Raw genomic sequence first — 142,948 nt, 5'->3', positions numbered from 1 at the left:
TCTAGAGGGCACCAGGTTGGGAAAGGCTGTCTTAGATCACTGGCACAATCATTTTGAGATGCCCTTTCACACTTTGTCAGAACATGTCTCCCTTGACGGAGACAGCTGAAGCAGGAAGAAAGACAACTAGAGCACAAGTAGTTCTCATCTTTCTCTGAAGCTGGCCAATTGCTAAATATATCATTTTCGAGAGACTATGCTGTGGCAGTCGTGGCTGCAAAGTAACTTCCCTTCTTGGCTGCCAATGTGTCTGCAAAGTCTTGTACAGTAGAGCTGTTCTGGTGGGTAAATGAAATAAAGAGAGAGAGCAGCACCAAATGCAAACAGAGCTGAGCAGACAACAGCAGCAAAAGACAACACCTCAGAATAATATGGGAAAATGTGACGTTCAACATTGGACATCTTGCTGTTTCACTAAATTTTTATATGTTTTTTTCAATACCACCTTGAAGCTTTGCCATGGTGTTCGCTTTTTCCAGTTGGTGCATGACCTGGTAAGAACCAGCACTCTTCATCTGAACGTTGAGTCATCATCTGTTTGCTGGAATGAATTTGCTGTTGATGGTGCAGGCAAAATCTTTTGAATTCAGTTCAGCTTGGGAACCCCAAGTTAGGATGCAGAATTTGAATGCTCTTCACCTCAGTTTTGTCCTGTTCATTTGGATCGTTTTCAGTCTTCCTCTCTCTCTTCCTAAAGCAGACCAGATTGTGGGCTAGTACAGTGGTACCTCGGGTTAAGAACTTAATTCGTTCTGGAGGTCTCTTCTTAACCTGAAACTGTTCTTAACCTGAAGCACCACTTCAGGACCTCCCGCTGCCGCCGCGCCGCCAGAGCACGATTTCTGTTCTTATCCTGAAGCAAAGTTCTTAACCTGAAGCGTTATTTCTGGGTTAGCGGAGTATGTAACCTGAAGCGTCTGTAACCTGAGGTACCACTGTATGTGCAACTTAATGGAGGCTGGGTTCTTTGCTGTCGGGGGTTGTTCATGCCTCATTAAGAGAAAGTAGAAGGCCAGTTTGCAATTCAGTTCTGGCTCCAAAAAAAACCTACACTTGCCTTTTTATTTTTTGACGCAGGCTGTTGAACAAGCAGGTGCTATTGAATTGCACCAGGTTTCTAGAACTATACCAGTTTGATTTAGCCTGGTTATGACACTGAGATACCTGTTACTGCCTTGATGGAGAACCTTTTTTTGAATTCCAGAAGCCAACCAGAAGAGGGTTTGTTAGTTTACAGTAGCAAAATCAACAGTTTTGTGGCACCTTACACACTCGACACATTTACTATGGCATGAACTCTTGTATTCCAGCCTATATCAAATTCGTCTCCACAAATCAATCAAGTATCATATTCAATCAAATGCAGAACATCTGATCTATTATTTGTTTGTGCTCTGATAACCCAGCAATACTTAACAAGCTGCCCTGGGACTTATCTTAACTGGCTCACAGCCCACAAGGAGCATATTGCTCTTGTACCTTTTGCCTACTTCTGTGACAAGCCATAAACCACACACAGAGTGCAGATCTTGTCTTGAATACTAATGGCTTCTTCCTTCTGCCACTGAAGTATGTTTTATTACGCCCGCCCCCCCACTCCCAACCAGCATATCAAAAAGTATTGGCTCTACTCAGCACAGCCTAGACTTGAGCATGTTCCTTTGGGACCCTGTGAGAGGAACAGATAATGTGTGTGTTTTCTGAAAGCTGCCATTCCAAATCTATATAACTTTTACCATCTTCTGAGTCATCAAATGTCTCTAGCTGGCAAGTCATGTGGATGAGCAGAGGTTCTTTGAGTGTTTCATAAGGTTGCCTGTAAAGCTAGTTTTTACCGGTAAGTCTCAGCATTGTCTTTTCAGTTTCCCTCTTTCGCCATTACATGCTCTCTGAAAAGTAGAATATTAGCCATCACTTTTGCAGTGTTGCCTTTCCAGTTTCACTTTGTGATAAAGGTAATAGTCTAACACAGAGGTTTTCAACCTTTTTGAGTCCACGGTTCCCTTGAGCAACTACATGGAGCCTGCACTTCCCCCACATAAGATTTAAATTCCACTTGATTGTCAAGAAAAACTGCAAATGTGGGGTCCGCAAAGCAAAGTATAGCCAACTAATAATGAATTGTGGCTTCCTGGGGGCGCCACAGCTCTTCTGTTACCCATATCAGGCAGCCCCCCCCCCCCCAGTAACTTGCCATACATAACTTGTGGGCTGGATTCTGCTTGGTCACATGTTGCAGAGGTCTGTTAAAAAACCATTGCAGGGCAGAGGCTTAATGACCTGGTTGTATTGTAGCACAACCTGAATAGCTCTGGTGTATACCAGAGACAGAAATAAAGAGGCTATACTTGAGTCCCACCCTTCATATGTGCTGGGTGTAGGATTGCATCTTTTGGGTTTGGCAGAATGAGTACAGGAAAGCTATGGTATATATAATGTCTAATTGGACTTCAAAGAGTTCCTTCAGTAATTCTATGAGATTCTGAAGTAGAAATGCTTGTTTGGTTTGGAGTTTGTATTGTCCCATGCTTGCTACATCTTCCGCAGTTAGAGGTTCCACGGGTAAAGAGCACTGGAGCTTTAGGATATCTTTGTAAGATCATAGGATAGCATCAGTTACCGAAAGAGAGCGACTGCACCTTAAGAAGCTTCAGCAATAGACAGTGGTGAAATACAGCCCATCATCAGCCAGATTTACAGGAATATACAGTAGTCACATGGTTGAGGGAGGTTTCTTTTATTAAAAAAAAAACCAGGTCAGACAGTATATAGAATTGTGATAATTAAATTATTAAGTTATTCACAGTGATAATTCATTAAAACAAACAAATAATTGTTGTTTGTAACCAGGCATCTTGACACTGGTAGGCTAATTAACACAATTAACTTTTCTCCAATTCAGTCTACAAGTGATAGTAAGAGTATCCCTCTGGAACAAGTATATGGTGTGTGTGTGTGTGTGAGAGAGAGAGAGAGAGAGTGAGAGAGAGTGAGAGAGAGAAACAAACCTATGTATAGGCCTATTTACTTAAAAGTGTATCCATTATGTTCAATAGTACTTCATTTCAGTTAATTGTGAATAGGAGTGCAACCTTAATTTTTTTTAGCCTTAGATTCTGCTGTCTTGTTTCATATTACACTGAAAACTTGGCTTTTGCCCAAGAGTGATTAGTCCCTTTTCACAAAATGCATTTGATGATATTATAAAAGTTAACTCCTGGGAAGTGGATAGGATGTCCTTAGAGGAATACTTTAAAGTCTGTTTAGCTTTTAATTTTGATATCTAATATGCTTTCTTTTAGAGTTGCCAAGGCTTCCAGCTTCCAGTGTTTAACAAGAACATTAACAATAATCACTTTATCAGTGAAATGTAGGAAGACCTACATACCTGGTTATATTTCTGTGTTATTATTGATGTACCCTTTACCCTCTGCAATAGACAACCTGGATCTGCCCTCTCTTCCATTCCCCACCTGCCGCACTCGCTTTTGTTATGTGGTATTTTGTTATGTGGTATATTCTCATATGAACCTCAAAATCAGGTTTGTTGACAAGCAGGACTTAAGAAGTGCTGCGGAGGCCTCATTTCAGTCACACTGTCACACTGAAAAGTTTAGAAGTTGCACATTTATATAAATGTGCATTTTAATGTTCAGAATGTTTACCTTTAATGCTGATATTATATGGTGCAGACTTGAAATCTAATAATTTTTTTAGATGCAATAGCAAAGAATATTGGTTCCAAAGGGCAGAGAAATAACCACACCAGCTTCAGGGCAGTCCTCCTTTTCTTCCCTGTGTTGGGGGTCCCTGAATCTGCTCCAGACATGCTCCTAAAACTCGCCTTTCTATGAAGCATCACCAACGGAGCAGCCATGGTGGCAGAACTTTCCATTTAAGGGAAAATACCAGCAGCAGACCACCCTCTGTGCCCCTGGAAGGGGTGGGTTGCATCTTAAGTTATATAGAGCGCCAGCAGATACATTGTTTTGCCCATTTTATTTCTCTAATTCTCTGCAGTCAGCACATCCACAACATTCTGTACCAAATCATAATGGTATGGGTTGGGTTTTTTTTTTTTTAACTCCAGTAAGAATTTTTGGAAATAATATAATAGTTATCTAGTCTCATAGCTGTAAATTATTCAAACCCCCTAAGCTTTGTTATCCCAATAAGTCCATCCAATAATTTTAATAAGCATTGTATTTAAACAGCGTTTGCTGTAGAATGCTTATTTAAATCCCACAACATGCATATTTGATACAAATAGTCAATAAAATATATTTTCAAATATAAATAAAGTCTATTACGTAACTAGATCTTCATATTCTTATTCTTTCACAAAGACCATTTTTTTTCCTGTTACTGTACCTGAATATAAGAAAATCACAAGTTGGATCGAAAACTGTTATATATTTTAATAGAAAATGTACAGAGATTTCAAGAGAAGTCATTTAAAAGCTATTTCCTAAAGAGTACAACAAAAGTGAATGCCAAAAACTGGCTGGAGGGTATATATTGCCTCAGTGTTTCCATCTGCAAGGGAAATACAGTATTCTAAATTGGTTGTGTCTTCATATTTGCTGATTGGAACTTTGTAGATAAAATATTGTTAATAATAACATTGGACTCCGTAAACAAATGACAGAATGTTTTGTGCTCCCACGTATAAATTTTAACAAATTTAGCAATAATGTAAAGACGTAAAAGGAGAAGAAGAGTTTGGATTTGATATCCCACTTTAACACTACCCGAAGGAGTCTCAAAGCGGCTAACATTCTCCTTTCCCTTCCTCCCCCACAACAAACACTCTGTGAGGTGAGTGGGGCTGAGAGACTTCAAAGAAGTGTGACTAGCCCAAGGTCACCCAGCAGCTGCATGTGGAGGAGTGGAGACGCGAACCCGGTTCACCAGATTATGAGTCTACCGCTCTTAACCACTATACCACACTGGCTCTCCAGAAATAAAAGAGAAAGTGAGCCAGAACATACAACTTGGTTTAGGATCTTAGGGCACAGACCTCATTGAAACAAAAGGTCTGGGAGAAAATATAGAATTATCATATTGCCTGCTTTAAATCATTAGTTATGGGGGATTGGCAGGGACCGATTAACAACAGTCGCCTATCCCCCTGAACATTCTTTGGTGAGAGAGATTGGCTTGGCTAAACTTTTACCATCATTCATTCTTAGTCTTCAACAGAATAGTGCGAAGGACTTTTCCCAAGCAAGACCAAATGTTGGAGATTATTGTGCCCTCCCTTTCTTCCCACATCAGTCTGTGGCACCTGTGCAGATTCCTCTCTTCTGGTTAATCATACAAGATGTCCAGGAAAAATAATTATGGATAGTTTGGAATGATTAATTTGTGTAGTCATCTATACACAGATGGTGTTAATTGGCCTGCAGCCTGATGCAAATTTACAAGGAATTCACATTGCCTTCTTGTAAGTCATTTGCAGCAAATAAATTAGAATAATGCTAGAATGTGAACAACTCTGCAGTTTTCAGTTATTTAAAAATGATACGTGTGCCCTTCATTTAAGCCTATAAAATTACTTGCACAAGAACAAGCAGCCCCCTTGTGATACTGTAAATCCTCACCGGCATTTTGTGGTCCAGAATTCTTCGCTCCAAGCCTATTTTGTACTGGCTGGTTAGCAAGTGGGCAGCCATTCGCTGCTGCTGCTGGAGGCAGGGTTTACACTTTCTCCCTCCCCATATATATTAACATTTAACTCTGAAAATATAATTGCTTTTGGAACAAATCCTACTCAAGAGGGAAAGTGAAGAGCAGCTGATAAAACCCTGAAATGAAATTAAAGCATTAAACCTGGTTAGTTTTGCAGATTTTTTTTCTTTTCAAGTTCACGCACTGTTCTCTCTGGAGAACACAGAAGTGTGGTGACCCATAATAGATTGTTTTCATGTGCTAATAGCTTGGCAAATGTGAACTTAATATCTGTTTCTAAGACATTACAGATAGCTCACAGTCATATTGTTAGTTGTCTCTGAAAGTAGCTGCCATTGCACATTAGTCACTATAGTTAACTTCAACATAAAAGCTACAATAAACTAATAACAGTCTTCCTATTTGTTCCTTTCCTTTGTCAGTAAACTGGTTATTGCCTGTCTGCCTTCCTTGGCTAAGCCACATCAATCTAAACCAAATCTGCTTAGAGGAGACAGAACAGAGACAGACAGAAATTGGTATTCACATAGATTTTTCATTTTGTTGAATGCCTGGCCTGTATGCAACCAACAGTCCTTCGGAAGTTCAGGTTATCATACTGTGCCTTGCCAAGAAGTGCTATAAAAAGGACGGTAAATAAGTTTTTTTAAAATTTTTATTATTATTATTTCTATACTGCACTTCATCAGAGGATCATCACAGGGCGGTTTACAATATAAAAACACAAGGCTCAGCTGTTGCTGTTCCTCCTCCTTCATTACTATGTTCTGCAAAATAGGAAGTCTACATTTTGTGCAACAAGAATTATTATTGTAATAATAATAATAATAATTTTTTATTTGTACCCCGCCCATCTGGCTGGGTTTCCCCACCCACTCTGGGCGGCTTCCAACAAAACATTAAAAATACAAGAAAACGTCAGACATTAAAAACTTCCCTAAACATGGCTGCTCTTAGAATAAATGATGCAGTTGCAAATATTGTATATGTAGATATACTTATTTGTGTAAACTTTTAGCTCCCTTGCTCTCTATGATTATTCTGTGACTGACTGAATGGTATTCAACTCAGAGTAGATCTGTTGAAATTAAGAAGACTAACTTAGTCATATTTATTAATTTCAATGGGTATACTCTGAGTGAAACTTAGTGGGTACAGTACTACCCACTGTATTTGCCTTTGGTGGCTGAACTTTCAGAAGGCTTGTCGTCTGGGAATTTTTCTTAACCAGCTGCCAGCACCACTCACTAGGATGTGCCCAGCTCCTTATACAACAGACACTACTAGTTATAGGGATAATAGTTTTACTAACATTCTCTCACGATTGATAGTTGATTTTAATAGGTTTCATGTAAATGCGTATGTTCTTAGCTAAAACCTTCCTTTGCATCATGGTGTCTGATGTTCTTACATTGTCCTTTATGCTGTACTCAGTTTAGAAGTGAGCTACATACGTACACACACACACACACACACACACACAGACCACAATATACATTTAAAGCACTCTTATACTACTTGAAGAATCCTGGCTTCTCCCAAAGACTCTTGGGAATTGTAGTTTGTTAAGGGTGCTGAGAGCTGTTAGGAGACACTTAACAAACTACAGTTCCCAGGTTTGTTTTGGGGGAAACTGTAGTATAAGTGGCATAAGATTGCTTTCAATGTACTGTTTGGATGTGACAACAGTGTGGGTAATGCTCACATTTTATATATAAAGGCCACTGAACATTTCTTCAGGACAGAAGTAGTAGAGCTGTAGTCTTGAGAGCCAGTGTGGTGTAGTGGTTAAGAGCAGTAGACTTGTAATCTGGGGAACCGGGTTCACGTCTCCTCTCCTCCACATGCAGCTGCTGGGTGACCTTGGGCTGGTCACACCTCTTTGGAGTCTCTCAGCCCCACTCACCTCACAGAGTGTTTGTTGTGGGGGAGGAAGGGAAAGGAGAATGTTAGCTGCTTTGAGACTCCTTCGGGATATCAAATCCAAACTCTTCTTCTTCTTCTTCTTCCTCTTCTTCCTCTTCTTCTTGATTCTGCCATATGTCAAAAGTTTCTTGTCTCAGAAGAGCAAGCAGGCTTGATATGGAGCTGAGTTTTGGCCTAGTTCTTTCACTGATGTGCGGAACCATAACATCTGAGCAATGGGACTAAGAAGGGACACATTCAGCCCCAGCCTGTGAACTGAAATTCAGAAGAAAAGGTTTTAAGAAAGTGTCAACAGCATCTTTACTTAACAGTAGCATGTATTTAAGTTTTCAAACTCTTAAGGTATGCTTTACCAATAAACAGCATCTGTTGCGATATTCTTTAAACAATAAAGGAAACAGTGTAATGAGTTCCTTTCTTTTTTAAACATGGCTAGTTGCTTTTGATTGTTTATAAATAAACTGCGTAGATTGCAAAATTTACAAGTTTGCATCTATATAACAAGGGATATATATTTAAAACTGCTTATATTTATAAAATTCTTTATAAAACCTGGGCCCTGTTGGACTGTTGCTATGCATTAATCTGCCACAAACATTTTATAAGGACTGCTGTATTACAAAGAATTCTAAAGTAAATAAATTCCTGACAGATGCTGAAGTATGGTGTACTCTCCTCTAATGTTGGATTGAGCAGATGAGACCAATAGTGGGTCTGACGGTCAAGAAGGCTGCAGAGGGAAATGAGGGACAGATGTCAGTCTGGGAAGGTAACCCATCTAGGAGAAGTAAAACTCTGATCCTAAACCTCTGCTGCCTATACTCATGCATGAGAAAGGCTTCAGGGATAAACCCCTAGGAAAAATCCATAATTTGTGAATAAATCATGGAAAAAATGAAGGATTGGGCCAGTGTGGAGGTTCTTAAATAGTAACTACCAAATATGCTGTTCAGAAGAGTGACTATTATGTTTCTTTTCAGACTTGTTCTATGTCAGATTTCTTGCAATATGCTGAAGCTTGTGTTTATATTCTCTTCATAAAATTGTCTACTGTTAACATAATCATGAATAGTTAATAGGTATCCATTGTCATTTTGGCAAAATCATGAGAATGCTAGAAGTTTCTAGATATTTCCCCAGTGGGCAAGAACAAACTGGGCCAAGTTAACTCTCTCTTAGCTTTATCTTTCTCATCTTTCTTGTGAAGGCAACAAGGATGGATCCATCTATGTGTTCCATCTAGTGTCCTTGGAGCAATGGCTAATAAAGCTATTTTTACAAAATGGACTCAATAAGGCATTTTAAAAGTGTAGTTTAAAATGCCTTATTGAGTCTACCTTCCATTAGTAGTATGGCTTTCCTAGATTACTGTACAATAACAGAGTGATGTATGGTGTGGAAGGCACATACTGTACTCAAAGATGGCTCTCACACAGGAGTTTTTGTCTAGGCCTTGATCACACACACACACACACACACACACACAATCACAGCCTTACAAGATAAATGTTTGGGTTAATTAGAAGTGCCTGCAGCTATAAAACAGGAGAAAGGGGACTGGTGAACGTTTAACCCTCCTGTGTTAGTTTTGTGTGTAATTCATATAGGAAGGAATTTGGGTGGGTTTTTTTGTTTTGTTAACATGAGGAAGCATTCAAAAATGCCCAGCCTCCTGCTGCCCACTCTGATATCACACCTTTGTTACCTTGTTCTGCTGATAGTGTAGCTTATAAGTCCTTATAGATCTTGTACTGAATAGTTTGTTGGAATATATATAGAGAGTGCTATTCCTCTCTTATAATGGCAATGGCGCCCACCTGAGAGGTGCCGGAACTGCATTCCGGTGAGTTCTGGCTGAAAAAAAGCCCTGGAAATCAACCAAAGTATCTGTGAACCTATTGCATGGTAAACAAGCTCTGGATTGTTAAATCAATTCTGTATTTCCTTGGTTTATATTGTTTAGCAATCATAGTTAGATCTCAGTTTCCTATCAGTTATCCATGCTGCCTTAATTATCTTGTTAAAAATTATTTGTTGATACAACTGATGGACTCAGATGTTTCTTTGAGAGGGCTCCAAATAAAAGATAGATATGATAGACTGATTTGCTGTATATAAAGTTTCTTAAACAGAAGTTTTAAAATTAGAAAACTTTATCACTGAGCAGTGAGGTACTATATGGCTTGTATATTATGGGAATGCCAGCTGTGTGGTTCAATTTTGTGAAATTATGCCCCTAGGTATATCTTTGCAACCCCACTCGAAAAATGATTGTACAGGCCTTGTGAAGGATGTACATGGAGAATAGCGAGGCAGCTTTTGACCTGCAGATGGTTGTTGCTGATGATGATTCCAGTTTCACCTTAAGATCCTTCAGGGAATTTGCAACAGATTAAAGCTGGAAAGAAAAACAAGCTTCTCTTCTTTACAAAATGATTGCCTTTGAGCTAGAGATCTCCAAGACATACAAACTGAAACAGGATGTTATTTATATGAAGCTGCTTTCAAAAAAAATGTTATGGCGATCTCTCAAATAAAGCTGCACACATCCTTTGTCTCTCCCCACTCGCCCCTGATTTTTTTCCTTTAAAAATTCTGAAAATTGCGTGACCAGCCATCAACAGTCTGAGTGGCTAGCCTACAAGACTGCCAGCTGCCTTGAATGAACATGGAGCAAGTCCTCCTGGGAATAAGAAGGCTTGATGTCATTCTGTCACTCTTGGAGAGAATTATGCAGAAAAAAGCACAGCTACCCCCTATGCTTACATAGGGAGAGCTATGTTTTTTCCATACTGTCTGGCCTTGGGAGAGATGGAATGCTCCTAGGTGGACTTATTCTGTGTTCATTCAAGGTTAATGGCAGCAAGGAGTCCTCTGTGCCAGCTGCTCAGGGTATGAGCAGCTATTTTCAAAAGTTTTAGAGAAAAAAATGGGGGCAGAAGAGAGGCAGCAAGGACTGGATTTAATGGGTCTGCCCTTCCTAAGTAGCTGGCTTTACTGATTTCCCCCCTCCCCTTTGTAGCCCCCATGCTCCTTTGAAAACCCCTACCAAACTTTGCAATTTTTGTGGCTGCAGTTAGAGGGAGTCAGCAGTCTGAAATTGGGAATCTTGCATAAGGGGGTACAAAATTTGCGTATTATTTCCCTTCCCATTGTACCTCTGCATGACACATCTCTGGCCACCATGTCTGGTAGGTCCTCCTCACATCCTTGCTAAATTGGGGGGCACCCCTTCTCATTCTGCTCAGAATGGGCCCTTAACTTCTTTCCAAGAGTTCTGTCCTGAAAGCTCCACTCCGTGCATTGATTTTTGTAGCCATCTATGTTCTGCGTCCAGGATATCTAAAGGACTGTCTTCTCCCACATGAATATCCTCAGTTTTAAGATCCCATGAGAGGCTCTTATTTGGGTCACACACACCCCTACTCCCGGTGGTGGAGTTATCAGAACTGGACCTTCTCAACCAATGGATGTTTGGTGTGACTTGAGTTCAGAATACGGAGTTCTCTCTGTTGTCAATCAATTCTCTTGACTTAGTGTTTTGTATTTTATTATGTTTTAGTTGTTACTTTAATATGTGTTTGGTATTTAATGCTAGTGTTAGGAAACCTCTGAAGACACACTGTTCTCCTTGGCCTTGAAATGCTCTTGTTGAGCTGCTGTTGTTTCGTGGTTTACTGCTGGTTTTATCTATTTGTTGTGTTTTATTGTATGCTTTTATCTGGTAAGCTGCTTTGAGAGGGCTTTTGCCCTAAATATCTTCAGTAAATAACTCAAGTAAATAAGCTGCCTCTTAGCTCCAAAAGGGTGTGTGTGTGTGTGTGTGTGTGTGTGTGTGTCAGTATTTTTGAAAACATTTCCACAATAATAATAAAAATGTTATGTGCATGTGTAGAATATAGCTTTATGGCAATGTTGGAGAACCTGTGGCACTACAACTTGCATTATTCCTATCAGCCATGCTGGGATAGGGCTGGTGGAAACTGGAATTCATCGATATCTGGAGGGCCACAGATTTATCATAAATCATTACTTCATCGGAAAATCTAAAGATGATGATAGGGGCACCTTTGCAGATATTTGATAGAAATAAAAAGCAAGGCTAGGAAATGAGAAATATAATGAAGTAGTTTATGAATAGCAGTGAACTTACGGTTTTGGACAATTTTAACTATAGTGCTTACATGGCATGAAATTAATCATATTAAGTAGGCAACAATTGTCCTTTATCCTTTGAATTTGACAGTAGCTTCCTTGCCATCTCATTGTTGTAAGGAATAATTCATTGTAAATCGTTGCATTTTCACTTGTACAGCTAATATATATGTGACATAAATATATTTAATGGCAAGTTAAGATGGTAAATAAGAATGCACGGTGGGCCCACGTTCAGTTTATATATATTTTTGTTCTCAGGGGCACAAATACGAAAATTAGTAAGACTTTGATGTTAGAAAAGGGGAAATAGTAGCACTGGATCTTAGCAGGGGAAATTTCACAAAATGATAAACAGTGCTGTTTAAAACCATAAGAATGGCAGTGCAAAGAGAACACCGGATTTTCTTTTAATCTCCATTTTTTATTTGTAACAACAAAGAGATGGTGTGCTCAGGCTGGCTCACTCTTAGAAGTTACCTTCTGAATACCAAATTCTGACAGCAAGAACATAGAGAGAGGTGTTCTTTGTAGTAACTGCCCTGCAGCTATAGACTCCTTCAACCTAGAGACTTCCTCAAGCTTGAGCATCCCGTAATAGCATTAAATATGGGCACCAAACACTATCAGAAAATTGGGGATTAATTTTATGCTGTTTTAGACCTAAGCTGTATGTATTAAATGTGTTGGTTAAAAAAAAACCCACAATGTAAAATGCTGGAAACTCCAAATGGGAAATTATTGCCCTATAGTGACACACACTCATATTTAAGAGTTACCTAGTTTCAGCTACTGTGCTGTTGTTTCATGGTGTCCTTGGTTTGCTTATCCATTCCTATCTGAATTTCTCAAATACACTGTATTTCATTAGATTTAATAATAACTGCATGCCTGAATAAAACATATTTCTGCTGTATCTGAGCAACAGGCATGTGTAAAAGTAGAATGAGGTCTAAGTGAATGCCAGCAAAACACACACATTTTTTTTCTATTCATGGTCCTTCCAACAAGAAAACGTCTGCAACTTACTTGGGATACAGAGAAAGTATCAGTCCCTTGGATGCACAGCCTGCAGCAAAATATGCTTTCATTACAGTTTATGTAGAAGTGAATGAGCGCTGTGCTAAATGGATGAGTAGTGATTTGACGGGATTCGGGTGGCGCTGTGGTCTAAACCACAGAGCCTAGGGCTTGCTGATCAGAAGGTCAGCGGTTCGAATCCCCGCGACGGGGTGAGCTCCTGTTGCTTGGTCGCTGCTCCTGCCCACCTAGCAGTTTGAAAGCAAGTCAAAGTGTAAGTAGATAAATAGGTACCGCTCTGGTGGGAAGGTAAATAGCGTTTCCATGCGCTGCTGGTTCGCCAGAAGCGGCTTAGTCATGCTGGCCACATGACCCAGAAGCTGTATGCCGGCTCCCTTGGCCAGTAAAACAAGATGAGCACCGCAACCCCAGATTCGTCTGCGACTGGACCTAATGGTCAGGGGTCCCTTTACCTTTACTTTAGTGATTTGACAGAACATGATGCATGTTTGCCAATGTTACTCTTCTTAGTCAAGTATCAAACAATCGAGGAATAAGCACCTCTTTGTTAAGCATTCTTTTGATATTATTTTTTTTCTACTACATTGCTTTTAAAAAATCAATAGTGTATAGTCTGGGGTTTTGTCCTCTTTTATCTAGGATTCAATTTCTGGAGGTTTTTGTCTGAAAGACTTCGATTCTTCTAGTATGTCATATTGTTCAGCTGCTGGAAAATTAAGAGTGCTTCAGTGGATTTTCTTAAAAGGTTTTACCCTCCTAATACATTTTAGATCTACCTGTGTCTCAATGGGAGGCATCTACTATGCAGAAAGCTATGAGCTTCACACCATCTTTGCATTCATCTCTCACACTTGAGATAAGATCCTTAGTATTTTCAGTGTTGATTTAGGATTGGAATGGAAGCATGCGGTGTTTTAAGTGGGCCCAATAATGTGAATATCTGTTGAGTAAATAATGTGAGTGTTCTGTAGGTAGGTAGGGACACCCCTCCCCCCCCCCAAGAAAAAAACCCATTCCGTAATATTTTGTAGGTATATCTATTTGCATGGGTGGATAAAATATTAATAAACTGTTAGAATCCATAGTGAGCACTGTATGCATGGGGGGGAGGGGAAATCAAGTAGGCATGCATACCCTCCAACAACCTGGGAACCAAAATTGGGAAGGTCCTGATCGAGGACCAAAAATCAAGAGGAAAAAATGGGCACTTTTCTGTCCGTCACTCTGGCACAAGCCAGCTGACTTGTGCCAGAGCACTGGACTGAAAAAAGGGGCTTTTTCTGGACTGGCATTCAGCTGACATATTCCAGAGTGCCAGAGCAAAAAATGGGAATTTCCAGGATCCAATTAGAAGCTGGGATTGGCTTCTGTAATTTCAGGATGTCCCACTTAAATCAGGACTTCTGAGCAGTATGGGCAAGGCAATTGTGCTTAACCTTGAATTGTTTTGTAGGCAGATGAAAGAGGATATTGGGAAATATTTAATGAAGAGGAAAATTAGTCAAAATCTTAATAAAGATACTGAAAAATGAATATATGTGATTAGATTAGATTAGATTAGATTAGATTATGATGAAGAGCTAAATGGTTTTGATAGGACAGGTTTAGGATGGTGACATTGGGTTGCAACTGCTAAGATTGCTGTGATCCTTTGATTGGTGACTAGAAATCACAGGTGTAATTTGGGAGTGTATAAGAAACATTGCCTCGCAGCCGCCTCCTTATTTTTGAGGCCGACCCTATGCACATTTGTATTTCAATAAAGGCCTGTATTTTCAGTTGGAACATGCATCCCTTTATTTTGGGTTCCAGTGAGGGATACTTCCAATCTAGGGACTCAGCTAGATTGGTAAATAAAAAGTGTTTTATATGCATTGTATATGTGATATAACACTGTGACACCAGATGGCGCTGTGGAGTCCCGTCTTTCCCTATCAGATTTCCCTGTATGAGTTTACAATGCGTTAAACTGAATCACTTCTGGACATGTCTATATCCAGCCTAGGAACCCCTTTTAAATTTCTCCAAAAGTATATAGGTAAAAGTCTCAGTCCTGCAAGGTCTGGTGCTGTGCAATTTTCATGCATTTAAAAGGTATTTGTGTCAGATATCCAAAGTGTCTAAATTCATATTCTTATTTAGGGATTGCCAACATTGTACCTATGGGTGCCTGTAGAGCAGGCATCCCCAAACTTGGCCCTCCAGATGTTTTGGGACTACAATTCCCATCATCCCTAGCTAACAGGACCAGTGGTCAGGGATGATGGGAATTGTAGTCCCAAAACATCTGGAGGGCTGAGTTTGGGGATGCCTGCTGTAGAGGCTTTCTCTTACACCCTTGGTGCCCCCCTCTCCCTGCTGAAAATGGATAGAAGGCTTGAAAGAAGCATTTGATTGTGGCTAACAGAATAGGTTGTGGTGAATGCAGTGTCCATGGGAGTTTATCCAGTTTGGAAATGGGCCCAAAGGTTGGCAACTGATATTCTTCTCTGTTGGACATAATGTGAGCCTTCTTGCTTATTTGCTTCTCTATGTTTTGCATTTACTGAATAAATAACGATATTTACAAGCCTGCAGCTTGTTTTAGAAAACAGGAATGGAAAAGATAAAATTTAATGCATTTCTCATGCCCAGTGCAGTCCTCGTTTTAAGAGGTTACATGTGCCTCTTAAACTATATAAAAGTACATAGGACTGTTAAGATTAACAGCAACATTCTTATAGCCAGTCCTGTGTAGCATTTATGTCTAGATACTCAGATTTATTTAGTATGGTTAAACGGGTTTTAATTCAAGCTATTGTGCTTTATTAAACATGGCTCTGTGCATTATGAAATGTGGATTCGTAAGATTTGTGCATTTTCAGGGGGAAATAACTCTACCGTCCACCTCTTCTGTAACCTGGTGGAATGGCTGCTGCTAGGTGACGGTTTAGCGAGAGGTAGAGTCAAAGGCCGTTGGTGTCTCAGCAGAGCCAGTGGAATTGACCTGCTTCTTATCTCTTCCTCTGCGGCAGCCGTCTTTGAGAGGTGGGGTAGGGAGGGATATTATATCACCTATTAGACAAATGGCAACTGCAAGAATGCTGGTTGATTGTAATTTGTAAAATATTTTAGTAGAGGTATGGTTCAGTCCCTGGAGTTTCACGATTGCCTTCAATATAGGATGTAGGCTTTAATTGTTATGGCTCAATCATGAATATATTTTACAAGGAAATAAGCTCTGCTGATTTCCCATCAAGCATCATATTCTTCATGTATATCATCTTTCCTCACTGATGCATGCTTCCTAGAATTTTTCATGAGAATTCTTGTCTGATGTTCCCCTTCCCACTAATAGTGATAGCTTCTGTAAGTACACTGCTAACCACTAAATGATCTTGGCTTATTATAATATGTCAAACTTCCAGTTTGCATTCTTTAGTTGACCACCAGAGTTTTAGTGGAATGCTCTTTCTTCCCACTCCCTTTTGAAATAATTGTAAGCTTATCCACTTTTATCCACTATTTTCTTCACGCTTTGGTTCCCTTGTAGATCTTGCAGCTATCATTTACCACCGCAAAAATGCCCCCATAAGCACTACACAGAACTAGCAATTTACTGTAGGAGTTTCGTGAATCATAAAATACAGGAAGGCAATCACATCTCTCCCTCTTTTTTAAAAAAGGAAGTCATTTCAGCTTTCACAATGTCAGCTAGCTTCATAATGTGCACTGCTAACTATATAGAATCAGCACACAGGGCTCTGAGTACTTTGCTGCTGCTTTTAGTGAAAGATTAGGGTGCCCAACATTTAACTGCTTTTGTTCCTTCTGTCCTTGCATATGGAAAGTTCATTAACACCATATCGGTGACTTAGATTTTAGGTTAAGCTAATAGAGCTGACACATATGCGGCAAGCAGAATCTAAAAAAATCAGCCGATTCAACCGTAAGATAAAATTAACAATTAAAATTATTCATTATTAAAAATGTGATTAAAAGTGTGTCATAATTTTCAATCCTTAGGTAAAAGCCACAAGTTTTATGCAGGTGCTCTTTAGGTTTTTAGATATTTGTCCTAACTAGGGTTGGGGGAGAAATTTGATTCAGTTCACATTAAAACGTGAACCCACCTAATTCACACTTTCCAAAACATAGCCATCCTTCAACATTCATGCTTCTCTGAATTTTGCATTGCCCTTCTCCAGCCAAAGAATGAACCAGCTGAGTGAAGCCAATGGCTCATCTAGTCCAGCATCCTGTTACCACAGTGGCCAACCAGATGCCTGCTTGGAAGCCTGCAAGCAGGACATGAGCACAACAGTACCCTGAACACCTGCAATTCCCAGAAACTGATATTCAGAGGCATACTGCTTCTGACAGTGGAGGTAGAACATTGCCACTGTGGCTAGTAACTGTTGATAGCCTTGTCCTCCATGAATTTGCCCATTCCTCTTTTAAAACAATCCAGGTTGGTGGCCATCACTACCTTTTTGTGAGAGCAAGTTCCATAGTTTAGCTGTGCCCTGCATAAATAAGTACTTTCTTTAATTCATCCTGAATATTGCAGAATTAAACTTCATTGGGTGTCCACAAGTTCTGGTATTATGAGCATGGCTTTCTCCATGCCATGGGAACTTGTTACCATGGTGCCAGGATCTCTTTACACCTTGGACACGCCAATGAACGTCTCCCCACCAAGGAGATAGCTGTATATGTGACAGACAGTGCAGAATACTGGGGTGGGGTGGGGAGAAACCTGCACCTCTGTTGGCAATCTGCAGAATTGTTTTTGTAGTTTAAGTCACTTTATGGACAGTCTAGATTTTCTTTAGGTAAAGGAAAAGAGGGGCAAAAACGAGTACAAAAATGTACATACTATGCTAAAGTGTGCATAAAAATGCATAGTGAAAACAGCATTAAAATGCATTATATTGAGGGAAATTGCTTTGAAAAAATATGTGCATTAGGTAAAATTGCACACAGAAAGGATATATTAGGAGAAACACACCCTAAATTGCTGATGAATTTTCATGAGAACTTTTTTAAAAAATGCATACTGATGTGCACATTTGGAAGAACTGATATTAAAGATTGGAAAAATAAGAAACCAGAATTGACCAATTTATCCATCCCTAGTTCCAACTCAAGAGCTCATTTCCCTGCTTAACTGATGCTTATCAGGAGTATGAAGTAGGAGCTTACAGAGTTTTCCTTCCCCAAAAGGGGAAAGTGGTGAGGCAGCCAGTAAAAGCATGGTGGGGCACTGCCACTCACTTTACCTCTAGCCAGTAGCATCACTGCTTCTTCTCAGGAGACAGTAGCATCACTGCTTCTTCTCAGGAGACCATAATTGGTGGTCCCACTGTAAATAGGATTGTGCATGCAGCCTAATTTGTATGCAGGCTGTTTCAGGTTCATGAGAGCCTGACTTGCTGCTAGGGTCAGCTGAACACATTTATGTTGTGATCTAAAACCTTTCTCAAAAAATTGATTGGACGGGGCAATCTATATTTCTCCCATCTACAGACATTTGATTCAGACACCACACAATACATACGCATGCATGGAAGGAGAAGAACTGTCTCTAAGAACAGATGAGGGTTTTTGAGTTTGTGTACTTTAAGATTTTCTGGGTCATGGTTGCTGAATGGATGCTTGTGTGCCTTTGGTACAGATTCCTCTGAATGCATCTCTTTTTTATATCATGAACTAGGTCCCACATTATGGTACAGCATATCTCTTAGTAACATCTGTTCAAAAGAAGGTGCTTGGCTGGTTTTTTTGTTTGAAGGAATTGAAAGCGCAGATTATTTCCCCCCAATTGTAATAGGATTTTCAAACATGACACCATTGATGGGGTGAGAGGGATAAAAACCTTGGCAAGCATGAAGTGGGGCATTTTGAACTGACACAGAGTGATTTCAATATGTGTAGCAGAACAATATATGCTTTTTGAGAAACAACATATCCTTTGCAGCTGAAAATAAATGCACAGAAACAAAACTCTGTCACTCAAAGTGATTTTTACAAAAAAAAGAGGCCTCTGTAACAGGTTCAGTTTGTTATTTCTAAAGAAGAAATTATGATGTTTTCTTCCATCCTATTGCATTCCAAGTTGGAAGTGGAAGGCAATTTGACATATTTCCAAACAGATGAATGCTCTTTGTATAGAGGGCATGCCCCTTTAGTAATGAAGCCTTGAAAATTATACGTGAAATGTGAGTAATCAGCTTGTGTTTTGTGAAAGACCCTGATTATTCCTTGAACCAGAAGATTTGTTTCTAAACTCATCAGTTACAAGGTAACCTTCCTATTTCAAGGGTCCCTGGAGATTATGACATGCTGACGACTTATGCCCTGATGTTGCTAGAATGAAGTTCTACCGCCATTTGCAACAATCAGGTATTTGCCTAGCTATGTCTGCCTGAAGCATGTTCATTTGGCCTTTGTCCTGTGGAGTTCTGCAGAAACACAGCCATGACCTCTTCTCACTTGTTACAACCACAAATTATTAATTAGCCTCTGGTTCCAACTCCAGCAACTGTTGCAGGGCAATTGAAATGTGGCCTCTTGGAAAGGGATTACACTGGGCATAGCAGTGGCACAAAGCTCTTGGAATGACTGCTGTAAAACCACTCTACAAACTCACATTCACAGACTTTCCTCTCTTCTTCTTCTTCTTCTTCTTCTTCTTCTTCTTCTTCTTCTTCTTCTTCTTCTTCTTCACATTTCTCTAATGTGGCATCTTCTTTGAAGTAGTTCATGCCTACAAGACTCACCATCCGGCACTTGTTTAGTGGGTGAGCATGTGGGGATGCTTACTATGGTTGGTGACTTCTCAGAGGCTGTGATATTGTGCTTCTAACAAATGAAGTAAGTGGAGCTTTTGTGGCATATTGATAAACTTAATGGAAAAGCTTTACCTGCTTAATTTGCGTATGCCACACTATACAGTAAAAGGTAGAAGATGGTTGTGTAAAAGATGGCGACCCTAGTCTGTATCTCAGACACACTGAGATCACAGCTGTCAAGTGTCAACCAGTCCTGGGGTTTCCATGACGTTAATGATGTTAATATGGCCCAATTGTATTGCCCCAATACAGATGACCAACTCACTAAGTAGTAAGGTTTTCCCTGAGAGAAGTAAAAAAGTGGAGACTTGCTCTAACACATAATAAAATAATTTAATGCCCTAATGCTCAGATTACTAGATTGAGGTTTGCTGTAGTAATACCTCTAAAGTTATTTTTCTTGTATGTGGTGCATGATAGAATTATTGTATGGCAGTATTTGGTGCAGTGATGCAACAGTATCTTGGGGAGCAGTGCCAGAAAATAAAATAAGTCCTGCTAGCATAGATCTGGGCATGCTATTAGTACAGGTACCTCCACTTATAATCCATTTCATTTGCAGCATCCTATATGATACATCTGGAAGCTTTTGCATTTTAGGTTAGTGATGCAACTTCAGTACTACCCAAGGTTCGTCCTCAAATTGCCGTACTTTCCTGTCTATAGGATGCCCCCATGGATAAGACGCCCCTAATTTTAAGAAGTCAGTATTAAAAAAATGGGGGGAGATTGTCCAGAATGGGAGAAATGCCCCCCAAAAGCTCACCCAAATTCCAAACGCTTGCAATCAAACACAACGCAGAAGCCTCCTATCATATTTCCAATTGACACCAGCAGCCACCAATCACATGCCCAATTGCCGCAGCAGAGCCCAATCACCAGCAGCCATTGTCACAGCAGCAACCAATTTCCAATGGACATTCTCGCAGCAGTGACCAATCACAAGGGGACATTGTTGCAGCAGCGCCCAATCACAAGCAGACATTGTTGCAGCAATAACACCAGTGACAATCTACTACAGTACTCAAGACAGAAATAATTTCCCTCTGCACTACCCATGTATAAGACTACCCCAATTTTTAAGCGTTGTTTTAAGGTAAAAAAAATCGTCTTATAGACGGAAAAGTATGGTAGCTTCTGTGATGTTTCACTACTGCTAGGGCATGAATCGATCAATGTTATGACAGTGTGATATAGAAATTGCTTATTGTGAGTAATAATGTTTCCTAGCTGATGCTGTTATATGACACTAATCACTGCAGGCTACCATATACTCCGAATGAACTCTCCTATTTCTCTGGGGAGAACTCCTCACATTCTGGTTTTTAATGTATGTTTCATGTTTGTGGCTTAAAACACAACAAAATAAACTGTGTTTTGAAATGCATTGTGTTCCATGGAATATAATAAGCTTGAAGAGGCTTATATTGTATTCTGATGTTAGAGAAAGAACTGTGTTTGTATGTTAACCTGCAATTTATGTAACTACTTTCAAGCTAGTTTTAGGTTAGTGTCATATTAAGAGTAGAATAGCTCTCATTCACAGACATTTGCCTTGATCTACCAAAGGAATTTGTATGTGGATGCAGGCTTCCATGTATGTGGCTGATAAATATAGCTTTGCATCATATTGCAAAGTTCCTCTGAGCCCAACTGAACTGTTTGGATGTTCCTTTTGATCTAGATTAAGGAGAAGTAACATGAAGAAGTTATCTTCAGGGTACAATCAACATGTTAAAATTGGTCAATTACCTGTTAGCAATGCAATGGATTATTGTTGTTCTTTTCAGATATAGGTACTCGAAGACTGAAACTTGTTTGGTAGGAAGAAAAAGGGCCAGAATTCCCTGAGATTCCCCATCTTCTCTGGCTATTCATGGCTAAAGGCATATAGCAGTTCCTATATTTCAGAACCAATGTGGTACCCTCCATCTTCTGCAACTTCCATCTTCTCTGACCACTGGCTACACTAGTCAGAGATTATGGGAGTTGTAAGCTAACACCTGGAGGACTCTACCTTGGCTACCCCTGCCTTGAGATATAGGTTGGGGCCTTCCCATAGGTCAGTGGGTGTAATTTTGCTTCCCACCTCTATATTTTGAGTTATATTTGGGAGCAGGAAACATTCCATTCCTAACAGCAACAAGTGCTTCAGCACTTTTTAGCGTTTCCTCCATGCCTGTGTTTTTAAAATATTGGGAATTAAATTATCAACTGCCTGAGGTTATTGAGTGAAGATGTAAAACAGCTGTAGATCTAATGCATTTTTGTCATTAAGTTTATATACACAAATGAAAGGCTATAATCGTCACTGTTTGTGGAATGGAAGTAGCAAGCCAGACATACCTGTAAAGTAAAATATACACACATCAGCATTCATGCCAAAACAAGATTGTTTACCAGATTCTTTTAGGTGTTTAGATACGTGAACACTTGTTCTAAGTATGCTGAAATGGAAAAAAGAAATCATGTTCTGGTCTTCTCAACTCTTGAGATACAATGCGAGGAATACAATGGAAAGATGGCACCCACATATTTAGCTCTGAATATTTTATCTTAGAAGAAGCACGCAATTGTGTTGACAGTGCCCTTTCCTAATGTAAGTTGTCTGGACTTGTTTGTTCTTCATGCACTTTGCAGTTATGACACTTGCTGTTTCCACTCCACTTGTGCTCTGCATTGTGTGGCTTAATTGGTCTGGGGCAGCTTTTTGTCTCTTCATTAATACATTTATGTTGTCACAGTGACTAAACATTATTTCGTCTTGTGTAGTTTAAGCAAGTTTAGGTAAACATTCTTGTTTAGATAATTTGATTAAATTACTTTAAATGCTTAAAACATTTTTAGTACACGTATAAATAATATTTTTTAAAGTAAAGAATACACAATATAATAAATCATATTCCACAGACATACATCGGTATATCTCACTAGTTAATGGATGGTTAGAGTACCTTTTGTCATTGTAGATGAGCTTTAAGGACCACTTACTTATGGCAAGTGGTGACTGCAACCCGGCATGATCACAGTCCGAGCCAGGGACAAACTTTGGGTCCCACACGGCCTTGGGGGGGGGGGACAACACTCCCTTCTCCTCTGGCCATGTGTGTTGCTGGGGCATGCATTTGAATGGATCTATCATGGGCAAGCAAAGGGGTGTGGTTTGCATTGTGGACCTGAGTGAAGACTTCACTAGTCTTCACTTGGGTCTGCTCACAAGGCATTTAAAGAAGCATCAGTGTGGTATAGTGGTTAAGAGCAGTGGACTCGTAATCTGGTGAACCGGGTTCGATTCCCCGCTCCTCCACATGGAACTGCTGGGTGACCTTGGGCTAGTCACACTTCTTTGAAGCCTCTCAGCCTCACTCACTTTGTCGTGGGGGAGGAGGGGAAAGGAGACTGTTAGCTGCTTTGAGACTCCTTAGGGTAGTGATAAAGCGGGATATCAAATCCAAACTCCTCCTCCTCTTCTTCTTCATCACCCAGTCACCAGCTCAGTTGGACCTGGATTCCCTACCCTCCCATCCTATGTAGCATATGGTCCTGCCTGAAGGTGAGCGGGCAGGTCCTTCATAAGACCTTGCTATGGAAATAGTTGGTTGCATATTCAGAACCAGGGAGAAATTTGTCTGCAGACAAATTGGGCCTGTCTGGCAGTTTTGCCTACCTCATGGCGGGTATCCTTGGGCTGGATCCTTAATCTAGGAGGGGGGAGCTGGGAGCCCACCCACTCCGGCTTCAGGTAATTGGGGTTAACCCATTAAAGGGGTCCAGGTGGAGGTACTCTCCAGATGTCCAAAAGGATGCCGATGGGCCATAGAAACACCCCCCCCCCCGCTGAATGATGGTCTTAGAGGGATCACCCCTATTGGATGTATGTCACATAGAGATTCTTAACCCAGGACAGACCCTGCAAAATATTAAACCAGCAGTCGGGCTGAATGATTCAGGATACAGTGGTACCTCTGGTTATGAACTTAATTTGTTCCGGAGGTCTGTTCTTAACCTGAGGTACCACTTTAGCTAATGGGACCTCCCACTGCCACCATGAGATTTCTGTCCTCATCCTGAGGTAAAGTTCTTAATCCGAGGTACTACTTCCGGGTTAGCGGAGTCTGTAACCAGAGGTGTTTGTAACCCAAGGTACCACTGTACATACCCATTGCCTATGTCAAAGCCTACTTACATTTGTAATCAATAAAGTTGTGGTCTATTTGAACCCAAGATGTTTGTGCAGTGTGTCTATTGTATCATCCCATGCTTTGGACCTCACTGGCCACAGATCTCCTGCACCTGATCCCGCAAGCTTCTTTTGCAAATGATGTGTCATTGCTTATTTTATGTGCTACATTCAGTTGTTCAAAGATCCTGTTTTCCTTTTCTCTAAGGGCAATAGGAAGTTGGAATGATCTCAGCAGAGTTGCTCAAAGTTTTAAGAAATGCAAATGAGATTTGTTTTGTCATATAAAAATGCTAACTCTGCCACTCTTGCTTTATTTTTAGATTGGCCTTTTGTGTCCCCACCAGTCAAGAACCTACCATTTCTTTGAATAGGCTAGACACCCTCATGAACGTAACAAATGTATCAGGAAATGGCACTGCTCCCCGGGCCCACCGATCCCGAATTCACTTCATATTCTTACAACAACTTGGAGACATTTTGCGAAGTGCAGGCAAAGAAAGGATTCTTCTACAAAAAAGCCACACTTCTGCGTCCTGGGGAAGACTTGTGTTGCTTTGCTCACCGGGAGGACCGAACTGGGTATGTGATCATCAATGTAGGTGGCATCAAATACAGAATCCCTTGGACCACATTAGAGAATTGCCCCTTGACCAGGCTTGTGAAGTTAAAATCGTGTAACAACTATGAAGAGATCATGGATATCTGTGATGACTATGATGTCAATTGCAACGAGTATTTCTTTGACCGCAACCCATGTGCCTTCAGGATCATCATGACTTTTGTGACAGCTGGGAAGCTCAGGCTCCTGAGAGAAATGTGTGCCCTCTCTTTCCAAGATGAGCTGGTTTACTGGGGGATAGAAGAGGAACACCTGGAGTGGTGCTGTAAAAAAAGGCTGCGACAAAAAGAGGAAGAGATGGCGGAGGCTGCACTCTTTGAAGAGGAAATGCTAGCTAGTGAAGAGCCACAGTGTGCCTTCGAGGACAGTAGCCGTTTGCAGTTCTGCATGAGAAAGCTCAGGGATATGGTGGAAAATCCTCACTCGGGGATCCCTGGAAAGATCTTTGCTTGCATATCCGTTTCCTTTGTTGCCATCACTGCGGTTAGTCTCTGTATTAGCACCATGCCAGATCTCAGAGAAGAAGAAGAACGGGTAAGTGAACAGAAATGCATTTTATAAAAAGTAATGATGCTGAAAATAACATAATGTGCTGGTGAAGTTTCCACCTCATCCCCAGCATACATCCTGATAAGTTCATGTTTGGTGCACCAGCTTCTGTTTTCTATGGGTGAAACCTAGTACATTATTATGGAGGTACTAAATTTCAAAAATTAGTTTGGGCAGATGTCTCCCAAAGTTCTGCTGCCCAGCTGTTGTTCTTGTATTGCAACCTTTGGTTGGATCAAAAGGTTCTCTTCCAGTGACAGAAAGAGCTTTGAGAAATTAAAATGCCATCTATGTAAGCAGAGTTGACCGAGACTTGCTCCTTGATCCAAAGCGTGTCTGCTCAGGCTGCATACACACAACAGTTTATTCTAGAATCAGTGGAGACTGAATACTTGCATGTGTACAAAATTCTGACAAGTTTTCAGTGAGTTGTTGTTTTTCAGAATTCTTACTTAAAATCTTACAAAATTTAATATGCTGTTAGACCTTTGAAATATCCCCTTCTAAATTGCTTACAAAGTTTGCCGCTTCCATTAGCACAAAAAGACCACACATTTGGTAAGTTTAAAATGGTTTACTTACAAACTCTTCAAAGTTCAGATTTCATAGGCTTTCCTATACAGCAGCAAGTAAAGACAGGCAGTATAACTTAGGTTCCAGAATGGTAAGAGTTTCTAAATTATTTGTATAGAAACACAAAGATGGCTTGCTTAAGCCAAGCGGTCTGAGATTGGAGCATCCCGCTTAGACCTCCTTACTGGTAAGGTTCACAGGGCAGAAGGGTGGTGGAAAGTGGGAGAACAAAGAGTTTGGTAGCCCTTCCTCTCAATGTGAGCGGATGTGACCTGGCTAAGCCTAGCAGGACAGCTTGCTTTATGGACTTAACCCCTTCGTGCATTGATTAGAGTTAAGCATGTTGGTTATATGAGGCTGATTTATCCAACACATACAGCCTGAAGCACTCCAGAGGTGATTATGTCCTCGGGCAGTGGCTGCTGACAAAGTTTCAAAAAGTAATTTCAGGATAAAACAAATTGTCTATGATAATAAGCTGGTATAAAAATGTAACATCCTTGAAGCAGCATATTATTGTAACTGATGGTGGCAAGCAACAAAGGGCAAATAGTTAATTAATTAGAGCAGTGGTAAACTGCTTATTGATATGCCAGGGCAAAGCATAAAATGGAACATCATTTTACCACATATATCAAAATCCTAACCTTTTGCTGCCATACTACAAAGGTTTGATTTTCAGGAGTCTGATTCTGCTGTAAAGGGGCAGCTGGTGGCAGAATCTCGTGTAACTGCAGATCCAGCAGCAACCATTGGCTTGTTGTCCTGTGAAAGTGGGGGCAAGGCTCCTTTGGTTTTTCAGACCCATGGCAGCCATCTAATACTTAAGGTGGTTTTGGGAAACTAATAGAAGAGATAGGCACATCTTAATACTTTTAACCAACTAAACAACTTCCTGCCTACTTCACTTGATTAATAATAATGGCTTGCTTTTAACTGTCTTCTGGCCACTATTTTACACAGCTGACAAAAAATTAAATGTATTTATTTGTCTGTCTGGTTGTTTTTTACTAGTTCAGTACATCTTTTCAATATGCAAGTTCTGATACCTTTTTTTTACCAAAATGATTGGGCTTTGATTACCCGTTGCTTTTCAAGAAATACTGACCTCTGCATATGGTTCTGAATAGCGGAGAGAAAGAAGAAATTTGGTTAACAAAAGAAACTCTGCATTTAATGTACACCAATTCCTCCCCCAAACTAAGGCCAAAAAAGAAAGAAAGAAGAAGCTGCCTAGCTGGCCTATTACTTATGCAGAGAAAGGTACTGTGTGCCCATATCAACGTTTTTATTATAATGGGAACGGTGCTGTTTAAGTAACATCTGTGTAAAGGAGCCTCGCTGCTAGATTCTCTTCTCAACTTACAAGTGAAAAACTGTTGCAATTAATGAAATTTTAATAGGAATATGTGGTTCAGTAGTCTTGAATTGGACACCGTGTTAGAGGAGGAAGATTTGTAGGTATTAACCATTATAACTCATACAAAGAACTTGATACTGTCAGATTTTTTAATTTTAATTTTAATTTTTTTGCATTATACACATACTTTATTATACTTCTTGTTTTCCTGTTTTCTGCAGCAGCCATGGTAGGAGATGCATATGAAAACAAGTACTCTGTTTTAAGAACTGGGAGCTAGAAGCCTTACTTCATAAAACAAGCACAAACCTTGTTTCACATCCAACTGGCAATTTGACTAAAATGGTTTCTGTTGTTTATATATCATTTTGATATGTAATCTACTGTAACTAAGTGAAGCAGTTTAGGCTATAATTTTAGGATCCAAAAAGTCAGAACTCTGTGCCCTAGTAAGTCATATGAATATGTGGAAACTGCCTTCAGCTAAGCCAAACATTTGGCTCATGTAAACCTGCACTGTTGTCACTGTCTGGGACCCAGCTCTCTAATGTAGTTCTCTAGCCATGCGATGTGTACAAAACTGCAAATACGGGGTGAAGTGTCCATAAGAATGTGTATATTAGTGAAAATAGCATCCAAAATACATTATTTAGGGGGAATTAAATACAAACGTGTATGTTGGGATAAATTCTCATGCAAATGCTGGTGAATTTTCATCAGGACTTGAAAAAAAATCACAAATGGATGTTGAAATTTGGAGAATTGAACCTAAGGTTCAAAAAATGAGAAACTGTTATAATCGTGCATCCCTACCTTCTTCGTCTGTTTTGGTAAACCATACCTACAAAAATAATAGGAAGTGCTAAAGTACCTTTTACCATAACTAATAAAGCACAGTAAAGCTGGGACATAGTGCTATAAAGACTTGTGAGAATATTGCACCCAGGCTAATATGCATTTAGCAATTGCCAACGTGTGGAAGCACTTCCGTCAAACTGCAACCTTGCAAAGAAAATGGCACCCTAACATTTTAGGCAATTGGTTGCTTCATAACCTTTGCTGAGAAAGCTCCTGTCAATTTGTGTCTTTTAAATGCTAGTGCTGGAAGTAACAGAAGAGCAGGGTGGAGGGAATGCCTTTGCCAGTATTGGCACAGAAGAACGAACCAAAGCCAAAGCTCGCTCCAGTTGTATGTTTTCAGTCAAAATGATTGGTTGCTGCTTAGTTTCATGCAGTAGGTCACTCATGAGCCAGATGACTCACTTGAAACAGACTGTATCTAAGAGGAAATGTTAGGCTTCTAGTTCACTGGCAGGAAGCATGGCTTAGAGCCTCATCCTTCCGGCTTCAGCAAACACTCCTGGATACAAATTAAACTACAGAGGGTACCACAGATATCCAGGACACTTTGCCATCTTGAAATTGGAAACTTGATTTTAACGGAGAGATATTGCCGAAGTGTGGTTTTACTGATTTGATACCGCTTCCCCACAAAGCATTTGTGATCTTTGACACGTAGATCTTGATGGCTGGATTGATTAAATTCTCCTCCCTCGAGTGGAAGAACCTGCATAGCTGTCCATAGCTTAATTGCATCCAGATGGGGTTTCCTTGAAAGCTTTTTGTCAATAAGTAATCCTAGGTATTTAAATCTATGTACTTGCTCAAGTGTATGACCATCTAATGTCTAATGTCCACTTGGACTCGGTAACCCTCTTGCCGAATATGGCAACCTTAGTTTTGGCATATTTAACTTTTAGGTGTTCTTTTTTACACAGTTTGCCAAATTTGACCAGCATCCTTCTGAGTCCAGTTTTGTTCAAAGAGAGCAGGACTAGGCCATCAGCGTAATGCAAAATAGACACTTCACTAGTTTTACTGTACAGAACTAAAGTCCATGAGAGCAAATGTTTTTCTGATATGGGTTTGTTGACCATGTTCACAGTAGTTCTATCTTGCATTCACTTCAATTTTCTAATTCTCCTCCGTTCGAGCCTTTAAATATGAACATAATTATATGCCCACATCAACACTTGTCACAGTTTCACAGATATAATCTTTGAGCAGGATTCAACTAATGAGTCCTGTCGGGCAGAACCCACATACAAGGACTACTGCTTGCTCAACAGGGCTTTCCCTGCCTCTCCTCCCCCATGTGCTTCCCAAAATCAACTCTATGGGCGTTGGGAGAACCACCAGAATGACACACACGGAGAGGAGGTTGGAGATTGTTCTGACAGGCAAGCCAAAACATTTGCCCTGACAGAAGGGTCACCTTAGTGTGGCGATGAGTTCCTTCTTTTGCATTCTTCTCATCATACATACAAAATGGCACAGTGTCATTTTTAAACATGAATTGTGAAAATGATGTATATACCTATACATCTTTCTTTGACTAGAAAAAAATGGAGTTGGAGACTGGGGTCATTGCGTGGCAATTTCCCTCCCCCCCCCCCCCGTAGGAAATAATGACACTTGATACGTAATATAGGTTTAATGGGCGTAAAGGCCACAACTTTATTGGTTACGGATGTTGAGTGGTATTGGCTTAGGCATTGGACCCTAACCGACTATATCCGACCCCAAGCTGTGTGTTGGAAGTCCGGGAAGGGTTAACCACCAGGAAGGAGCCCCAGTGATGCCTATTTACTGGAACTCCCCCTGTGATCACCGTTACGGGCGTGCCTTAGGCCCTAACCTCCCTAGGCTTCGGACAGGGCCACGCCCCCAGAAACCTTTAACGGAATACCCTTCAAATGAGGGGCAGGTGATGGCGCTACCTCCCCTTCTCACCTTCTCACCTCTATTGATGTTTTCCAATGCCTAACCGCCAAACCAAGAGTTGTGATGAATTGCTACAAGGTAGGTGGGGGGAAAACCCCCTTGGCTAGCCCTAGTGGGGAAAAGCCCTACCAGGCCCCTCGGCCAACCGAGGCGACCAACTGAAGTCCATAGCAAGGTCAAGAGCTAACCTAAAGGGCGGGTGGGCGGGAGAATCGATGCAGCTAGGGGCTGGGCCGAAAGAGAGAGGATTGCTGCCGTCTCCTGCTTAAAGGGAAGCAGGACACGCCCCCCCCCCGCCGACTGGATTGGTTGGCCTTTGGGCGATGCGGGAGGAATCCAGCCAACCGCACAGGGGTGACGCCCGCAACGCCACCTCCTGTGCATGCGCGGAAGTAGTTTTGTAGCTTGACAAGAGACAATGGGATTGTGGGGCTGCCATGTTCTGAACTTATCCTAGCAGACAAATATTGCAGTTGCCTAGAATTCCTGTGCAGTTGTACAAGCCTGCCAATTTTTTTTTTTTTAATCATATAATGAAGAAGGGACAATGGAAGGGACAGTGGTTACAAAAAGAACAACTGTGTATGAGGAGCAGGGTCATGTGGGCTGGTCCTTTTCTCAATTCCCCATGCGTGTGTGCTGGAGCGGGTGGTGCTGCCATGTGTGGGGATGTTGGGGATGGGATGGCCCATGCACCCCTGCTCTCCTTACCAGCAGGAATGCCTGCATAGTGCTATTGAGTGACCCAAATCTCACAAAAAGCTAGTACTTCTTGGTAAGTTGCATGGTTTCGTGCAAATAAAGTGGAGCACCAATAGTGGCAAATCACAGGATGCTGTAGTGCTTCTGTCCCTCCTTGTGTCTGTTATAAGGAGCAGATTATCATCTTCTGATGCGGAGACCTATGCAGGCTGACCACAGAATCACAGAACTGCTGCAATTAGTTTGAGGGAGAAAGAGGAGTGGTGACAAGACTCCACAGCAGAATCTTCTTTGTTCCTATATCAGCTGCAGTTCTACTTACTGTGAAAGATATCAGAAAACTTCATATTGCAGGATTTTACTGGTGACTCTTAGTGTGTATATGAGCTCTGTTCAGCTCTCGGTATCACCTTTATTGAGGACCAGGTGTTTTACTCTGAATGGATTAAGGGGATTTTATTTTTATTTTTTACTGCTGTATCCAGTCATTATATTATTGGCTCTTGTGTTGCTGTTCAAATGGAAAAAAAAAAAACATTCTGAGTAGGATTAAACATAGTTGTTGGGAGAAAGCAAAGGCACAAAAAATGTGGAGGTGTTCTCTGACAAATGCTTTCGTTATATATATAGGTGTTCTCTGACAAATGCTTTCGTTATATAAGAACGCCTATATACAGTAGAGCTCTGGCGTATTTTTCAGATGTTATGACTATGCACACACAAGTGTTGACCCGTGAAAGTTGAGTAGATTTCACCTGCTCACTATATTTTGCCCATTTTCATGTGCATGCACACATTCACTTCTGTCGTATTTGTACACATATCTTGCAGTTATGGAGAAAGTGCTATGCCTGCCACAGATCTTCTCATAAGGAAGAATGATTAAAAAATAAATCACCAGGCACCTCCATTCATGCTTTCTTCTGAACATATACAGGTTAGGGAATCTCCTCACAACCCTCCCAGGTGCATTCATTGTCCATGAGTTTGACATCTCAAAAGTACTAGAGCTATACTATATTGAGGCAGTGAGGAGGTGGAACTCAGCTTGGAGCTATTTATTATATTTTGTAGGGGCTCCCTTGGGTAATTACCCCTTCATCCCTCTCCTGTTATATATTTTGTTGACCTCCGGGGATGTCTGAATATCACTAACCTTTGCAGAGCCCTCCGCAGCAGAGTCTAGCTTAGGATTCTCAAATTTAAAGCGAATGTTTGTTATATCAGATAACAAATATTGTGTATTAACACAAACTCCAACATCCTGTAAAATGTTCAGAGTAAGCACCTGGAAAGTTCTGGCTTTAGAATAGATTCAGGCCGACCAAGTCAGGAGGTCACAATTCTTTTGTACAAAATGTAGTATGAATGTAAGGCAAGTGGATATAAACCCAAATCCAAGCTCTACAAAATATACAGTGGAATCTCATGTTATGTACCGGCCTCCTTGCAAACGCTTCAGGTTACGAGCTTTGCTAACCCAGAAGTAGATGCTCCCGGATGCGAACTTTGCCCTGGGATGCGAGCGGAAGTCATGTGCCGGCAGCAGCGGGAGGTGCCATTAGCGAAAGTGCGGATCGTGTTATAAGCGGTTTCGGCTTAAGAATGGACCTCCGGAATGAATTAAGTTCATAACCGGAGGTACCACTGTACTTCAGCAGGGGAGAATTCCACCCTTCTCTGAAATATTCTTTATTATATGTCCTCAACTGACCTGACCTGAAATGAAACTGAAATTAGGATATGATACAGGTGATTGCGGGTCCATATATTTTTCAGTAGTTGAACAAATTCTTTCCTTTTTTCTGTAAGTAAAAGGTGTTGGGATGGTAATAGAGAACTTTCAGCTCTTATACTGATAGAAATAAACTTTGGTAATTCAACACCTTTTCTATAAGTAAAATCTAATACTTTATTTGGAGCTTGATATTTGGCATATAACCATGATGCAGGCACAACTGCCTGTTTCTGCTGACATATTTGCCTTTCTGCTGACATATTTGCGACATAGCTATGTGCAATATGTGTCAAGTTTGTTCTTTTGTGCTGCCAAAACTGTCATAACAACATTGCTGGCAACTACTAAGCACATCAAGTTACTTCAGAGATACCTGGCCATGTGGTAATTGAAATGGCTTTATTATCCTGCTAAACAAAACATACACTGGTTACTATTTCCTTTGGTATCAGGTCTCCCATGGTGTGGGCACATTAGTATTATTTGTATACAGTATTATCTGTACATTCAAATGTGGTGCCATTGCCCCCACGTGGTGAGTTTTTGGGACAAGGACTTCAACCACCTGACACTAAATGGAACCATCCCTGGAAATAAGTCCAGAACCACTGCAGGAACATGACCCATCTCCCACAGGAGGACACTATGGTCAATGATACCAACAGCTGATGAGAGAACTAAGAGCAACAGAGTTGTACTCCTCCTGGGCCTCTCCTGATAAAGGCCATTCATCAGGGCAACCAAGACCAATTCAGTCCCAAACCTAAGTCTGAACCCAGATTGGGATAGGTATAGATCAGGGTGGCCCAACCTCTAAGTGGGCCGCAATAATACTTCGCCATGGGAACTCATGGGCTGCACACTGCTTTGTTGTGCAGCAGGAGGGAGGCAAAAAATTTACACCTTCCCCAGCCCTCACGCTTACAAAGCTGGTTAGTGAGGTGCTGGGCTTTGGGAAGGAGTTGCAAGGCTCTGGCAGGGTCCTAGCGTGATCCTGTGTCTTTCCCAAAACTGGGAATGTGCTAAATAGGCTTTGGGAAGGAAGGACTGTAGGACCCTGTCAGCGCCCTCATGCCTCCTTCCCAAAGCCCAGCACCTTGCTTACCCCTGCTTTGCAAAGGCAGCATGAGGGCTGAGGGAGCATCAGATGTTGCCAAGGGCCATCAAAAAAGGCCTCAAAAACCACACGCATGGGACCATCTTGGAGACAAATCAGTTTCCTCCAGGAATGCCTGCCGCTGTGGCTCCATGACCATCCCAACTACCTTCTCTTCGCTTGTGACCTTGCGGTAGTTGTTAAATACCTATCAAGTTCAGAGCATTTTTTTCAGGAGTGGTCACACCACAGCTTCATACAAAGACACCATACCCTGGGCACACCCAGTAATGCCCTCCCCCAGCATCTTAGCTCACCCACAGGGTAGAGAGCTTTATTGTTGAGATACAAGAAAGTATTAACTCTGCAGTTCAGTCTGATATCCCTGTTTGTAGAGGATAAGACTATTAGTGGCTTCTACTCATGATGGTTGTACAACCTCCAGCATCCAAAGTAGTATGCCTCTGAAGACCAATTGCTGGGTACCATGAGTTGAGACTGCTATTGGCCTTGTGCCCTGCTGATGGGCTTCCCATGGTCAGCTGCAGTGAAAGTAGGATGAAAGTAGGTATTTCATCCAATCCAGCAGGGCTCATTTTATATTCTTAAAATACATGCATCTTTCTTCACCTGAGGCAGAATAACAATATATTATGTGAAATTGGTAAGTGAAAACAACTCATGCTTATCATCCTGATAAACAGTATCTGTCATACAATCTATTTACTTTCTGGGGGTGATTAACATTCCTAGGGAAGTTAATAGCAAAAAAGCTAACAGTGAATTGCAGCTATATTTGGAAGTGGGAGAGCAATCACAGAAAAAATCATCGTTATTATTCTTCATTGGTGCTTAAGTGCTGTGAAGGTGAGTTTGTTTGTTGCGTTTCGAACGAGAGAATTGTTCGTCTTCTAGTAAGGAACTGATAATCACTCATTCAAGCAAGGTTTTGCCCCAGAGATAAAATAAAATAGCAGTGATTAGTTTTAATTTATATATTGGAGGGGAAATTGTTCTGTAAAACAGAACTTATGTTTTGTTCTCATAGAGAAGCACTCTTTAATACAGCAGCACTTTTTAGTACAGGATAGTTGTTCTCAGCTTTTTTGCAGAGGGTCAGGACTCATGCATGAACTGTGCCCAGTCTCTTGCCTGGACATAAAACTCACCATTTCTATGTGCTACTTTGACAATGCTTTATCTCTCATCTGTGGGATTTTGACCTGTGGAAATAGCTGCTATAAAGATATGTAAGGATTCAGCAGGGGGTCTTATCAACACTAAGGGTTAGAATGTTACCGCTTCCCCCCCCCCAATGGGGGCAGGTAGAACTTTTCTAAAAATAAAGCATTACCACCAAGACTAAATCCTGAAAATGTAGAGCTTGCAATAAGGGCTTGCAATAAAGAAGGCGGAGCATCTCTTTGGGGACGAGGTCATTGCATTTTCAAGATGCACTTGGCTTTCTAATTACAGTTTTAATTCTACAGGAAATTGCTTGTGTATGACATTCAAAGAACATGCATATGCACTGGCATAGCATGGACTTCTCTGTGAATGTAGCAACCGACAACAAATAATGTTGCTAGCTAGGATTCTATATGTGCTGAAATGGAAAGAAGAAGTAGTTCCAACCAAAGAAGAATGGACAAATGATAATAATGAATTATGCAGAACTGGCAAAATTAACAGACTCTAATGATGAGTGTTTTATGGAAGAATGGATGCCTTTATTGGACTGTTTAAAGAAATACTATATATAGTATGATGTACTTGTGAGCAGGATTTGAGCTATGAGTAACAGAAGTAAGTAGATTATATTATTGTGGTTATGATTTGATAGATAGAAGATAGGCTGCAGCAGAAGGGGAGAAACAATAACTCCATGGTAAATGGGGTGGGACGTCGACAAAAATGTCAAAATTGTGTTTTGACTGTATACGTTAAAAACGTTGAAACTTAATAAAATAGAATTGGAAATGTTGTTGCTGTGCTACGTGACTCTTTTAATTTTCTGTCTTCCACACAGGGTGAATGTTCCCAGAAGTGCCATGACATCTTTGTTCTGGAGACGGTCTGTGTGGCTTGGTTTTCCTTTGAGTTCGTCTTGCGCTCCATCCAGGCAGAGAGCAAATGCGCCTTCTTGAAGACTCCGCTCAACATTATAGACATCTTGGCCATCTTGCCTTTCTACATCTCTTTGATTATAGATACAGCCTCTACCAAAAACACTGACAAACCTGGGGGTAGTGGCGGCAGCAGCGGCGTTGGAAACAAGTACTTGGAGAGAGTGGGCCTCGTCCTCCGCACCTTGCGAGCCCTCCGTATCCTGTATGTCATGCGGTTGGCCAGGCATTCACTGGGGCTGCAGACCCTAGGGCTTACTGTACGCCGTTGCACGCGGGAATTTGGGCTCCTGGTCCTCTTCCTTTGTGTCGCTATGGCACTCTTCTCCCCACTGGTTTACTTGGCGGAGAGTGAATTGGGAGCCAAACATGAATTCACCAGTGTCCCCAGCAGTTACTGGTGGGCTGTCATATCCATGACAACTGTTGGCTATGGCGACATGGTACCTCGTAGCATTCCCGGGCAAGTGGTCGCCCTGAGCAGCATCTTGAGTGGCATTTTGCTAATGGCTTTCCCTGTCACGTCCATATTCCACACTTTTTCCCGCTCGTACATCGAGCTTAAAGAGCAACAGCAGAGAGCTGCTAGCAGACAGTTCCATCAGGTGGAAGAAAGCACCAGAACTCTGAACGAGGACAGTTCCCATGAAGGAGATGACACATGTTCACAAGAGGTTGATGCAGAGGTGGTTCACACACAGACTGAACAGGGAACTAAGAGTTGCTGACTCTAGTGAAACTGAAGTATTGTAGGAACTTCATGGGAACGAGGGCAAGTGGATATTTGTCATATCTGAAACAGCCCCTGAACTGCCCATATCAGGGTACTCAGCCAAACACAGTGTTGGAGAAAGACTGCCCTTTTAAGCATTGGCTTAAGTGACCAATCCTGTTTCTTAAAATAATACTGAAGACAATTCATCTGCAGCATCCTTAGAACACAAGATACTTTTCAGCACTCAGAGTGATCTTGAAGGAACAGCAGTTTAAAAGACAGGTTTCCACTGTGCACATAGGGGGAATAACACTGCTAAAAGTTGTGTGTATGTTTTTGAATAAACGCTCCAAATTCAGGGTAAAGTACATGTGCCATAGGACTGGGAGCAAGCGATAGATTGCACAAGAACATTTTTTCCTAAACCCTTTACCACAGGTGGTTTCATGGTTTTGTAAAAAGTCATGGAGTATTGCACAGAAAGGGTTAAAGGTAAATTTGAAAGTATGGGGACAAAAGGCCATTTCTGACAAAAGCTACCCCTAGTTTACCTCTCTGTTTCATTTTTTCTTCAATAGAATGAAAATCAATAACCACAATTCTGGCTGCCTGCTGACAGGTCTGACGTGTGCTTTAGCTCTTTATGCATTATTTAATAAAACATGCAGATTTACCACAGTAAGCTTTTGCATCCTAGCTTGGATGGCAGACGTATACAATATGTTCCTTTTTGCTCAGATTTGAATGTATATTGTTTTAAAATGATGCTGTCTACTTCCAACGGTTGGTATCTTATTGCACTTCTCAGGATGTGGCACCCATTGGTGCCAAGATTTTCAAAACTGAAGAAAACATATCTAAGAAAGGTCAGTGTCTGGTTGGAGGACATTTAGTTTCCTCCCATCATCCACGAATAACTAAGAGGCAGGGTGGGCCCCCCCCCCCAGTACATACAGTTTGTGAACATAGGTGAGGAGGTAGGAAAAAGAACAGAGAGGTGATACTACATACTGTATAGCAGGGGTGGTTTGTAGTGTATTTGAGTGCAGCCCATATTCCCCCCCCCCCGGGGTAAGTAGGAATGCCAAAAACTCCCATTTGTGTGTATGAGAGCTGTTTTCCCAATGCCTAATTGCCCCACCAGGATGGGGGACACCTGGTGGGAGAACGCGAGAAGGATGAGGCAGGAGGGGAGAGAGATTAGGTATGTGGATGTGAATAGAGGGATAGGGCAAGGGATGCAAGAGGGAAAGCGGATGGGCTGGCTCTTCCCATTTTTGGCTCCAACCCCTCCTGTTGCCTGCTCAGCCCTTGGGGAAATAAAGGTTCCCCATCCCCGATGTAATAGGAACAGTAAAGACAAGTGATGCAGTATTACTATTATTTATTAAATTTATTAGTAGCTTTCTTGCCATGGCAAATCAAAGCAACAATTTTAAGCAAAAAACGAACACATGCCTACATTAAATTAAATTAAATTAATAAAAGAAAATTAAAAAAACCTTTCTGATTTTTTTTTAAGTAGATAAACGCTGTAGGTAATTAAAAGCCAAAGGCGTAATGAAAAAGGAATGTTTTTGCCTGGTGCCTAAAGACATGTAATGATGGTCCCAGGTGAGCCTTCCTGGGGAGAGCATTCCACAAGTGAGGAGCCACTACTGAAAAGGGCATACAGTTCTCATGGTGCAGAGGACAGCATATGAAAAAGCTGAACTTTCGACATTGTGAAGATGCACAGAGAAGAAGCACAAGGCTTTTTGCTTCCTGTATCCTCAGTGATATGCAACAGCTGCTGTTATGATGTAGAACAAAGTCTCTGAAAGAAGTTGTGCTCTAGTAGGATTGAGAAATCTCTCTCTCTCTCTCTCTCTCTCTCTCTCTCTCTCTCTCTCTCTCTCTCACACACACACACACACACACACACACACACACCCCAGCCACAAAATCAACAGAATATTCATTTCTCACCACAGGGTTGGTTACATGTGGAGCATGCAAACAATTTATTCATGGTTGTCCTATACAAAGTGAGCAGTGCCAACAGGAGTTGGCACACTGCTATTTTCCTACTACAGTCAAGCAGCAGTTTGGCACACTTCTTAGTTGCCATAAGCCTCACCCCATCACCCTACAAAAGCAAGTGCTTCGGATCTGAGCAAAAAATAAAGAACATCATCAGCCTTGGTTGTTTTTTTTAAAGTTTCTAGTGAAGGAAAGTAGTAACTAGTAAGGCTGATGTTCAGCTTCTCTTCAGATGAGTTAATTTGTGGTCAGCAAGGTGAGAAAAATGACATTCCAGATCATATTCAGGACCATGGAAGTCTATTGATTTCAGGTTGTTGTTTTTTTACTAACAAAATAGCTACTGTTTTTCAAAATGCTTCTGTCCTTAGTAAATAATAATCATTTTAAACATAGCTTTGAATTATATTTCCTGTTTCTCATTACCACTTGTTCCAAGATATTTGAAAATAAAATTCTCTTGAAGCACCCCCATCTAATTGTGCTTTCTTCTTTTACTGACGAAAGCCAATCTATATCATGCATAAACCAAACTCCCAATTTCTTGTCCTGAACTATAGATGCTTTTATTTAATGTGTAAGACAGTTCTGCATATCCTAAGTACTGGGTGAAAGCCAATCTTTAATGTAGGGAATTCTCTTTGTTGTATGGTTTTATAAACAATATGGTCTTCTTTTGCAGTTTTGAGATTAGCACAATTTGGGGGGGGTGTTTTTGTTTTTTTTTAAATCCCACTAAACCAGAATGCTAACCTATGCAGAGAGACTAGCGAGCAGCTCATCCCATGTGGCTGCTGTATTTACATACATCCTGTAATTGTGAGAAACGGCATCCATAAGGTTGCAACTGTCTGTGAAGGAGGCAACCAGTTTCTGGCCAATTTAATCCTTGGCACAACCCTTGTCCTGTATATTTTCTTTAAGGGCCACTTCACAATGTTCAAAGCTATATGTTAATTCTAAACAAACCAAAGACATTTAAGCTGGTTTGGGAGGGAATCAGCCAAAACCCTGCAGAAAGCATGGAGGGTATAGGAGGGACAAGAATCAGTGCTGGAGCTGGAACCAGGTATATGCAGCAGACAGGCAAACACTAGAGGTGCAGACTTCACCCTGTAATAGAAAATCCCACATCTTGTGAAATGCACCTATATGCTGCCTAAGTTGTTTCATGCAATTGGGCTCTACTAAATACCATGGTGTCTATAATAATAAAAAATGAGAGTCTTGCTCCAGCTGGTCTCATCTCCACATTCAACAGTAAGGATACCTCCAGACATGATGTTTTCTGTGGGTCTGAATCAGAGTACTAAGTGATCAGCAGCCTACACAGAGTCTGGCAGTATAGGCAAAAGGGAAAAGTGTCACTGCACTTGGTGTTAGTAAGTCCCAGCCCCACCCTCCATTTTGGGCACTCTGGTGGCTCATCTGGTCACTGAGGAAGGCCTGTCTGAAGGGTGCCAAAGAAAACGATTGACATTTCTATTAGCGCCCCTCAGCCTCTCCTATACAGAGCAAATAAGACACCAATGGGAGCCTTTTTTCAACCCTATTTGATTGCCACGCTGGGCAATTTTTGTGGGAGGGAGAAAGAAGGTGGAAACTGCAATTCCAGCCCTTTACACCCCTGGCACATGACATCCATGAGATTACCACTAAGCGAATTCAGCCCCCAACCTTAACATCTTTCCCCATTCCAGTCCTAAGTGTTCCTTGTCACTTTTCTTAATCTGCAAACATGAAACCCCTTCTTGAAATTCAGTTAGGCTACAATTAATGGTTCAGATCATTATGTTTTCCTTGCTTTTAGACATTGGGGGAGTAACTTCCCACTTTCCTTTGTTTGGGTAATGTTGGGCATCGTGTTTTCCTGCTTCCACAAGGCTCTCACTGTTGCAGGAATTTAATAAAATTCTTATTTTTTGCTGCATAATAGCAGCAGCTGCCGCTTTAATCCACGGAGTACTACGCCAAAGGGAGCCTTTGATAATAGCAAGTGGCACAAAACAGCACTGTCTCCATTCCATTCAGTGCTCTTGATAAAAGAAATGTCATTTCCCTGTTTTATATCCCAAAAAATGTTGGCCGAATTAAAAGCTATACACTTGTTTGTTGAATGTCGAGGGAAAATAAACAGCAGGCCACGTCGCTTTTCAAGATGTTGTGCTGAGCCACTTGGATTCTCAGACTGAGAACTTTTTTGGAGAGCATACCATAGGATGCAGGTTTGGCCCGTACTTCAGACCCTAGGATCAAGTGAATTTGCCAGGGGCTATAAAGGGATTCTAGTGTTATGGGCTGCAAAGAAAGATTAAACAGATTAAACCCGGCTTAGAACTACTGGAGATATGCCCCATGCAGTGTCGCAGAAGCTGTTTGCCTTGTTTTTATTGAGCTGTATTTTCACACAATTGTTCTGAGAAGCTGGTGGAGATTTTGTAAGAAATAAAATTAAAACATTTTCTGTCTTTCCCCGCAGAACTGACTGGTAGAAATAATTTGACAAGTATTTCTTTTCCATGCCCCCCAGTCTCAAGAAAGTTACTCATACCTAATACTCATCAATTACACCTGGCCCTATTACTTTTTCTGGGTCAAAATGGTTATGTACTGTTGAACACAGTTATAAAGTATGGGCTGTATCCAACTAACTTCTATGCAGAGTAGAGCCACTGACATTAATTGTCCCAAGTTAGCAATGACCATAAATTTCAATGGTACTACTCTTAGCAGAAGTTGAATACAACCCTATATTTAATTGTATGAATGTGTAACCCTGCTTACGCCATAAACTTAATTGCAAAATAATTTGTTGCAGCTGATATGCGAGAACTTAAGAAATAAACATAAGACCTGGTAAATCATATCTATCTAATACACTTGCCAAGAGAGTGGATCAGTGCCTAGTATGAGCCTGTGTGAATAATGTATTGGATCCTCAATCTTGGGGGAAAGCCTTGCTCAGCTACGTTCCACTAGATAGCTGAAGCACTATACAAGACACTCAACTTCATCAGCAAAATGTACACTGAAAAGGGCTATACAAATGATAAAATATCTCTATCTTACATTTGAAAGGAACAACAACAAATTCTGTGCACAACTGATTGGTTTATTTTTAAAAAATGCAACTGATAAATCAACATTAGTGCCATTGAGATTTTCCATACATTCAGCAGAAAGATGGATTTAAGATTTACTTAATCTCTGAACTCTGATGTGATTGTGGTTACACAGATTTCTTTACCTGTAAAAAGAACTGCATTTTTTTAAAGCCAGTGATTCACTGACCACCGAGGTGCCCTTTAGATGTTCTCCCAGGTACGTGGGAGCTGTTTATATGCAAGCAGTTCACCTGTGGCTGGGAAAATGTTTCAATGATCCAACCATGTGATGGGGTCTTTTCTGCAGAACTTGAACTGGGTCATTTAAACATTCTCCCAGGCACACAGAAGCCAATCACAGACTAGCATTCCTACACACCTGGGGACATGTCTAAAAGACACCTGAGATAGCTGTGGTCCCACTGGAATCTGCTGATGTTGTTAACTGGCATGCCTGAAAACAGCCCTTGAGCCTTCCCCTAAATACCTTGAAATCTAGGATTCAGGGATTCCCCAGCTCCTGTTTAGATGCCACAGATGAAAGTAGTGTTTTTAGACCCAACTCTATTGGCTTTTCTTCTGGCATCGGCAATCCTGGCATGAAGGAAATTGTTTGGATATTGACATCAAATGGTTATCAGTTTAACAGATATAACTGAATCTGTGCACAGCGTCCTGGGAAATATTACCAATTTTACCATCAATAATACTTGTTAAACAAAGAGGCATGGGGGTTATGCACAGACTAAGCTAACACACACCAGCCGAGTCTTAAGCCCCTTTTCAAAGAACAATTGGGTGGGGGGGGGGAGACTGCCCCATACAAAAATAAAGCACAGCGTTGCAAGTTACTGTTATGAAATCCTGTTGTACAAGTAGAAATACAATCCTCATTACAGCAGCTGACAAGGGAAATAGAACTGTGGTGGAAATTTATAATTTAAAAGACAAATGCCCAGAAGTTCTAACACAGCCAGAACATTTGTGAAAAGGAGAGCAATTAAACTTTCATATTCTGCCATGCCACATAACATCAGCTAGGTAAGGTCACTTCAGGCATTAGGGAACAAGCATGGTAGCCAATCAATAGCACAAAGTCTGAGGTCAACCATAGCGCTTCACACTAAGATCTCAATAAAACAGTTTTCCTGAGGTTCTGTTTATATGCCAGCCAGGGAGAGAGAGATCCATACAGCTACTGCAGAATGGTAGTAGCCTCTCCTCTTTCTTTTAAAAAAGAACAGTTTGATCTCCAGGACAATTTGCTCCTCAGACATGGAGTGTCTAACTGGTAGAAGAGGAAGTCCAGCCAGTTTTGAGGTTGTTCCGTACTCAACAGATGAAGAAATTAGAAGCAAATGTACAAGTGCAGAAGGCAAATAATTCCTTTCCTTTCCTTTCTTTTTTTTTTTAAAAAAAACCTGATAACAATTATGAAACTTCTCTGCCTTTTCAGTACAGAGAAGATTTGGCACAGCCAAATATATCAAACGTGGAAGATGCCCAGCTAAAAACAGCTTTCGTAGATCAGACGCGCAGGTGCATCAAGTTCATCCATTTTTTGAAAACGTTTTAGTGGAGAAAAGCAACCATTTTAACAGTTGTCTATTGCTGACACAAGCTAGCATCCACGTAGCAGTTTCATCTAGCATTGGAGAATATATGTTTCTGGACAACCATGGCTTGTGGAGAGAACAAAACAGTTCCTGAAACACAGCATGACTGCATATTCACCTTACCGGGTCAAAACAGGTTCCTCTTGGCAAGCGGCCAAAGTGGAGTGGTTTGAAAAGTGGAACAGTTCAAGCTGTGCAGTTGCTGAATTCTAGATCAAGTCTTCAGTAAAGGAAACTGGCAAACATACTTTAGGTACAGATTTTCCCCACTCTTCATCTACGTTGCATGTAAATAACACAAGTTCTCACCTGTATTTCATATGCTATCTCAATTACTGGCCATAGAACTTGCTAAAAGGAAGCAACTTTCAAGATCTTAAAGGGCTAGAAATGCTGTTAGGATTCTTCCTCCTCAGTATTTGGCTAATGCAAAGAACACATTTGGCATTAAATAATACTAAGGAAAGTGTCAAGTCCCAGCTTTCTTTTTGAAAAAGAGGCCTGCTGTGTTTTCCATCACTAGGCAATTTCTCTTCTTCCTCCAAATGGCTCTTGCCTAGCCTAGTCTACCTTTCATTTATTGGAGCAGACCGCACACCCAGGTAGTTTATTTTAGATTAAGATGCAGTTATATAGACAGTGCTCCCATTGCCAGTGCAGCTTAAGACTGTACGTCGGAAGGCATTTCACTGTGCCCATACTGGAAAGTCTCAGCTATGTAACACTGCTGGCTTCACCGCCAAATATATATGGGCACAGAGAGTTCAGATTAAGGCCTAGGCTACACATTTGGGTTCTTTCTGGCTTTACCCCCTCCAAACGGCTACTGTCATAAATCCTTCATTGGGTCTTTTGGCAGCGCCTCTACAGGGTTTCTCAACCTGCTCGGCATTTTTCCTCAGGTCTCTTATGACTGTAGCCACTTCAGAAACAAGGCTGAGTTGTATTAGACTCCTTCCTTCCCTTCTTTCTTCACAGCAACAAGTTGACTGCCAATTCATTATTTTTTTCATCTGGTCATAGCATCACCCACTCCACAACCACACCTCACACTTTGATCTATTAATTGGACACACTGGTCCAGCAGTGTGTGCTTAACACATTTACACTGAATAAAATACATTTTCTTTACATCATTCATTTACCCCTTTCTTCCTAGCTGCAGCCTCCGTCACCATTTGGAAAAAACAATTTTAACATTTCTGCCGATAACTGCATTGCCTTCATGAGTCCTAACTGAAATATAACAGACATTCCAAAAGTATGACCCTTATACATTTTATATAAATAGGTAAAAGCTTCAGACAAAATACTCTGATTCTTGTGATTGAACTTTTTTTTAAATAGCACTGAAAAACATCCAGCCCTTGAGTAGGTACACATACACACACTCACACAAGCACATATATATGAAGCGTGATGAGTGAATAAGACTTATAGATATGTCCATATATATATATATATTAAAAGCACCCTCATGTGAGCCCCAAAAAGAAAAATCCATTCCAATGGATTTGGAACACAAGGAAAGCAAATAATTAAAAACAATGCCAGGTCTGATACCTGAATATGTTTCCATGTTGGACGCTTCTATTTGCAGCCCATCAGAAACACAGTATTTACAACTGGGAGTGAAGCTGCAAGGCTGGCTCCAAAGATTTTGACTGATAGCTGCCTCCACTTTGTGCTTTAAAGTGCCTTCGTACTGGCTGGGTGTGTTGTGTGTGAAGCTGGCTTTTGTGGGTAGCAGCTGTAGAAGTAAACCTGCAACAGGATGGCCATATCCACAAAGACCTGTAGAAGTCCACAGATAGAGAACTGGAAGGGAGCCTGGTTCACAAGGAAGTATATAGTCTTGAAGGTGTCACCACTGGTCCACATCAGCACCATCTTGACACTTAACAGGGAGAGAAAAGGAAAGCACTTTTAAGAAGAGGAAAAATGGAAAACTGAAACAAAGAATTACAACTGTAGAACAACGTTGTAATTGTAACTGATTAAATATGAGTGACAGTTAGAATAAGCAAAGCACAATCGTCAGCAAACTTTATTATCTTCTGCTATAATGCATGGCAAATCTAACATTAATGTGGAGAGAGCTTTTGTCTACTCTTCTGCAGAGTAGCCAGTCATAAGCCATATAGTTCGTACTAAAAATCCAGAGAATGCCACAGTACATAAAATAGAGAAAACAAAATGTCTCTTTCAAACACACACACACTTTTATTAATTTTTCAAATGCATAAACAGGTTCCTATATTAGAAGCCTTTATATTTAGCTTTTGAAACCAGTTATGACTAACCCAAGGCTATTGAGAATGAGCTGGTTTGGATCATCATAATTTGGTTTAATGTATGAACTGTTTACCCACACAGGCAGCTGAAATCATAATTAAGCTAGAAAGTATCCAATTAACCACAGTGTTTCCTATATGACCCAAAGCAGATAACTATGGTTACCATTTTCAAAAAAGCCAGACTCTTAACCCAACTTCAAACCACGGTTTTAAAGATTGTGTCTGGTTCCAAAGCTGGCAAACAATATCCTAGCTTGGGTGGAATGGAAAACTATGGTTAAAAAAAGCCTTCCTGGTTTAACTGAAGCTTGTGTGAAGAGAGAAGTCATCTTTTGACTTTTAGCACCAAGATAGTCATAAAGGCTTGCTTTGGATGAGCATAAGATAGAATTTTAACTCGAGCCTTCCAGGTTCACTCCCCCTTCCATTTATATTGGTTTATAGCTTATTCCAACTTAACTTATTCCAACAATCAGATTATGCATACATACCAAGAAATAAGACAGTGTCTCCCAAGTATATAAATAATCAAAACAAGGAGTACCTTAATCACCACTCATTACTTCATATAAACTACCCTTGTGAGTCCTAAAGCACAATATTATTGAAACTTTTCTTTCTATTCAAGTATAATATTGAAGTGAAGGAAGTCAGAGATAGCTTTTTATAATTTAAAAAATAAATGTTCATTAACACACTCCCAGTAGTGAAAGTCAAAACCACTGCCAGTTTTTAAGTGCCTGTAACAGTCTTAATGCATTATAAATGGACATATTTTTAATGGAATTATAAGCAGCGCCCAGTAAAAGCTTTGGAGTTCATTGTTATAATAACCTAAAATATATTATGCAACGTGTATGAAATATAATTGAAAGTGATGAGCACTTCAGATCTTATTTACAAGTAATCAGACGCAACCATGTGTGTGACAAAATAGGGAAAATGTCCAGCATTTCTCTAACCAGTGAGAGAGAAAATGGAAGCAAGGAGAAAAGTGAAATAAGACAAGTTGATACTCTAGTTGACAGCAGTCCACAAAAAGAAGGGAAGATCCATGTTAGGGATATGGTTATTTGTTTATGATTCAACACAAGTCATAAGTAAAATAAAATATGAGATGTGTAGCACAGTCTCCAAGATAGCAACTAAGAAATAAGCTCCACTGCATTCAATGGTATTTAATCTGCATTAAGAGGGCTCAGGATTACAGCCTAAACACAAGTCAACTTGTGTTTTGAAGAGAGCAAAACTATCACAGCTGTGCATACACTTCATACAAACCCAGTTATAGAGATCACAAAGTAAGCTTATGCAAGAGATAAATTAATGTTTTAAAATGATCAATCCTGAAGGAAGGGTCTTCATGCTACGAGAGTTGCAATCCTCTCACATGCTACTTAAGATGCCCTGCGATCTCAGTTTCCTGGGGATGGTGCCTGAAAACCCAGAAGCAAAACAGGAAGGACTTCATAGAAGAAGAGGCAACTTATCATAGGATCCGGAGCTACTGTCATTGGTGGTGACTGTTGCAAATGTAACTGCAATCCATTCTGCTCATGCTAGGACTAGCAGAAAACAAGCTACATGCTCACAAACCACATGGGGCATACACTGGGAAACGGTTGAAAGCCCTGGATGCATATACAGCTCTCTTGCATGAATTGATACCAAGGACAGCAATCAAAAGTGCAGCAGGGGGTTGCACAGCTTTCTGCCTTAAGGAAGACTGCCATTGTACTTGCACAGAGCATTTCTCAACATTTTAGTAACCCATAAACTCCAACATTAAATCCTATGTATGCTTTGACGTTCTCATGAAAGTATTGGGACAACAGTGTTTATGGTAGCCTTTGATGCTGTATTGTGTGCAGTCTAAGAACAGGAATGATTCTACACAGTGTTTCAGTAATATTCACTATGCATCTTCAATCCCAACCCATGGGAAGCACTCTGGAGGCAAGACAAAACTTAGAAATGGATACATGGACATCCTAAACTTCTTTTTAACCCTGAACAATAATAAACCTAGGCAATTTATAACACCGCCCGTCTTATTTGACTGTGCTTTTTAAATGCTGCTTTAAAAATATTGTGCACCCTACCCTACAGCCCTGAGTTTTTGCACATAAATACAAAAGAAAAACATTTTCAGATGGTTTAGTTAATGCCACATATTTTTTCAATATGCCGCAGTCATTCTTACTCATTTATCAATGATTTGTATTTCAAGCCCACTTAAAAGGGAAGAAAAGATAAAGCAGCGCAGTTACAACCCCCTCCTGTTTAGTAAAAGTGTGTTTGGCCAGAGGGCCAGGGAGAAAAAAAGGGAAAGTTGCCCCCACTCCATGCCCACGCAGGAACTCATCTGGTACAATTAGTGACACTGGAAATTTCTGCTTCATGTGTGCCCCCATTTATGATATTATTGTCTCTTCACTGCACAAACTCAGCTTCCCTGAGGAATAAGTGAATGACTTTTTTTTTCTTTTGCATATATCTAAGAAAACCAGGCTAGCTTTGCAGACACACCATTTTTTCCTATTCAGTCATTTCAGAATTTCATATGGGAGAGACTTTTGTAAGCTGAATAAAGCGTTGCCTTCTGTGAAGTCCAACAGCCGCTCAGAATTCTTTTTTCCCCCTTTCCTTTTTTAGGAAGGGTGGGGGTGGGGGGGGGAACAGAAAGAAACCCCAGATAGGCAGGAAGCTAGAAGTAGCACACAATCTGCCTGGAAGCAAGAATGAAGCCAAGTGCATGGACAGATAAGGAGGATTTCATTTCACAAAGGTTATTTTCCCCATTTTGAGCGGCTGTTCTACGGAACAATTTTCCTCTCCATTAGTAGAGGGGGGAAGAGATATGCAACAATGCAATCATTTAATGAAAGATACAGAAGGCATTTTAACAAGCTGGGAATAAGCTAAGGAGACTTTGAAACCCCGCCGACTTCAAAATAAAGGGTCCAGAATGTGTAGAACTCGAATTTTATTTACCAAGTGTCTAGCAACCATGTAGTGTGCAGATCCACGTATATCAAACGTGTAACAAGACTGTGTTAACTGTAAAATTCCAACAGGGGATAATTTAGTCTGACCCAAATGCTGCTTTTACTAATGCACTAACATTTCCATATTGGACTATAAAATACAATATAGACCCAGGATTCTGAAACTTCAAACAAACAGCAACAAACAAACAAGAAAACTTGTTGCAGAATTTGGCAACCTCAGAAGTGTAAGATTTAAGACAGAAAATGAATGCTTCCACTATTTTACTGCATGGACTGAAACCGCCTTGGTCGCGCTGGTCGATGATCTCCGGCGGGCTAGGGACAAAGGTGAGAGCTGTTTCCTAGTTCTGCTCGAGGGGTTGGGAACTGGAGGCACTGTTATACAGTGGTTCCGCTCCTTCCTCCTGGGCCGTGTTCAGAAAGTGGTGGTGGGGGATGAGTGTTCAGACCCCTGGGCTCTCACTTGTGGGGTGCCTCAGGGTTCTGTCCTCTCCCCCATGCTTTTTAGTATCTATATGAAGCCGCTGGGAGAGATCATCAGGGGGTTTGGGCTGGGTGTTCATCAGTATGCGGATGATACCCAGCTCTACCTCTCTTTCAAATCAGAACCAGTGAAGGCCGTGAAGGTCCTGTGTGAGTGCCTGGAGGCGGTTGGAGGATGGATGGCGGCTAACAGATTGAGGTTGAATCCTGACAAGACAGAAGTACTGTTTTGGGGGGACAGGAGGAGGGCAGGTGTGGAGGATTCCCTGGTCCTGAATGGGGTAACTGTGCCCCTGAAGGACCAGGTGCGCAGCCTGGGAGTCATTTTGGACTCACAGCTGTCCATGGAGGCGCAGGTTAATTCTGTATCCAGGGCAGCTGTCTACCAGCTCCATCTGGTATGCAGGCTGAGACCCTACCTGCCCGCGGACTGTCTCACCAAAGTGGTGCATGCTCTGGTTATCTCCCGCTTGGACTACTGCAATGCACTCTATGTGGGGCTACCTTTGAAGGTGACCCGGAAACTGCAATTAATCCAGAATGCGGCAGCTAGACTGGTGACTGGGAGTGGCCGCCGGGACCACATAACACCAGTCCTGAGAGATCTGCATTGGCTCCCAGTACGTTTCCGAGCACAATTCAAAGTGTTGGTGCTGACCTTTAAAGCCCTAAACGGCCTCGGTCCTGTATACCTGAAGGAGCGTCTCCACCCCCATCATTCAGCCCGGACACTGAGATTCAGCGCCGAGGGCCTTCTGTCGGTTCCCTCACTGCGAGAAGCAAAACTACAGGGAACCAGGCAGAGGGCCTTCTCGGTAGTGGCGCCCGCCCTGTGGAACGCCCTCCCATCACAGGTCAAGGAAATAAACAACTACCTGACATTCAGAAAAAACCTGAAGGCAGCCCTTTTTAGGGAAGTTTTTAATGTGTGATATTTTTGTATTTGATTTCTGTTGGAAGCCGCCCAGAGTGGCTGGGGAAACCCAGCCAGATGGGCGGGGTACAAATAATAATAATAATAATAATAATAATAATAATAATTATTATTATTATGGTCAACTCCAGGACAATCCCCAACTCCTGGGAGTTGCCACCAAGTTCAATTGGTCAATGGCCCAACAAAGCCAACGTTCACACTATACAGCTCTGCAAAATGCAAGTCCTGCTGCAGCCTCCAGATTTCCCGAAAAGCAGAAAGCAAGCGGTATATGCCAGAATCCACAAAGCTAATACATTTACAACTTCAACTTCGTTAGTGTCTGTTGATCACAAGAGGCTCTCCTCAAAGAATTTAGTTTTTCCAACTGCAGAATTAAACACACACTGTTGCAGATTTCCTGTGGGCTGCTCTTCCAAGTTACTGTGATTTGTGACCAAAGGACCCATCAGTTAGGGAAACGTTAACGGCTCCATGGCTGTAAGGAAAACAAAGCAGCAGGGCTAGGCGGGGAGCAAACATGTGGTGAACCGAGCCGCAACATGGCTGGTTAACTAGCAAGAGGTGCAAGAGTAACATCGGGTCTTGCAACAACACATATGCCAGAGGGAGCGAAGGAAGCAGGAGCTGCTCTGAAAGAAATGTTATTGCCAGAGGCTCAAGCAACAAAAATAGCACTTCCCAGCGATGTAATGCACTCCAATGGTATCCAGTGACAACACACCTCCCCAGTACAAGCGCTTTTCTTATAGCTGAGCTCTTCAAAATTGCTACTTTAAACAACGGTATGCAAATGCAACAATCCAGTTATGCAATGCATAAAGCTGCATTTACCACATACCGGCGTTTTTCCAGCAGTACAGCCATGTAATTTAAAAAATGACAGAATTTATATTTATGCGACTGCAATTTATTCTCAGAAAAAACACTCAGCACCCCACTCTCACTTTCTTAGTCAAGTACCTATGATACTACTTTTTGTGCACTGGCAAGGAGCACCCTACTGTCCAAGGGAAAGATACATTCTCCTTTATTTTATATTTTACATGCCACATGACACATTAAAAGTAAAAACTTCTGTCAGTCAGATTTCTACTGTTTATAGGCAGTGGCCATTACAACATTAATGTACAAAAAAAACCAAGACAGTCCAAGAGAAAATTAAACATAGAAAATATTCAGAAATACAAAAAGTCAAACCTTAAACTTTATAATAAAGTTCTGCAAGTCATTTAATAATAATTATTTTTTATTCTCCAAAGGAGATTAAATCTTTCAAAGGAGGACGACACTGCTTTGGGTCAAACCCAGTTAAGATTAATATTTACACCTGCAATGTTTAAAAAAGCATGCTCAAACCTAGTCATCCCCAGGTTTTTCAAGACCTAAGCAAGTCGTCATGGATACTCATTCAGGACTCATATTGAAATATTTATGAAAAGGTTATTCTATAAGCTACCCCAGGCAATGCAGTCCATTGCCCTGCTACTCTTTCCTTGAGATTTTAATGTACATTTCCCTACATTCCACTTTGCACACTGTCAGGTTAGCACTTAACCTGAAACTCAGTGCCTGCATCTTCTGATGCCAGTCTTCAACAGCTGAAAGAGCAGCAGCAGGTCAATCGGGAACGTCTTTCATGCATCTTTCTGGGTCATCTGCTGCTGCTGGGCCTGGCGACACTTCTCCAGAAATGTTGGGGGTGTCTGGGGTAGCACTGGAGTCAGGAGATACCATAAGGTCTTCAGTCTTCATGTCACTGGGGTTTTCATCTGAGGGGTCATCCTGGCTTAGGCCTGGATGACACTTAGCCAAATGAAAATTAGCACAGGGCATGGTTTGTTGTTGAGAAGACCACATTCTATGTTAGATGGAAGAAAACCTCTTTTACTGGAGACCATGTGAAACTCCCTATGGATTACCAATTCAGACATTTCCACAGTCATTTTTTTTCCCCCAAGGCATAGAGGCCATCTTCTAAAGTATGGTGACTAAAGTCAGGAAAGTCAGACTTACACTCAACCAATTTGCCAAAGACAATTTTCATTTGAGCAACTTGGTAGCTCTTAAGTACATGTACCTTGGGTAGCTCAATAACAAAGAGAAATCTTGCAAGTGGGGATTTTTTGTGTGTGACTCTGTGCTGCAAGAGAAACTGAATCTGCATACAGCTACTAAAATGGCAAATGAGTTATTCTAGATCAAGTTTGTGAACACAAACAAATGGTGTTGCTTCAGTTACATGCTTGCTGCCAGGATAATGGCAAATTGTTTCTTAAATCCAAGCCACAGAATTATATTTCTAAAATATACATGACTTTCCAGCACTTCTCTCTCTCCCCCCCCCCCTCTCTCTCTCTCTTGGTGGGTAAAGACCTCAGGTGGGTCATTACTACACTGTGGTACATCTCACTGTGCAAAATGTTTGTTTTACTAGTCTCAGTTATAAGATTCCCAGTAGAAATCTCACCATTATTAGTGTCATCTATCTGGTCTGACTGCTTATGCTAGCTTGCATCTGCCCTGAGCAACTATTTTTACTGTCAATTCTTTGAAGTTTCACTTAACCATTACTTACACTTTTCTGCTTGCTACTTGAAATGCATTATGAAGGATTGGGTCTGGAGTGTTTTGTCTTCCCATCAGCTGCCACCACTTTGTGGAGAACCACCACCTCTAGTCCCTATTATGTAGAGGAATCCGACTGTTAACTAGGGGTGGGGAGGAATTTGGTTTGCGTATCTCTGGGTGCTTAGCAGTTTCTAGTTGCTAGGTGTTTAATATCTGTAGGTACAATATCCCATTTTCTATTTGTACACTCTTTTAGGATCCCTGCCTCATACAATTTAAATAAAACCTCTTAAATTATCGATGCAGCATTTTAATTCCAACTTGTTTCTTTTGCTACACATAGTAACAGAGTATAGATATGAGACAAACAGAAGTTAAATGAAAATGCAAGCCATGATTTCAAAGAAGCTGTTGGGAATTTAATGGCAATCAAAATTCCAGATTGGTAATAATAATGCAATCCATGTCCCAAGCTCCCTATATTAATGGGGACATTTTTAAAAGCACTGGCAGCTTATGACAATTTCACATCAGATTGCACCCTAAAAATATGGAATTCCTGAATGAGCAGGTAATCGTCCTTCTTTAAAGGCTGACGGGATGCAAAAGTTGGTCAACCATTAGGAGTTCTAAATTTGAAACTCATTCCGGCATGCCAATGTGCACAACCTCAGGAAGGAATTTCTTATGTCACTTTGCAGCAATCTCTCTGGCATTACAGCAACACTGACAATCTCAAGAGGAAGCAGTATGTCCAGCCCTCGTCTATCACAAAAACCAGTTGACCGGAATTGGGAAGGAAGAGCTCTGGCAGTTATTTTTAGAACATTGGCATGAAGCAGAAACCATATCCCTGAGTGAGTGGATAACATAATATCAGTGGTTTGTTACAGCATACTTTTTGGGGGGACTGGTATATGCATATGATAGACGTTTTGCAGCAGAGAAAGATGATCCAGAGTGAAATCTGTGTCACGCTCATGAAACAACTACATCAACTTGGAATGTGTTTACCATTGGTGGACTTGCCTCAGAGTGGGTGGGAATTAAGGTCAAATTCATCTACCAATCACAGAGAAGCAGAAGTCAGCAAGAACCAACCCATGTCGACATCTCTCTGGGTGGTTAAACACTGGCATCAAGCAGCACATGTGTGGCACGCAGATTCTAAGGATACCAGGGCATTTTCTCATTTGCAGTGTGTTTCTTTGGTGTTGCTACATTCACATTAGCAGCTCACCCCCACAGGGTTATATTCCAGAAGCAGCCTTATTCCAAGGATAAAGCAGACCTACAGGCAACAGCTGCTTCATGAACACAGAGGGCTTCTAGATTTTCTCTGTGTGCGCACGCATACACACATATATATTACCCTGTTGTTATGATCAGAACAATATATTGTGAATTTTGACCTCATGCAACCAGTTCTCCCAAGCAGATACATGTTGAATCTAATAGATACCCAAATGCTCTTTTTTTGGGAGGGGGGTTTTCTGGTAGCAGAGTCAGCAATCTTGCCCATGGAATAGCACAAGACGTGAAGTCATCAACACAACTGCACCCAAGTTCCCATTTCCAATGCTGTGAAGCTTCCTGATATGTCAGAGAGCTCCAAACCATGACACAGGCACAAGACCTGTCATGAAGACATCCGGACACACACTAATTTTGCCTACTAAGTGGTGGTGAGGGCAGAAAAATAAAAGCTTACATTGCTACATCCATCACATCTTCAGATAACTAACCAGCTGAGCTTCTTTGAGTGGTTTGGGGTTTACTTATGTCTACCCCCATGTAAGAGCTATCAGCAGCTCGCTGTGACAACTCTGCAAAGCATTCTGAAGACAAAATTGCTCACCTCCATGGCAATCTGTTCATCACTGCTGAAAGTATCTGATGAGGTGTCCAATGCACTGTCTCGTCCTATTTTATGGCATCAGTTTCAATTTTCAAGGCCTGAGAATGTGGACAAGACACTTGTAGCAGTATGGCTTACTTGCCTATTGTGACTTCTTAAAGCTACCCTCCACCCAGTGGCGCAGGAAGGTGGGGGCGATGGGGGCGAATCGCTCACTCGGCATGGCGGCGGCGAAGGGCGGGCCCATGAGCGGCACCCGGTACAGAGTGCACATGTGCGGAATTCTGCGCATGCGCACTCCGTACGGGGTCGGAGTGTGCATGCGCGGGATGCCACACATGCTCAATCCGTACAGGGCCGCCATGCAAGCGGCAGCCCGTAGGCCACCATGCAAGTCCATACGGGCTGCTGCTCATGCACGGCGGCCTACAGGCTGCCGCTTGCACGCCGGCCCCGTACGGAGTGTGTATGTGTGGCATCCCGCGCATGCACACTCTGACCCTGTACGGAGAGCACATGCACAGAATTCTACACATGCACACTCCGTACGGGGCCGCTTGCGCGCAGCAGCCTTACAGGGCCTCCGTGCAAGCCGCAGCCCATAGGCTGCCGTGCGCGAGCAGCAGCCCGTACGGACTTGCATAGTGGCCTATGGGCTGCTGCACGCGATCGGCCCCGTACAGAGTGCGCATGCGTGGCATCCCGCGCATGCGCACTCTGACCCCATATGGAGTGTGCATGCAAAGAATTCAGCACATGTGCACTCTGTACCGGGTGCCGTACAAGCGCCACCCCGGGTCCCGGGGGCGACAAAAAATTGTCGCCCCTGGTACCCTCTGGGCTTGCTACACCTCTGCCTCCACCCCACCCCTGATTAACTGGGTGAATCCACAGAATGGACCTGGCAGTTTATTCCAAGGAACCAGAGGTTTATTCCAACTATTGTCCCTTTCTGTGCAAGGTGCATAAGAGGGTGTGTATTAAGCTGCAGAAACTGTTGGAGGGAACTGATTATCTGGAGCCTTTTCAATCAGGACTGAGGCCTGGTTTGGAGACAGAATTGCCCTAATGGATGCCCACCTCTGTGAGAGAGGCAGAGATAATGTGGCCCTGTTAATCTTGCAGATCTCTTTTGATGCTACTGTTCACAGTATTCTCCTGGATCGTCTCCATGCATTGTTGGCCAAACGCATTCTTTTGAATCATCTCTACACACTGGGGTCAGAAGCACTGCATTTCAGTGGTTTGATTACCGGTACCACTTGCAGGACAGTTCCAGAGAGCAGCACTGTGTGACTGTGCCACAGCCCCCTGGCAAACCATGGGGTGCTGCAAGGCACTACACTGCACCCAATGCTATTTAACATCTATATGCAGTCACTAAAGTCATATCTCCCTATGACTGCAGGAGAGCAATGCCATTTGGGAACAGGGGCCATGAAAATGGATGAGTTGTAAGACTATGCACCCTAAACTCCAGGCCACAGTGCACATAAACAAGTGCCAGTTCTTTACCTTTTTAATCATAGAGACAACTGAGAACACCAAGTGCAATACTGTTCTACTTATTTCTAATATGAATTCTACAAACAATTTAATGAGAGGTTATTATTGCTTTGGGGAACAATTCTTGCAGGCTGAGGGTCACAGCAGAACCCACTATTATTAAATATAAATTTATTTAATCCTTCTTCTTGCAATCCCCTCAAGAAGATATGAATTTATAGTGGTAATAAAATATTTAAACCCCAAGTTCAATTTAGCTGGTACCAAGCCAATGATTCATATCTTTGTCTTATTATATTCTCTCCACGGTCTGTCCATGCTATTTAAATATTAGGAGGTTTTCAATTACAGTAGAATATGAAGTCTCTTCCTCTCCCTCTCTCTTGTAAATATAAATATATATTAAAGTTTTCCTATTATAACTTTAATACTCCCCATAGCCTGAATCAATGGTCTTAAAATACAAGTGTTCCACACAAGAGCTAGTGAAAATATCCTTAGTTAATTTTCGTGTCTTAATCACACCCTTCAGCAAGAGAAAGCTTTGGTACACTTAACGCCAGGGACATATAAAACTCCATAAATGGTGTTCTCCTCTACTGTTTATCTCTTCTCCCATGGCCATCATCAGACATAAGGAGCTTCCCACAATGCACTTGCATTCATCAATCTCCTTGTAGTGCTAAATCCCGCTTAATATTACCAACAAGGTGGTAATCTGAAAGCAGTAATTTGTTTAGAGATTGTAATGCGTGCTGACTGACACTAAAATTGTTCAACATGACTGAAGCAACAGGGCCACTTTCAAGAGTTTCTTTGAGTTGCCATGAGGTGGCAAAACTCCAAAGGACCAGTCCCTGGAGCTGCTGTCGCCTGGCTGAAGAGCTAGAGCCAGTGTGGTGTAGTGGTTAAGAGCGGTAGACTCATTATCTGGTGAACCGGGTTCGCGTCTCTGCTCCTCCACATGCAGCTGCTGGGTGACCTTGGGCTAGTCACACTTCTCTGAAGTCTCTCAGCCCCACTCACCTCACAGAGTGTTTGTTGTGGGGGAGGAAGGGAAAGGAGAATGTTAACTGCTTTGAGACTCCTTTGGGTAGTGAAAAGTGGGATATCAAATCCAAACTCTTCTTCTTCTTCTTCTTCTTCTTCTTCTTCTTCTTCTTCTTCTTCTTGAGGACCAGCAAGTGAAAGCACAGCCTGGATTGTTTGTCCAAGCAGCACCAGCTCCAGCTTCTTGGTTCTGGTCTGGCCTTCCCACACACAGAGGGACAATGACAGGGAGATGTCCCCTGGAGCCACAATTGCTCCTGGATGGAGCATGCAGGCACATATACAAGCTCTCTTCCAAGTGCACTGCTCCAAAGCATGAAATGAAACTGTGAAGTTGCACAGCAACCTCTCCTTCCTCCCTTCTCCCACACTGCCCAGTCTTTCATCTGGTGAGACAATCTAACAACTAGTGAAAATGCAGCTACTGAGAAAATGCAAGAGCAGGGCCAGACCTGGCCTCTGAGGCGGGCTGGAGAGGGATGGTGAAGATGTGGCGGGGGGGGGGGACGGGGTTGGCACGCCCTGCCTCATCACACATACAGCCCCCCTCCAATTGGTGGGCATTCTGCAAGTGTGTGTGGTTAAACAAATAAATATAAGCAATAATATTTATTTTCTTACATTTATATCTCACCTTTCTCCCAATCATGGAACCCTAATAGGGAGGTGGTATCAAATAACCAAAGATATTCTAATGAAAAAAACTGGGAAATGAGTCACTGTCTAGAGCAGGAATGACCAACATGCTATTGTACAGATGTTACAGGAGTACAATTCCCATCACCCTTGAGGACTAGCCATGCTGGCTGGTGCTGACGGAAGTTGTAAAGTCCAACATCTGGAGGACAGCACATTAGCTACCATGCTCTTCAAATTTCACACAGCAAGCACCATTTCCTGCTAACATCGAATAAAGTCAAACCATTGACCTCTCTAGTCAAACATTATCTGTTCTGGCTGACAGTGGCTCTCCAGTACTCAGGGAGAGGGCTTTACCATCACCCGCTACCCTTTTCTAACTGAAAATGTGGAGGGTTGAACATGGGACCTTCTTCAGGCAAAGCCATTGCTCTTCCAGTGAACTACAAAGTAACACCCATCTCCTTCCAAAAAATGGAAAACAAAAAAGGGGTTCCTTCTTACTGCATTCACCTCTCCTTTGAACATAAACAGCTACTTGAAAGAAACCATCCTAACTCTGAAAACTGTTCATATTTCAAATTGCTCTCCTGTTTCATGCTGATGTAACAAAACAAAATAAAAAAGCAACAAAAGACAAAAGCAGTTTCAGCCACCAGATTTCCCTGCATGTGCTGCCAACAACCATTAAAAAACCTCTCAGACCCATGACTCATCGGCTTCTGCTGGTGCACCTCATTCATAACTGCAATCCATTCATCAACACCAATGTGGCATTTAGTGATTAAATGAGGCTGGTTCTTTGCAATTCTTCTTTGAAAGAACATTCCTGAAGTGATTAAAAAAGAAAGAAAAGGCCCTCGCCTTGCATTAACCTTTGTAGAGCTCAAATCTTAATCAGCTTTTTTAAAAGACAAAGCAAAACAAAACAAAAACCACCGGACAAATGGCCACAATAGAGTTGCCCAAAGTGTAAATAAGAAGTGGATCTCCGGAGTTTCGGAAAATAGTCTACATGGTCACGAGTGAGCTGATTAGCACACACACAAAACAAAGTAACTTTGGAAGATAGAGTAAAATGGTTAGACAAGGATGGGGAACCTATTGCCGTCCATATGCTGTTGGACTCCAGCTCCCAGCATCTCTGACCACTGGCCATGCTGGCTGGGGCTGATGGGGAGCCCAACAACATCTGGGAGGGCCACAGATTTCCCATCTCTGCAGCAGAGGAAAAACTGAAGAGCTGGCAAAGAGTATAGTAAAGAGTAGCGGCTAAGGCAGAAGGTGAGGATATGATGGTTATGAAGGAAGAGTAAGGAACGGTTAAAGGGGGTGTGGTAGAAGTTAAAGATGAAGAAGACTTGGTAAGAAAAGGAAGTTTTAGAGGTAGATACCCAGTTTCGGACACCAATACCATTTTATGAACTATCATCTTTCCTTTTCTCAGACGTCACATTCTTGCAATATGTTAACATCCGGGAACTCTGAAATGATGCATTTATTTCCTAGTTCTTTTAATCAGATGATGTCAAAGAAATTAAACATAATCTAACTACCAGTGATAAATTGAATCCTCTCTTATAAAACAATTAACTTCCATTAAAATACTCATTTATAACAAGAAATGACTGGAGACTTACTGAAGTCCTGAGATGAATAGAAATTAAGCAATTCTTTACTTGATAGATGTTACTAATGTGCTATTCTGGGAGCTCTAGTACTTGGACGTCAAGATTAGAATGGTCATTAATAGAATTATAACTTCTCTGCCTAAATTCTCTGCTCTGCAACACACTCTACACCCAAAATGAGCTCCAAAGTCTTATTAAATAGCAACTGCAATGCAGATCTAAGTGGGGGCGGGGGAATTGGTTTATAAGTGATGCAGGATTTGCTTAGCATATATTCCAAAAGTATATTAAATTACGGTACTGGAAGATACTCCATCTGAGCTCCCTTGGCAAGCTTCTCAGGCCTACAGTACAAGTATCAGTGGCCAGGACAGTTACTATTCCTCATACACTTCACACATTTTTAACTTTTGGCTTATTTCCCTTCCTGTCCTTCTCATGAATTTCAGAAAAACTCCAGAAGCTGTAGAGAAGAAAACAGCTAGGTGGACTGGACTCTGGTGCACTCAGATTTTCAAATGTGTGTGTTTGCATGGATACATATATACACTTGAAACCCCAGGGTGGTGGTGGGCTTAAAACTGCTTGGGAAAACAATTTCAAGCTGGAAATGGCTAACAAGAGAAAAGCTACACATATCCTGTGACTCCACTTTGCTTCTCCTTATCAACCCTCCCCTCCTGGAAGCAGCTTTTTTCCTTTTCTGAAGGGGCCATCAGACTATGGCAAATGCAAGTTTGATTGCAATGTTGAATTTGGACATTGATGGACTCAGAGATTTTCAAATGGATGTCCTGCATGGGTATATACACATGTGAAACCCCAGGGTGGGGAGAAGGGTGAAGGTATAGGTATATTAAATTACCATAACCCAATGACCCTTTTAGAAAAGGAAAAAGCTGCTTCAGAGAAAGGGGGCAATAAGAGAAAGGAAAGTGGAGGCAGAAGAGTTCTGCAGCCCTTTCCCCTGTTTGCCATTTCCAGCTTAAAATCGCCTTTACAAGCAGCTTTCCCCCCTCGCCTCCCCAGAGAGTTGTTGTGTTATTTTCCTATTTTAATCAAAGTAGTTCTGGGAAGGCTGCCGAAGCAATGAGAAATAATTACATGTGTGAACAGAGCCAGAAATGTGACTGAAGTATTTTAAGAGACATGCATACCATCTTACCTCATTCCTTCCGTTGACCTATTCTGATAGTTACGATAGAGCTGAGGGATGCCCAGCATGGCTTCAGTGAACACGGCAAGGAAGCCCAGAGTTTCAACAAAGATAGTTGAGTCAAGAGAAAGGTAAGTGATGTATCCTGTGACTCCAGTGAAAGCCAGAACACATTGCACATAATCTGTAAACTTGTTCCAGTGCCAGAAATAGTTCAAGTCAAAATCTGAAAGACAATGTTCATATTTATAAATAACAAACAAAAGCTCAAAAACAACCAATTCAATCAATAGTCTTTGGACATAAGCGGGTGGGGAAGTAATATTAGAATACTCAAGCAATGTAAAGAAACCAGCACAAACACTAAGCTGGGAGATAAACTTGAGAATTTGACACACCCACTAGCAAAAAATCATTAGTAACAAGCAGTGATAAGAAGGGTGAAGGCAGTAAAAACCAAGCATGTGGTGATGGATAAAACTTAGAATATGTTCATGGTACACTGCAGGGCAGCAGAATGAAGGACATTTAGGTAGATGACATAGGGTTCAGACACATGCTGCTATGATTTGCCACTAACCATGAGAAGGTTGCAACTGTATACATGAGACCACAGGAAAGGGTGATCATAGTGCCAAAACACACTTTGCGTTATTCCTGAAAAGTCTTTCAGCCCGATTCCAAAATCTACCTAGAATGCAGCCCTCCAGGCCTCTCTACCTTCCCTTCTATTTCCAGGCCACATCCATGAATGGCCCTGCTCCATGCCCTCTTCAAGTGCTTTTGTCTGTTTTTGTACGGTGATAATAATGCCTGCCTGCCTGCTTGCTTATTTATTTACTGACTTGCTCACTTGTATGGATGGATGGGTGGAGAGGTGTAAGTATAGAAACCTCTGATTTTTGCATACCTGGAATGTAACCTAATGCATCCCTTGCTACAACCAGTTTTTTTTCCCTCTAGCCCCACCCACCACTGGCATGCAAACCTGGAAGGAAAAGTTCTGGAGGAAAAGTTACCCATCCCTGATTTAAGAAAAACAAGAAGAGACTGAAACAAAAGCCATGCTGATAAAGCACTTAGATATTACCACAGAGTACCATGATCATGCCACAGAATGAATGACCACCAACAGAGAAGTCTGAGAATCTCAAGGCTGATTCACACATACATTGTCTCACTTACACTTTTCAGTCAGCATGGTTTATCTGGTTTGGGACATTTTACAAACACCCTTTGCAAAGAGATGAATGCACTCCCAATGATGGTACAGCTCACACGCATATGTCCCCTTTGAAGGTACAGCTCATACAACTCTCTTTATCAGGAATGGGGGAACCTGTGGCCCTCCAGGTGTTTTGGGACTCCAGCTCTCATCACTCCCATCCCAAATAGCCAATGGTCAGAAATGATCCTCCTATCCCTGCTGTATGGGGGAATATGAGCGAGTTTTACATTTGCATGGTACTAAGACATGGAAAGCGGATGCTAATCATACCCTCATTTTCTTTGGTCCAGTATTGTATCTAAAGCTAGTGCACACTGGTGGGTTTGTGCACATGTTACACTGGAATGAGAGGGAGATATTACCAGGTTCTTTACTGGAGACAAATCAGTTATCAAAGTCATGCTAAAAACAGTCAAATGCATTATTAAGGGTGCAATTAAACAGCTGTATTTTTTAAAAACGCAAGTCTATTTTGGTGCATAATAATTTTTTCCCTCAGTTTCGGATACCACCAGCCCATTCTTCTAAGAAGAAGTAAATAATGTCATGCCGCTTTCCAGAATTTCCTCCACCACTCCCTAATGTTGCTAATCTTTCCTCAGATAACTAAACTAGTATTTTAAATCATCCCAAACAATAGGGTTTGAATATTCTGCAAAGCTGTTCTAAATAAGTCACGTTACATGGTGAAATAATTACTTCTAAATGCCTTGGGAAAAGTATAAATAAAATGATATAGCAAATGACACTCCTGTGAAACATTGCTTCCAAAATTCACCCAATACCTTTGTGGCTTTAAAATATATTTTAAATGACTGCATCAGTCTAGATTTGGGGTGATTGTTTAGCAGCAGTTTATTTAACCTTTCAGTTCTACATCTATGATGGCTAACAACTTTTTAATGATATAGATGTCCATAGAAAATGTCCATAGGAAAGACCATAAATTGCACTGTTACAACTTTTAACACATAGCTTGATGTTCTCCAAACATTTCACTAATTTTGAAGGATAATATTTTAAGAGTGTTGAAGCATACTGTAAAAATAGATAAAAAAGAACAAAAAGATCTTGTTTTCTATAGGAACCAGGTTAAAAGCAGCAGTTGTGTACACACTACCAAAAAGAACAACCCAAAGCAGGTCTGGATGTACACTATCTCCTAAGAAGAACAGGCAAACAAGAGGAAATAAAAGACAACAGGACAATACTGAAAGGAATATTTGCTCGGAACATTAAAAATGGAAGGAGTTTCTTCCTCCTCCTTCAAAGTTCTACACAGATGAGCATTAACTTTCAGAGAGTAGCTATAATGAAACTCCCTACCCTATTACAGTCCAGTTACCAGCTGGCTATCTGCTCTAACAATATTTCAGAAAGCAGTGTGCCAGATTCCATGTGCTTGCAACAGAAAACCAGGCTTGAGGGCGTGAGTACCAGTTTAATTGTTGCCAAGTGGTCTGTGATAGCAGGGCTCATCAAACACGGCGGCAAGCCATGCACTTCGGCTTCCAAAAAGGGAAGCTGCGCTAACGAAAGAAGCAAGGGAGGCAATCCGCTTTACATTTTTAAAAAGGAATAAAAGGCAGAGTGGCGCTGAAATCCTATCCCATGGGTTAGTGCGTGTGATCAATAGTTTAAAAGCCGATTAAAACTTCACTCCTTCTACACAAAGGGGAGCTTGAGCAAAAGCCTCCGCCATATATTAGCCAATGTGTGGCGGGAGCAGAATCATGTTTGCCAGCTCTACTCCTAATCTACACGCTGCAACATCTCCTGGCACCTGCAGGTTGAGAAGAAGATTGGCGAGGGAGCCCTCAAAGCTCAAAGCATGTACACTGATTTGGAGAGGGGGGGGGGAGCAGCAGGGCCAGCACCAGCACCTGGCACTCTTGAGCAGGTGCCAGGGCCACAGCACTTGGCAAAGCGTACTTCTATGCCTGCTCTCGACCCTCCTAACACTGAACAGCATGAGGCAGCTGGATCTAAGCTCTGTTTTAACTCACAGCAATACCTGCAGCTTTGCATTATTCTGGGACACTGTGAGAAACCAACAACTCTTGCTTGGAGTAGGGCTGGGTGATATCGGTTTTTCAACATCGTGATATATCACCAACTAAACATCACAATATACCAATATATCGCGATGTCTGAAATAAGGATGGGACTATGTAGAACAGGCTTCCTCAACCTTGGCCCTCCAGATGTTTTTGGCCTACAACTCCCATGATACCTAGCTAGTAGGACCAGTAGTCAGGGATGATGGGAATTGTAGTCTCAAAACATCTGGAGGGCCAAGTTTGAGGAAGCCTGATGTAGAGGCATTGGCTGGCTTCACAGCTTTCCCTGCACTGTGATTTTTGCTGTGTGTGTGTGTGTGTACGCGCGCGCACACGCGCACACACACACACACGCACACAGCATGATTCACACTATATCACCAGGTAAATAATTATGAAACTGATATAATAATATGGACTTCAAACCAGTTTTGGACAATATATTGATATATTGCCCAGCCCTAGCTTGGAGCACTGCTATTCCAGCCAAAAAAGGCTTCTAGGACCATTGACAGGGAAAGCCACTGCCCTAGACCCCCTCAAGCCCAAAGCCAGCCCCAAATGGGGGTGAGGACAAGAGCACGGGACAACCACATCCAATGGGTAGAGTGAGAAAGCACAAGCTTGCTTCCTCGTTATTCACATCTTCTAAGCACCATGAAGTTTGCCCAACCTCATCGTCTGAGCTGTACATCAGCTCCAGTCCACTTGGCAGCCTCCCTTGGCTGTGTTTCATTGGAAAAGTGTCAAGAGATCCAGTCACAAATCTTCTACATACCTTGACTTTTGGCTTGTCTTCCTCTATCAATAAATAGGCAATTGCCAGGGCTAAATTAATATATATTGAATACTCTGAGGTTAGTCATAATACCATTAACTTTTCCTGCTTCAGTCTTCCTCAGTTACCCCACTCCTGCCTCTATGGGCCACTTCTACTCCAACACCTTGTGGTGTGAAGTAGAGACTATGGGCTAATTCACAATATGAGCCGGCAAGAGCTGCTTTTTCAGGCCATACTATACTGTAATATAGGTGTGGTGAATTAGTAATCTGAATCATAGTATTTTTTCCTACTGATATGAAAATGAACACCTGATTTCTCCCCCCCCCCAACACACACAAAACAACAACAACCCATATCGGTAAAATGGTTTCATGTTGCTGAAGGTTTGATATAATTCACCAGTGAGCTGGCCTTTCAAAAGTGCAATGAGAGAGGCAGAAAAGACTTTGCACCAATTTTAGTTGATAAGAGCATGCAAGCTCTTGAGCTTTAGGCACTTCAACCGAAAACCACACACACATTTATAAAATGAGAAAGCTGCAAACTACTGTGTCTGTTCCATCCAGGGTCACATCTCCAACATAGCAAGAAGTGGGGGGGGGGTTAGGGATGAGAGGGAGTAGTGCAAAATGACCTGGCAACAAGCCCTCCCAAGAATCACACACAGACTGAAATGAAGTCAAGATGACATTGGTTTGCAGTGAAGTAAAATAAGCCCCCCAATGTGTATTCAGGATGTTTTTTGCACAGCCACGTGCACAGAATTACCACAGCACTCTTTCCTTCTTGCAAAAAGGAGCAACTGAAAGCACACGTATTGGCATGGTTCATATGCCACGTTAAAACTAAACGTGCTGCTGCAAGCTACTGAAATTGTGGGTATTCCTCCCCACTCCTGCAGCTGGTCTGGCTTAACCTTACGTCTAATCCTGGACTCATGGTTTGCTCCCCACAAATAAAGCATGAGTGGTATGACAATCAATCTTGGTTACAAGCTCAGGGCTTGGTTGCAGAGAAGGAAACCATCAACCGAGATTTAGACATCACACGAAACCAGGCTATGGGTTAGTTCCTGACAGTGTGGAAGCATGAGTAGCAGAGGAGCAGAGTGCCCAGGGCCCAGGAGGTGCAACGGGCACATCGTACCCTTGCACGGGGTCAAAAAGGGGGCCAATAACAAAAAATTCCCTGGGACCTCAGAAAACGTTTGCATATATTGTGTGAAGACTAGTATTTACATTTTGTGCAAGCCTACATAAAATGCCAGGACACCTCCCCCCCCCCCCCGCTTTCTCTTCTGCCAAGTGCCCCACTTCTTTCAGCCAATCGGGAGAGACGACACTAAAGTTCCAGTGAAAGATATTTTGAGAAGACGGGCTTGCCTAGTGTCTCCTGCAGGTCACGTGCTCAACCTACTGAGGGGACTGCCATCTGCTGGCGAAGGGCAGCGGGTGTCAGCACTGACATCAGCCCGCCTTCAAGCAAAGGAGGGCAAAGCAACTCATTGCCCCCAGTATCATCAACAGATGAAGAGCTGGCTACATCTGGTAAAATTATTTTTTCCCAAACAACTCTCCTAAGAATCAGGAGATAGTTGATATTTGCACTGATTCAAATTATATTTGTAAAGGTCTTGATAAAAGCAAAAACAAAAAACCCCACTCTACCAAAAGAAAACCCCACCAGAAATATTTATACTTACTGGATCATTATTCATCTCTGTGTATTTTGATTTGGACTTTTTCCTGACAAAAAGTGTTGTTAAATTGGAATTATTGGTTAACTTGAGAAACAGTGTTGCACAACTCAAGTTATTTTGGCCAACTTGCAACAAGCTGCAAAGTTTGCAGGGGAGCTCTTGCAGCATTGTTGTTGTTTTGGTCAAGTGAGCACAGCTAGGTGCTGCAATTTTTACTTATACAGTATTTAAATTTTTGCTTACAACTAAAGCTGAGACTGACAGAAAGAATGGTGAAGCCTGGAGAACAGTTTTAAAGTTGAACAAAGGGAGATCAGATTCAGGTAGGTAGCCGTGTTGGTCTGATCCAGTTGAAATAAATTAATAAAAAAAATTGTCCAGTAGCACCTTAGAGACCAACTAAGTTTGTTCTGGGTATAAGCTTTTGTGTGCATGCACACTTCTTCAGATACACACGAAGAAGTGTGCATGCACACGAAAGCTTATATCCAGAACAAACTTAGTTGGTCTCTAAGGTGCTACTGGACAATTAAAAAAAATAAATTATTAAAGGGAGATCAGTTACAGCATGTAATCTTTTACTACAGAGGAAGGCAGCAGCTTTAGTCACATCCCAGCAGTGTCACTGCAAATATACCCCCCTTAATTTTGTCTCGTATAAATAAACTGGAAACAGTGGGCAAAACAACTCTCAGAATTTTCAGCTCCTGTTTAGGAGCAAATCATTAGTTAAGTAGTTGGCTCCTCTAAAAAACAAAGTATTAAATGTATTTGAATTTACACAGGAAATCCTTCACTACTGTAGCCCTACAACACTCCACATCCACATTTCTGCCTTAAGGTCTTAAATGCTAGTTTTGTGTGAGCTTTATATATCATAGTTCATGATATATGAACTATATATCATGAAATTATGATCCATAATATTATGTAGTGTTGAGAAATGTAGTGGTATAATGAATAATATCATTTACTTTCAATATAGCATCACTTTATTAGTGTGATTTAACCCTTAAATGTATAAGTGGGGTCATATTTACCCCACTATTTCCCCATTCTATATCACCATGGCAACCGCTTCAGTACTATTTTATGACAGAGTCTAAAGCAGCATTGCCACATTTGGTACTAATGTACCAGATATGGTAGAATTTTGAATACTAAAGTACAGAAATATTACTACTAATCTGCTACCACTACTTCTACTACTACTAAATTATTAGTATATAATATTTGTCTTTTTATCTTTCCCTCTTTTTTAAGCTATAAAAATATTAATTTATAAATCATCTCTCCAAAATGTATTCTCATGAATTAGGAGGCCAGCAAAGAAAATACAGTACAAGAAAAATGAAAAAGGGGAGGGGGGTCAACACTATTTCCATGTGGATTAAGTGTGGCATCAAAACATTTTTTCAATGAACTCACCTATAGAATTGAAGCAAGAGGAAACTGTTGGAAACCTCATCACCATATGAGGAGCAGTTGATTTGGTTAATCATGTACAGTATTTTGATGAAGGGACAGATGCATGAAATGGAAAACAGAAAGAAGCACACATACAGACACATATGGAAGTAAATTGGAGGATGAGAGGAGTGATCACAATGTAGGCCTTGACATTGGATGTATCACCACTGATATTCCATCTCACAAGGAAATTAAAAGAGTATATTACAAACAGTCACATTCCTCTGCCTAAAACATTCCCAAAAGACAGCAGCAATCAAGTTTGAATCTTGAGAAACAACACATTTTGCTTGAGAGGCAAAGTACTTTGCAGTAATAGTAGATTCCACACCAGATTCTTCCCATATTGAACAACATATCTTTTGAGGTATGTATGTTTAAAAGAAATGCAGCATGAGATTCCAGTAAGATTTCTCAAGTCTGTAGATTGTAGCAACAAAAGAGGGGAAAAAATTGCTCAGTTCGAAAGAACATGCTATTCCTCTCAGTCATTGTAGAGCTCAAGTCTATAGTAATGGGGCAAATATGGCCGGAAAATACAATGGCACACAAGCAAAAATACAAGAACTATGCTCAACAGCTATTTTTTTACCTTATTTTCTAAGTATAGATGGATAAAACAGTATTTCCATGCTACCCCAAAATTTGAATTTTAAAATACTTATTTTAAATATGCCAGCATAACTCCCTCATCCTGATTTAGCCAGGGCAAAACCAGCAGAAGTTATGGGACTGTGAGCCCTGAAAATTGGGTGTTCAAGGGGAGGGGGAGGGACAAGGCAAGGCAGACTGACTCTGGATCTTAACATTGATCAGCTTGGTCACATAACCCAGCAATCCTGAGGAAGGTGCACTAACAAAAAGGATGGTGTGGGTCAAACTCTATTTTAAAGGCTTGTTTCCTCCCTGCTAGGCTTCGGCTGCCTCAGCCAGCAGTAGCCCCATTACCAAACAGATTTTGGCTCTGGTGTACTTTATGCCAGTTTAATGTAAGGCGCTGTAAATTACGCTGGCTTCCAATGCTTAGTATTGCTCCCTAAATTTTAATGGAGAGCTCCACTTAGTGTCAGCTCTCATGCCTTAGAAAGCCTTAAAGGTGCAGAGTTATGAAGACAGGAATAGTGAATACAAATAATTAAAACCAGGGCTATAGAGATTTCAAATTCTGAGGCAGCAGCATTACCTTCTTAGGAACCACTCTGTATATAGCTGTAATTTTTTTAAAAAATGCCAAAACCAAAAATGGATAGAGAGTACCTGGTAAAGCTCCATTTTAACACCTTTTTCTACATGTCTGTATGGAAACTCTTTACAGCTTCAACAGATTATTGTGTAATTCAATCTTTGTAATTCAGGCATGCATGAAGCAACAAAATATGAATTCACAAGCAGTTTGGCGTTGAAAGCCAGTTACACTCAGAAAATGGCTTAATGGGTATTTTTTGTAAAGGCACTTACACCCAGGTTTCTAAAGCAGCAGCAAAAAAAATGTTAGAAACAAAATGATGTATTTGTATTCTGAACCTACCATCATTTAACATTTCTAGCACATCAACAAGGCACAGCAGCACCAACAACCAAATATAAATCAATAAATGGAGGGGGGGAGATGACGTCAGCTCTTGTGCTGGTTGTCTGAGACTTGAGGTCTTCCCTGTGAGTGCTGTAATCTGCCATCTAACTCTGCTTTTGCAGTTCATTGGGATACTTTTATTTGTAGATCAGGCAATAAGAAAAGCAGTCAGAGAGCCAGTTTGGTGTAGTGGTTAAGAGCCAGTTTGGTGTAGTGGTTAAGAGCGGTAGACTCGTTATCTGGGGAACCGGGTTCGCGTCTCCACTCCTCCACATGCAGCTGCTGGGTGACCTTGGGCTAGTCACACTTCTCTGAAGTCTCTCAGCCCCACTCACCTCACAGAGTGTTTGTTGTGGGGGAGGAAGGGAAAGGAGAATGTTAGCCGCTTTGAGACTCCTTTGGGTAGTGAAAAGCGGGATATCAACTCTTCTTCTTCTTCAGTCAAAAATAAGAAAAGGAGTCAAATCAGGAAAAAAGAAAAAACTAAAACTTTATCTCAATCCATGTTAAACAAAAAACAAAAAAAAAACCTCCCTCTATCCCAGCAAGGGAACTTGAGAACAAAATGGCTGTTGTATCTCAAACAAACTTAGACCAGAGTGTTGCTAAATCTGATCTGTAAACGATTATGCTGGCAATTAAACCAAACCAAGAACAGATGATCCCCAAGAGTCAGGCTTTACTGTAGCTGAGGGCACTGGGGCATTATTCATCAATGCTGTGATGACATGTGTTACTATATCTTTAAGCTGAAGTCAATCTTACAAACTAGCCTGTCAGTTAGCGCTTAACTTCAGTTGATTGATATTGCACAAATATGACTGCTTGTTTATTGATAGCATTATCTGTTCTAAATTACTACACTGAATATAGAACGTCATATGGGCAACAGCACATATGTGAACTGTCCAGCCCGTACAGAAATGCAGCGAGGCTTCAGCCTGCAGGACTAAGTCGTATGGCCTCAAATGTGAAACTGATCTTACTTCCAAAGGTCAACTACCTGCAAAATGTTTTCGTGGCCTTGAAGAGACATGCAAGAATAAACTGTTTGCTAGATCTGCAGCCATGGTAGGCCCACCAACAAAGATTCTAAACCCCAGCTGAGGGATATAGAATCATAGAATCATAGAGTTGGAAGAGACCACAAGGGCCATCCAGTCCAACCCCCTGCCAAGCAGGAAACACCATCAAAGCATTCCTGACAGATGGCTGTCAAGCCTCCGCTTAAAGACCTCCAAAGAAGGAGACTCCACCACACTCCTTGGCAGCAAATTCCACTGTTGAACAGCTCTTACTGTCAGGAAGTTCTTCCTAATGTTTAGGTGGAATCTTCTTTCTTGTAGTTTTAATCCATTGCCCCGTGTCCGCTTCTCTGGAGCAGCAGAAAACAACCTTTCTCCCTCCTCTATATGACATCCTTTTATATATTTGAACATGGCTATCATATCACCCCTTAACCTTCTCTTCTCCAGGCTAAACATACCCAGCTCCCTAAGCCGTGCCTCATAAGACATCGTTTCCAGGCCTTTGACCATTTTGGTTGCCCTCTTCTGGACACGTTCCAGCTTGTCACTATCCTTCTTGAACTGTGGTGCCCAGAACTGGACACAGTATTCCAGGTGAGGCCTGACCAGAGCCGAATACAGTGGTACTATTACTTCCCTTGATCTAGATGCTATACTCCTATTGATGCAGCCCAGAATTGCATTGGCTTTTTTAGCTGCTGCATCACACTGTTGACTCATGTCAAGTTTATGACACTTTGCTTCCTATGCTATTGCTTCTTATGCTATTGCTTCAAATACAGTGGTACCTCTGGTTACTAATGGAATCCATTCCAGAGGTCTGTTCATAACCGGAAACCACTCGTAACATGAGGCACACTTTCGCTAATGGCGCCTCTGGTGCGCAATTTCCACTCACATCCTGGGGCAAAGTTCGCAACCAGGAATGGCTACTTCCAGTTTAGCGGAGCTCGTAACCCAGAGTGTGCGCAACCAGAGGCATTCACAACCAGAGGTACCACTGTACCAGATTTTTTTTGGGGGGGGGACCTAAATGGACAGGAACTCTCCATGCAGTTTTCTGGTTTTAATTCCAAGACACAATGCATTCTGCAAACACTAGTATGTACCATCCTCCTTTGGAGCTGCCCTCCCTTAATTTTTTTTTGCTAAGCATTACTTTTCAGTTTTTCCAAACATACTAGAACCTCCTTTTCTTAGTCCAGTTTTAGGTACAGTCCAGTCAGCACTTGCCACCTGAGTTTGCTGTTAGGAGAAGTGGTACCAGGTGCTTAGTAAAATATTTTATTGTGATCTGATATGAAATCTGGATGCAACACCTACAAAGAAAAGAAAATATTGACTCCTAAACAGTAATGAGTTAGACAAAAGAAAGGAAGCTCAAAGTTGGAAAAACCCTGTGCAAACATAAGGAGGTTAAGCCTCAGCGAGTCAGCAAGCTCAGAAAGCCTTCACAGCAGGACTGAACTTGTGTTTATCCCGTTTCTCTAACAGTTGGCGGAGAGGGAGAAGGTTTGTGCTATCAAAAGAGATTTCAAGGTTAAGAAGTCCTGGCAAAATAAGAAAGATGCATACTCATCACTGTCAGCGGAAAAATAATTGGGTAGCACAAAGAGTGTGTTAAAAATACAGGATTCGGCAGCAGGAGAGGGCAGAAGACCGTTGAGAGCTCAATTAAAACTGTCAAAAGAAAAAGTTCATGTTTCTCAATAAATTTTAAATAGAAATAAATACCCTACAAACTTCCACACAAAGTACAGTTAAGCTCCCAAATTCTATGGATAGCATTCTCAACTAATGTGTTTTCGAATGCTTTCTCATAATGAATAAGAATTTTTATTCAGGAGAGATTTCTCGGATCCCTTTTATTGATCTATTTGCTTGCTTGAAAAGGGGAAAAATTAGAAGAGAAGCCAGGCAGGTTTAAAAGAAAAAAGAAAAGGGGCTGTTCTTCAGCTTATCAACTGTTTCATCCGTTCACTTGACACAGAAACAGACAAAAGTTCTATGGTCATAACATTAGCAGGCAGTGTTTGACTCTGAAAAGCAGAGATGGCTGGACCTACTGTTCTCTATGCAGTGGTACCTCGGGTTACATACGTTTCAGGTTACAGACTCCATTAACCCAGAAATAACGCTTCAGGTTAAGAACTTTGCTTCAGGATAAGAACAAATTGGGCGGCAGCGACAGTGGCAGCGGGAGGTCCCATTAGCTAAAGTGGTGCTTCAGGTTAAGAACAGTTTCAGGTTAAGAACGGACCTCCAGAACGAATTAAGTTCTTAACCCGAGGTACCACACCTCGGTTTAAGAACAGTCCTGTTTACGAACAATTCGGTTTACGAACTCCGCAAATTCTGACCCCTGTTCCCAAGCTCTGTGGGAGCTGGTTGTGGGACCCAGTAAAGGCACTGAGTCAGATTCAGAGGTACCCAGAGCAGAACTCCAGTAGCTTTAAAGGATTTAAAGGTAATTTAAAGGTAAAGGCTTAAAATTCACTGGGCTTGGCTCAGCCAAATGGAGGGGGGGGGGAAATATGCCAATGTATCCCAAGCTGAGCCAAGGGGGTGGGGTAGCCTGGTTGTGCTGAGAATGTCCCTGCTCAGCAGATATCCATTAGATCCTAAGCCATATGACATAACTATTTAATTTAATCGTTGCAGGCAAATACTATTTAATTTCAATGTTAAGTATCATTTGCTCAATTCCCTGCATACTGAGCATTATTGCACCATCCTTTAGAGATTGGCATAAAGAGGAACAATTGTGAAAATATATGAAGCTTGTCCAGCCAAGACAACTATGAAAAGCGAGGGAGGACAGAAAGCAAGATAAAATACTAGCAGTGCAAACTGATGCACGTTTACTCAGAGGTATATCCCACAATACCAAATGGGGCTTCCACCCTTGCTAGTGCTTTTAGAATTACAGCCTAAGTCATTTATTGTCTATCATGTAATGTGGGGTGTTTCAAATACCTGAAGAATGAGCAAACCCTCTAAAATACAGCCACTGAAGCATTTCACATGCAAGAGAGCTTTTTCTGCTCTGCTGGGAAGATTACATAAGGCCCAGATGCTGTAGTAAGATGCACCACATCTCTAATATGCCACATTGAGACTAGACATTTGAAAACGTTAGCAGTTTCTTCTGCATTCTAGGTCTCAGCAAGACCACTTTTTGCTTTCTACCAGGTTGTTTTGATCTTTTCTTAGGATAGATCCAAATAAGTCAATGTTCAAATAATTTCTCCCTGTTCCATACTTGACCTTCAATACATGTCCTATAACATGCTCCACTTCCAAGGGATTTTATGAGCAAATTGTTTCCTTGAGATGGTTTTTGAATATTAGGGCTATAATGTATGAGCCAGCACTGTGGTAGCATAATGCTAACAATACAGCAAAATAGCTGGAGAGTACTATAGGGGCACACCCTTTGGGAGTTGGTCACATCCTGGTACCCATCTTTTCTGGGTGCTTTTTTGCATGTGACAGTATTTCAGGTGGTGGCAGTGACAGTAGTTGCAGGAGGTGATATATTTCAAAAGCATTAGCATATTTAACCTATATGTAATAACATACAAGCTACATATGCCTATGATTTGGAAATGTAACTGATCTTACAATGCCACCACCTGAATTAGGTCATAAGTATGTTCTTAGAAAGCTGTTTGCCATCTAGAATACCTCCTATTTGACAAAGCTGAGTCTCCAGAGAATATTTTATCTTGGAAAGTGGGAAGGGGTAGTGGTGGCAGGGGCAGTGAGAATTCCTCCAAGACATGGAAATGCAACCAGTGTACTGCCTGTTCTTCCTATTGTGCCCACTGAAGCAATGCAAAGTGAAGAAAATACAGGGCTGTGATCACATTACTTTCGACAGGTTTAATCTCTAGCTATTCGTGGTGGGGGGGTTTTACTCCAAAAATCATAGCATTTTGGCTCCAATACATTTTATCCTAAATGTATGCTCATCATGCTTACATAAATGCTTGCAATATTTAATGGCTGCATTTGTACATTTTTTCCAAATATAAAAAATCTAATCAATTTCCCCCTTTCATCGTCCCTCCCCTATTCTGTAAATCCTAACATTTGAATGCTGCAGACCAATTACATCCACTATCAGAACCCTGAATACCAGAGAATGTTGGTTCTTGTTTCCCCTTAAGAGTTGAAATTGCTTCTTTTAGTTTAACTTATACAAACTGAAAACAAGTTTCAAGATCTAAGAGCACCCTCATGTGGTTAGATACAGCAGTTGCATCTTTTTTAGAAGTTTAATTGGGATTTTCTTTTCTTTTCTAATAAGACCTCATTTCACTCTTGCAGCAAAAAAAAAAAAAAAGTTTCCTGTTACCCACAAATGCTCTTTTTTGAAATCAAAACCAAGTGCTCTTTCAAAGTGCAAGACTTTACATCATCAGCACTTATATGATCTGTGTCTGGAATTAATCACAGTCATCTTCCTTTTCCATCTCCTTATTTTGACCAGTTTCAGGATGGAAGATTCCTGAAATTAAGAATCAGACTGAATTCCAAAACAACTGGATACTCAGCTTAGTCTCATTATTGGCTATGGAAAAGGAAAAGAATGCTAACAAGAGAAGCACCTCAGTTGAAAACTCTCTCTCTCTCTCTATTTGCTTTGATGGGTAATATGTTAATTGGTTCACTATTTTGGCTTCTAATAACAGAAGAAAGCAGTCAGGAACAACAGGCTGAGCTCCAAAACTAACTGCTTAAAAGTAGGACCTTGCAATACTCAGCAGAAGCAAGATAATCCATTGTTGAAATATTCATGTGTTCTGGTATCAACCGATTATGGCAGTCACATATTTAATTCCATATATCTAAGTGAGGATCATCTTCTTGAGGGAGCCTGAAGCAGTGGCTCTCAAACAACACAAACACTTTGGCCCTCATTAATCTCTATGAAATAGCAACTAAATTAACATTCATAACTGGAAGCTGGCTGATCATTTCAGCAGATGGAGACGAGAAATGAAAGGAAATTGGTGGAGGAAGTGAGGACAGATCATTTTAAAAACACAGGAAGAGGCGAGAGGTGCCACCTGTTTGTTTTTAAATCAGCATAGCTTCCCCCCCCCCGCTCCTCAGTAAATCCTATCATTTTAAATTTGTACACACGTGTATAACTTGGTACATATAAATGCAGCAGTCATTTTCTCTCCCCACATATATAGCAATCGTTTAAATTAAAAAAAAACAAAAACAAGGAAGGCGGATTAAGGCAAAAAAGGGAGGAAATGCACCAAAATTAAAATAATGGATTTAGCCATGGCACTATTTTAAAGCACTATATAAATGAAAATTTATGATTAAAAGATACAGCACTCCCATGCTGAGTTGGCAGCAGCCAGTACGAACAAGTGCCCTAACACTCCAGTCCTGGAGATGGAAAATGGTCCCATGACAAATGTTCATAATTACATCATACTTTCAAAACAGGAATAGCCAACGTGGGGCATTACAGATAATGTGGACTACAACTCCCATCATTATTGACCATTGACCATACTGACTGGGGGTGATAGAAACTGAAACCCAAATGTCTAGAATGCACATTGGCTACCCCAGCAATAAAATTACATATGACAGGTATTTCCTTGAGGGAGTGGAAGGTTCACTGATGATAAAAGCATGAGGACTGGTTTGGAGGTAGTTGGTTTGGTTGCCCTTCCCAACACTATTGATCCTTATGTAGACAATAGTGTTTGAACCCCCCCCCCCAAAAAAAACCAAACTGCATGCAGTATTAGCACACTACGATCATATATTCATGGAAGTGTAGACAGAATCATTGAAACATAGACTACTGAGTTGGGAGGGACCCCAAGGGTGATCTAGTCCAACCTGCTACAATGTAGGAATCTTGCCTGTAGCCGTCCCTGCGTGGGCTTGAACCACCAACCTTCTGGTTAACAGCCAGACATACTGACCCATTGTGCCACAGAGATGCCGATAATCTTGAGCATTGTAATTTGAAGACAATTTATGACTAGTGGAACGGGGGACAAGAGGTCTAGCATTATCCTCTATGTGCAGATCGCAAACACAACTGATCGCAAATACCATTTTGATGGCAACCAAGAATGGCAGGATACTGCAGCAGGGTATCCATGAACTGCCATGAGATATCATTACTAGATTCATATAATAAAAGGAACTTAGCTTCTCAAAATCTGGAAACTCTAGTTCTCCAATTTCCTTGGTAATTACCAAATCAGCTGGCTGGGGATGGCAGGAGGCCTATGAGAACTAATGTTAGCAGTCAAGCAAACTTTTCATCTCACCTGTGACACTAAATCCACAACAGCATTAACAAATGACTAATTTGTTCAGAACATTGTTGTAAACAGCTAGAATTCTCTTGATTCAGAGAATGATTCTTCAAAGATGATAATCCAAACATGTTACACACTTGTTTAAAGGAAAACATTACCTACCTTCAAAATATCACTAGTACTGACAAGTTAAACAATGTAATCAATAAAATAAAAAATACTCTGTTATTTTATTAAGAGGACTAAAGGCTTGATTTGAATATTAAAATTTGCTTGAAATGTTTTATTCGTTATCTTTGCTCTTCATTTGTTTCCTAAATTTGTTTCTATTCGAAAACAGAAAGCTATCCATATGCATAAGAAAATAAAGAGTCTAGTTTCAGAATAATAGTTAAAATCATTCTCCTAATTTTTTTTTTGGGTGGAGAAGAATCAATGACACTAAGTGGTTTGCTAGACTGCTGACAAATATGCTCAAGAGGGACCTCAGAGAGCATAAGGAAGTAGCTCAGTTTGTGACTGGAAGGTAATACCAAATGACAGTTCTAATATCATATATAAGGTTTACTGAACTTCTATTCATCTAAACCCCCTAGGTAACATTGTCACACTAATATACTATAGCCTGAAATAGTAGTGACAGTTTCCAAGGACAACAGATACTCAGAAAACGTGGAACACATCCTTCTTTGAGCTAACAGCACTTTACAAAACTGTTTTATCACCTAAAAACTCTGGTTTAACCAATTTCAAGAATAAAACATGGAAAGTATTTATTTTAGCAACACATACATTTTAAAGTGCATTCTGCAATATGCAGACATAAACAATGCTCATAATTCAATTGACCCACACACAATTTAGATATAAAAATGCTATAAATATGAGAAAAAAAACAAGAGGAAACAAACTACCCCAGAATATGATTAATAGTTCTCTTTGACTTAATTGTCCTTCCTTGTATTTGGGAATCCCATTATAGAAAAGTTTTTGTCTCAGGAAGATCTTTGCACAGCAGCTTCTCAGCCAGCAAAGTGAGGAATGTCACATGCACAGCGTGGGAGAAAGTATAACATTGATCTGAATGGCATGGCAGCAATATGCAACTCATTCACCTCACTGGCCATTACTTGGTTCCTTCCCTTTGCACCCACCCCAGGCAATATCATCAGTAGGCAACATCACAACACCATGCCCACCAGTGGCATTCTAAGGGACTGGTCCAGGGGGCTGAGCCCCAAGTACCACCTGACCCTCAGGACTCTGCCCAGATCATGCCCCTCCCCATGTCACACCCCTCACCGGCCCTGCTCCATGGCCTCCTCAACACACACAAACACAGGTATCACACATATATAAAATGCCACATATTAATATGAGCACACACATCACCCTCTGATTTTGTGTGGCTGAAATGTCGCCTATTGTTTAAAGTTAAGAGTCATTTCCCCACCCCCTGGTGCACAGGATGCATCCTTCCCACTTTTATAGGATGCAAGTACCCATTTCCTTGAAGCCACCACACTTCATTATCAGTTGTCCACTACTGCAAGCGACTACACAGAGTGTGCTTAGTCACAGATTCTGGCATGAAAGCATAACTGGCAAAGCTCTTCTTCACCTTTGAAGGCTACATATCCATTTCAAGTAGGCATGTTGAGAACTCGCAAACCCATTTTAATGAGCTGGAGCCAGGCCTGTAAGCACACTTTAGCCGCTAAGGAAAAATATTTGCCTTTTTGCCCCCACAATCTGCAAGTTTTGCTAAAGCACTTACTTTCCCACACATTCAGAGTGCACATTTTCATTTAAACCTTGAACCAGGTTTGTGTGACTTCCAGCACATGCCCTGATTGATACTAAAATTAGCTGGTAAGTCTGTTGTTTGAATATTGATAAATAAATATGCATTAATGCAACACTTAACTCTCTCAGGCTGTGTTATTTATTTTTTTAACTTGAAACACTAATAAAACAACTTTAGTAAGCTTCTTCTGTGTTACAGGAAAAAAAGACAGATGAATAATATTTCTAACCTTCTAAACTTCAACATATTGTCGTTTTCAACCATGCACCACAAATAAGACAGGAAGCAGAAATGTAAACAGGGAGTTTCAACCAAGTTTACATCCTGTGAGTTAGTAGATCTTTGCACAGCACACCGGTAAAGATCACTACAAGCTAATGATGGAAATCAAAGAACAAAAAAAGATGCAGCAAAGGTTTTGCAAAAAAGAAAAACCCTTTTTGGAAAAAGATGCAGCAGAATATGTTCTGAACAATAGAATAATTAAACCAACTTGCACACTGATAAAATGTTGTTTCCTCCAATTCTAAAATGTAAGAAATGTAAAATACTTTGCAGCCTCTTAAAAAAGTGCCTCCTATTGCAATCCATTCTCTTCTGGCCAATTCAAGTCTTGCAACAGATTCAAACCTATTATAGGCTTGGATTATATGTAATCTCTGTGGCAGAGTTGTCACACACAAACCCATCTGTTCAGCTCTAAAATGCAATAGCAACATCTGCAGGTGCTGTATCTCATAAATCACCTGGATTTTATTTTCCATCTCCTACAATTTACCAGATGCTGGCAAGGGAAGTTGAAACAACCTGGCTATGGAACTCTTATACTCTTGAACTTCAGGCATGAGAAGAATACAACATTATTACTGAGTGCATAAAAGGGGGAATAAAGATCAATTAAGAATGTGCACATCAAGGGACCTAAAAAATTGGCCAGGAAACTAACATAAAATAATATTTTGAAGATAAAATGTGTGGAAAGGAGTAAAAACATGCTTGAAGAGCAAACCTGAATGCATCTTTTTCCTCAGTCAGTGATAAAACTGAAGTGGGATTTTATTATTTTGAAAAATGTAGCACAGGCATCGTCTTCATAGAAATGATAATCATGCATTCATTTCTAACACGACAAAAATATTAAAAGGGCAAAAAGTAAAAATAAAAAGCAGTGAAGAACAGATGGTGTTCAGATGGCAACCTCATGCAGCTTGGGTTTGTAAAGTACATACCCAGAAAGGATCTCTTGGGAGGTGTTTTGATTTCTTCATCCTTACTATCTGCAGCTACATTAAAACATTGAAGAGAAAGCAAAGACAAAACAGACTAGTTGACTCCATATAACAGCCAGCCTCTTAATTTGCTCTAAATTAGTTGAGGGTTAGTATATCTTGCTGGTAGTCATGCTGGAAGGATTTGGTTATTTTAGTTCCTGTGCTGTCTACAAGACATTCTCCCCTGGATTTTGAAGCTAGATACAATAATAATTGAGTCACAATGCACTGCTTAAAAAACATCTGAGAAATAATCTGAAATATATATTTACATAAACATATAGAATCCACAGCTTGAGCAAGTATTTAATGCAGTATACACATCAATGCCAAACATGGCTTATGTTGTCTTTTTACACGACTCTTAAAGAAAATTTAACAGAATGTTTCAATATAAGGCTTACGGATGTTAAAGCAGCATGAAAGAGTTTACCCTCAGCATTTTGATAAACATTACTTAGAGATAGATGGCTTGATTGTAAATCAGTGACCATGTACATTGCATGTTCCATGTTCAAACTTCAGTGAGTTACAGAATATTGGGTTCTTTGTTATTTCACTCCACTTGAGATAAACAGTTGCACAGACTTCCTCAGAGTGCTATGAAACCAACAATTACTTAATTTAAACTCTATAGCCATGATTGTGTATATTCTGTGCTTAACACAATTAAATTCTGGGCAGCTACCTAAATTCTGTGTCCTGTAAATTCTGAATTCTGTATAAGTTTTGCAAATCAAGGAATTTAATATGCTTGCAGAGTTTCTGTTAACTTTATTTTGCTTCTTCAAGGGCAACAACAAAATCAATGTTCTAGTCAGCTCCATGGCTGAATTAACCTTGGTTCTACCTGCACACTGGCTAGCCTAACTTTGCATTGTAATACCTGGGCTACAAACACAAACACAAACACACACACACACACACACACTCAGGATACCAAATCTGAACAATTGTACAGCTTTTTTACACTGGGAAACAGTGACCTAGCTAGTACAGGCTAGTCAGTTAAGTGCAAAAACAGACAGACCACAATTAAATATACAGTATGTCTACTCAGAAGCAAGCCTCATTGAGTTCAGTGGGACTTATACCAAGGTAATCATATACAACAGGGGTGGCCAACTTCCAAGAGACTGAGATCTACTCACAGAGTTAAAAACTGGCAGTGATCTATCCCCTTTGGGGGGGTTCAGGTCAAAGTTGTTGAGCTTTTTTTTAGGAAGGATAGCCCCTTTTTTGGGTTCACATAAAAGTTGTTGAGCTTCTTTAGGGAGGAGGAAAGCAACACTGAGCTTTTTTAAAAGAAGGAAAGCCCTTTTTTGGTGGTTCAGGTCATTTTAGGGGTGCAGGGCAAAGAAGTTGAGTTTTTTTAGGGCTGCCAAAGTTTTTTTAGCTTCTTTGGGGGGGAGCCACTGATCTACCAGTGATCTACCGGTAGATCACGATCTACCTGTTGGACATGCCTGATATACAACACTGTAGCCTTTGTGTTTACTACAGCTAGGGGTGCTTCAGGTGTTCATTTTCTTTCTTCCTCTTCCTCTTCTTCTTCTTCTGCAATATAGCAGGCATATCAGAAACTCACAGGGATCAACTGTGATACATTCCAAGATTCAAAGTCTTGAATTTTGAGGAAACAGATGCCAACAGGGTTTTGAAATGGAAGCTCTCTGTACACATTGCTCCAGAAAGTAAAGTATTACCACAAAGGTGAAACAGGAAATGATATTAATTGTGCAAACACAATTAAATGTGCAGGTTCTTATTGTGTAAACAACAATCACTGTAAAGTGTGAGAATCCAATAGAAGCTTTCCTTTAATTGCAAACAGAATTAAACAGAGACATTTTTACTAGGACTGTGACTGGGAAATAAAGAGTTAAACTACCCCTCCTCACCCTTCATGATCCCAAACCTGCTCAGGCTTTCCTATGGCTATTTACATAACAAAAGGCATGCACATTATTTGCATTCACACAATTAACACCACATATAATTTAGCTATAAATCAGCTGGAAGTTGCACTTATATGAGCCCTATGATATTTTTTTGGGTTAGGCTGGACTTGTAAAGAAAATTATTTCCAGAGCAAAAAGGAACCCAGGAGGAGGAATGGCTCTCTAGTCTAGCAATGTTCGCCTGATAACTATATCAATGTGATGGAGAAAATGTGAGGGAGAAACTTTTATTCATCTAATTTGAGCCATGATCCCCAAAAGTCCATACAAAAGCAAAGCAGAAGTTGCTCTCAATTTCAACATTTATTTCCAGCTTCCCAAAGTTATCTTCTTAAAAGATACTTAATTGGAGTTAACAGAAAAGCATCTCTTCCTACTACCTTTCCCTATTCCTCCTGGGGAAAAGGGTACCGGTAGTTCTCCATTATATGCAAAAGAATAAATACAATGAAGGAATACCTTGTGCTGATCACTTCCATGGTGCCAGCATTCAGAAGAGAAGCTCCAAAGGATCCCTCCCCATCTGACCCAAATACAAGCACAGAGAGTGAGTTTTGTGCTACAATATGCTTAATTCTCTCACATTATCTCATAGCATAGAAGGAATCTTGAAACTATTTCATTAGAAAATGTAAATGCCCTAGGCCAAGCAATTAATAAATTAAGGCAGCTATCTTGCATTTTAGGATTGCAGCATTTTCTTTTTTAAGTAAGCATATATTGAAGAATCAAAACAAACTGACAACCAACAAAGACGTGATCAAAACAAATTATAACTACAACCTGGAAAGTATCAGGTTGCTCTTAGGCAGGGGTCCCCAGACTAAGGCCCGTGGGCCAGATATGGCCCACACAAGCCAATTATCCAGCCCCCGCCGACCCCACCCACTCTTACCGGCTCCCCACCTCCGGGGCAGTGTGGCACCGGAAATAGCTTTTGCTCATGCGCAAATGTCATTTCCGGTGCACTTCCAGGTCTGCGAAGGGTCGTGCACATGCGCACAAGCTATTTCCGGTGCCGTGCCATGCCAGAAGTGTGCAGGAAATGATGTTTGTGCATGCGCAAAAGCTATTTCCGGTGCCGTGCCAAAAAAAGCGAGTGTGCACGCGTATGGGCGCACGCTCCCCTGCCCTTCAGCCCGCCGTGCGATCGGTGCCAGAGGAACCGGCCCAATGCGAGGTAAGTTTGGGGACCCCTGCTCTTAGGATTGGAGATCAAAAAGTGAGACCACCCTTCTTCTACAGGCAAAATACCATTTTGTTCTGCAATTAACCCAGAGCTCAACTGAATTAACTTTTGCAACAAAACATGATGCCAGCTACTGAACAGGATTTGGCATATTCATAACAAAGCATTTTTAAAACAAATAACAAATTTACAAAAAAAGCCCATTACCACAAGTCAGGCTGAATGTTCATTTAGTACAGGATTGTTGTTGTTGTTGTTATTTTAAAGACAGTTTTATATAACATGTGCCAAATTACAGTTCAGTAACAAAACAAAACAAAAACCCAACAACAAATGCAGAAGGGAAGGACAGTACATAGGATCACTGGCCAAGGGCTTCAACTAACCTGAAAAGGAGCGCCGTTTTATATTCAGCTCATTTGTCACACGTACTTCAGTGCACAGTTTCAGCATCAGTAACATTGTAATTATCATAATGATGCTCTGCAACAGTAGAGGGGATTCAAAGTGTCTCCCAAACCTGGAAGAAAATATGACATATCAAATCATGAACATTCATTCTGCCAACTTCAACAGAAATAGTCACACACTACACCCTAGGATGCATTGCCACTTGCAAGCTGGACGAAGCTCAGTGGTAGAACAACTGCTTTGCCTGCAGAAGGTCCCAGGTTCAATTCCCAGCATATCTAGGTAGGGCTGGGAGAAACAGCTCTCTGAAACCCTGGAGAGCCAATGCTACTCAATGTAGAATAAGACAAGACAGCTTATTATGTCCCTGCAGCCAAGACAGGGCTACTGCAGCACCAGACAAGAACAGAACATTGCAGCACAATGCTAACCAGGAGTCAGTTCTACTGAGTTTATGGGGTCACTTCCTGGAAAATGCAGGCTGGGTTGCAGCAATAGCCAACTTTAAAAAATATATAAAAAATCCCTCAAAGCAGGACTTTTCAAATGTGGATGTGCACTTCTTTCTATGGGCATATGTTCCACCCAGTGGAGATGTAAAGTTTTTTTCAGGTCCACCCTATGTGTCTCTTTCTGACCAGGCACCAGAGTAAAACCTTCTTGTGGGTTGATTACATTGCAAGCTGCTCAAAGCATGGAAGTCAACAATGTTAACTTTTACAATCAATTTGCAAAATACAGTGAGTAAAAGTAGAAAAGCATTTTGAGGATACTAATTTTGTTAAAACAACCCCATAGAAACAACCCCAGGAAACAATCCCATAGAAGTTGCTTAGCAGGGTGGCTATCCTTTGCGTTAACTAAAGGATTCTTTGCCGTGTTGGAAACTCCCATTGTTCTAGGCGCATTTTGTGACTGGGAATTTCATTAGCGTGAGCAGTTTCTGAGCTCTGGACGCAGTAGTGCGCCTAAGATTTCAGATTAAAACTGCAGAGTGGAAGGAAAGGAGGCCTTTTTCTGCCTACCCACTTCCAGTTACTCTCTGAAGACTGGAGAAGAGACCCTCTTAAGAATATTAGGGGGGTGGGCAGGGGAAGGACTAGACCATGTGGGAAATGAACATAATATTTTAGCTGCAGTTCATTCATTTTTAGCTTTGTATTCCTGTTATAAAAAAGTGCGCCTAGACATTCCATTGTTGCACCCATAACCTAGGTTTAAGGTGCCATTTAGCTCCTAGCTTTCCTATGTCAGCTTCTAACACTGATTCATTGGAGTAATGGTGAAATCGGAGGATTTTTGAGGATATTTAAAGTGAAATGGTTGAGATTATGTGGACATGACTGCCTTTCTTATGTGCTTCTTGGGGTCACATGATACAAATGAAGTTATGTAGGGGTAGTACTTCATCTTCTCAAGAACTGCTTTTAACAAGAAGAATGCTTTCCCGTAAGTTTAAACTGATGTAGAATTCAGTCTTCTCTCTTGAAAACCACTAGAGGGAGATATCTTCACTTCCTAAGCTTTAAAAATAATAATTGAAAGACTCACTGTAGGAACAACTAACTTCCAAAAGATTATCTTAAATATGATGTTCACAAATCTTCTAGTACTTTGAGAGGACTTGCTAGAAATGATATGTTTATGAACAGTGTCGCTTCTGTAAGCAAGTTTAGAGGATGGTAGGAGGAACAATTGGTTGTGTGGCAGATGAGGAGGCTGAAGACTGGTAAGAAGGCCTAGGATGTAAAAGAAAATAAAATAAAAAGGTAAGGGACAGGGGTCCAGAGTTAGGGTAGCTGAGAAAAAGAGCCATAGCAACAGTAGGCTAAAAATAGGCAGCTGTGTATCTTCAATAAGTATTATTGAGGGCCAAGCAAAAATTAATTTAGGAAGCATAGGATATCAACTAAGAGTGAAATTAAGAAACAAGCCATCCAAAATAAATTAATTTACCACTGTCTTTTAGCTATTTTTCCTGTGGATCAGGATTTGGATATCAGCCAAATTTTACTGGATAGTCTACCTTTTATGACTGCATTAAATCCTAATCATAAAACCTGGGCATGACCTTCAATAAGAACTGGCTGCTATCCAAATTCTTCCTGAATTGCATAGAAGCCTCCATAATCCCCTAATAAATCTCATGGGTAAGCACATGCAAAATTGAAGGGTTATAAAAGAACAAAAGCTTTATCATTCGCTGACTATTCCGAAGACTATTGGGTCTGCAATATTTGCAGTTCTACGTATATTGCAGTTAGTGCCATTTTAATGTGTTTCACCATCCTAAATTCAGTTATGGCCTATGGCCAAAAGGCAAATGAACTGTAGGAAACATATGCCTGAAAATTGGAGGCTCCCACTTTCAACTTACCGGTAATTTTTTAAAGGAGTCTTAAATCATAACAATCGCCCTTCTCCATAAAACCCTCTATTATCCTATGCTAATTCCATTTACTTTCTGTCATTATCACACCCTCTATTATGTAGACATGTAGCAGGCACTAGCACAGGGGTGAGAAACATCCAGTTCACAGGCCTAATTAGAGACAGCACAGGTCCCCATTTGACAGAGTTTTCCACGCCACACTTGTTCCTGATTGTGAACTAGCAAGGGAGCTTTGTTGCCACCACCAATCAGGTGATAGATGCAGACTTCAAGCCTGCTGAGGTTGGCTGAGCTACCTGAACTCTCCACGGGGGGGGGGGGAGTTTAAATCCATTTTAACTTATTAAGCTACTGGGGGCCTGATTTATCTCTACTGAAATGGAAGGGAATGTAACACTACTTTGGTCCTATGGATAGTGGACTAAAAGTACCATCAGGCCAAGCCTGCATGGCCAACAGTGATTGGATCTGGAGTTCGAAATCATCTAAAAAGTCATCAGTTCTGATCCCTGGTGGCTTTCAGAGTGGGCTTTCAGAGTGTAACTGGAGTCCACTCTTATCTCCACCAATTTGTCAAAATTATACCACTTAGAGGTCTAGTAGACACTATTTTATTTATTTAACAAAGTTTATATACTGCTTGATTATAAAACCACTAAGCAGTTTACAAGTATATAAACTTAGTAAATAAATACCGTATATACTCGAGTATAAGTCGACCCAAACATAAGCCGAGGCACCTAATTTCCCTACAAAAATGTGGGAAATCTTATTGACTCAAGTATAAGCCGGTTTACCTTTGCCACTGTGGTAGAGGAGGAACGAGCAGCCCAAAGCAGCCCTTTGGGCTGCTCCTTCCTCTTCCTCCTTTGCTGCTGTGGAGCTCACCCCGTCGCAGGGTTTCGAATCGCCATTCTTCTGATCAGCAAGCCCTAGGGCTCTGTGGTTTAACTCACAGCGCAATGTTCCCTTGTGTTATACAGAGAAGGCTCAGATCCTGTCCTGTTTAAGCAGGAGCCAGGGAAAGTGAGCACCTGTGGGGTTTTAATACCTCCTTAACTGATAGGCTTTCTGCCTTCTGGGGTCTAAAGTTTGCATTTATGTGAGCAGTTCAGGAATGGAACAAGCTGCCTGGGGAGAGTAAAGAACCACCGTTCTTGTACACTTCTTAAGGAATGGTTGACTTGAGTATAAGCCGAGGGCAGCTTTTAAAGCACAAAAAGTGTGCTGAAAAACTAGGCTTATACTCAAGTATATATGGTAAATGAATGGTGGGAAAACCTTAGAATTTTGTCTCCATTATAAATTCAATTTTTATGCTGCTGCAAAACTTCAGAAACACTGTAGTAGTAGTTTATTGAGCTAGGTGCTCTCTTCAACACAAGAGATTTAACATTTTCCCAGTTAAAGTTATGGTGGGAAATGTATCTCAGCAGTTTTGCTGTTAGACAATATTTTTCTGTTTAAAAAACCCCTGAATCCAATTGTGGTCTTTCTTTCCAGCTAGAATTTAGAAGGTCCAGTGAACCCCAGAGCAGATGAATACTGTTGAAATAAAAAAGTGTCAGAGAGTTAACCTTGGATCTCTGCTGCTTCTCCTAACCCTTCCTTGTGTCCTTCCACCCCACTCAATATTCCTGAGATGTCTTTAAATATTGCAAACTTCTATTTCTATGCTTTGTTCTTTTAAGCCTAATTTACACTATGGCACCTAATGCTGAGACATTTCACTATAATATTATTAATGAAAAAAATATTATTTTTAGCTTTGACCCAGAAATTCTTAATAAGCAAGACATTTCATTACCCTTGGGTGGCCTCAGTCAATTTTTTTGCAATTTCCCAGATGTCAGTATGTGACCTAGATCTCTCTCTCTCTCTCTCTCTCTCTCACACACACACACACTGCTGAGAAGCAACATGAGTTTTCCCATCCTTTGACAAATCTGTCTTGCCCACCCATGAATAAATTATAAATATGGAATGTGAAACCAAAATGTCACCCCTCCCGGAAGAATGGGATATATGAGTAATATCTTCTCCCTACCACTACCAAACTGACTCTACTTGGCTTCTTCTTTGCTCACTCATATTATTTTTTTCTTGAAGACCTGTCATAAATCAACCTTGCCCCACTGACTTTTAAAATAAGCATAGCTGGGAGCAGTTTGGCTGCTCAGATTGCATTGCCTGTCTCCCAGTCACTGCTGTAGAGAGATGCTGGAAGATGCTTCTGACAGGCCAGACAATACCTCTTGCCTGAAGTCTGCCTCTATGTCTTATCAAACCCCACTTCCCCAAACTTGGGTGGGTGGGTGGGTTTTTAATTCATTATGGCTCTTTGCCTTCTCTTTCCTATAAACCTTTTCCTAAATTCCGCCCTAAATTTCTTCCCAGTCCTGTTTGTTTGTTTCCTTCCAGCCTATCTGCCCTAGTTTCATTAAATCTCTGCAACCAAAACTTAATTCACCTCAGGTCCTGCAGCAATAAATGCTGCTCTTGTTACAGCAAGCATCCCATACCTTTTTCTCTCTTTTTTGCCTCTCCAACAAGTTCCTGGGGAGCAAAGTTTACATCCTCCTCTCTACAGCTTGAGCCTTTTTTTTTAGACTTCCCAAAAGTTTCCCCTTATCACCATTATGCCAAACCAGTTAATTTGTGGAGGGAAAGTTAGGTCAATGTGACACATTTTTAACTGCAACGCAGGTCTTTCAAACAAACTCCGTGAAAGTTTTTAGATTGAGTTCATAGCATTACTAATAATCAATTAAGATGCAATTTCCATCAGCATCAGAAGTTCTATAATTTAAGCATGAACATCATAACTTGGCTCAGACAGAGCAGAGTGCAAGACTTTTAATCTCATGTTTGTGGGTTCAAGCCTCACGTCAGGCAAAAGATTCCTGCATTGGAGGAGGTTGGACTAGATGATCCTTATGGTCCCTTCCAACTCTATGATTCTATGAAACAGAAATACTGTAAATACATCTATGAAATTTTGGCCATTAGTAGAAGCATAGCAGAAGCATAACCACACAACGGATTACAACTAACTATTGTGCTGATTAAATGCCAGTTTATGCTGATTCAAGTAGCAAAGCTTTCTCTGTCATCACTGAACTCTCAACAACTTTTAAACAGGGAAAGGTATAAGTGAAAATCCAGTTACAATTCCACAAGTTTAAAGAGTGACTAATGAGTTAACATTTTTTACCTACAACATACAACACTAAAAAGCTAACAGCATCCATCTTATTCCCCTTCAGGCAACAGAAGATGAATTTGGACAGTGGCCAATCCTCTGAAGGTCGGGTGCAGGATTTACAGTGCAATCCAATGCAATCAACATAGAAGAATACTCTTCAGTAACATTGGCTTGTGTCCAAATTCCTGGTTTCACATTACATCCATGAGCTATAGCAATCCAACCTAAATGGCCATCCATAAACAAATTAAAATTGGGGGATGTGTTATTTCCCCAAGATTCATGGAACAATAAATAAATAGTTTGGTTGCAGTGATAAAAATAAGACTTTGACATGAGGAAAACACTCAATAATAAGATGATGAGAGTGCACTAACCAGGACCAGAGTGATGGTGGAGAAATACTGGCATAGAGGTAAAACAGACTTAAGGTTCCAAACTCCCTAAGCCCAGTGTTCATTTGACATTAAGATCAAATATTGAAATTGTACATTACAATAATCCTAGGGCAAACCCAGTTACCAAACCCAGCACTAAATTGTTACCACTCTACACACAAATGCCTATCCACTTTACTGTATTTGCCACAGACAAGTATGGCTCACCCCTTATCAAAATGAAATGGGACTGTTTATTTCCTGTGTCTTTTCTCACGTTTCCCAGAACTTAGAACAAACACCATAGCTATCCTTTAATAGGGGGCAAGGGCAGGGAGCAGCGGGGACATTTTAAAAATACAGATGCATTGTCCAACACTGCATCAGAAGAGTATGATTAGTTGTTTGACCTTGTGTGAGGGTGGCAAGAGCAGTATAAGGGCTCAAAAGAGGTCCCCAGAATGTGCTTCTTATACAGTATTTATTTAATACACTGCTGACTGTCACCTTGAAGCACCTACCTCTAACATAGAACAATACCTGCTAGGAGTCACATAGCTATAAAAATAAAGATGGGAATTCAGATGTCTGTGAAAAAAAGTTTAGAGGACATGAAGTTTAAACTACTGTACTTGTTTTTGTATCTCTTGAAAACAGCAGAACCACATACTACTATCCCAGAAAAACAGGAGTTAGAAATGATTTGTAAATATTAGATTTGTGACAGAAATATTACATTATAACATTATTTTCCCAGAGAGGTGGCTGTGTTAATTTGCTGTAGCAAAAACAAAAACATTTTGTGAAGCCTTAAAGATTACCAAATTTATAATGACACAAGCTTCTGTGAAGTAAAGTCCACGTAATCAGATGATTCTTCTTATGTTTCCTTTGTGGTAGGAACTTTCCTGGTTTATGATGTTTACATTTTATGCAGGTATAAAGAGTCAATGTTCCAAATAAAAACGTAACTAAACAAATAAACCAAAGCAGTAAAGAAACATAAGGCTAGAAGAAAAAAAAATGCCATGTGTTATAGTGTTACCCTATAAGGGTAACAATAGAACCAAGTAGCATGTCAAAGCAATGGTTGGACCCAATGACAAAATATTCTTTCACTATACAAGTGGTACCTCGGGTTAAGAACTTAATTCATTCTGGAGGTCTGTTCTTAACCTGAAACTGTTCTTAACCTGAGCTACCACTTTAGCTAATGGGGCCTCCCGCTACCGCCGCACCACACCACGCGATTTCTGTTCTCATTCTGAAGCAAAGTTCTTAACCCGAGGTACTACTTCTGGGTTAGCGGAGTCTGTAACCTGAAGCATCTGTAACCCGAGGTACCACTGTACTGTAAAATATGTTAACTTGCAATAGCTATTTGAGACATTTCAGAGTGACATGCAGTACACATCTAGCTAGCTATGGCTTTTCAAGGAAAAGTTTGCAGACATAGGAAATAATCCAAGAGAGTCTTGCAAAGAGTGAATCAAACACGGTGGGTTTGTTTGTGTATCTCTATATCCAACAAGTTACTGTAAATATCTCAAGTGCCTAATCCCAAGTGGTGCATGGGCAGAATAAACATTTTATATAAACAAATAATAAAATACTGTTACAAAACCATGAAGCTGAATGATAATCAAGCTAACCTATGCACTTTTCACTTCAGTTATAACCACTGGTGGGGAAAGGCAGCAACAACACCAGATTTGCCAGTTGCACTCATTGCTCCAATTAACTATACCAGCCTTCTTCAACTTGCTGCCCTCCAGGTGTTGTTGGACTACAACTCCCATCAACCCTCACTCCTGGGTCGAGCTGGCTGGGGCCAATGGGAGTTGTAATATAAATATCTGGAGGGTATCAGGATGGGAAAGGCCGACTTCCACAACTGACCTCTATTATTTAGAAATTAGGAAGTTTAGGATCTTGATACAAGAAAGCTATGTGGAGCAATCTTCTTTGAGGTTGATGGGTGGGGCTTCAGTCAACTACCCTCTGTCTCTTCCTCAAACTGAACTTCTCATAAAATGTGTTGTTGGTTAGGGATAGCACCCAAAGTTAATTATATTTTATTATGAAGCAAAGTTCACCATATAAAGGAATGGTTTTGCTCTCTTTAATACTGGAGCCCATTTTGACACCTGCATAGTAAGAGCAGAAAAGTGGGAAATGTTTTAAGAACAGTAGGAGGGCAACAGATTGCACACATGAATATTGTAGCTCAGAAGATTTCTACAATAAATGACTAAACAGATCAACTGTTAGAGGACAGCCTCAAGATTTACTGTGTTGCTTATAAGCATAACCTTATAATAGTTGTGCCAAAAAATTCACATTCCATGGACTCTAGCCATAACTGGAACAGTAGAAAGCAAAGCAAGAATCTATTTTGGGAACACAGTGCAAAGCAACACAAAATTAAAAATTAGGAAGACAAATCTCTTCAGCTCCAGACCCTCAATCACTTACATAAAGAATCCTATGGATTAGATCCATACCAGGGCTGTAATCTACACCACACTTACCTGGGAGTAAGCCCTATTTAATTCATAGGACTCACACTAATAAGACATAGTTGGGCTTTTAGCTTTAGCCATGCCTACAGTAAATCCACTGAACTCAGTAAGCATGATTAAGTCTGGATCCAACCAACCCTATGTTTGCAGCCAAATGGATAACAACACAAAGAGGGTATACTTGGGCAACATAAAGCATGCTGTGACTCACATGGATAGCAAGAAATCTGTGAAACTATTTCTAACTCAATATTCTGTTTATTTTATTCCCCCATTGTAAGTTTTACTTAAAAATAGTCTCCCTCCCTCCCTCTCTCTCTGTGTGTGTAATTAAAGTTTTCAGATTGGGAATCAAAATAGATTTTTCCATAATATTTTACTCTTTCTGCTGTTGTATTACTGACAGCCAATGTGCTGCAGTTGAGAGTGCATTGGGCTTGGGACCTAGAATCAAATCTAGGATGGATCCTTCTTCTACTTCAGTTTTCCATTACCAATGTAGAATTTATGAATGATAATCCACAAAGCTGTTCACAATCAGCCACCGAGTAAAATAATTGTGATCTTCAAGCAGATTTCATGTTCCTTCTGCAAATATTTTTTGTGATATCTAAATGGCACTTATTCCCTTCATGCTCTCTGGTTTAAAAGTGCTGATTAGCCTTTGCAACACATTTAACTATCCACTTTGAAACTAGAACCTTATTACATTGTTTGCCAGTTTCATCTTCCAGAATTGGCTGAGGCACCACCTGAGATTAAAAGGCTCCATAGTAGACTTCAAGGTCTGTTGTGGAAGTGACATTATTGGTTTGGTTTTGCTTTATTATGTACTTTGTATTCTCATTTTGTATTTTTCTGTTGTGAACCACAATGGGATACAAATGTAATAAATAAGATTTTTTAATTTATGTTTATACCTTGCTCTATTTTGACAGCATGCACAGCCTTCAACTGTATGAAAATTCATGTAGTAATACAGCTTAAAGAATCCCCTCCCTCAAATGTGGGTCTGTCTCCAACTCCAATATAAATTTGAGATGTGGCGTCTTAATTTAAAACAAAGACCCACAGGAACCAAAACTTTTACTTTCACTCAGAGGGAGTTTACTATACTAGAATTTGACACTACAGTAAAAACATATTTCATCATCAACATCCAGAAACTCAAGAATAGAGAAAACATTCAAAGTGGTACAAGAGTCAACTTACCAGAAGAGTATCCTTAAAATGTTTGCAACTAATAACACTAAACACACGTAGGTTGAAAAGCCCTCTGCATTCTGTGTCCTTTTAATATCTCGGTATTGTGGGATGTATGGCACCACACCTCCAAACACCATGGCTGCAGATGCACCCCAGGATATCAGCTGCTGAATCGGAGCCACTAGCCACTCCCAGCCATCCGCCTCCATGATGGGCAATATGAAGTCCCTTAACATCAGGGCAGCTGCTGCAAAGGGATCCCCCTTTTACTTCTTCCTCAGGCTTTATTGGCTTTTATTCATATCTAATCAATCTGTCACTCCATGTGTCCTTCTTTATGCAGCCCTAACAAACAAACAAACAAACAAACAAAAACCAAAGATAAAATCTCAAACTTCTACTTGTGTCGAAAATGATCTCCTGTTACCACAAGTTGGGCAAATCACAAAGCACCACAGAAAGTCACCCAGTGCCTTTTCTTGTTCAACAATGGATTGGTTGAGTGCCAAGACTGTGGAAGTCTAGCATCCCTAGAAATAAAATTCTCTCAGAAGGGTGTATATAAAGATGCACACACGGTCACTATAGGCTTTTCGGAAAATAAAGACTGCTCATTCATTATGCTACTGGTTTCAACACATTAAAGGTAAAGGGACCCCTGACCATTAGGTCCAGTCGTGTCCGATTCTGGGGTTGCAGTGCTCATCTCGCGTTACTGGCCGAGGGAGCCGGCGTACAGCTTCCGGGTCATGTGGCCAGCATGACAAAGCCGCTTCTGGCGAACCAGAGCAGCGCACGGAAACGCCGTTTGCCTTCCTGCCGGAGCGGTACCTATTTATCTACTTGCACTTTGACGTGCTTAAAGTAATGTAGTTATGGGGTCTTCAGGCTACTCCACAACAATACAGCAGGCAATATGACTCTGCAAGTTATTTGGCATGCTCCATTGCTCCATTATTATTTACAGAAATAACATGTCTTTCAGGGGCTAGGATAACCGCTTAAGATAACTACTGCAGAAACCATACTCAAAGCAGAGAGTTCTTCAATGAGTTGCTTCTCTGTGGTTAAGAATGACTGTGTTTACATCCAGGCCTTCAAGTTCCATCTCTTTCGGTATTACCAAACACACATCTGCACATATTTTCCCCACCCCAACTGAAGATAACATGACACAACTTATGTGGAAAGCATTTTGTGAATGGCTCAATACATTTTCAAGTTGTGAGTGAATGCTTGTCAGCAGGTCATTTCACTGGATTTTTGCCATAAAGTATTGTTATGACCTGCACCATTGAACCATGAGTAAAATCAGCTCAATTGGAACAAATCTCATCAGGAATAGTTATGTGATTCAGACCAACATCTACTTGACAACATAGGGATGAAGGAGCACATGAATGAGGTTTAGAGAGATGACACCTAATAAAATGAATGTGGATGGCCTAATTTTCATCAGCTGTTTGGTAATAAATATTTTATAGCACCCTTACAAAATAAACAATTAAGATATTGACAGTCTTTGTGAGTTTTAGTTTCCTGTTTTTTTCCTAAGCAAAGTAATAATCTAGAAAAATGTTTTTGGATTACGCACACCTATCACTGCTGCTATCATCTTTGCAGAGGCATTTCCTCCTCTGTGTGAGAAGAGGGTACCGGTATTTCTGTTAGAAGGCAACACTTGCCAGCTGCACTTTTATAACTAGTTGATTTTTTTTCTTTAAAATCAATTAAAATCTGCTGCCCAATAAACTGGGAGCACGTTCTGGAAAGTCGCATGAAATCAATTATCAATTTTATGTCTTAAAAATCTGATTAGCCCACTAACTGCTTGTATGGTGTAAAGACCATGGAGAAAGGAAAGGGAAGTGATGGCATTAACAAAAAAAAACCCAAAAAGAGAGAGAAGAGAGAATCCCAAGAAGTTATAGTAAAAAGAGAAACCAGATGAAGGAAATGAAAAAGGCATGTCAGGTGCTACCGAGTATGGCTTGACTAAGTTGCACAGGAATGGCTGGGGCAGCTCTTCCACATTCTATTTTTGAGGGAACTTTGCAGACTTCGCATATATCCTACTGAGCCTACATGATCAACTGTGAACTGCTGGGAAATTAAATGACTGAGACTCCCGCACAGCTGAGCCATCTGAGCCTCCAGAGAACAGGCAGGGTTTGGGGACACTGGCCGTAGCCTTCACAGGAAGAGCCTTAAAACAGTTCGGGAAAGGAGGGGAAACTTTTTGGAGAGAGACATGATTCGCTTATCCCGAAGTAACTGCCTGCCTTTTGAATGGCAGCCTCCTGTTCTAGCACAAAGCAACCGTTCCCTCATACTCATCCTAGCAACTCTACCAAACTCTCCCCGCCCCCGCCGCAAAAGAAAAAAAGAAAAAGGAGCTCTGCGCGAGCTCCCCAACAGGCATAAAGTGCTGTGGGACGTGACCTCTCGCAGCCTCCATCTCCCCCCGCCTCACCTCTGCTCTCGCCTCCCCTTATCAGGAGCAGTTACGCCGCCGAGGGCCCCTTGCACCGAAACCCGCGCATCTCCTCCTCTTCCTGCGGCTGCCTGAGGGAGCAGCGCCGGCGGCGACCGACCTTCCTCCTCCTCCCCCACCCCCGCGCGCCACTCTTCCGGCCCCCTGCCCGGCCGCGACGCCTCCCCAGATGCAGCAGCTCGCGCCTCCGCCGCTGTGCAGCTTCTTTTTTGCCGCTGCTCTTTCTGAGCGGTTGGCGACAATAAGCAGGAGCGCTCAGCAGCGAGGGAATCGGCCCTGCCTATGTTACGTCACGACAGGCAGCAGCGCCTCCGTCAATGGGAGGAACCGCCCCGCGCTCCCGGCCCCGCGACTCCTGGGTCCTAGCGAGGGACGCGTCCACGACGATTTGGAGAAGCGGGCAAGAGGAAGCGACGTCCCAGTTTGTCTTTTCGAGAACGGGCACTCCCCCCCCCTTTTTTTTTGCGCCAGAGTGTGTTTGGTGGAAAAAGTGTTTTTTTTCGCAGAGCAGCATCAAGGAAGGTGTTGCTAAAAGGCTTTTCAAATGACGTCATCCTCGCCAAAGCAACAGCAGAGAACTTGCTATTTTTAACTACTGGTAAAAAGTAACTGCTGGTCCGTCCGTCCGTCCCCAATCAATTATCATTTTTTATGCACTGTATGTAAATTCTTGTCTCGAACAGGATTTGTGATGACCTTTCAAGCAGATTACTTACGTTATTAGTAGTAGTATTTATTCCCTTTTTTATATTCAAGGTTGCTTTTAACCAAAGTAGAATTCAGAGTTATAAAATGCCAAAACGTCAATAAAACCAGCTCTCTAAAACAGGGCTGGGGATTGGGGAACTTGTGGTCCCCCAGGCATTGTTCTGAGTCCTTGTAGGAAATGTAAAGCTCTGGAGTGTTACTGATACAGTATTCCTCAGAGATTACTTCACAATTACTGTTTTGTGTGCATGTATACTCTATTCTCACATGGTTGCTGAAAGGGTCATATCTAAAAAGGAGGTTCCGTTCCAGCTCCCAAAGCAAATCCAGGCTACAGTACAATCCCAAGTACATTTATTCAGAAGAACCGAGTGCAACGGCCGGGATAACAACCTTTATGTTAATACAGTAATAGTAATGTGGCTGTGCAGAGGCACCCCTCCAAAAACCTCTGCTACTGTGGAGGCTCCTGAAGCACTTAGTGAAAGTATGGATGGCTAGGAAGCTACTGGTGGTGGAAGTCCTGCCAATTATAGCCAGTGTAAGACCACAAAACTGCAGTGTTGCAGATAGTGGAGCAGGACCAGCCATGGATCAGCTGAAGCTGAATCCTAAACTACTCCATTTAAAGATTAGAGGCTTGAGACAGGCTCCTCTGCTACATCAGCCTTGAGCTGGTGCAGCAAAACAAAAAATCATAGAATTGTAGAGTTGGAACAGACCATGGTGGTCTCTCATGCAACTCAGTAAATATATGTAATGGGTAGGCAACCTAAGGCCCGTAGACCGGATGAGGCCCAATTGCCTTCTCAATCTGGCCCGCGTATGGTCTGGGAATCAGCATGTTTTTACATGAGTAGAATGTGTCCTTTTATTTACGGTAAAATGCATCTCTGGGTTATTTGTGGGGCCTGCCTGGTGTTTTTACATGAGTAGAATGTGTGCTTTTATTTAAAATGCATCTCTGGGTCATTTGTGGGGCACAGGAATTTATTCATCATCCCCCCCCCAAAAAAAATATAGTCCGGCCCACCACATGGTCCTGCCTATGGCTGAAAAGGGTTGCTGACCCCTGATATATAAGAAATAGTCAAAACAAAAAAACAAAAACAAAAATTCATTCCAGTAGCACCTTAGAGACCAACTTAGTTTGTTCTTGGTATGAGCTTTAGTGTGCATGCACACTTCTTCAGAAATAGGTTACTGATATATTGATAGCAAAGTAATACCAGACACCTGAAAATGATCTAGAATGTGCCTTGTATTTTATTTTAAAGTGATCTGTGATATTTCATGCAACTCAGTTATAAGCTAAATTACAGTCAAGGGGTCAGAGAAACCTTTGTTCCATAAATAGCTTTTCTATGTCAGCTTAAGTAACAGCATATACTTCACAGTTGCTAGAGGTCACACATCTCATGTGGCACTCATCATGCATCTTGTTCTAGCACTCACTTGCTCATATCACAGACTGACTATAATGAATCCCATGCAGTTCTTCTTAATGGCTATGATGGAAGCTAGCTTCAACCAGTCACATAGAACTGTGGGAATATGTTTTGTAGGTGCCTTTGCACCTGGTTATTTATGTTTATTTATGTTTGTTTATGCTTACTTGATGATATCCTTCCGCCTTGGAAGGAAGGGTAAAAAAGGATCCGACAGGCAGTTCACTGCATGGATCCCTCTGCGGGTAAAAAAGGCTCCAACTTTAAATAAGGTAACGGTTGTTAGTCTTCTTCCCACCTAAACTTAGCACGGTAACAGGATTGCAATTGGTTGTTATGCTTGTTATGACGTTGGTTGATCTTCTAATATATAGTGGCCGCTCCCTGTTTGTGGTGTGGAGAAAGCGCGAGGCAAGCCGAGTAAGAACATCGTTGTGTGGCAAGCACAGATAGAAAGAGAAACTGAAACCAACCACGCAGGGTAGCAGCAGGCTTCTTCACCAGACTGCAGTCTCTGTCGTATTTATTTCATTTTTGTTTTTACTTTAAAACCTTTTATTTGGCCGTCTAGTTTTTGGCCACCTTTTGGTTTAGTTATTCTTATTTTCCGGAACAACTTCAAACTCACAGACGCTCGCAGAAGACTCACGAGGCATCAACAATCCGAACTCACAAGCTCAACCTTCAGATTCCAGCCAGCGGACCCTTTTTCACGGCGCGGTGGGAGCAGGGCTCCAGAATTATCGGCCGTCCCATCCGCAGGCTGGCCCCATAGCTGGTGCCCGCAAGGCATCAGCTATCCCCACATAGAACCATCTACCTCCCTTTATTTTCTTTTATCAAACCGTGCATGAACAAGGAAACAATGTCTTGCTGGAACTGATTATCTACAGGAGAGGAAGGCAGGAGATGAACCCCCATTGTTCAGCCTGGACACTGGGTCGGCAGCGCAGAGGCACCCTCTTGGGGGCGGGGCGTCATGACATCATGACGGCGGAGACTGCGCATGCGCGTAAGTGCCGTGCATGCCCAGTCCATCCAGGCCGGTGCTGCTGCTCCCACGGCAACCAGGCGAGCCACCGAGCAAACGGCGGGGAGTGGGGCTGCCCCGTCCATCCGTAAAGTAGTATGGACGGGTGCCGGGCGGCGGGGCTCAGTTTGGGGAGGGGTCGTCGAGTGCCACCCCCCGTCCCCTGGAACCCAGGGCAACCCACCCCCTACACCCCGCCCTTCCTACGCCACTGGGAAAGCTGCAGTCCCTGCCCCACCAGGAAGAAACTGTAGCAAGAGAAATACCATTCCATCTTCAATCATACTCCCATCTCACCTATCCTTCCATTACTATTGGATGCCATCTTCAGTTCTCACATCTCAATTGCCAATCGTCAACTTTTCCCCTTATCTTTTGTCATGTCTAACCAACATGGACAGGGGACTTTATAACTATACTGCCCAGCATACGCCTGACCAAAATAAAACACAAATCATATCAAGAAAATGGCAGTCTTTGGTCTATAGCTCAGCAACCTATGGGACTCCCTACCTGAGCTATGGTGTTCTGTGTGGCACTGGACCAGTTAATAATGAATCTAGAAATGCAGTTGAGATTAATATGATAAAGTTTAAACAACACATACACACGTAAACATCAATAATAATCTTTGTAATCTTTGTAAATACAGTACGGATATATTCAGTCAGGTATCCGTTTATCCAGTTGTTGTTTTTTTGGATGATTCCCAGAAAGCTCAAAGAAAAACAGTCACAATCTACAGTACTAGTATAACTTGTTCTGCCGGTCTCTCTCACATATTTTTCTCAGCAAGTGCAAGCCATCTGTGTACTCAAGAGTGAGTAGGAACATTTGAGAGTACATCTCAACCTTAATTATGGTTGTCAGACACTCCTTATTTAAATAATTCCTCATTGACAACTTCACAGAGATATGTGGCCCGCGTTTCCTTCCAAATTTTATGGTCAGGATCTCAAGAACTGTGAAACAAGTTCTGCCAGTCCAGCAGGGCTTTTGACTTGTTTTCTCTATTACCGCGTAGTTTTTCCCTGCCAGATGACAGCTAGCTATTGAAACTGAGGGGCGCCATTGAGGCTCCCAGCCTTTGTGTGTGTGTGTGTGTGTGTGTGTGTGTGTGTTTATGTGTTTATGCAAAGGGGGGGGGGCAAACTGGGTCTTTGACCCAGGTGAAATAAAGTCTCGTTTCGCCTGGGACATGCGTGGTGCACATATACAGTGGGACATACAGAAACTTAAATAATGATGAAATGACCATACTTACCAGGATTATATCTCCTCTCCCTTGCTTTCTTGATGTTATGTGCTTTCTTATTAATTAAAAAGTATTTTCTTTCTTTTTTTCTAATAGAAAAGTTCTCTCTTCTTGTTTTTACTATATTTGATGGGGAAGGGGGTTTGTGTTCAGAGCCACATGAGGGAGGGAATACTCTATATACATGAATACGGTGGTTTTTCTGGGGGTACGCATACCCTTAAACATTTTGTGAATATAAGTTTGGCCTCATTGAAGGCCAGTATTTCAATATGAGTAGGAAAATGAGAGTGCCCCTAAACATTTTTTTAGGGAAAAAAAGCACTGCACGAATACATCCCTCAGCTTGTACTATTCATTGAAACATCCAAGACGTGCCTTGAGCGTTGGAAGCTGGCGGCGTAACTAAGCGCGGCCTTTCCCCAACGGTTGCCAGTTGCCACCTGGCGACAAGGCACGCGGGCGGGACGCTACGGCGGTTGAGCGGCCAGGCTCAACTGCCATCACTACCCCTTCGCCGCGCAGGCGCGGGGCTGAAGGCGCGCGCCTCCGGCTCCCGATTCTCCCACTGGCCTGCCAACCAGCGGCCGTTTGAGGAAGGAAGAGCGGGAAGGCGAGGGACGAGGCGGCGGCGGCGCCACCACAGCAAGGGAGGAGGAGGACAGGATGGCGGACAACGACCCTCAGAGCGCCAGGGAGCTCTCTCAGTTCGTGAGTGCCGGACGCTGCCTCGCACTTGGCAGCGCCTCTCGGGGCTGCGTGGGTTTTAGCCCGAAGGCTGCGCCTCCCTCACGAAATGTGTCGCTGCCTGGAGAGAGGACGGGTCTCGTCGCTGCTCTGGCAATAAATGGGGCGAGGGAAATGGGGTACTACTTCTAGCGGGTCAGAGAGAAATCCAGCCGGGGAAGATTTCGCCAAATTGGAGCCGCAGGGAAGGCGGTCCATTAAAAGGAGGGGGGGGGAGGCTCTTGCCTCTCAGAAAAACGAAGCTGAAGGCAGAGAGGGCAGAAATACGAAAAGGCTTTTAAAAGGGGGACGGGGGGGGACGGTTATTCCTCTTAACTGAAGGTTTCACGTCCTATGTTGCCACTCTGGTAGTTAATGTCACTTTCAACTTTACTCCAGGAAATGCCTTTACTCCAGGAAATGAGACTATATACAAAGAAATCTTAGCCGATTAATAATGAGTTCTCTCAGACAGGTTCCCGTCTGTCTGCACAAATCAGCATACAAGGCCAAGCGGTTTTAAAGGGAGAAACAGTTTGTTCTCATCTTAGACTTTGATGATGTACACATGAGCTGCAGAGGGAATGACTTGTATTGCATTTCAAACTATTAACAGTGCAATAATTTTATCACTGTAGCTTCTTAGTTGATGAGACTGCTATATTGCATTTACTAATTAATCAACAAAAGGCTGCTGTACTAATAGCCACCAACCGATTAGAAATAGAACAGAAATAGTTTAAACAACAGTTTAAAATAGTTTAAACCAACAGAAATAGACTGGAAAGAGAAGTTGCTGAACTGCAACTCATTACCACACTTAAAACCATGGAGAGACCTGGTCTGAACAAAGACATTGGATTCTTATCTCATTATACATGACAGCCATCTCGCCCCAAGCTTTTTCCTGTAAGACCAATTGCAGTCGTTAACAGTCGTCAACAGGTCTTCCACACCTATCACCCATTCTCACCACCCTTCTGAGTAATACCCCTCTCCACTCTCTCACTATATATAAGGATCTGGTGAGCTCTGTTTCAGTGTATCTGAAGAAGGGTGCATGCACACAAAAGCTCATACCAAAGAACAAACTTTGTTGGTCTCTAAGGTGCTACTGGAAGGAATTTATTTATTTATTATTTTGTTTCCACCAACCGATTGTTTCACTGTTCATACACAGAAATTCATATTTGTTATAGGTAACAAAAGCCACAAGGGGAAGTGTTCCTACTTGAATTCTATATATCTTAATCACAATTGGCAGAGTAGAGAAAATGTAACTTTTAAAGTATATACAATACAATCATCCTCTCAGCTGGATATAGGCATGTTTTCTATTTTTAGGATGCTGAAAGGTACAGAGATACTAACTTTACAATACAGTACTTGGTTGTTGCACACACTGCTTACAAGATTCTCATTTCCCAATAGCATGTTATGTTATGTAATGGATTCATCCTTAAGCTTCATTGTTCTCTTATAATTACACATAGATAATTACAGCTTCCATGTCAAATATAAATTCTTGGTGTGCCAAGCACTTATGCAATCATTTCTGCCCCCACCCCAAGCATATTAGTAGCATTCACACGTAAACAGAAATGTTGCAGAGAAACAAATATGTTGTTGAAACAGATTGGCAGAGCAATCTCATCGTGATGGGTGGGCAGATTTAATAGTAGAAGAAGCGCTGTGTCTGAGTCCCACTGGGCTTATTCCCTACACCAGCTCCAGGGCTGGTGTAGTTTTGTTTTAATTTGGAGGGTCTATCCAGGAAATAAGGGACACAGGTCCCTTATTTCCAGGAAATGGAGACTTTGGATCCAATGCCTCATTCAATCTGCCCTCCACCAGAGAATGAACCATCTCCTTGCATCAGAGCGCTGGTGCTGCAGAGCTGAAACCTCTGCGGCCACAACAAAGAGGTCTTCAAGAATGAAATTCTCTCTCCACATTCATAGTGAGGCATCTACAATATTCTTTGCCCATGAGAAAGCTTCTCAGTGACAATAGGACTGTGCTGTTCCATTCAAAATCTAACTTTTCCTCTGGGTTCCTCTATCCTTACTTTATCCAGACCTCTACTGTACTGTTGTTTTAAACCACAATTTTCCTTGGTCCCTGATAGCCAGGATTTATTTTAGGGGGGGCAGACATTGTGTTGGGGGGCAGAACCAAGTTATCTGCGATGCAATTGGTCAATTAGTTAAGTCTTTTTATTTAGTTACTTGGTTTAGAGGGCAGCTGCTCCTCCTGGCTACACCCATGGGTCCCTCCATTCCTGCTTTACTCAGACATCTGCACTTGTTTAAAACACCCACTTTTTTCTTTCAGGATTCTTTTCTTCTCACTGTACTCAACCTTTTCCCTCTTCCATTCCTCAGCTGACTCATGTGAGAAAGATAAAGGATGTGGAAACCTAAAATATTCCATCGTATGAAGGTACTTTACGCAAACCTCTGCCAGTGTTCAAAATTGCTGTTCTCCTTTCAGTTTTTTTCCATTCCTGCTTTATTCAACCGCCTGTTGTTTTGAGCCACTACTTTATCCCTGTCAGTGTGTCTCCCTTCTCACTCCCATGCCATGGCCACTGGTGTTATACAGTCTGCCTTTTCTTTTGCTCCACTTCCCTGACTTCATGCAAATTCAGGATTGTGATGAAGCCCATTGCACGTAGGAAGACATTCTTCTTTCTTCTGAGTATACATGCCCTTTAAAATATTAGCTTCCAAATATTCAGCCTTAATATGCAGCTAGCATTTCCTATTCCAGTGTACAAAATCCAAGCCAACTGTTTTTATGCCATTTTATTACAGCAAATTGATGGATTCATTTTCCAACAGCATAAACACATTTTGCTAACAGTATCTTTATTTTCCAGGCAGAAAATCTACTACAACAGTTACAGGAAAACTTTCAAGCACTAGCGGACAAATTACTTCTAAGAAATATCCTTTTCAGTTTATTTTCTAAAACTAATATCACAAATTCTGCAGATTGATTACACTTTTGGAGCCATTTATATAACCTGCTTGATTTATAATTACCAATTATTTTCAAAATAACTGCTTATGATTCTAAAAGTTGGATAAAAAATACATTCAAATATATTGTAATAAGAATTGCTTTTAAAAAACTGTACTAATTGCCTGAAACAGTAATCAGCGATGGGAATCCAATAAATCTTATGCAAATACATAAGGGAGCCCAGCAGCCCTCATTTATTACTTTAGTCCACCAAGGGCCATTAAAGGGCCAGAGAGAAGCTATACCAGTCATACTGACCAATGCCTTTAAAATAAAATCCTATGCCTACACAGGAGTAAGTTCCATTGAATTCACTAAGCATGCATATAGGATTGCAGCCTGTTTTCTCAGTCAAAACCACTCTTGACTGGTATGTCCTTCAGTTTCATGTCACTTTGAGCATTAGACGATACCTGGTGAAAGAGCAATCTGTATTTCCACTGCATGATTACTAAAGACACAGAAAAGAAGCACAATGCTCTTTAACCTTTTTTACCAGATGAAATGGGTGATCGCATAGATGATTTAGAGAAGCATGTTACTGGACTAATGGCACAAGCTGGGATAGAAAACACCAGTGAAGAACTAACGGTAAGATTCTGGCTTTGTAAAATAATGTGGTATTGATAGTCATCTGTCTGTGAGTATAATATTTTTGAAACACCAGTTCATATGAAACACTCTGAGTGTTCTTTTTGTTTAGGCTGCAGTAATACATTACATTGATTGACTGATTGCTTGAAGATTAATAGCCTATTATTATTATTATTATTATTATTATTATTATTATTATTATTATTATCTTAATTATTATTAACTTATTATTAACTTATTATTAACTTAATTATTAACTTAACCCAAAGGTCTCAGATTTATTGATAAAATCCTTTGCAAAACAGAAACTTTTTTCTTTCTTAAAAACACCAGCAAAAAGCTCAACAGAGAAGGTTAAATCAATCACTCATTCAAAATTTTTAAAGTAATGAATACATTTTTTACAAACAATATTTAAAGTACCTGAGTAAACTAGTACATTTCATTTAGCTCCTACATGTCAAAAATCCTGAGTGTATGACATGTACTTCCATGTCACTACCAAATTAGCATCCCCTAACAATGGAAATAAGGAAAATCCCCCTCTACTAATATTAAAGCATGGACAGGCTAATAGAGGTAGAAGTTAACTCAAGCCAATGAGAGAAGCAGTTATTTTAAGAGTGTATTCAACAACTGAGAAGTACAGTGGTACCTCATGTTGCGTAACCTCTAGATTACGGAATCTTTGGCTTATGGCCGCGGCACCTCTAGTTATGGATTTTTCTGGGTGTGCATGGCACCCCGAAATGAATTAAATCTGTAACCAGAGGTACCACTGTACTCAAAAGTGCTTGGGGAGTGGAAAAGAAGGTATGAATGCATAGTACCTTAATTACAATGCAATGTAGGTGAGTTTCTGCAAGACAGATGGCACTCAACTGAGTGTAGGGAAGATATGCAGATACAGATTCAGTATGTAGTTCAGGGAAACTAAAATTAAGTAGACACAGCATGTTGCAGAAGAATGGTATAGCAGATGCTTGTTTAGCATAGCCACATATTCTTTCATAAGAATATTATGGCACTATATTGTTCTAGTACAAACAAAAATTCACCATAAAAATGTGTCTACTCATTCAATGGCAATCTTTTCATTATAAATTAGAAGAATATGTAAATGTGGAATGTGATAATGAAAGTGTATTTAGAGGCCAAATTCAGGCCTGATGGTTTCATTTTCCAATTTTAACTCAAGCCTTGTGCTAATATTCATTTTGTACAGCATTGACGAGGAAGACATGAAAATGACAAAAAACCTACACTACTTGGAACTGATTAACTATCTTTCTATACCACAGCAATGGCTATAGTGAAAAAAAATCAAGCAGAACATGTGAAATCACTTGCATTATTTCTCTAATGAAGGTAACATTTGCTCTTAAAGTTTTGCATGAGTCAGAGTCATTATTCATCCTTGAGATCGGTGGACCACTTACCATAAGTTTACCTGAGTGTCTAACACTGGAATCACCCCCAACAAACACTGAAACCTAGTTTACTGTAACAGTGAAGACCATGGTGATTCATATTTTTATCAGCATAATATATACATACTATGTTCATGTAAGTTCCATTGTATTTTTGCCCATGGGTTCTTATCTTTCCCTAGGGTTGTCCTACATCCGCAGCGCTGGTTTTTTTGCTCAACAACTTTGGGCAAAACTAAATAAAGGTGGTAGATCATACAGGGATAAATGTTAAGAGCACCAGATGAGAAGAGACCATACTAAGAATAACACAATTGGGAGAAGGATCAGAAGTTTGGATTCCCCTAGGTTCCTTCCCCCCTCATTGGCTGACTAGTACCTGCATGAATTGCTTGTTTTGAACTCTGACCACTGTATGCCACTGGAACACAGACCAGCCAGAACTAAATTGATTTTAATTCTCAGGATAAATTCAAGATATTAGGAATCTTAATTATGTAAGAAATGTAACCCAGAACCACACAAGCCCATGTCAATTTGTAACACCATTATGTGAATTACACAAATAAACCTAGGAACCAGTGGCAGATTTATAGATATGCACAGAATTAGGGCCCCCTGAGGCTGAGTGGCCCCAAAATTATTACCGGTAATATAATTTTTTAACTGAGAGGATACTTTTGAAACAAGTAAGGAATTGCCATTCATGAATTATAGTGTTTCAGTTTTGTTTCTACAAAACGTTATTTGTGTTTAGAGTCCAAACAAAGGAAATTCCTATACATCTTTCAGTAAAACTGTAGTAGGCAAAGGTATGACTATGGGGTGCAGCGCTCATCTCGCTTCAGGCCAAGGGAGCCAGCCTTTGTCCAGATAGCTTTCTGGGTCATGTGGCCAGCATGACTAAACCACCTCTGGAGCAACAGAACACTGTGACGGAGTCAGAGCGCATATAAATGCCGTTTAGCTTCCCGTCGCAGCGGTACCTATTTACTTCCACTGGTATGCTTTTGAGCTGCTAGTTTGGCAGAAGCTGGGACAGAGCAATGGGAGCTCACCCCATCACACGGCTTCGAACTGTTGACCTTCTAATAAGCAAGCCCAAGAGGCTCAGTGGTTTAGACCACAGCACCACCCGTGTCCCTTTACCTTTTTAAAAAGATAGCATAATTATGCTAAGAGGGGAGGAAATAAAAGAAGGGGGGAAAGTTGCCTTTTTTCTTCAAAGACATCCTGGGACATGTATTTCTTTTGGCCACCAATGGATACTGTGTGCCTTCCAACTTTTTTGAAAAATCTATACTGGAACTGCTCTAGGCTCTGGAAGTGGAACACATAAAACACTGACTGGATTCCCTTATTACAATGATTACTTAATATTACAGTGATTAATATCAGTTGGTGCTATGCGTGTTTTCTGGTATCCATGACACTTTAGATTCCCAAATTCTAAAGGTGGGCCTTAAACAATTGCTTGAATCCAAAATTCCTGCTCTGTAAGGCACTTTCTACTTGCTCACACAAAAGGGATAATTCTTTCCTATCCCTCTTATCTACAGACCTCCACATCCCCTGTCCACCAACCCTAGCCATCTGGTGATAGAACAGTATTTGGATCCAAGCCAATTGCAAAAATGTGCCTTGTGGGACATATACAGTGGTACCTTGGGTTCTCAAACTTAATCTGTTCTGGGAGTCTATTAGACTCCAAAAACGGTTCAAAAACCAAGGCATGGCTTCCAATTAGCTGCAGGAGCTTCCTGCACTCAATCAGAAGTTGCGTCAGACGTTCGGCTTCCAAAAAACATTCACAAACTGGAGCACTTCTGGGTTTGCAGCCTTCAGGAGCCAAGCCATTCAAGTACCAAGGTACCACTGTACTGTATTTTTGTATTTTTATATTCTGATGAAATACAGAGGTACCTTGGGTTAAGAACTTAATTCGTTCTGGGGGTCCGTTCTTAACCTGAAACTGTTCTTAACCTGAACCACCACTCTAGCTAATGGAACCTCCTGCTGCTGCTGCGCCGCCAGAGCACAATTTCTGTTCTTATCCTGAAGCGTTATTTCTGGGTTAGCAGAGTCTGTAACCTGAAGCATCTGTAACCTGAGGTACCACTGTATGGTTTATGTTGTCTAGAGGCATTTGTTATGTTTCAACTGGACATAGCTCAGTCTGTTCCTATATAAAACAATAGTTTTATAAAAATAATCTGAAAAATGTAAGAGTCAAAACACTTTGTGTAAAAGTCATACTTTATTTCTAAAATCAAGTAAGTTTTTTTGCATAAAAATAAGGTAACATATTTACATAAAATCAAAAATATATTCACAATGGAGACAAAAGCAAGAAAGAATACTTTATACAAAGTTTGAGGTTTACGAAGCTCCAGAAGTAGACTTGTAGTAAAATGATCAAATGATCAATATCTGTATTTGGTTGAGTAGTCCTTGGGCGATACAACAAGACCTCTACCTTTACGTGCTCCTCTATAAACTGTTTCTATGATGTCAATCATCTCTTGTTTGTCCTCCATTGCCCAGTTAATTTTGTTGTTGTTACCAGTGCCTAAATCAATCATTATGTGTTTGTTTCTTTAAGAAAGGAAAGAAAAATGGGGAAGGATATTATTAATATATTATAGTTACATAGTATTTCATGTAACCCCCATGTTCTGCAATATATACTCCTCCCTAACTATCCCCATCTACATTTGGGCAGGATGGAGTGATATACTTTAATGTATATTTCCTTTATACTAAAACTAGATTAGATTAATGGGGTTGTATCCAGTGCTGTACCAGTGGTATTCAACAGAAATTTGTAGTATTACAGACATCAATAAAGTTACTCTATTCTGCAGCTTATTTAGTTGCGCTACATGACACAAATAAACAGATCCGGTCAAAAATTAGAGAAAGCCTGGAAAACACTTATCAGCTGAAAATACACAAGTTATAGTATACCTGAAGAAAAACATGACTGTACAGGGATCGTACAGTTCGTACATCTTGTTAAAGTCTGGCACTTCGGTGATATCCACAAGATAAATAACAGCAAAATTTTTCACCTATGGGAGAGGAATGTGTGTTTAGTACTATGTTCTAAAACATTAATTGTAAGCAAAATAGCTTCACAATACAGTGGCACCTCTGGTTACATACGCTTCAGGTTACATACTCCGCTAAACCAGAAATAACGCTTCAGGTTAATAACTTTGCTTCAGGATAAGAACAGAAATCATGCTCTGGCGGCGCAGCGGCAGTGGGAGGTCCCATTAGCTAAAGTGGTGCTTCAGGTTAAGAACAGTTTCATGTTAAGAACGGGCCTCCGGAAAGAATTAAGTATGTAACCAAGGTACCAATGTATTGAAAAGTTTACAGAGAAATATGCTCACTGGGATTTGCTTCCCAAAGGATACAAGTGTTTCTCATTTAGTTTCAAAACGAAAGATACGTAACATGAACTGAAACACAGAATACGGTTTTATATTTTAGATATGTTCAGGTCTGATCCATTTGCACTATACCCAGTAGCAGCCAGAATTCAACGTTTGTGCTTCTGCAAGCTTTAGGAAATCTCAAGGTGTTGCAGTTGTTCAATATTAATTTTCACATAATCTTCATTAGTTTACAGCTCCCACCCAATGCAATAGGTCATACTGATACAGTGGCAGTGATGATTGAAACAGCTTAATTTTAAAAAATACACTGTTCTGCAATTGCCAATGGGTTTAACATGTCAGACTTAGTTTACTAGCATATATGAGATTTGGGAAGGAGGAAAGACAAGAAGGTCAGGGTCACCAGTGTGGTGCCTGTGGGCCACAGTGTACCCACCAGTATCTCCTATGAGACCCACAAAAAGCCTCAGTAAATATCCCTTCAAAAATTCACAATACAATAAACTTTGCTGTTTCTGCTCAGTTCCTGTTTACCTCTTCTATATTAGACACACACCTGTAAACACATCCATATTTCATTGGATGCCAGGAATGGATACAGAAAGGTTCAAAAAGGGGTGAGGGGCTGCCAGCTCTGCAGGAAAGGGGTGACATAACTGGAGCCGGCTCCTGAGCCTCACGGGGGGCCACAGAAATAATGTAGTTGGTAAAGGGAGCTGTGGACCCAAAAAGGTTGAAAACCTCTACAACACTAACATACACATAAACCTGTAAGAGCCTATGCATAAGTATCTATTTTTAATACAGTGAAATATATGTTTCTTAAGACACTTATAACCCTCCTACAAGACTTATTGAGAATTCTGAAAATTTAAAAATATTTGACCCTTGTGTTAGTATTAAAACCCTAACATATGATGACAAACTCAATGCTCAAAGACTAGGAAATAGAAAGTCTCATTATGCCAAGGAGTTCATTTTTTATTTTGAATGCTAGAGACAGAGAGACCCCATTCCGCTTACAAAACAGTAATTTCCAGAATGGTTTTACAATCAATCCATCTCCCGGGGAACTATGGGAATTGTAGCTTTGTGATGGAATAGGGGTCTCCTAGCATCTCTCAGTTCCTTTGACAAACTAGTTCTAAGGGTCCTTTGGGGGAATCTATGACTGTTTAAAATGGCATGACACCGCTTTAAATGTTTAGTGATGATCGGGTCAGATATGCAACTCATAAGAACAGAAGTAGACAAAAATTCTTAAAAGCCTTTTTCTTTAGCGGTACATATTGGCAAACTTTTTGTTTTGCTGGACCTGACAGGAAGTCACTGTTGTCCAAAACACGTATGTTACCTTTTACACCCCAGAACTGCATGATTATATTGGAAATTATGCATAGTGTATCAGAGAAGGAGCACAAATAGTGGAGGAACAAGCTGCACTTACTGGAAATTGTATCTAAGAAAGTGACCAGCATGGAAACTGGAAACTTTAGTGCTCACTGTCAACTAAATTTTCTCCCAATGCAGAATATAACTGTAGCATAACAATAGGTTTGCATGATTGTTCTAGTGTAAATATGCAGTACAACTGATTACTCACTCTTTGTACAGCAGTGATATCCAAACAGGACTTGTAAGCAAGATGAGGAGGAAGGATCACCCTCTTTAATCTGCTATTTCTGCAGAGGGAGATGTTTAAATACAAAGTTACATTGTTCTTTTCCCCCCACATTAAAATTTAAGTGCCAATATGCTTGCCAAGTTACTAGTTTTCCAACTACTACTATCTATAAAAGTATTCCAAAGAATATTATGTCCTTTTCCTTGACATTTCCTTGAAAATGTTTCTCCCACCTATTAATATTTCTAGCTATATTTTCCTTTAAAATGTCAAAATACTAGTTATGTCTCAATTTTGGTACTTGAACATTATATTTGCCCTGATGTTTAAAGTCAGTTTGTCTTTTATTGCTCAGAAGCAGTAATATAAGCAGTTGGATTGCCTTTAGGGTTGTTTTCATAACAGTTTGAATTCTATGCTGTTATTAATATCATATGTATGAATTTTATTATTTTCGTTTTCACGAAAATTTCTGCAATGCAATTTTATATAAGGTTAGATCCAAAGCTGCCCTTCATGTGAAAGAAAGAGTCCCATTTTATTTCAGCCCCCATAACTTCTGCAACTACCTTAAGCATATTTGCTGCTTTAAAATATACGCCAAAGCTCCCTCATCTACCACCCATGCAAGAAAAGTCTTTACAATAGTATAGAACATTGTTTTTTAACTATGTTCCAATAATGCAGGGGTTCCTCAAAACTTATCAGGGGCTTGAAGGAATTCTTAATATCAGCACCCAAACTGTGGAATGCCCTTCTTTCCCAGATCCAACTGGTGTTGAAACTGATAGATTTTCAGCATCAGTTAAAAACATACATATTCGCCCAGTTTTGCTAAACTGGTATACAGTTGTGTAGCCTCCTCTCAGTGACTTAACAATCTGTTGTAAGTGATTAAGAATTATTATAGCATAATATAAACTTTCCTTTGCTCCCCAACCTTGTGCCACTCCCACAGAATTGTGCTCCAGGGGGTTGGAAGACCCTCAGGCAGATTTCAGGAGTGCTACAGAGGGCAGAGAGGAAGTCTCGTGGTATAAGAGGAAGCCTACTCACATGATTCTGGATGTGTGCGATCTTAACTGAAAAAAATATTTTACATAAAAACCATGCATTTCAGTTGTTCCTTCTTAGATAAAAATGTAAACAAAATAATTGGCATGTTTTCTCATAAGCTTATGTTCTTAGTTTAATATATAAATTTGGATTAAATGGATACAATACAATATTAATAAAAATGAAATACCTTCTCGGCAATACTATATAAAACTTCGTCCATTTTCATACATGTTGGATCCCAGTCATGCCCAAAACGAATGACCACCACACGGTCTTCTTCTGAAAGAATGGCCTGGTCTACTTGCCAGCCATTGTGTAAATGTGGAAGCATATACGACATTTTCAAAATATGTGTAAGACCTGTAGGAGAAAGCAGAACAAGACAAGAATTTACAGTTCAGGCTCACTGTGCTCAATGTTACAAAAAAAAAGGTTTGGTTCAAGACAAAGCAATTTGTTAGAATTTGACTGCTAAATTCACGAAGTGAATTCTTGTATAAGGCAAGCAAATTGTTATATAATCAGTTTACCCCGTTATTCCAGCCAAGGTTAAGCTACCACAGCAGACTTCATAGTCAATGGTGCGACATAATTAGGGATGTGTTGATGGGGGAGGTCAATTCTTCTGGTCCATGACAGTTGGTAATAAGTTACAGGTAGGTAGCCGTGTTGGTCTGCCATAGTCAAAACAAAATAAAAAATAAAAAAATCCTTCCAGTAGCACCTTAGAGACCAACTAAGTTTGTTCTTGGTATGAGCTTTTGTGTGCATGCACACTTCTTCAGTTGGTAATAAGTTCAGTTTGTTCTCTCCAAAAGGAAGGAGCAGAAGAACTTACAGGTGACTTTGCGGTCTGGCTGGGATCAGTCAAGAGAAAACGGGCATGATTAAAGGTTCATGCAAAGTTCTAAATCAGGTATGTCCAACAGGTCGAATGCAATCTACTGGTTGATCACGGGGTGTTCCTGGTCAATCCTGATCCTAGTAGATCTTTGGACTCCTAGCAATCTCTATTCAAAACAACCCCCCACACACACACACAAAATTCAACAACTCTGGTGCAGATCACTGCCAGTTTTTTTATACTGTTGAGTAGATCACAGTCTTGTGGCAGTTGCACATGCCTGCTCTAAATGACCTGGAACCAAAACGATAGACAGGACTTTATGATACACCCCAAATATCAATATCATTTTTAAGAGGCCATTAAATTGAAGGATAAACCTTCCATTATCCTGGGATAAGGGTATTTTCATGTTTTGTGCCTTGGATCTGTAACACCTTCCCCTGACATCGAGCCTGATCTCCTTCTAGGTGAAGTGCCTATCATACGCCCAGGCCTTTTGAAACCATTTTATCTTACATCCTCTTAGTCAAGTCCTCTTCCCTCATGTTCCAGCTGCTCTCCTGTCTGTTCAGGTTTATATATATATACACTAATTGTTCTGACACTTCCGAGAGCCGTTCTGCACGTTTTCAAGCCGCAGAGCAACATATAAACACGGCCAAATAGGGTAGCGTCGTCTTGACCAGGGCTATAGCACGGGCTGTGCCTGTGAGATAGCGTGGGGTAAGGAAAACCGAGGCCGGTTTAAGGTTCCGTGGGATTCTGCAAAGCCCAGGGGATGGGGAGCTTGCGGCTCTCCTAACGCTGCTGAACTCCTCAGTCTCCCCGGCCGTTCACCCGCCCGCGGACTCCAGCCCGCCAGATAACAGCCACTCACCGAACGCAAAGGAATAACGGCTGTAACGGCTCACCAGTTGCCTCGAAGGACACGTGGGCTCTCGCGACGACCGGCGGCCGCCGAACTTAGAGGCCGGACGGGGTGGGGGTGGGGTGAGGGTAAGCGCCGCCTAGGGCAAATGAAGCCGTTTGCCCGCCTTTTGTTTCGCCACTTCCGGAGAGGTTCATTTCGCGACGGAAGTGGAATGGTGGACGAGTCCATTGCAAACACAGAGGTAAGGGGGAACCGATCTGGTAAAACGGGTACCTGTTGCGTAGAAGAGAGTGGTTCTGACAGCTATGAAGCCCGCGTAGGCGGCTACCATAGACCTTGGGATGACGACAACCGTTTGGGAAAGCAGTGCTGTCAACCTTCCTTATTTTTGCATTGGGAAAGGATTCCCGCCGAAAGCTTGTCTAGTGGAATTCTTGGTTTTGGTGGTTTCTTCCAACCCGTAAGGAAAAGCAAATCGAGAGCTAGGATTGATTGCTCGGGTCTGGCCGCTGTTCTTGCACTTGCCCCCTTCTGCGGGCAGAGACTTGCAATTAAGACTCTTGCCAGCTTCAGACCACGTGATCTCTTTGGAGGTGTATTTCTTCTAGACAGCCGTAATACATATTGTTTTTTACATAGATATGCATTTATCTTAGCACCATGTGTAAAACATGAAAACATGGGCTGATAATGGCTTGCCCCTGCCATATTTTTGCACTGTACACAGGGCAAAATAAGCCTAGCTACCACATATGTATTTTATCCAGGTTTGATACTGTAATGAATTTTTCCTTGGCTCCTAACTGATAATACATTGAACATTTATTTTTAATCGAGAAGCTTGTAAATGCTGCTAATAAATATCTGGAAAACAAGTCTAAGACTGGGATACATCCTTGTTAGAAATGTGTACGTACTAAGGAACAGATGTGCTGTGTGCATAGCTCACATTCAGGCAAAGCCAAGCCAGCTAAGGGGCCTTAAAAGCACACAGTTAAAGAACTACAGTAACTGTACTCAGTGCTATACACTCTGTGTCCTGTAGGAATCAAGAAATACGCAGACATTGTTTAATCCACTCCTCTACCAAAACTGGTAAGTTAGTTACAACAGAAGCTGTTGTTAATCTTGGTGTAATCTTTGTTAAAAGTTTTAAACATAATTTATTCTGAGTGATTTATTTTGCTGGCTCCACAAAGGGTTTTTAGAACATAATTGTACTGTTACTTCCTTTTTATTCAGAAATGTCTGCTTTAGTATCTGCTAAGCTTTCACAACACTAGCTTAGATTTAAATGGTTGTTTCTTGGACAGGTGTTCCCAAAACACTGTGTTTAATGTAGGATTATGCTCAGAGTTAAAGCCTTCTGCTTGGCACGGTCTGTTCGCCTGGCTGCTGCCTGGGTGAAAGTCTCCAGCAAGCATTGGTCTTCGTGGGCAAAGACAAACATTACCTGTGTGCAAAGCTACAGAACTGAGCAAAACAGCACTGGGGGAGCAGCTGATCAGGCCAAGGTTAGTACCAGGAGGAAGCAAATTGCCTTGTAGAAATATTCCTGTTAATGATTAAAGTGCTTATTTATGCTAATCATACAGACACACACACACACATACATGTGCCTATATTGCATGTTAAGGCTTTGAGTGAGGGAATTACTATTCTTATCTCTAGGTTGCTGAAAAACAGCAATTTGTACTAGGCAGCAATTAGTAGCCCCTGGACCAAATTATAGCCACCTATATTTAATTGCATTCTGGGAATGGAATGGGGTTGCTGCCAATCAAAGTGGTCCTTTGGTAAAACTCACTGCTGACAAAATCTGTGTCAAAATATGGGGACAGACAGATGTAAACTACAGTATTCCAGTGCTGCAAGGCAGCTGTTCCACCACCTCTCAGGTGGGCTCCATTGCCATTCTAAGAGAATGAGGGAAGTGTTCTTTGTGAGTTATGGCACCACTTTTTCTAGAAAAATAGCACTGCCCAAAGCCTTCCATTTTGAACACACTGCCTCACACACCACAACTGATAATTATATGGAAGTTTCCATAGTGTTACAAGATGCCTTTTTACTTAAAGGTATTGCTCATATTAGACAGAAGTCCAGTAAGCATATCATAGAAGGCAGTAACTAATGGAGTCCCTCTTATGTGGGTTGAAGCGTACATTTATAAGGCAGAATTTGGGTGTGATGTGTATGTTTGAGTGCGGTGAGAGTCGTATATTGTGACCCAAGATTTGCCTTGTGGAGAGGGAGGCTGAAGGTGGAAGGGTTCCTTAATTCTTTAAGAAGTTTTTAAAATGTGCTGCTATGTTTTGAGGGCTTTAGGATTTTATTGTTTTATGTTAGATTATATTAGATTAGATTACATTGTTTTGTAGTTTTTCATATTCATTGTTTCTTGTATATACATATTGTATTTGTTATTTTCAAGACCACAAGGTTACTGCCTTAATATTTAAGCAATATTTAAATACTGTATAGGAAACAGTATTTCCCTCGATAAATCATCCAAAGTAGTGTATGCTGTCCTTCTCTTAGGATGAACAAAATTACCGGTAGTTGATGTTGGTGTTTCTATTAAAAGATAAACAGCTAAATCTTGAAGTTTTTTGTCCTATAACCACTTCTATGACTGGCCGCAGCTCATTTCTTTATACAGAAGCTGACACTGTCAGAATCAAAACTGATGAAAGGCTAATTTGATCAGCATGAAGCATTCTCAGACATTTTTAGAGAGGATCCCACTCTGCTCCAGCAACTAAGCATTTCCCCTGCATCTTACATGATGAATACAGCTTTATCATTACATTGTAGTGTCTTATTGCCACAACTGGGCAAGAAAATACGCATGTAGAAAGTCATCATCTGTTGCAATTAAATCCTCCTGGGCATATTCTTTTTCTTATGTATTTATGTATAAAATCTTTCTAAATGTCTAAACACCACAAAATGCCATAGTAGTGTACAACAACATTAAAACACAGGAAATAGAAACAAATAAAGCAGATCTCTAAAGAGAAATCTGATACTGCCTGTGAGTCAGCTCATCTTCCTGGGAATGCTTTTAGAAATAGATGTTTTAAGCACCCAACAAAATGTAATTATTGTCACAGACTCTCTAACTGTTAATATAGAATAATGCAGAAGACTGAGACTCCACTTTACATCCTTGGATATTTTCTAGTGGCTATATGAAAGCCTAGTTTTCTGTTTTTTGTTTAACATTTCTCATCATCCCCTTTTTTCAGGGTATGGGAGAAAAAGAACTGCCTGGCGTTTTGATCTGTGAAATAGGAGGTGCATTTGGTGTACTGGAGAGCCATGTGGAGTTCCTTAAGAAACACTTCAATCTCATCACCCTGAGAGAGTTTCACAGAAACAAGGACGAACTTCGTGAAAAGATCAAGTCTATTTTTGTATTTGAGTGCAGGCCTCTCATTGACCGGGAACTTCTTGAAAGCTTGCCCAACTTAAAGGTGGTAGCAAACTCAGGGGTAGGGGTGAATCATTTGGACTTGAAACTGATTTCGAGCTTTGGAGTAAAAGTCACCAACACCCCACATGCTGTTTCTGACTCCACAGCAGACATAGGCATGGCCTTAATGCTGGCATCTGCAAGAAGACTGGTGGAAGGTAAAGTCATTTTCTTTTGCAGTTTATGTAAGTTGTTCTGCAGATTTTGAGTTCACCACTCCCAGTAACAATCAGTCCTTGGATCAGCTGATCAATAGTTACATGATAATGACCGTGATATACTGATAAATAATAATACAGGTATTTGCTCCCTTTTCTAGCTATTCAGGTGCCAAGTAGAAATTACCTTTTAAACTGAAAATTATGGAGTACTCCAAATTTTGGCTTGCTTCTAGTTTGTAACTAAAATTGAGTCAGCCAATATCCATTTAGCTCAGCATTTTAAACCTTGATGTGTTGAAGCTCTTCAAACTCTTGAACAGATGTTTTCTCTAATCTTTCCATACGAAATCCCTTAAGTAGATTTAACGGTGATGGATTCTGCTACCTTCTTCCTTAAATTTATCCCCACCTATATTTTTATGTGCTGCTTATTGCACAAATTCTAAGTAGAAATATGCCTTACAGGGACTCCCGTTTAGAGCTGTCTTCTGATTTTCAGTTACAGGTGGGTAGCCGTGTTGGTCTGCCATAGTCGAAACAAAATAGAAAATTCTTTCCAGTAGCAGTTGGTCTCTAAGGTGCTACTGGAAAGAATTTTCTATTTTGTTCTGATTTTCAATAACTATTGTAAATAGTGCAGGCATGTTTTATAATTTCTGGAATAAAGCTGTTGTAAGTACTAACACTTGTTTCTCGTTCGCTGCTGCGTGGCTTCTGCTTTTGTTTTTTAGGTTGTCACATTGCAGCATCTCCAGATACCACACATTTTGCAGTTGACTGGCTGGGAGTAGAAGTTACCCGGGCCACTCTTGGTATCATTGGGATGGGCAGCATTGGGTATAAAGTAGCCAAGAGAGCAAAAGCTTTTGACATGAACATCCTTTATCACAACAGGAACCGTAGGTATATCCTTGATGAAGGTGTTGTACAGTGCAGCCCATGCAAAATTAACATGGGAGTAAGTCTCATGGATCTCAGTGGGGCTTACTCCTGAGTAGACATGTACAGACCTCAGCCTAAGTTATTATCTTGTAATGTATTGGTAATCTAGGTTTCAAAGTCTATTGGAAGCAGTTGCTCTAAACTACCAATCTCTGCACCATGTTTTACAGAGTCAGTCTGTGTGTAGTCATGGAGGCTAAGGGGCTGAGAGAGACGAAAACAATTCCTCCATCAGTTGAGACTATTTTCCATCTCTACCATTAAAGTGAAAAAGTCACTGTATGGTAGGGTTGGCATAATTCAAGAGGTAAAAGTCTGGACACAAAAAGTTGTTGGGCTTACTTAGGGCAATCGCCTGAGCTTGATCTGGCCACACCAGAGCCCGGGTTGCCAGAGCCACCACCCCCCCCACAAAAGTACCCCCACCAAAAATCCAGGACGTTTGCTTTAAAATGTAAAATCACACACACACCCCCGATGGGCATGTAGGATCCCCAAAAGAGGACATGTCCGGGAATTCCTGGACGTATGGCAAACCTACGTGTATGGTGATTCTTTTTGCTAATATTTGCACACTGAAGTGGAAAGCAAGTGATTTTTAAAGACATGGTGATTTTCAGACTTTCAGTATGGTAAAACGACCACACACACACACACACACCTGCCTGTTCAGAATTAATATATAAATCAGGATTTATTAGATTTTTGTCTTCAATCTCTTTTTGCAGTATGCACAGCGCGACACATACAAAATAAGGGTAATTCTGCTTATGTCCAGTATTGGCAATCAACACCTAAAGCAGGGCACACAAGAAGGTGCACTAGAAGACTAGACGATCTTTTCAAAGGATAGTAATCATAAAAATTAAAAATAAAAATCACTGCTAGCCAGAAACACATCCAGGCTCCCGTGTTCCTCAAGTTTTCAGATTCTCATTGTCAGCCAGCATCCTTTAGCAATGCCCTTTGGCTTCCTTGAAAGGCAAGCGTGTAGCACCATGCAAGGAGCAACACTGATGTTCACATGTATGCTACATTGAATTGGAAGGGATGCAGTGGACTTTAAGTGCTGCCTTTTGACCTAAAATTTGGCTACCCATAGGAAAATCCACAAGGAGCTCCCAACCCCTGTCAAGTATTTCTTCCATCTGGGCAGCTCCAGGGACAAGAGTTACTAGTATAAGTGACAATTGTCACATTTATTTCCTTCCAGGAAAGAGGAAGAAGAACAGGCAGTTGGTGCTACTTATTGTAGAAACATAGAAGACTTGCTCCAACGGTCTGACTTTGTGATGTTGGTTGTGAATCTGACACCTGAGACACACAAGCTCATTGGGAAAAGACAGCTGCAGCTGATGAAACCCACGGCTACTCTCATCAACATCTGCAGAGGTAGGGGATGTGTGACTACCTAAATGTAAACTTCAGCTATACACATTTTTCAAATACCTATTTTTGCATATATTCCATCCTTTTCTCTGTATTTTTGTGTGTGAAATGTTATACATTTCACCAGCACTAACAAAGGGCGAGGCCAACAACCAATTTTCAGTGTCAAGAATAAATGTGGATTATTTTGAAACCAGTAGTATTGGGGGGTCGGGGGATCACAAGAAAAAGAAAGGGAAAATTCAGTGGTAAAGAAACATACTTTGGGTACATTGGATTTGGCACAGCTGTGGGTTTTATTACACCCTAGAGCAACATCACACGAGGTGGCTTTATTGGTGAACTTTAACAGGTTTGCTGCAAAGGAAATGGATTAAGGACTGGATTCATAAGCCTTTTTACTATTTTGGGTCAATCAAAACGTGTTTGGAGAGATAACGTGGAGAGACCCTTAGCTCCTTAAAATGTGTTCTTTGGCTGCAATCCTAAGCACTCTTACCTAGGCATTAACTCCACTGGACACAGTGTTGTGCTTTTCAAGTGAACAATGCACAGAAACGAGCTTTCAGTCTTTATCATGAGCTACTTTATGACTTTCTTGTGATTATTGACATCAAAGTTCTGTCCGTATCAGGTGCAGTAGTTGATCAAGATGCCTTGGTAGAAGCGCTCAAAAATGGAGTGATTAAGGCTGCAGCTTTAGATGTGACTCACCCTGAACCATTGCCAAGGTAAAATATTACCAACAAAAAAACCCTTCATTGTTGTTGTTTTAGTCCTGACTCATGACATGGAATAATTATTATTCATTGGTCCAAAACTTCAACATTAAGGCATAGATGATCATGGTTTGCCTCCTCTGCTGCTGCCTGTTTTCCCTGTGTCCCGTTCCTGAGCCAGCATGACCTACTGTCATACCACAATGTTGATGATATGTGCTATGAGGGACATACATTGTAACTGATTTTTTTGGGGGGGGGTTTGTTAATCCATTTTAATCATACTTCTTAATGCTTGATGTGAACTGAAATCTGTATGCATGGATAGTCATAAATATGCCTTCTGTAAATCATTTTGCCATTTCTTCTGACTGACCAGAGTCTCTGAGTATTTGGATTTAAACAAACTGAAGTAACACAAGGAATCATGATGGTAGAGGTGTTAAATATAACCCATTCCAAGCTCTGTAGTGCAACAACACAATAGCACTTGCGTTCAGGGCTGAGATAGCAACCTGTCCCTTGTCCCGAGGTCTCAAATGCTTTTCCTTTGCCATCTAATGCTTTGAAACAAAACAACCTTCAGATTGAATAGTACATGGCAAAATTTGTTTTACTGCTTTAATTCATTTTCACTCAAACCTGTACCATGCATTTGAGATGCAAAAATAGAGCAGAATTGTAAGGGGGAGTTCTTGTTCTAAGCCTAGAACATAGACTCCATCGATCTAAGCTTTCTGTCTAACAGTACTGCCATACAAACAAGTTTATAGGTGATGAGAACTTTGATTCAGAGCACAAAAAGCAGATCTTCATAGGGCTAACTCCTATAAATGGTTTAGTAGATCATTTCACACTTGATGATTGTGACCTACACAGTGTATAGAAGACAGCTCAGTGGAAGCTAACTTACCATTTCCCCCCATTTGGAGTCTTTTTCAGTGCAGTCATACAGCAATATAGTTACTTTGATCTGCCTGTGCCACATGACTTCTGATTTTTCTGTTATGGCTTCCTTGCAGGGATCACCCATTGTTGCAACTGAAGAATGTTATTATAACTCCTCACATTGGAACTGCAACTGTACAAGCCCTGCTTATGATGACAGAAGAAGCAGTGGAAAATATACAGGCTGTTCTCAATGACCTCCCCATTCCTAGTGAAGTGATCACCCAATAGTTTGATGGAGAACATTAATAATCAATGGCTGGTCGGCAAAAGGACATTAACCGCTAAGTAACAATGGTGCATGAGAATCAAAACTCATCCTACATAGTTTTCATTTATGGCCTCCCATACTGTTAACTATTTTCTGTAATTATATTCTTAAGTAAAAGAACTAATAAATGTTGATCCAAGGCTTTCAAGCACAACAGCTGGCTTTCTGGTTTTTCCAGCCCGAAACGGATATGCACGTTCGTGTGATAGCAAATACATTGTGTAGTAAGGCTATGTAAATATTAGCAGCTTGAAATGCAGCCCAGTTGTTTCTTCCCACTGCATTTTGAGTTGCATACTTACATTGCTGCACACAGCACAGAAGGGGCAAGGATGTCTTCACCTGATACACATTACAATACCTGATTTGTTTCCCCATACCTCCAACCCCGCTCTCCCCACAGAGTCCCAATGAAGCAGTCATCTGCACATGCAAAATGGCTGTCTGTACAGATCCTGGCTTCACCGCAGCCTGCATTTTCAAATCAAATGGAAACTTGTTTGAGGGAAAGCACTAGGATTCCTCAAGTAGCTTTAGGATAGTGTTGCAAACATCTCTATCGCTGAGCAGCGAGAGATTTCACAGGTGCCATTGGCTTACCCAATGGAGACTGGTTTCTTTAGGATATAAGGTTTTAGTTACACATATACACAACTTGAGCATAAGATGAAGGGGCTCACACTCCAGCACATCTTGCTTCCCCATTAGGAAGAGTATCCACACCCAGTTGTCTCTATGGCAACATGACAAACTTCCATCGTGCAGAAGGAAGGTGCTTAAGAGGGCCAGCTAGGTCATCAGCTTAACGAAGAAACTGGTTTGAACAATCCAGCAGTTCCTTCTACTACATGCCCCGTCTTATAGATACAAAACTACAGGCTTGGCTGAGACCCAAAGGTGTAATCCAAACCAACCTCCTGATCCTACAAAAATATATATGAATTATGACTAATGTCATGGGTACCCTATTCCAACAGTGGGAGCATCCTGCAGCCATAGTAAATAGTGATGTGCATGAAGGCTCAGTCACTTTCAAAGTAAAATAATACATAATATCAAGTTGAGTTGTAATACCAAATTATACTGCAACTGAATAAGAGGCTGCTTGGTATTCTGTTGGACATACCATGTACAGGTTAAACTTCTGTACCCTTAAAAACGTGAACTGTCCCAACCAGCACTGTTATATCTTGTCCTACACGTGCCATTTGCATGAGGAAGATTACACTCCCCAATATGCAGCAGTAGCCATCTTGTTTTCCCTTGCATTTTTGGTTTCCCAAGAGAGCTACTGACCACTGCTTTCTACCCCTGCTTTTGAATGTCTCACATCAAGCAAAAGCAGAATCCATTCATGGCATAACTGAGAAGTGTGCAAAAAAGGAGGGTTTTTTTCTTTTTAACATACTAAAGCAAAGTGATTGGATTGTAACCAACACTGTATAAGAGTTCAACTGGAGCAACACCACATCCCCTTCCTCTCCCTTGCAGCCCCCTCGTGTCCCCAGAATCTGCGCTGGGGGGGTCTCTCAATGCTCAGGAGCAGATTTTGAATTAGGGGGGCTGCAGGAGAGAGGAGAGGTAAGTTTTGTGCAAGTGGAAGTTGCTGTGCAAGTGGAACAGCAGTGCTGGATGCAACCTGTTGTTTGCATTTGAAAATATTTATAATTAAGATAATGTGGAGATTACAATCAAATAAAGAAGTGCATTGTGGTTGAGTCTCTCAGATGTATTTGGAGTGTGTGATTTTTAAAGGAATAATTCAGCCAAAGTACTCTGTTGATTTACTAGTAAAGAATTATGCATATATTTAACACTCATGGATTGAACTCTGTTGGATAATTATTATTATTTTCCCATTATTATTTTTATTGATTTTAATATATACAGGTAAATACATATAATAACACATATTATTTAACAAATAATATATTCCATCGACTTCCAATCTTCCATGTTCTGTCCTTTATATTTCAGTCCTTTATATTTCACATTCTTTTTCCGTTTCATTAATTTTAACATCCATTCTCTCCAACTTAAACCTATTGATCTAATAATATCATAATATATACAATACACTTTACTTTTTTATAAAACATCTACTGTATTACATTTCCATTCCTTTTCCACTTTGAACTCTGTTGGATAATTAAGCAAAGTGGCTTACAAAGTAACTCGATTAATTACAGTGTTCAAAGTTCAGCAGCACTGAGATTTGCATGATACTATTTCATGGCAACCTTTTGATGAGCAGAGCTTCACGACTGGTAAACTTGAGTCCATTTTTGAAGTTTCCTTTTCTCTTGAAATAATCACTTAACAGATAAAACAAAATAAAAAATTCTTTCCAGTAGCACCTTAGAGACCAACTAAGTTTGTTCTTGGTATGAGCTTTCATGTGCATGCACACTTCTTCAGATAATCAGCCACACAGAGGTTTTATCACAATGAAGGAAAATAATGCAGTATTTTGTGGCGTGGTTTGATTGTTTCTCTGTGCTTTTCAGAAAACTAGTTGTCTCCCATCCTTTCGAAGATCATGCAAGATCCCGAGTTGCCTCTCTTACTGATCAATGAAGTAGGTGGCACCCTTGGCGTCTTAGAAGCGCATGTGCCATTTCTGAAGAAACACTTTCAACTTATCACCATGAAGGAATTCCTCGAAAGCAAAGAATACTATGGTGCTAAAGTCAAAGCTATTTTCTCGTGGTGGCATAAGCCAGTCATCGACCGTGAGCTGTTGGAAAGTCTGCCTAACTTAAAAGTGATTTCAAGTGCAGGAGTGGGTACCGATCACTTGGATTTGAAGCTGATCTCTGGGTTTGGAGTGAGAATTGCCAACACTCCTCATGCTGTCCAGAGCACTACAGCAGACGTTGGCATGGCCCTGCTGCTGGCAGCTGCTAGAAGACTCGTAGAAGGTAACACTGACAATACTGTGCACATTTCTTTACAGTTACCCTTGTCCCATTTTCCCGAGCAGTGAGACGTTCCAGGGCAGAACACTTATCCAGATTTGATTCCCTTTGGAAGGAGGTAAATTGAGGCTGGTGTCAGGGATGAGGAGTCAGATTATTATTCAGGTGATGGAGTGGAGGACTCCAAAACAGAGGACATGTACGCAGGGGCGTAGCAAAGGGGGGGCGGGGGCAGGTCACCCCGGGTTCCATAATGGAGGGGGTGACAAATTATGAAAGAATTTTTTCTTTGAATTTTTTTGGGATATTTATTTATTTATTTATTGGAAAATGCCTGCTCCAAAGGTCTTATCTTACTATACTAGGGATTATATAGCTATATATGAAATTTCATGCATATCGGTTAATATCTTGACCCTCCTCCACCAAAAGAGCTGTTCACTTGACTGTTTTCCTATGTCACAAAGGCTGAAATTTCAGTTCAGAGAACACTTTACTGTTCCCAACCCTAACCCTGTGGAAAGCCATCTAATTAGACTTTAATTTGATTTTGAGATGTTTTTAGGAGGTAATTTAATTATTGTTTGATTTTATACCAATGTTATGTATCTGATGTTAGCCATCCTGAGCCCGACTTTGGCCAGGGAGGGTGGGGTATAAATAAAAGTTTATTATTATTATTATTACTTGTTATTATTCCTTTGTAAGAAAATATGAAATAATGTAAAACCATTTTTTGCGGGGGGGATCAATGGGGGGGGTTGACAATAAATTTTCTGCACCAGGTACCACCTGACCTTCCCATGCCGGGGGGGTGTGTGACAATTTTTTTTGCCCCCGGGTACCAATTTACCTTGCTACACCCCTGCATGTACGGCCAGACCCAGAAGCATTGCTACCCAGTGAGCTTGTGGAGTCAACATAAGCCTGGCCAGAGGACGTGGCACTGTCATCCTCTGACTTGGAAGACTCCATGGAAGGTGACATGCAGCCAGTGTCTCCCACATTCTGTTGCAGGAAGACATTAATGCTGAAAGCTAGGCCCCTTTAAGCAAAGCAGCACCTTCCAGTATGGGAGAGGCTCACAAAGGGGAGGTATCAACACTGCTGATATACAGGAAAGAAGCTCACTTTCTTTGCTGAAACAACAATGGAACTTTCTGTTCAAAGAGTACAGCCTGAGCCACTGCCTTCAACCTGAACCCTTTTCTACCTAATATTGCGTCAGGTTGCCCTGTACCCCTTCCTGAACCTCACCCTGCAGTTTGCAGACATTTTTGTAATGCTGAGTTGGTCTGCTAACAGGCCTCGTGCCTGAAGCCAGCTCCCGGTAGAGCAATTACTTGCATATTTATACCCTGTTTGTGTATATGAAGTTTTGTATGCAATATGACTTTTGTTAATATCTAAACAAATAAACACTGATGGTTAATGAAAAAGAATTCATCTATTTACAGCCTCAACTGAATAACTCAGATTTCTTTTTAAAAAACCCACCCGAATTCTGTTTTTAATTAACACCTCTTCTCCACCCGCCACCCCTTATTTTGTCATTTTACAGGTTGCCAGGCTGCTGTTTCCCCTGACACAGACTATTTTTCTAATAACTGGTTAGGAGAGGAAGTCACTGGGGCAACTCTGGGTATCATTGGAATGGGAAGCATTGGGTATAAAATTGCTCAGAGAGCCAGAGCTTTTGAGATGAAAATTCTTTATCATAACAGGAACAGAAGGTAAAAATACACGGTTTGACCCCATACAAAATAGAAGAACGTATCTTCACCTCTAAAGCTATTTTGCCCCCCAATCTTTGTGCATGTGTATAGAGAGAAAGATCAGCTGGTCTTCAGAAGTGAACAAACACAGCTGTACTCATGTTTCTGCTTAATGTGATGAAGAGAGGCTAGCCTATTGTGCTTAGAAAAGGCGAGCCATCAGGTGAGAAAAAGAGAAGGATAAATAAGGGCCATTTCACACAAACAAATTTCAGTTCTTAGTAAATGAGGAAACTGGCTAAGTAGCTTGTTCCGGCATTCACCCAAATCCTATGACAATATGTGACGTCTTCCTGCCAGTCTTCCAACCCTCCCACTTTCTTCTACAAGAGAGCCACGATTTAAGGTTGATATTCACCCTGAGTTATGACTGACTTTGGCTTTTGCTGTGTTCCATTTCATCTTCACTCTGGTTTTCTAAGCTGTTGCCTTGCTAGGGAGGAAATGAGATATTACAAAAGCCACAAGGACTGCTGAAAAGAGCCATGGGCAAAGCTCTCTTCTTCCCTTCAGTAACACATTGCGGAACTTAACTGTGGTTCTCCTGTGCTTCAAATCAGAATATTAAAAGAACTTAACTTCATCATGCTGGAGGGAGAAGGGAGAAGCTCTACTACATTTGGTTGCCATTTTTGGTGTGTGTTTTAATAATGTCAGAGTTTTCTAGGAAAAAGTACACAGCTCAGCTCATTTTTATGCTAATTTAGATGGTTTTATTAAATCTCAGTGGCTTGATTGCAATATTTTAGGTTCTTCAGCTTTGAAAAAAAGTCTTAAACCTTCTTAATTTATTTGCTAGAAAGATAAATATCAGTACAATATACAGAGTAGATTGGAACATTATTCTGATCTACTGTGTAGCCTTGAACTTAGTAGTATGGTGCTCCCCTTGTTCTACAAGGGATCTGCACATTTGTGAATTCCAACCCCCTCCCCAAGAACTAGCACTTGTTAAACAGATCATCCTTGTTGTTGTTTTTCTGGCAGGAAAGAAGACGAAGAACAGGCTGTGGGTGCCTGCTATTGTGGGGCAATAGAAGACTTGCTCCAGCAGTCAGATTTTGTGATGCTGGTTGTAAATCTGACACCTCGGACATACAAACTGATTGGGAAAAAAGAGTTGCAGCTGATGAAACCCACAGCTAGCCTTATAAATATCTCTAGAGGTAGGTCATAAAGAGCTGCTTGAAGAAAAATATGGATTGTTAGGACTTCAAAGCACAGCACTGTTTGAAAGTCCCTTTGCAAAAAGGCTTTCAAGCAGCCCAGTGTTCCCCTTTTGAGCAGTTTCTTTTTGAAGAAGACCTGCATTCTTTATCACAACATGTGAATCTGTGCTTTATCACAACATGTGAATCTGTGACCTGCATTCTTTATAACAACATGTGAATGTGAGAAACAAACTACAAGTGTTGGTTCACAAATTGTGTTATACCAAGGCTCATGGTCTGGAGGTGTGTAATGAGATCAGTTCAGCAGCATGTACTTATGTTCTCCCAGGGGCGTCGCTGGGGAGGGGCGGTAGGGGCGGTACGCCCCCAGTGACAGGGTGAGCAGCGGCGGGTGGGGGTGTCAAGCGGCGGCCCCTCCCGTCACTCCCACGCGCCGCCGCTCCCTCCGTCACCCCGGGAGCAGCAGCGCTGCACGGACGGGGTGCTCGCTCGGCCGAGCGAGCACCCCGTCCGTGCAGCGCTGCTCCTCCCGGGGTGACCGGTGGTGCGTGGGGAGTGGTGGGAGGGGCCGCCGCTTGACACCCCCACCCGCCGCTGCTCACCCTGCTCACCACCGCTCGCTCCGTCGCCGTGGGAGCAGCAGCGCACAGTGTGTGCGGTGCTGCTGCTCCTGGGGCGACGGAACGAACGGCGGCAAAAGGGAAAGGGGGGAGCAAACGGGCGCTTTTCTCCCCTTTCGGCTGCTTAAACGCGCCAGCTTTGCTTCTCCCCCCCCCCTTTCGGCCGCCCCTTTCAGCGCTGGCTGGGCTGCGGAGCCGAAAGGGGCGGCCGAAAGGGGGGGGAGAAGCAAACAGGCGCGTTTAAGCAGCCGAAAGGGGAGAAAAGCGCCCGTTTGCTCCCCCCCCCTTTCCCTTTTGGACGCTTCTTTCGGCGCTGGCTGGGCTGCGCCTCTGCAGCCCAGCCGGCACCGAAAGAAGCGACCGAAAGGGGAGAAAAGCGCCCGTTTGCTTCCCCCCCCCCTTTTCACTTTCGTCCGAAAGTGAAAAGGGGGGGAAAGCAAACGGGCGCTTTTCTCCCCTTTCGGACGCTTATTTCAATGCTGGCTGGGCTGCAGAGCCGCAGCCCAGCCAGCACCGAAAGAAGCGTCCGAAAATGAAAAGGGGGGGAAGCAAACGGGCGCTTTTCTCCCCTTTCGGTCGCTTCTTTCGGTGCCGGCTGGGCTGCAGAGCCGCAGCCCAGCCAGCGCCGAAAGAAGCGTCCAAAAGGGAAAGGGGGGGGGAGCAAACGGCCGCTTAAACGCGCCTGTTTGCTTCTCCCCCCCCCTTTCGGCCGCCCCTTTGGGCGCCAAAAGGGAGAGAAAAGGAAGCAAAGCTGGCGCGTTCAAGCGCCCGCTTTGCTTTCCTTTTTTCCCCCTGCGGGGGCATCCCCAGGGGTGTGGCATCGCGCTGTGCACGTGCGTCATGACGTCATGACGCACGCACATGCCGCAATGCCCCGCCCCCAAGGGTGCCTCTTGGCTTGCCGCCCCTGGCAGCCAGGGGGCTAGAAACGCCCCTGTGTTCTCCTTAACTCGGAAGGTGGTGGTCTCTCCTTCATTGGAGCTTTTTTAGCAGAGGCTGGATGGCCATCTGCCATGGATGCTTTAGTTGAGATTCCTGCATTGCAGTAAATTAGACTAGAGGACCCTCGGGGTGCCTTCCAACTCTATGATTCGATGAAACCATGCAATGCACCGTTACCCAGCGGTTCTCATAAGAACCTGATTTCCACACAGGGCAAGTTGTAGACCAAGATATGCTTGTGGAAGCTCTTCAGACTGGTGTTATTAAAAGTGCCGCTATGGATGTCACTTATCCTGAACCGCTGCCCAGGTAAACATCTATATATTTATCCATTAAAAAAAAAAAAGAATGACTTTAAGCACATTGTAAAGACTGCAGGAAAGCATAGGAGTAACCAGTACAGTCTGACATCTCTGCCTTCTTCCACTGTATACACTGGGAAGTAGTAGGAGAACCTATATAATACACAACATGCTTCCTTTTCCAAATTGAAGCCATGAAGCAATGGAAGGAAGTGTGAGCAGGTGTTAAGTAAATGTTTGAGTTAGTGCTGAAAGCTTTCATCTGCAGCTGGAATTCCTAACTGCAGCTTAAAACATCCCTTGCAGCCCACCAAGGCCCCTGTCCATCCCAATTTGTTTAAAAAGTGTTTTTGGCTTTTTTGTTACTGTTCATCTGGGAGGATTGCTTGATCTTTTTTGTGGAGGGGAGTATGGCTTGCTTTTAATTTTTGTTTTATTTGGGGATTGGGGTGGGAGCCTATTTTCGGACGCGCAGTTCTGAGCATTGCCACTTTTTTGTCTATAAAATGGGAATTTTATGCTGTTCCCGGGAGTTTGTAGATTTCCATATGTTCCTCCAGACCAAAAATAGTTGGGGACCTTGCAGTTCAAAAGGCAGCCCTATAATTGTAGTGATTAACCCTGCACCACAGTTATACAAGCATTATGCCAGTGTGTTATAGTTGAGATCCCATGCACCTTTTATCACGCAGATAAGACAGGAAAGGAGGAGCGTTATTCCATTCATAACAAGCAGCCAACCCTATTTCTCAGTGCAACATACATTGCACACCTACACCCTCTTCCTCCCAAAGACATGGGCTTATGGTCAGTTGTCTGACCGCATAGATAGCTGACAGAATACTCCACACATGAATGTATGGCATCATTGTGATTGGAGGAAACATTTTGCGAAAGAGAGGGCCATATATTCCATGAGTTCTTAATGTACAAGGAGATATCCAGAAGTTTAGTGAGAATGAGCAACGCAATGGGAGACAGAGGGTGGGGTTTTGAGTCGTCCGGGGCTCCCCACTGACTCCATTGTGAGTGTTTTCATTTTGCATTACCTGTTCTGCAGTTATAATGGTGTGCTGGTACCATGGACACTACCAGCACCTGAGGTTCTCTCTCCTCCTACCTAATGCCTGAACTTCCTCAGTTCATGTTGGTGAATCAGTTAAACATGCATTAAGCAGAACCAATGCAACTGTGATCCAACACCAATGTAATCTACAACACTTGCATGTTTTTGAGCTTCTAACATGCAGGTGGGCTCAGGGGTGACCCAGTCTCTAACTATGAGCGTAAGTCGTGGGTAGGATTGTTCTGTTAATCTTCTACTTTAGAAATATAACTTACATAGATCTATAGTGATTTCTTTATATATAACTACACATGGTTCGCCAGAAGCGGTTTAGTCATGCTGGCCACATGACCCGGAAGCTGTACGCCAGCTCCCTCGGCCAATAAAGTGAGATGAGTGCCGCAAACCCAGAGTCGTCCGCGACTGGACCTAATGATCAGGGGTCCCTTTACCTTTCCCTGTACACATTAACTATTATACTCTACTAAAACACCTGTATAATCAGAGGGAGTAAATATTAACCACAGCGGCTGAAACTGAAGGGTACACTTGCTTATTTTCAAGTCATTTGACTTTGGTACATTGCTAGAATCTGAATGATTGCCAAGTCAGATAACTACAGTGGTACCTCAGGTTAAGAACTTAATCCATTCTTAACCTGAAACTGTTCTTAACCTGAGGTACCACTTTAGCTAATGGGGCCTCCTGCTGCCTCCGCCGTGCAATTTCTGTTCTCATCCTGAAGCAAAGTTCTTAACCTGAGGTACTATTTCTGGGTTAGCGGAGTCTGTAACCTGAAGCGTCTGTAACCCGAGGTACCACAATAAAATCCTTCTAACTGTGGATAGCTCTAAATACTTTTCCTTCATTTGTTTGAATGAATGCTACTTCCTAGTCTTTTGAGGGTGGGAGAGGGAGGGATGGGAGGGGGGGAAAGGGGAGGAAATGTAATTGGTTATATTGATTGATAATATGTTTTGTTTAAATTTGTTCAATAAAAATTATTTTAAAAAAGAATGAATGCTACTTCCTGTATTAATAACCTGTCTTTTTTACCCTCTTCTTTTCAGAAATCATCCGTTACTAAAATTAAAAAATGTTATCATAACACCACATGTCGGTTGTAAAACACACAAAACTGCTTTCATGATAACAGAGGAAGCAGTAAGCAATGTACTGGCAGCTCTTAATGGTCTCCCAATGCCCAGTGAAGTGTTTCCTGACTAAATTTGTGGGCTATCATCCAACATAGCAACATGGAACTATTCTACATTTTTCCTCTAGTGCAAGAAACATATTGACATGTATAAATTCAACCCGAATCTCATGCCTCATGCAGCAGTGTTTGTTCTGGACTGAAGACACAAAACAAGCCAATAGGAGATTTCATATTTTGTTAACTCCTCATCATAGTTATAGTAGATATGTCCTTTGTTACCATTTCACACAATTAAATTTCGAACAGTGCTTGCTCGTTAATATGAAAGACTGTTGTGAAAATTTCTATGCTTGCATTTTAAATGTTATATACAATATTTATAATGAATAATATAATAAATGTGCTTTGAAGTTTGCAAGTACTGTAAGTTACTTCTTTCACAATAATTTTTAGCCAATTTGAGCCTTGCTACCTTGTAATCAGTAGGAAAGTGGAAACTATGCCTGACTGCCATTTCAAAGTAAACCTTTTCTAAAAGGTTAAAAATATCAAGTACCACCATCTTGGCTTTAAAAGTTATAAATTGGATAATTTAAGATTTTGGTGACAGTTCTTCCAGCCCTTTTATTTTGTTAAATCACCACTCAAAAACCAACTTTTCTGTGAGGCCTTTGGCACAACTCGCTTGTTCCATGCTACCCTAACTACCGGTAAGCCTCCTACACTGTAATTAGTAAAGTTCCCACTTCATTTCTCTCCTCTAGCCAGTGGGAGCAGCAAACCATGCAAGACAGGGAATATTTGAAAGGCTGGACATGTGACCTCTGTTGAGAATAGGTCTATCAATAGCTGCTAGTTACGATGGCTAAGGCCACCTTCAGTCCCTGCACATAAAGCACATTTCAGGCAACCTTTTCTTAATGCTAAGAACCTCAAAGAAGACAATAAAGTTGAAACATACAGCTTTTTCTTTTCATTTGTTGGGTTGGGGGAGGAGTAGGTGTTTTAGTGACCAACGTCAACATGCTCAAGCAACCTAAGTTTTATTGTCTTAAGTTCATTTGATTTTGTTTCTAACATAAAATTTCTTGCCAGTTCACCAATGAGAAACTAAAACTATCAATACAATAAAGGGTAATCAACCTGTTGTCTATTTTATTGTATAAGACTTATCTAAGAAACCATGAGCTAGAGAGAGAGATACCGAGATATTCTGAGTTGCATTGCATGTCATGCTTCTGGTTGTTTTACTCACATGTGAAATAGCATTTTGAAAAACTGTTGGCAGAACATGATATATGAAAATTAAAAAAATGGGTTTGTAAGTTTACATTTTCATGTAATTGCAGTTGGGGTGCATCAACAGGAGAAGACCAACACATTCATGCCCTGCTGTTTGTTTCCCACAGGCATCGAGCAGGGCTCTGCTCATGTTACTCTGTAGTTTGTTACACTATGGGTAGTCCCATGTTCATTTTTTCAGTGGAGTTCAGTAAGTCTTCAAATGTGGTTTCAGAACTGTAGGAAGAAGAATTGTTTGGTGTTGCTCTTTGACCACCTTCCTGAACTTTCTCACATGCCCATCTTCAAGCACACAGTTTCAAAACTGGAAGGAGCAGTTTGATATTTGCATACCCCATTTTGTCTTTGCACACCCTCACAGACAGGGCCGGATTGAGGTTTGATGAGGCCCTAAGCTACTGAAGGTAATGGGGCCCTTTATGTGTCCAGCTGTCCTTTGTCAACAACAAATTGTCCCTGTTTTTTGGTGTTGAATATATGCTATATGGTAATTTATGGACCTAATAGGTATCTATAGCCATTTGCACATAACAAAATATGTATTTTATCAAAGTAATTGTTGAACTGAAAGACAAGAAGTATATTAATAGTGAAATACAATTAAAAAGAAGTATATGGGGGGCAAGAGAGTGGGGCCCTAAGCTACAGTATAGCTTGTTTAGCTTGTACGTAAATCCGGCATTGCTCACAGATAATATTTCATTAAGGACGGGGCTCCCAAAATATAAACAATTCATTCAAAGTGAACAGGTGGCAAGTTCTGTTTATGTGTGGAGGCAGGTAGTGAACTTGGAAGAGCTGGTGCAGGCTAGTAGCTAGACTAGGAGTGGAGAAGCTTGTATTTAAGATTTCCAGTACCTATCAAGCTCGTTGGGTAGCCTCAGCCCAACCTACATCAAAGGGTTGATGTGAGGATAAAATGGATGGGGAGAACTGCCTTTACCATCCTGATCATCTTGAGGAGTAAATACAGTATAAATGACAGCGTATCCAGGTAATGCCAAATTGTAAAATACTTGTTATTCTGATCTCTTTTTCTTCAACTGATAAACTTATTTTCCTTCCATTGCTGCTGGCTGCCAATATTTCCCTCTTTGGGTGAAATAACCGACAGCAAGAGGGCTGTGATTACGTCTAGTTACTCTTTTATCTGTACAGCAGATTTCCTCCTGCAGGTCCTCCTAGCTGAAAAGAGGCTCCACTGCAGCTTCGCGGTTTCCCAGCCCAGGGAACAAAGTCCTTCCCTGCCGACTCCTTAGCTGGGGAATCAAAACACTCCGGAGTTTATTCCCGGCCGGGTGATTTCCACGTCCCTCAGCTCCGCTCCGAATCAGCAGGTACCAATTCAAGAGCAGCCTTCCTGAAGAAGCTGGAATACGTTTCTTTCCACAAGATAATTTGTATTTCTTTTGGGGGCAAGCGAAGGCGTCATAGTACTTGATAGCATCTCTCTCTCTCCCTCTTTTAAGGTTGCTAATCTTTATTATCCTTTTACTGACACCTTTTCCGCCTTTTGCATCTTCTAAGGGGCTGCTTGTCTGTGTAGGAATTTCCTAAAGGGAAACATTCTCGCAAAACTAGCAAGCATACCAGCCCCCGCCCTAAGCGGAAGTTCCTAAATTCCACGGGGCTTTTGGCTCTCCAGAAATGTCCCATCCCTAATGGTCTTTTGCTTGGGTGGGTGTTTAATTCCAGCCAATAAGAGGGGTATATGCAAATGAATAGAGAGGGGGCGGGGTCCTTATCTGAGCTTTTTTTCCGGGGTGAGGGCAGGGATCACGTTGTCTCTGCAGCTCAAGCCTTGTGACAGTAGGCAATTCCATTCTCACCGGGGGAGGGAAGGAGTTGTAATAGTCAGATTTTGTTTTAAATTGGGGCGCACTTTTTCGGAGAAATACACTTGGGCGAAGTGAATCCTTTTGTTCCTTCGTTTGCATTTGTTGTCCCTGAATAGCCGTCGTTTCACGAGGTGCTAGTGACTCACGTCCTGTAACACTTGTTTATGAAGTTGGTTTTGTATTTAGTTCGTTGAATTTCTTCTTAAAATCCAGATCTATATAAAATTAGGGGAAAGAGTTGTGTGCATTGCAGTGCCGGAGGAGGAGAAATACAGCATTCAGAAGCATTGTGTGCAATAATATTTACAGCAGGGTCCAAATGTTCATCTTTTGATATGGTCAATCATTTTGTAATCTAATCCTGTTTCATGATGGTGTTTAGTTTTTTCCCCTTTATGTAAGCCACTATTCAGAGTTTCTCTACAGAATTTATACTAAGAACACTCCATTCTTGCTAATGCATCAGTAGTGGTATAGAGTACCTGGACTCCCTTGGGAGGAAGGGTACAACAACAACAACAACAATTATTATTATTAATAATAATAATAATAATAGTGAAAGCCTTGAACCTTGATGGGCACTTCCATCTTGATCTTATTCGTGTTTACTCATAATAAAGCCCTGCTGAGTTCAGTTGGGTTTACTCCCAAATTATATCTGCATAGATTACACAGTTTTGGACTGAACGCTTTGGAATGCTAATTAGCAGTCTTGGATATCCCCACCCTTATTGTATAAAGGAGCTACCCTGTTAATCACAATGAACTAGATAAAAATAATAATCTGAAGAGAAACACTGCTGTTTTCACATTAGTTAAAAAAAAGAGAGTTTTGATATATAAATTCTTTTATATATATAGATACAGACCATGGAAGAGAACGAGCATCCATATACACTGATAAATGTTATAGGAGGCACAAATGGAGTATATGAAGACCATGTGGAGTTTCTGGAGAAACATTTTAAGCTCATTACCATGAAGGAATTTACTGAAAACAAGCAAGATCTTAGTCATAAAATCAAAGCAATTTTCATGTGGTTTCATAAACCAGTGGTTGACAGGGATCTCCTGCAAAGCTTGCCTAATTTAAAGGTGATTGCAAACTGTGGCGTAGGAGTGGATCACTTGGACCTAAAACTGATCTCCAGCTTTGGCGTGAAAGTAGCGAACACCCCATTCGCAGTTTCCAATCCTACAGCAGACTTGGGGATGGCTTTGATGCTTGCTTCTGCCAGGAGGATTGTGGAAGGTACACTTTAGCTTTCCAATTAACTTGCTTTAAAACATTGTGTGAATGCAACTGATTGTGCGCAGGTTGTTGTGCTTCAAAGTCACAGAGTGATCAGATAAAGGAAATTATTAAATGCTGTTTGTTGATAAAAAACATTTCCAAACAAATCCACCGTAGAAAACACATCCGGTCTTACAAAACACCTGCCCTGTGATTACTGTCTATTGGATTTTGCAAACAATTTCTTGGAAGAGGGAAGTTTTTTTCTCATGGTCTACAAGCGCTTGATTATATAGGCCTATAATCAGAATTAGGCATGTGCAGAGAGGTCTATCTGTAAAATGTATAGTCAGCAGGATGTCTGTATAGGTTGGAGAACACCTTGTTGCACTAGCACACATGGATAAACCTGTTCTACATCATTTCCAATATGCATAAAATATACAGCCTAGCTGCTGAATGCTGAATACTGAAAGTGGGTCACAGATAATTGCACTCCCACAGATGTTTGATTTAGATCCACTAGCACAGGTATTGTTTGAAGGATGTGATGACACCTTGCTGTTGGTAGAACTGTAATTTTATATATGTTTATTTTATATATTTATACTACCTTTCATCTCAGATTAAGAACTCCCACAGGCAAGTTCACAACAGTTGTATCTTAGTTCGCAAAATCAGAGAGCAGCGAACGACAAAGTAAAATGTTTTTTAAAAAAATAGCTAGCAAGATCATGACATAAGAAAAATGTCTTAATTGTCAAAAAGAGGAGGGGGCCAGATAAACAGCACTAGGGAGAGATTTCCATAATTGGGGTTCTGTCAATGAAAAGGCCCTACCCCAAACATCCCCACCAATCACTCCTCTGATGAGTATAACTGTATATTTGGGCTAAAAAGGTGTGTGCCTTCAAGGAAGATTTGGGACTTGGTATGTAGTATTTTAGAAATCAAAGCAGTAGGTGGGTTGTTGTTCAAATACAGCTCAGAGCTGTTAAAACCAGAGCAATTTGCCACATTGGGATGGGCATCACACCTTATGTTTGTTGGCTGATTTCCTAAAACGCTGCAAACCATCGTTTTCTTTTGTCTATCTCAATTTCTAGGTCATCAGATTGCAGTTTCTCCTGACACTAAATGTTTTATGGCTGACTGGTTAGGAGAGGATATTAACGGTGCAACGCTGGGGATCATTGGAATGGGTGCTATCGGGTATAAAGTGGCCCAGAGAGCCAGAGCTTTTGAAATGAACATTCTTTATCATAATAGGAACCAGAGGTAAACCTCTGCCTGATCTCAGTTTTTTAATCTGATTTTGCCCACCTGCTAACGTCAGCATTTATTTTGTCACTGCATGCATAAATCCATTGTGCTTTGACTGAGTTTGCCTGGACTGCCTAATCATTTACTGTGAATGTTAATAGAGTACCTATTAAACAAGGCCTACTTCTCTGAGAAGTGACAAGGTCATGAGTAGGAATAGAAAGATCTGTCAATTTCCGTTCTTTCAGTTTTTCAATCTTACATTTGGTTCTCTATTTCTCTTCAACAATTGGGGAATTATTTTTTTCTAATCCTCATGAGAATTCACCAGTATTATAATGCAAATTTTCCTGGGTGAAGACATTTTGGATTAAAGTACACATTTTTGTAAGTAATTTTTTCCTAACACAATGCATTTTTAATGTTAGTTTAATATATTCAGTTTTATGCACACTTTCTCCTAATATATTCATTTTTGCTAACATTGTGCATTGCACAATTCAGACAAGTACAAATTCTCAAGGATAGCTGTATTTTCATTTCACCAATCCTTTCTAATATCATCTCCATGTCTAGTCACTGGGCAGGTCTTACTTAGGTTTGATTTCGTTTGGAAGGAGAGGTCACTGGGGAGTTAAGGTGTTTTGGTAATATCTGGGTTTGTTTACAAATATAAAATGTGATGGTAGGTGGAAGCAGATAGCACAGGATTCCTGAAAGCAGAAAATCCACTGCTGCCCCATCCAACCTCCCCCGCTCTGATGGATTTCACATTCCTCATAAATTTCTGTTTTGTAGCCCGGAATGCTGGTTGTGACTCGGAGACAGTCATGCAAGCTTCCTTCTCCCAAAAAAGGATGTATATACCTGGTACACTAGCTTTAATTTGGCAAAAGCACTTCTAGGTAGAGTTGCCATATTTCAAAAAGTGAAAATCTGGACAACTTTTTTTTTTTTTTGGCAAAGTTGTTGAGATGGTTTGGGGTTTTTTTTGGCCAGAGCTTTTTTGTTTGTGTGTTGCAAAGTCTAAAAAAAGGAAGAAGATGTTTTTGAGCTATTTTAAAGGAAATGAACCAAAATCTACACTTCTGACATGGGTTGCCATATGTCAGGATGTTCCCAGACACTGTTTCCTGTGGCCGAATCCTGGCTATGTCCAGGAAATTCCGAATGTATGGCAATCCTTTTCACCTGTATATCCAGAGGGAATGCTCGTTCCAGGAGAACGCCCAAGCAATGTACAGTTCCATCCAGAAGAGCCTGAAAGTTTGTTCCTGGATTAGTAGTTCCACTCCTAGTTTGTATCTTCATTTTTTAAAAAAAGAAGAAGTTTCAGTTTATTATTAGTTCTTCAGTGATCCTTGACAAAATGTCCAGGATTTTGTTGGGAAGGGAAAGAATGAACTAGGTATCATCTGCATATTGCTGATACTAAAACTCACGTCCCCAGATGACCTCTCCTGGTGATTTCATGAAAACGTTTAACGACAACTTAGATGTTATTTTTGTTAAATGCTTAACTAGTGCTAAATGTCTTGTTTCCTGGAGGAATGAGGTTGATGAACAGGCTGTTGGTGCTGTTTATTGCCCAAAGTTGGAAGACTTACTTCAGCGTTCTGACTTCGTCATACTGTCTGTGAACCTGACACCTCAAACACAAAAACTGATTGGAAAAATGGAGCTGGAGCTCATGAAACCCACTGCTACTCTTATCAACATCTCTAGAGGTAGAATACCAAATCATGTTTGGGTAGTGAACCGCATTTTCCTGGAGAGAGGGCCTGGACTGACGACTCTCCATTACTTTGTGGAGTCAACACACAAGAATTGGGGAAAATCATGTCATCTCCAGATGACATGTCAACACACAAGATGTTGGGGGAAATCATGTCATCTCCAGCAACTGTCCACTGCACTTGCTTCAGGAGATTAGTCTCCTACTTTTTAGGCACTGTAGAGCTAGCTAAGCCTCTCCCAAGCTGGTGTCCTTAAAATGCTTTGGAGCACAAATCTCATCCATTCCAGCAGACAGCATAGAATGGTCCATGGTAAGGGATTATGGGAGTTCTAGCCCAAACCTGGAGGGCACCAGATTGGGAAGGGCTGAGCTAGATTGGAACAGATATTGGACACACATCATAGTTCTGCAGAAATCTCAGCTGATTGCATTTTAAAGTCCTTTTTTTCTATATTGCTGTTAAACAGTCTCTGTTTCGGTTCAAAGAAAACAGTACGGTTTTTCATTTAGGTCAAGTGGTTGATCAAGAATCATTGGTGAACGCACTGAAAAACGGGGTTATTAAGGCCGCAGCCTTGGATGTGACATATCCTGAGCCATTGCCAAGGTAAAAATGGTTCCACATGAAAATGCTTAAGCAGAAATCAGAATCAGTGTTTGTCCATTAACTATTTGGTTTGGCATCAACCGCCCCATCTTTGGCATAATCTATGTCCCAAAATGTATTCTGACTCATTTCTGATTTGTATAAGGACAGATGAATCAGTTTTGGTTTTCTAAGTTTCTTACTTTGCTAATCTTAAATTCATTTCTCCACATTTCCACAGCAAATGTGCTGATTTAAATAAGAATAAGTATAATCTTCATGGAAATCCACCAGCATTTTTGTACAAATTTCTCCTTAAAACCACAAAATGTTTGTAATTGGTTTCCCCCCCCCCCTTTTATGGCTGCAACTCTTTTGTTTGTTTTTATGTGTATTTTGTAATTGTATATTTCATTGTTGTAGTGCACCCTGGCACTTCACGTTAAAGGGCCGGTTAGAAATCTAATACATTAAATAAATAAATCAAAAGATCTGGAGGGCACCATCACCAAGGGCAATTTAAGATGAAGTAGCTGGACATTTACTCCAAACCATGGCAATTGTTAATTCTTCAGGTTACTGTAGATGTGATATAGGGTTGTTATCTAGTATTAGACAGGGTAGAGCCATTAAATTCAATGAATCTAAGATGGAATACTGTATGACTTAGTTGGGTATCACCCATAGTGTGTTAATGCAAACTTTACATTGTAATATCTCTGAAATGTTAACTGGTTTGCATAGGCAAGGTGGTATGATTTAAAACACCATGATGCAAAGACAACACTTATGCAATCAGTTTAATAACAGTTGCTCATGGACCTTGGAATTCAGATTCCAATGCCTCCTTTGTCCTCATATGTGCAAATCTCCTTAAGTGAAGTGTGAAATCGCAGCACCTATGCAAATGCCTGCCATTGCAGCATAAGAGTAGATCAGTCATTCAGACGCCTTAAGCCTTGAACATGTTAGGCAAATTAATGGACGCAAGCAACCCCTTTTTTACTATTTCAGTCATAGGGTTGGGTCGTACTTATGACTCCGTGGTATAATGCAAATGTGAATATTACTTGTTATTTTGTGTATGCAGAAAACAACCCAAAGGTTCTTTATTCAGTTCTATCTCTATGTACACTATCTGGAACGCCTCAAATGAAGGAGAGAGGATACAAATGTTTACAAGTAGATTAAAATGTGATGTGTGACTAGCGGATTGTGTCATTTAGATACCTTTTTGCAGTGCTTTTTTCTGGGGGGGGGCGCAGGGGTATGTTTACTCCTAAACGTTTTGTGAATCTTTGTACTTTTGTCCATTTACTGTATTTATTTCCCCTGATTTGAACTATAAAATGGTGATTTTCTTGAGTCAAAATGAGAGTACCCCTAAATATTTTTTTAGGGGGAAAAGCACTGCCTTTGTGACCCTGAACTGATTTTAAGACTGGGATTTGATTGTGCATGTGATGGCATGTTTTTAGTTAGCTCCTTCCATTTATAGAAAGGACTGAGAGCAGTGGAGGGTTCTGGTGGCAGATGAAGGAAGGTAATTTTCACTGATTTCCCTTGAAGTCACCCTCTCTGTCCCTCATGCTGTTCTGAAGGGTCCCGCAACCCTTTGGAGCATATTTTCATGGTCATGAGGCATTTCAGGGAGAACAAGGAATCAGTCAGTCAGTCAGTCATGTCTTCCCCTTCTCCTGGCAGAAGCATCCTGTGAACAGAACTCTGTGTAGGAATGTTTCTGCCAGCAACTGCCTTGTTAGGAACCAAGCCTAACTTAATAATCTCTTCATTTTCACAAACTTTTTTGTGGTCAAAATAGTGGCATACTTTACTAAGATTTTAAGTAAATTTCTGATTTATTTTCTTTCTTCCTTCAGAGATCATGCTTTATTACATTTAAAGAATGTAATTATAACTCCTCACCTTGGAAGCGCAACTTCAAAAGCTCGCCGTCTGATGATGAAAAACATGGTTGAAAGTATCTTGGCTGGTGTCAGTGGTCTCCCAGTCCCTAACGAAGTACATGTATAACATACTCCATATGATACAGATGAAATGTTAATTCTATGTACATTTTGCTATATCTCTAAATGTTTCTGTATGAAAATTCTGTATTCAATTTTTATTTTCAGTATGAAACAAAATTTACACTTATATTCAGATATGAAAAAGAAAAATGACTGAATCTGCTATTTGGTGTGTTTCCTTTATTGTATTGTTCAAATTGTTTTACAGGGCTTTGCTAAATGGAATGGAAACACAAATTTAAAAAACAAAAAGTTGTAATATGTTTTTTTCTGTTTTTTAAAAAATATTGCTGGATGAGATCTTTAGCACTGGGATATTAAATGAGTGTGCTGTAAAACATCACAAGAATTATTCCGAAAATGCCCATGACATTTGTATAGCTACAATCAATCCAATCCAAATAATTTTATTGTACTACCCATTGGCCATGACAAATCTGAATCAAAAATAAATACAAGCGAGAGGGGTTTTGCACCACAAATAATGGTCTCTGTTTAGATCTCTGTTTCCCTTATAGTTCACTGCTATATTGTCCAGGGTACAATCTGTGTGACATGCTGTGGTTTCTCATATATTAAAGTTTCTGTTTTGAGAATTATGAAATGAGATATGCTCATAAGAGAAGCAATTGATGGTGATTTATTTTACTGGATCACATTTAGGTGCCTATATTCTCTTTGTAAATATGATAGCCATACTTGTACCTCCCTAAAACAAGAGTTGACATCTCCATCTCATCAAGGGTTTGGAAGCAGGAAAGGTTATAATAATGGTGTTCAGGTTTAAGAAAGAGAATCACAAGAGGACAGTAAACAAAAGTTCAGAAGAAAAAATGGTATGTTGCCCAATGATCCTACATAAATTCAGAGGTAAGTACCACCGAGTTTAATGGGATTTGAGTTGCTGTCTTAATCCTACTTGCCTGGGAATAAATTCAACAGGATTTTCTTCCACGTAGATATGCATTGTTATTCCCTAGCAAAGGAGCACAGGATTCAGCCTCAGTAAATGCTCAAACATTAAAAGCCTAATAAAAATAGTCAACAGAGGTCACATACATCTTCAAAGCACAAAACATACAGCCACATATGCACAGCATTCCTCCACAACGGTTATCAGTCACTGTGCACCAAACAGCACTGAACAGCACACTCCAGCATTAAAATGGGATTGATACAGGGGATACTGATCACCAGCTCATCTCTTCCTCAAAAATACATATTTTGGAGTGGCTGTATACATTCCCACTCTTGCACTATTTGGGGTTTGAAATATGTAGCTTACTGAGAAAAAAAGAAGGCACTCGAATGTATAATGAATGGTACACATTTCAACCTTAATTGGCAGTGGAATTGCATGGAATTTGGTGGAACGCACATTACTACTACTACTACTACTACTACGGTAATAATAATTTGTATTGTCACCCAAGATATCGGACATACCATTCAGATGGGAGCAATGGGAAAAGTTGTGGAAGCAAGATAAAAGATTTATTGCTTGTTACACAATAAGAGAAAATCTTATGAATCTTATGAAGATGATGTACAGGTGGTATATGACTCCCTCTAAACTGGCTAAGATCTACAAATTAAAAACAAACACTTGTTGGAGATGCAATATGGTAGAAGGAACGATGTACCACGTATGGTGAGCATGTGGGACAATCAAAAAATTCTGGAGTAGTATTCACGAGGAACTGAAAAAGATGTTTAAAACATCATTTGAGAAAAAACCAGAAGCGTTCCTGTTAGGCATTGTATCAATAGACATCCCCAACAACAAGAAAAAAAGTGTTTTTATATGCTACAGCTGCTGCCAAAATACTAAAAGCCAAAAATTGGAAACGGGACATTGTCCCATCAATAATGGATTGGCAAAATAAACTATGTGAATTTATAGAATGACAGCAGCTATCAGATATCAATCAAATCAGAAACTAAGGAAAGAATAGGAATGCATGGAAGAATATATGACAAAACATCGTTCTAAGACAAATTTATTGATAAGCATTGACTAAATTTTGTAAAGCTAAGATATTGACAGACGTTTTATGGGGAAAATAAAAACAATGTGCACAACACAATGCAATAAGAAACAAAAACAAAAGAAGC

The 142,948-nt window shown here is 41.0% G+C and overlaps 7 protein-coding genes across 15 annotated transcripts; 5 read left to right on the top strand and 2 right to left on the bottom strand.

The window, feature by feature from the left end:
* Window positions 1-24,132: 24,132 nt before the first annotated feature.
* On the top strand, window positions 24,133-36,872 carry KCNG2 (potassium voltage-gated channel modifier subfamily G member 2). Its single transcript, XM_033154759.1, has 2 exons — window positions 24,133-24,982; window positions 35,280-36,872. The coding sequence occupies exons 1-2, from the start codon at window positions 24,227-24,229 to the stop codon at window positions 36,102-36,104; spliced, it is 1,581 nt and encodes a 526-aa protein (XP_033010650.1). The 5' UTR covers window positions 24,133-24,226; the 3' UTR covers window positions 36,105-36,872.
* Window positions 36,873-41,204: 4,332 nt separating this feature from the next.
* SLC66A2 (solute carrier family 66 member 2) lies at window positions 41,205-95,088 on the bottom strand. 2 transcript variants are annotated; one of them, XM_033154757.1, is made up of 6 exons: window positions 94,937-95,088; window positions 92,470-92,808; window positions 82,737-82,870; window positions 79,159-79,212; window positions 59,982-60,198; window positions 41,205-44,730 (listed from the first exon to the last, which is right to left on the bottom strand). In XM_033154757.1, exons 2-6 carry the CDS (start codon window positions 92,697-92,699, stop codon window positions 44,523-44,525), a joined length of 843 nt encoding a protein of 280 aa, XP_033010648.1. In that variant the 5' UTR covers window positions 92,700-92,808; window positions 94,937-95,088; the 3' UTR covers window positions 41,205-44,522. The 2 variants fall into 2 exon arrangements, with proteins under 2 accessions (XP_033010648.1, XP_033010649.1); XM_033154758.1 differs by lacking the exon at window positions 79,159-79,212.
* Window positions 95,089-99,961: 4,873 nt separating this feature from the next.
* Window positions 99,962-105,131, top strand: HSBP1L1 (heat shock factor binding protein 1 like 1). 3 transcript variants are annotated; one of them, XM_033154755.1, is made up of 5 exons: window positions 100,003-100,109; window positions 102,459-102,566; window positions 103,006-103,072; window positions 103,648-103,742; window positions 104,971-105,131. In XM_033154755.1, the coding sequence occupies exons 2-5, from the start codon at window positions 102,534-102,536 to the stop codon at window positions 104,974-104,976; spliced, it is 201 nt and encodes a 66-aa protein (XP_033010646.1). In that variant the 5' UTR covers window positions 100,003-100,109; window positions 102,459-102,533; the 3' UTR covers window positions 104,977-105,131. The 3 variants fall into 3 exon arrangements, with proteins under 3 accessions (XP_033010645.1, XP_033010646.1, XP_033010647.1); XM_033154756.1 differs by having other exon boundaries at window positions 100,006-100,109; window positions 102,509-102,566; XM_033154754.1 differs by lacking the exon at window positions 102,459-102,566 and having other exon boundaries at window positions 99,962-100,109; window positions 104,971-104,996.
* Window positions 105,132-107,521: 2,390 nt separating this feature from the next.
* Window positions 107,522-113,086, bottom strand: TXNL4A (thioredoxin like 4A). 3 transcript variants are annotated; one of them, XM_033154750.1, is made up of 4 exons: window positions 112,987-113,086; window positions 111,450-111,622; window positions 108,143-108,246; window positions 107,522-107,770 (listed from the first exon to the last, which is right to left on the bottom strand). In XM_033154750.1, exons 2-4 carry the CDS (start codon window positions 111,600-111,602, stop codon window positions 107,599-107,601), a joined length of 429 nt encoding a protein of 142 aa, XP_033010641.1. In that variant the 5' UTR covers window positions 111,603-111,622; window positions 112,987-113,086; the 3' UTR covers window positions 107,522-107,598. The 3 variants fall into 3 exon arrangements, with proteins under 3 accessions (XP_033010641.1, XP_033010643.1, XP_033010644.1); XM_033154752.1 differs by lacking the exon at window positions 112,987-113,086 and adding an exon at window positions 112,626-112,808; XM_033154753.1 differs by lacking the exon at window positions 112,987-113,086 and adding an exon at window positions 110,183-110,261 and having other exon boundaries at window positions 111,450-111,586.
* A 908-nt stretch (window positions 113,087-113,994) lies between these two features.
* On the top strand, window positions 113,995-121,042 carry LOC117049796 (probable 2-ketogluconate reductase). 2 transcript variants are annotated; one of them, XM_033154748.1, is made up of 7 exons: window positions 113,995-114,075; window positions 114,294-114,494; window positions 116,232-116,616; window positions 117,351-117,522; window positions 118,775-118,953; window positions 119,585-119,681; window positions 120,692-121,042. In XM_033154748.1, the coding sequence occupies exons 2-7, from the start codon at window positions 114,327-114,329 to the stop codon at window positions 120,846-120,848; spliced, it is 1,158 nt and encodes a 385-aa protein (XP_033010639.1). In that variant the 5' UTR covers window positions 113,995-114,075; window positions 114,294-114,326; the 3' UTR covers window positions 120,849-121,042. The 2 variants fall into 2 exon arrangements, with proteins under 2 accessions (XP_033010639.1, XP_033010640.1); XM_033154749.1 differs by lacking the exon at window positions 114,294-114,494 and having other exon boundaries at window positions 113,997-114,075.
* A 2,085-nt stretch (window positions 121,043-123,127) lies between these two features.
* On the top strand, window positions 123,128-131,224 carry LOC117049795 (glyoxylate/hydroxypyruvate reductase B-like). Its single transcript, XM_033154747.1, has 6 exons — window positions 123,128-123,155; window positions 123,396-123,809; window positions 125,368-125,539; window positions 126,569-126,747; window positions 128,528-128,624; window positions 130,754-131,224. The coding sequence occupies exons 2-6, from the start codon at window positions 123,428-123,430 to the stop codon at window positions 130,908-130,910; spliced, it is 987 nt and encodes a 328-aa protein (XP_033010638.1). The 5' UTR covers window positions 123,128-123,155; window positions 123,396-123,427; the 3' UTR covers window positions 130,911-131,224.
* Window positions 131,225-133,460: 2,236 nt separating this feature from the next.
* LOC117049794 (probable 2-ketogluconate reductase) lies at window positions 133,461-141,432 on the top strand. 3 transcript variants are annotated; one of them, XM_033154746.1, is made up of 6 exons: window positions 133,461-133,537; window positions 134,850-135,234; window positions 136,323-136,494; window positions 138,028-138,206; window positions 138,728-138,824; window positions 140,684-141,432. In XM_033154746.1, the coding sequence occupies exons 2-6, from the start codon at window positions 134,853-134,855 to the stop codon at window positions 140,835-140,837; spliced, it is 984 nt and encodes a 327-aa protein (XP_033010637.1). In that variant the 5' UTR covers window positions 133,461-133,537; window positions 134,850-134,852; the 3' UTR covers window positions 140,838-141,432. The 3 variants fall into 3 exon arrangements, with proteins under 3 accessions (XP_033010637.1, XP_033010636.1, XP_033010635.1); XM_033154745.1 differs by lacking the exon at window positions 133,461-133,537 and adding an exon at window positions 133,904-133,953; XM_033154744.1 differs by lacking the exon at window positions 133,461-133,537 and adding an exon at window positions 133,909-134,113.
* The last annotated feature ends 1,516 nt before the right edge of the window (window positions 141,433-142,948 follow it).

The sequence above is a fragment of the Lacerta agilis genome, chromosome 7 (assembly GCF_009819535.1).
Source record: "Lacerta agilis isolate rLacAgi1 chromosome 7, rLacAgi1.pri, whole genome shotgun sequence".
In the NCBI taxonomy this organism is placed as follows: Eukaryota; Metazoa; Chordata; class Lepidosauria; order Squamata; family Lacertidae; genus Lacerta; species Lacerta agilis.
This window is presented reverse-complemented; position numbering and strand designations above follow the sequence as displayed.

Bases quoted from the DNA above. Each gene is read 5' to 3' on its own strand.
- LOC117049795 (XM_033154747.1), top strand. From the start codon at position 123,428: ATGCAAGATCCCGAGTTGCCTCTCTTACTGATCAATGAAGTAGGTGGC. The intron at 123,810-125,367 runs GTAACACTGACA...GTCATTTTACAG, and splicing joins TGCTAGAAGACTCGTAGAAG to GTTGCCAGGCTGCTGTTTCC. The intron at 126,748-128,527 runs GTAGGTCATAAA...ATTTCCACACAG, and splicing joins CCTTATAAATATCTCTAGAG to GGCAAGTTGTAGACCAAGAT.
- TXNL4A (XM_033154750.1), bottom strand. From the start codon at position 111,602: ATGTCGTATATGCTTCCACATTTACACAATGGCTGGCAAGTAGACCAG. The intron at 108,247-111,449 runs GTATTTCATTTT...CCTCTCCCATAG, and splicing joins TATATAGTATTGCCGAGAAG to GTGAAAAATTTTGCTGTTAT. The intron at 107,771-108,142 runs GTATACTATAAC...CCTTTCTTAAAG, and splicing joins ACAGTCATGTTTTTCTTCAG to AAACAAACACATAATGATTG.
- SLC66A2 (XM_033154757.1), bottom strand. From the start codon at position 92,699: ATGTTAAGGGACTTCATATTGCCCATCATGGAGGCGGATGGCTGGGAG. The intron at 82,871-92,469 runs GTAAGTTGACTC...ATTTTCTTCCAG, and splicing joins ATTTTAAGGATACTCTTCTG to GTTTGGGAGACACTTTGAAT. The intron at 79,213-82,736 runs GTTAGTTGAAGC...GTTTTAATGTAG, and splicing joins AAAACGGCGCTCCTTTTCAG to CTGCAGATAGTAAGGATGAA.
- LOC117049796 (XM_033154748.1), top strand. From the start codon at position 114,327: ATGCTCAGAGTTAAAGCCTTCTGCTTGGCACGGTCTGTTCGCCTGGCT. The intron at 117,523-118,774 runs GTATATCCTTGA...ATTTCCTTCCAG, and splicing joins TATCACAACAGGAACCGTAG to GAAAGAGGAAGAAGAACAGG. The intron at 119,682-120,691 runs GTAAAATATTAC...GCTTCCTTGCAG, and splicing joins CACCCTGAACCATTGCCAAG to GGATCACCCATTGTTGCAAC.
- KCNG2 (XM_033154759.1), top strand. From the start codon at position 24,227: ATGTATCAGGAAATGGCACTGCTCCCCGGGCCCACCGATCCCGAATTC. The intron at 24,983-35,279 runs GTAAGTGAACAG...TCTTCCACACAG, and splicing joins TCAGAGAAGAAGAAGAACGG to GGTGAATGTTCCCAGAAGTG.
- HSBP1L1 (XM_033154754.1), top strand. From the start codon at position 100,065: ATGGCGGACAACGACCCTCAGAGCGCCAGGGAGCTCTCTCAGTTC. The intron at 100,110-103,005 runs GTGAGTGCCGGA...TTTATTTTCCAG, and splicing joins CCAGGGAGCTCTCTCAGTTC to GCAGAAAATCTACTACAACA. The intron at 103,073-103,647 runs ATATCCTTTTCA...AACCTTTTTTAC, and splicing joins GGACAAATTACTTCTAAGAA to CAGATGAAATGGGTGATCGC.
- LOC117049794 (XM_033154746.1), top strand. From the start codon at position 134,853: ATGGAAGAGAACGAGCATCCATATACACTGATAAATGTTATAGGAGGC. The intron at 138,207-138,727 runs GTAGAATACCAA...TTTTTCATTTAG, and splicing joins TCTTATCAACATCTCTAGAG to GTCAAGTGGTTGATCAAGAA. The intron at 138,825-140,683 runs GTAAAAATGGTT...TTCTTCCTTCAG, and splicing joins TATCCTGAGCCATTGCCAAG to AGATCATGCTTTATTACATT.